We start from the raw sequence: 128,638 nt of genomic DNA on the forward strand, positions 1-128,638 counted from the left end.
ACTGAGGCACAAGAAAACATCCCCGAGGAGCAATCCCAGATGGAAAAAGAAGTTTTATTGGTTCTAATACCGGTAGCACCAGAGGCAACCTAACTTGGCTTTCTGTCGTGCGTATTTGTTCTATTTGCATGGTGATATCGGAAGTTATTAAAATATTTCAAACTCCAACTGTACCAGAGACAACCTGATTTATCATTAGTTGGGCATATTCGTACTATTTACATGGTGTTATTGGAAATTATTAAGATATGACTTTTGCTTACTGTTTTTGTTTTTCTTTTCTTTTCTTGATATGTTTTGTTTAAATTAGCTTAGTTTATTCATTTTACTTTTTTTCCGTTGACAAGGCTTCTCGACGTGAAGTCGAAATATTCAGATTTCTTTATTGTTTAAATTTTGTTACTTTTTTTTGTTTTGTCCAATATACCAGAAACAAACTAACTCGTCATTCGGCCGTGCAAAAAGGTGCTATTCGCATGTGATATTAGATGTTAATAAAACATTTCAAACTCCAACTGTACCAGAGACAACATAACTTATCAATATGTTGTGCATATTCGTGCTATTTGCACTGTGTTATTGGAAATTATTATGATGTGAGTTATGTTTTTTGTTTTTTGTTTTTCTTTTTTTTTCTTGATATGTTTTGTTTAAATTAGCTTAGTTCATTTATTTTACTTTTTTTCCATTGACAAGGCTTCTCGACGTGAAGTCGAAATATTCGGATTTCTTTATCGTTTAAAGTTTGTTACTTTTTTTGTTTTGTCCAATGTACCAGAAACAACCTAACTTGTCATTTGGCCGTTCGAATTCGTGCTATTTGCATGTGATATCAGAAGTGAATAAAATATTTCAAACTCCAACTGCACCAGAGACAACATAACTTATCAATCTGTTGTGCATATTCGTGCTATTTGCACTGTATTATTGGAAGTTATTAAGCTGTGAGTTTTGTTTATTGTTTTTGGTTTTTCTTTTCTTCCTTGATATGTTTTGTTTAAATTAGCTTAGTTCATTTATTTTACTTTTTTTCCATTGACAAGGGTTATGGAAGTGAAGTTGAAATATTTGGATTTCTTTATTGTTTAAAGTTTGTTACTTTTTTTGTTTTGTCCGATGTACCAGAAACAACCTATTTGAATTGAATTTATCAAGTATTTTGGGCATCGGAGCCTTGAGCCTAGAAGACCCTGTTGAGGGGAGAACATGTTCCGGCACCTAGGTTGATCTAAAATGTCAGAAAGTTTCTGACCTAACAGAATGTTTCTGACCTAACAGAAAGTTGTCTGTAATGTCAGAAAGTGTTTCTTAGCGTTAGCTAAGGTGTAGGGACATGATTGGAACACCTTTATAAGCACTAATATGCAATCCTATGATGTTCTGGGGTGTCTGAGAGGCCCCCTGCCTAGAGCCTTAGGCATGCTGATCAAGAATTCAAAAAAGAGGCAAACAAGGCACACCCGCCTATGGTCTTAAGAAGATTGACCAAGAATTTAAAATTGACATAGGACCATAAATTTGCTTGAAATAACAGGCAAAACAATCGTTTAAAGCCATTTTTATCTTTCAAATAGTACCTATTCGTTGCCTAAGCTTAGCCCAACATTCTGAAAAAAATTTGAATTTTTCACACATTTTTAAATTTTTGGGTCACTTGCCCGAGACTCTGACTCTATCTACTATCTAGACTCTATCTACATTCTCTTGATTTTTCAAAGTTCATTTTCATTTTTTTCATTGAAATGCAAGAGTTGGATTATTTCAGTAGTGTTTTGTTGTGGTTTATCGTGTCAGAGTTACATTCTCTTGATTTTTCAAAGTTAATTTTGATTTTTTTAATTGAAATGCAAGAGTTGGATATTTCAGTAGTGTTTTATTGTGGTTTACCTTGTCACAGCTACATTCTCTTGATTTTTCAAAGTTCATTTTGGGTTGCTTTCATTGTAATGCAAGAGTTGGCACATTTCAGAAGTGTTTTGTCGTGGTTTACCTTGTCACAGTTACATTTTCGTGATTTCTCAAAGTTCATTTTGAATTTCTTTCGTTGAAATGCAAGGGTTGGGATATTTCAGTAGTGTTTTGTTGTGGTTTATCGTGTCACAGTTACATTCTCTTGATTTTTCAAAGTTCATTTTCATTTTTTTCAGTGAAATGCAAGAGTTGGATTATTTCAGTAGTGTTTTGTTGTGGTTTATCGTGTCAGAGTTAACTTCTCTTGATTTTTCAAAGTTCATTTTGATTTTTTTCATTGAAATGCAAGAGTTGGATTATTTCAGTAGTGTTTTATCGTGGTTTACCTTGTCACAGCTACATTCTCTTGATTTTCCAAAGTTCATTTTGGAATTTTTCGTTGAAATGCAAGAGCTGGAATAATTCAGTAGTGTTTTGTCGTGGTTTACCCTGTCACACTTTCATTCTCTTGATTTTTCAAAGTTCATTGGAATTTCTTTCATTGAAATGCAAGAGTTGGATTATTTCAGTAGTGTATTGTCGTGGTTTACCAAGGTGTTTTATCGTGTTTTACCATGACACATTTACAATCTGTCGATTTTTCATAGTTCATTTAGGTTTCTTTCATTGAAAAGCAATAGTTAGATTATTTCAGTCGCGTTTTGTCATTATTTAACATTTCACAGTTACATTATCTGGATTTATCATAGTTCATTTTCGAATTCTTTCGTTGAAATGTAAGAGTTGGATTATTTCAGTAGTGTTTCATCGTGGTTTACCTTGGCATAGATACATTCTCTTAATTTTTCAAAGTTCATTTTGAATTTCTTTCGTTGAAATGCAAGAGTTGGAATATTTCAGTAGTGTTTTGCCGTGGTTTACTTTGTCAAAGTTACATTCTCTTAATTTTTCAAAGTTCATTTTGAATTTCTTTCGTTGAAATGCAAGAGATGGAATATTTCAGTTGTGTTTTGTCGTGGTTTACTTTGTCACAGTTACATTCTTTTGATTCTTCAAAGCTCATTGTGGATTTCTTTCGTTGAACTATATTTTGTTGTGCTTTACCTTGAACACATTTACATTTTGTTGATTTTTGTTAGGTTAGGTTAGGTTAGGTTAGATCAAGTTAGGTTAGGTTAAGTTAGGTTAGGTTAGGTTAGCCTACGTACGCGTGCGTACGTAGGATAACCTAACCTAACCTAACAGAATGGAATTGTGACAAGGTAAACCACGACAAAACACTACTGAAATATTCCAACTCTTGCATTTCAACGAAGGAAATTCAAAATGAACTTTGGAAAATCAAGAGAATGTATCTGTGACAAGGTAAACCACAACAAAACACTACTGAAATATTCAAACTCTTGCATTTTAACGAAAAGATATTCAAAATGAACTTTGAAAAATCAAGAGAATGTAACTGTGACAAGGTAAACCACGAGAAAACACTACTGAAATATTCCAACTCTTGCATTTCAACGAAGGAAATTCAAAATGAACTTTGGAAAATCAAGAGAATGTATCTGTGACAAGGTAAACCATGACAAAACACTACTGAAATATTCCAACTCTTGAATTTCACGAAAGAAATCCAAAATGAACTTTGAAAAATCAAGAGAATGTAAGTGTGACAAGGTAAACCACGACAAAACACTACTGAAATATTCCAACTCTAGCATTTCAATGAAAGAAATACAGAATGAACTGAAAAATCAAGAGCATGTAACTCTGACAATGTAAAACGCGACAAAACAATAGTTATATAATCCAACTCTTGCGTTTCAACGAATAAAATTCACAATTAACTTTGGAAAATCAAGAGAATGTAACTGTGACAAGGTAAACGATGACAAAACACTACTGAAATATTCCAACTCTTGCAATTCAACGAAAGAAATTCAAAATGAACTTTGAAAAATCAAGAGAATGTAACTGTGACAAGGTAAACCATGACAGAACACTACTGAAATATTCCAACTCTTGCATTTCAATGAAAGAAATCCAAAATAAACTTTGAAAAATTAAGAGAATGTAACTGTGACTAGGTAAACCACGACAAAACACTATTGAAATATTCTAACTCCTGCATTTCATCGAAAGAAATCCAAAATGAACTTTGAAAAATCAAGAGAATGTAAGTGTGACATGGTAAACCACAACAAAACACTACTGAAATATTCCAACTCTTGCATTTTACCGAAATAAAACAAAACTGAACTTTTAAAAATCAATAGAATGTAATTCTGAAAAGGTAAACCACATCAAAACACTACTGAAATATTCCAACTCTTGCATTTCACCGAAATAAAACCAAAATGAACTTTGAAAATTTACGAAAATGTAATTTTGACCAGCTAAGCCTCGACAAAGCACTATTAAAATATTCCAACTCTCTTGTTTAATCGAAAGAAATTCATAATGAACTTAGAGAAACTAAAAGAATTTAACTGTGACATGTTAAACCACGACAAAACACTACTGAAATATTCCAACTCTTGCATTTCAATGATAGAAATTCAAAATGAACTTTGAAAAACTAAGAGAATGTAACTGTGACATGGTAAACCATGACAATACACTAGTGAAATATTCCAACTCTTGCATTTCAATGAAGGAAATTCAAAAAGAACTTTGAAAAATCAAGAGAATGTAACTGTGACAAGGTAAACCATATCAAAACACTACTGAAATATTCCAACTCTTGCATTTCACGAAAGAAATTCAAAATGAACTTTGAAAAATCAAGAAAATTTAAATGTGACAAGGTAAACCACAACAAAACAATACTGAAATATTCCAACTCTTGCATTTCAACGATAGAAATTCAAAATGAACTTTGAAAAATTAAGAGAATGTAACTGTGTTAAGGTAAACCACAACAACATACTACTGAAATAATCCAACTCTTGCATTTCAATGAAAGAAATCCACAATGAACTTTGAAAATCAAGAGAATGTAACTGTGACAAGGTAAATCATGAGAAAACACTACTGAAATATTCCAAGTCTTGCATTTAAACGAAAGAAATCCAAAATGAACTTTGAAAAATCAAGAGAATGTAACTGTGAAATGGTAAGCCACGACAAAACACTACTGAAATATTCCAACTCATGCATTTCAACGATAGAAATTCAAAATGAACATTGAAAAATTAAGAGAATGCAACTGTGACATGGTAAACCACGACAAAACACTACTGAAATATTCCAACTCATGCATTTCAATGAAAGAAATCGAAAATGGAATTTGAAGAATAAAAAAAATGTAACTGTGAAATGGTAAACAACGACAAAATACTACTGAAATAAACCAACTCTTGCATATCAATGAAAGAAATTCAAAATGAACTTTGAAAAATCAAGAGAATGTAACTGCGACAAGGTAAACCATGACAAAAACACTACTGAATTATTCCAGCTCTTGCATTTCAATGAAAGAAATTCAAATGAACTTTTAAAAATCAAGAGAATGTAGCTGTGACAAGGTAAACCACGACAAAACACTACTGAAATAATCCAACTCTTGCATTTCAATTAAATAAATTCAAAATGAACTTTGAAAAATCAAGAGAATGTAACTGTGAAAAGGTAAACCACGACAAAACACTACTGAAATATTCAAACTCTTGCGTTTCAATGAATGAAATTCAATATGAACTTTGAAAAATCAAGAAAATGTAACTCTTACAATGTAAACCACGAAAAAACCCTACTGAAATATTCCAACTCTTGAATTTCAACGAAATAAAATCAATATGAAGTTTAAAAAATCAAGAGAATGTAACTGTGACACGGTTAACCTCAAACAAACACTACTTAAAAATTCCAACTCTTGCATTTAAACGAAAGAAATACAAAATGAACTTAGAAAAATTAAGAGAAAGTAACTGTGACAAGGTAAACCACAACAAAACACTACTGAAATATTCCAACTCTTGAATTTCAATGAAAGAAACTCAATATGAACTTTAAAAAATCAAGAGAATGTAACTGTGACAAGGTAACCCATGACAAAACACTACTGAAATATTCCAACTCTTGCATTTCAATTAAATAAATTCAAAATGAACTTTGAAAAATCAAGAGAATGTAACTGTGAAAAGGTAAACCACGACAAAACACTACTGAAATATTCAAACTCTTGCGTTTCAAGGAATGAAATTCAATATGAACTTTGAAAAATCAAGAGAATGTAAGTGTGACAAGGTAAACCACAACAAAACACTACTGAAATATTCCAACTCTTGCATTTCAATGAAAGAAATCCGAAATGAACTTTGAAAAATCAAGAGAATGAATCTGTGACAGGGTAAACCACGACAAAACACTACTGAATTATTCCAACTCTTGCATTTCAATGAAAAGAAATTCAAAATGAACTTTGAAAAATCAAGAGAATGTAACTGTGACAAGGTAAACCATGACAAAACACAACTGAAATATTCCAACTCTTGCATTTCAATGAAAGAAATCCAAAATGAACTTTGGAAAATCAAGAGAATGTATTTGTGACAAGGTAAACCATGACAAAACACTACTGAAATATTCCAACTCTTGCATTTCAACGAAAAGAAATTCAAAATGAACTTTGAAAAATTAAGAGAACGTAAATGTGACAAGGTAAACCACGACAGAACACAATGGAAATATTCCAACTGTTGCATTTCAATGAAAGAAATACAAAATGAACTTTGAAAAATTAAGAGAAAGTAACTGTGACAAGGTAAACCACAACAAAACACTACTGAAATATTCCAACTCTTGCATTTCAATGAAAGAAACTCAATATGAACTTTAAAAAATCAAGAGAATGTAACTGTGACAAGGTAAACCATGACAAAACACTACTGAAATATTCCAACTCTTGCATTTCACGAAAGAAATCCAAAATGAACTTTGAAAAATTAAGAGAATGTACCTGTGACTAGGTAAACCACGACAAAACACTATTGAAATATTCCAACTATTGCATTTCATCGAAAGAAATCCAAAATGAACTTTGAAAAATTAAGAGAATGTAAGTGTGACAAGGTAAACCACAACAAAACACTACTGAAAAATTCCAATTCTTGCATTTCAATGAAAGAAATACAAAATGAACTTTGTAAAATCAAGAGAATGTAATTGTGACAAGGTAAACCACGATAAAACACAACTGAAATATTCCAACTCTTGCATTTCAGCGAAAAGAAATTCAAAAATTAAGGTTGAAAAATTACAAGAACGTAATTGTGACAAGGTAAACCATAACAAAACACTACTGAAATATTCCAACTCTTGCATTTCAACGAAAGAAATCCAAAATGAACTTAGAAAAATTAAGAGAAAGTAACTGTGACAAGGTAAACCACAACAAAACACTACTGAAATATTCCAACTCTTGCATTTCAATGAAAGAAACTCAATATGAACTTTAAAAAATCAAGAGAATGTAACTGTGACAAGGTAAGCCATGACAAAACACTACTGAAATATTCCAACTCTTGCATTTCACGAAAGAAATTCAAAATGAACTTTGAAAAACTAAGAGAATGTAACAGTGACTAGGTAAACCACGACAAAACACTACTGAAATATTCCAACTCTTTCATTTCATTAAAAGAAATCCAAATAAACTTGTGGCAGTTAAGAAAATGTAACCGTGATATGTTAAACCACGACAAAACACTACTGATATATTCCAACTCTTGTATTTTACCGAAAGAAAACCAAAATGAACTTTGAAAAATCAATAGAATGTAATTGTGACAAGGTAAACCACATCAAAACACTACTGAAATATTCCAACTCTTGCATTTCACCGAAATAAAACCAAAATGAACTTTGAAAAATTTAGAGAATGTAACTGTGACAAGGTATACCATAAAACACTATTGAAACATTCCAACTCTTTCATTTCATCGAAAGAAATTCAAAATGAACTTTGAAAAATTAAGAGAATGTAACTGTGACAAGGTAAACCACGACAAAACACTACTGAAATATTCCAACTCTTGCATTTCAATGATAGAAATTCAAAATGAACTTTGAAAAATCAAGAGAATGTAACTGTGACATGGTAAATCATGACAAAATACTACTGATATATTTCAACTAACTTGTTGAAACGAAAGAAATCCAAAATGGACCTGGAAGAATCAAGAGAATGTAACTGTGAAATGGTAAACAACGAGAATATACTACTAAAATATACCAGCTCTATCATTTCAAAGACAGAAAATCAAATGAACTTTGAAAAATCAAGAGAATATAACTGTGACATGGTAAACCATGACAAAAACACTACTGAAATATTCCAGCTCTTGCATTTCAATGAAAGAAATTCAAATGAACTTTTAAAAATCAAGAGAATGTAGCTGTGACAAGGTAAACCACGATAAAACACTACTGAAATAATCCAACTCTTGCATTTCAATTAAATAAATTCAAAATTAACTTTGAAAAATCAAGAGAATGTAACTGTGAAAAGGTAAACCACGACAAAACACTACTGAAGTATTTAAACTCTTGCATTTCAATGAAAGAAATTCAAAATGAACTTTCAAAAATCAAGAGAATGTAACTGTGAAAAGGTGAACCACAACAAAACACTACTGAAATATTCCAACTCTTGCATTTCAAGGAATGAAATTCAATATGAACTTTGAAAAATCAAGAAAATGTAACTGTGACAAGGTAAACTACAACAAAACACTACTGAAATATTCCAACTCTTCCATTTCAATGAAAGAAATCCACAATGAACTTTGAAAACCAAGAAAATGTAACTGCGACAAGGTAAACTACAACAAAACACTACTGAAATATTCCAATTCTTGCATTTCAATGAAAGAAATCCACAATGAACGTTGAAAATCAAGAGAATGTAACTGTGACAAGGTAAACCAAAAGAAACCGCTAGTGAAATATTCCACCTCTTGAATTTCAATGAAATGAATTCAATATGAACTTTGAAAAATCAAGAGTATGTAACTGTTACAAGGTAAACCACCACAAAACACTACTGAAATATTCTAGCTCTTGCATTTCAACGATAGAAATTCAAAATGCACTTTGAAAAATTATGAGAATGTAACTGTGACAAGGTAAATCATGACAAAACACTACTGAAATATTCCAACTTGTACGTTTCAATGACAGAAATCGAAAATGAAATCGAGATGTTACATTCTCTTGATTTTTAAAAGTTCATTTTGGATTTCTTTCGTTGAAATGCAAGAGTTGGATTATTTCAGTAGTGTTTTGTCATGATTTACCTTGTCACAGTTACATTCTCTTGATTTTCAAAGTTCATTGTGGATTTCTTTCATTGATATGTAAGAGTTGGATTATTTCAGTAGTGTTTTGTCAGGTTTACCTTGTCGCAGTTACATTCTCTTGATTTTCAACGTTCAATGCGGAGTTCTTACATTGAAATGCAAGAGTTGGATTATTTCAGTAGTGTTTTGTTGTAGTTTACCTTGTCGCAGTTACATTTTCTTGATTTTTCAAAGTTCATTTTGAATTTCATTCGTTGAAATGCAAAATTTTGAATATTTCAGTAGTGTTTTGTTGTAGTTTACCTTGTCAAAGTTACATTCTCCTAATCTTTCAAAGTTCATATTGAATTTCTTTCATTGAAATGCAAGATTTGGAACATTTCAATGGTGTTTTGTTGTGGTTTAACATGTCACAGTTACATTCTCTTGATTTTTCAAAGTTAATTTTGAATCTCTTTCGTTGAAATGCAAGAGTTGTAATATTTCAGTAGTGTTCTGTTGTGGTTTACCTTGTCACAGTTACATTCTCTTGATTTTTCAATGTTCATTTTGATTTTTTTCATTGAAATGCAAGAGTTGGAATATTTCAGTAGTGTTTTATCGTGGTTTACCTTGTCACAGATACATTCTCTTGATTTTTCAAAGTGCATTTTGGAATTTTTCGTTGAAATGCAAGAGTTGGAATAATTCAGTAGTGTTTTGTCGTGGTTTACCCTGTCACACTTTCATTCTCTTGATTTTTCAAAGTTCATTTTGAATTTCTTTCATTGAAATGCAAGAGTTGGATTATTTCAGTAGTGTATTGTCGTGGTTTACCAAGTTGTTTTGTCGTGGTTTACCATGATACAGTTACATTCTCTTGATTTTTCAAAGTTCTTTTGAATTTCTTTCATTGAAATGCTAGAGTTCGCTTATTTCAATAGTTTTTTCTCATGATTTACCATTTCACAGTTACATTCTCTTGATTTTTCAAAGTTCATTTTCGATTTCTTTCATTGAAATGTAAGAGTTGGATTATTTCAGTAGTGTTTCATCGTGGTTTACCTTGTCATAGTTAAATTCTCTTAATTTTTCAAAGTTCATTTTGAATTTCTTTCATTGAAATGCAAGAGTTGAATTATTTCAGTAGTGTTTTGTCGTGGTTTACCATTTCACAGTTACATTCTCTTAATTTTTCAAAGTTCATTTTCGATTTCTTTCATTGAAATGTACAAGTTGGAATATTTCAGTAGTGTTTTGTCATGATTTACCTTGTCACAGTTACATTCTCATAATTTTTCTAAGTGCATTTTGAATTTCTATCATTGAAATGCAAGAGTTGGAATATTTCAGTAGTGTTTTGTTGTGGTTTACCTTGTCAGAGTTACATTTTCTTGATTTTTCAAAGTTTATTTTGAATTTTTTTCATTGAAATGCAAGAGTTGGATTATTTCAGTAGTGTTTTGTCGTGGTTTACCTTGTCACAGTTACATTCTCTTGATTTTCAACGTTCATTGTGGATTTCTTTCATTGAAATGCAAGAGTTGGAGTATTTCAGTAGTGTTTTGTTGTAGTTTACCTTATCGCAGTTACATTTTCTTGGTTTTCAATGTTCATTGAGGATTTCTTTCATTGAAATGCAAGAGTTGGAATATTTCAGTAGTGTTTTGTTGTAGTTAACCTTGTCACAGTTAAATTTTCTTGATTTTTCAAAGTTCATATTGAATTTCATTCCTAGAAATGCAAGAGTTGGAATATTTCAGTAGTGTTTTGTTGTGGTTCACCTTGTCACAGTTACATTATCTTGATTTTTCAAAGTTCATTTTGAATTTCTTTCATTGAAATGCAAGAGTTGGAATATTTCAGTAGTGTTTTGTCGTGGTTTTCCTTGTCACAGTTACATTATCTGTATTTTTCAAATTTCATTTTTAATTTATTTAATTGAAATTCAAGAGTTGGATTATTTCAGTAGTGTTTTATTGTGTTTTACCTTGTCACAGCTAGATTCTCTTGATTTTTCAAAGTTCATTTGAATTTCTTTCATTGAAATGCAAGATTTGGAATAATTCAGTAGTGTTTTTGTCGTGGTTTACCTTGTCACAGTTACATTCTCTTAATTTTTTAAAGATCATTTTGAATTTCTTTCATTGAAATGCAAGAGTTGGATTATTTCAGTAGTGTTTTGTCGTGGTTTACCATGTCACAGTTACATTCTCTTGATTTTTCAAAGTTCATTTTGGATTTCTTTCGTTGAAATGCATGAGTTGGAATATTTCAGTAGTTTTTTGTCGTGGTTTACCTTGTCACAGTTACATTCTCTTAATTTTTCAATGTTCATTTTGAATTTCTATCGTTGAAATGCATGAGTTGGAATATTTCAGTAGTGTTTTGTCGTGGTTTACCATTTCACAGTTACATTCTCTTGATTTTTCAAAGTTCATTTTGGATTTCTTTCGTTGATATGCAAGAGTTGGATTATATCAGTAGTGTTTTCTCATGATTTACCTTGTCACAGTTACATTCTCCTGATTTTCAAAGTTCATTGTGGATTTCTTTCATTGAAATGCAAGAGTTGGATTATTTCAGTAGTGTTTTGTTGTGGTTTACCTTAACACAGTTACATTCTCTTAATTTTTCAAAGTTCATTTTGAATTTCTATCGTTTGAATGCAAGAGTTGGAATATTTCAGTAGTGTTATGTTGTAGTTTACCTTGTCACAGTTACATTTTCTTGATATTTCAAAGTTCATTTTGAATTTCTTTCGTGAAATTCAAGAGTTGGAATATTTCAGTAGTGTTTTGATATGGTTTACCTTGTCACAGTTACATTCTCTTGATTTTTCAAAGTTCATTGAATTTCCTTCATTGAAATGCAAGAGTTGGAATATTTCACTAGTGTATTGTCATGATTTACCATGTCACAGTTACATTCTCCTGATTTTCAAAGTTCATTGTGAATTTCTTTCGTTGAAATGCAAGAATTGGAATATTTCAGTAGTGTTTTGTCGTGGTTTACCTTGTCACAGTTACATTCTCCTAATTTTTCAAAGTTCATTTTGAATTTCTTTCGATGAATTGAAAGAGTTGGAATATTTCAATAGTGTTTTTTCATGGTTTACCTTGTCACACTTACATTCTCTTAACAAAACACAACAAAACACTACTGAAATATTCCAACTCTTGCATTTCAACGATAGAAATTCAAAATGCACTTTGAAAAATTATGAGAATGTAACAGTGACAAGGTAAATCATGACAAAACACTACTGAAATATTCCAACTTGTACATTTCAATGAAAGAAATCGAAAATGAACTTTGAAAAATCAAGAGAATGTAACTGTGAAATGGTAAACCACGACAAAACACTGCTGAAATAATCCAACTCTTGCATTTCAATGAAAGATATTCAAAATGAACTTTGAAAAATTAAGAGAATGTAACTGTGACATGGTAAATCATGACAAAACACTACTGAAATATTTCAACTCTTGCATTTCAACGAAAGAAATTCAAAATGAACTTTGAAAAATTAAGAGAATGTATCTATGCCAAGGTAAACCACGATGAAACACTACTGAAATAATCCAACTCTTGCATTTCAATGAAAGAAATTAAAATTGAAATTTGAAAAATCAAGAAAATATAAGTTTGACATGGTAAATCATGACAAAACACTACTGAAATAATCCAATTCTTGCATTTCAATTAAAGATATTCAAAATGAACTTTGAAAAATCAAGAGAATGTAACTGTATCATGGTAAACCACGACAAAACAACATGGTAAACCACGACAATACACTACTGAAATAATCCAACTCTTGCATTTCAATTAAAGAAATTCAAATGAACTTTGAAAAATCAAGAGAATGAAAGTGTGACAGGGTAAACCATGACAAAACACTACTGAATTATTCCAACTCTTGCATTTCAACGAAAAATTCCAAAATAAACTTTGGAAAATCAAGAGAATGTAGCTGTGACAAGGTAAACCACGATAAAACACTACTGAAATAATCCAACTCTTGCATTTCAATGAACAAAATCAAAATGAACTTTGAAAAATCAAGAGAATGTAACTGTGACACGATAAACCACAACAAAACACTACTGAAATAATCCAACTCTTGCATTTCACTGAAAAAAATGAAAATGAACTTTGAAAAATCAAGAGAATGTAACTGTGACACGATAAACCACAACAAAACACTACTGAAATATTCCAACTCTTGCATTTCAACAAAAGAAATTCAAAATGAACTTTGAAAAATCACGAGAATGTAACTGTGACAAGGTAAACAACGACAAAACACTACTGAAATGTGCCAACTCATGCGTTGCAATGAAAAAAAATCCAAAATGAACTTTGAAAAATCAAGAGAATGTAGCTGTGACAAGGTAAACCACGATAAAACACTACTGAAATAATCCAACTCTTGCATTTCAATGAAAAAAATGAAAATGAACTTTGAAAAATCAAGAGAATGTAACTGCGACAAGGTAAACCACGACGAAACACTACTGAAATAATCCAACTCTAGCATTTCAATAAAAAAATGAAAATGAACTTTGAAAAATTAAAAGAATGTAACTGTGACACGATAAACCACAACAAAACACTACTGAAATATCCCAACTCTTGCATTTCAACGAAAGAAATTCAAAATGAACTTTGAAAAATCACAAGAATGTAACTGTGACAAGGTAAACCATGACAAAACACTACTGAAATGTTCCAACTCTTGACTTAAAATTAATGATATTCAAAATAAGCTTTGAAAAATTACGTAAATTTAATTCCGACAAGGTAAACTACAACAAAACACTTCCGAAATATTCCAATTTTGCATTTCAACGAGCAAAACTCAAAATGAACCCTTGCAAATAAATAGAATGTAACTGCGACAAAGTAAACTACAATAAAACACTGCTGAAATATTCCAACACTTGCATTTCAATGAAAGAAATCCGCAATGAACGTTGCAAATCAAGAGAATGTAACTGCGACAAGGTAAACCATGACAAAACACTACTGAAATAATCCAACTCTTGCATTTCAATGAAAGAAATCCACAATGAACTTTGAAAATCAAGAGAATGTAACTTTGACAAGGTAAACCATGACAAAACACTACTTAAATATTCCAACTCTTGCATTTCAACGAAAGAAATCCAAAATGAACTTTGAAAAATTAAGAGAATGTAACTGTGACATGGTAAACCATGACAAAACACTAATATTGTGAGGGGGAGTCAAAAGTTGGGGGGTGGGGCCCTTTTGTGTCCCAAAATGTGCAAATTAAAAATATTAAAAAATGGGGGCTCAGGGGCCTTTGGGGCGCCGGGGGCCCTTTGGGAGCCCGGGGGACCTTTGGGGACCGGGGGCTTCCTTCGGGGTTGGGGTAGGGGGATCGGAGCCCTTTGGGGTTGGGTTAGGGGACCTCACGACACTGTTCAAATGGAACTTGTGTATTATAACGACCATAGAGTTTCACCCTCAAATCCTCTTCTAAAACATCTTCTAAAATCATCTTTTAAAATGTATCTAACTGTTTCGCCGAAACAAATCCCTAAAATGTCTAAAACGGTTTCGCTCAAATAACCCCTAAACGTAATTTATGCGTGTTCCTTTTGTTTTTGGCATTCCTGCGCTGTCACATTTGAAATTATTAGGAAACCCTTTCCCGCGTTAATCTCTTCATCTCTAAGGTCAAAATATCTCTTCCCCACAGTTAATGCGCATTTGCAAACTTCACCCGGAAACAATTCTCCTGGAAGAACTCCAAAGACATTAATAAACTTCGTCCCGGAGACAATTCTCCTTGGAAATACATCAAAGACATTAATAAACTTCGCCCGGGAACGATTTCTCGGAAACGTGTTCTCCCTGGGGATTCCATGCCCATATATGGTGTGGGATCGGGTCCTCCACCGCTAATATGTAAGCGAGCCTCTGATTGGTCTAGAAGGAGATGTAACCGAGTCTCTGATCGGTTTAGAAGGAGACACGTGATCCTGTTTCCTTTTCCTGGATCATAACATTCCCCCCTAGCGTGCACCTGGACGAACAATAATAACAACAACAAATAAATTGACCTTGAAACATCCATCAAAGTGAGACAAATCCTGTTTTTCCATTCTCACTGACAAAAACCATAAAAAATCCATAAATTTCTGTACTCGTCGCTGTTTTTTCATTCTCACTGACATAAACCATAAAAAATACATAAATTGCTTTTGACATCCATCAAAAAAATAAAATAAATTAACCGACACTCAAAGCCATCCAAGCAACATACATATCAGTGATAAAAGTACTTATGTTTTATTATCACTGAAAAAATACATAAAAACAGAAATAAATTGATGTTGACATTTAAGAAAAACAACAAATAAATTGACTGACCCACATGACCATCTAGGAAGCAACCATCACTGTGAGAAAAATCCTTTTTTTTCAAATGAGAAAAATCCCGTTTTTTCATTCTCAGTGAAAAAACCATCTCCCTAGGGACTCTATGCCCATAGATGGTGTGCTGTTCGGACTGGCATCCCCTTCTCTACTCAGGGCAAATAGCACGAATATGCACAACAGATTGATAAGTTATGTTGTCTCTTGTACAGTTGGAGCTTGAAATAATTTAATAACTTCTGATATCACATACAAATAGCAAGAATACGTACGAATGAATGACAAGTTAGGTTGTTCCTGGTACATCTGACAAAACAAAAAAAAGTAGCAATCTTTAAATAATAAAAAAATCTGAATATTTTGACTTCACGTGCAGAAGCCTTATCAACGGAAAAAAGTAAAATAAATGAAATAGGCTAATTTAAACAAAATATATAAAGAAGGGAAAAAAACAAAACTCACATCTTAATAACTTCCAATAACACCATGTAAATAACACGAGTATGCACAACAGATCGATAAATAAGGTTGTCTGTGGTACATTTAAAGTTTGAAATGTTTTAATAACTCCTGATATCACATGCAAATGGCACGAATACACACGGCCGAATGACAAGTTAGGTTGTTTTTAGGTACATCGGACAAAACAAAAAAAAGTAACAAACTTTAAATAACAAAGAAATCCAATGATTTTGACTTTACGTCGAGAAGCCTTGTCAACGGAAAAAAAGGAATATAAATGAACTAAGCTAATTTAAATAAAACATATAAAGAAAAGAAAAGAAAAACACAAAACAATAAACAAAACTGACATCTTAATAACTTAATAACAAATAGCACAAATATGCGCAACAGATTGGTAAGTTATGTTATCTCTTGTACAGTTGGAGTTTGAAATATTTTATTAACTTCTGATATTATATCCAAATAGCACGAATACACACGGCCGAATGACAAGTTAGGTTGTTTCTGGTACATCGGACAAAACAAAAAAAGTAACAAACTTTAAACAATAAAGAAATCCAAATATTTCAACTTCACTTCCATAACCCTTGTCAATGGAAAAAAACTAAAATAAATGAAATAAGCTAATTTAAACAAAACATATCAAGGAAGAAAAGAAAAACCAAAAACAATAAACAAAACTCACAGCTTAATAACTTCCAATAATACAGTGCAAATATCACGAATATGCACAACAGATTGATAAGTTATGTTGTCTCTGGTACAGTTGGAGTTTGAAATATTTTATTCACTTCTGATATCACATGCAAATAGCACGAATTCGCACGGCCAAATGACAAGTTAGGTTGTTTCTGGTACATTGGACAAAACAAAAAGTAACAAACTTTAAACGATAAAGAAATCCGAATATTTCGACTTCACGTCGAGAAGCCTTGTCAATGGAAAAAAAGTAAAATAAATGAACTAAGCTAATTTAAACAAAACATATCAAGAAAAGAAAAGAAAAACAAAAAACATAACTCACATCATAATAATTTCCAATAACACAGTGCAAATAGCACGAATATGCACAACATATTGATAAGTTATGTTGTCTCTGGTACAGTTGGAGTTTGAAATGTTTTATTAACATCTAATATCACATGTGAAGAGCACCTTTTTGCACGGCCGAATGACGAGTTAGGTTGTTTCTGGTATATTGGACAAAACAAAAAAAAGTAACAAAATTTAAACAATAAAGAAATCTGAATATTTCGACTTCACGTCGAGAAGCCTTGTCAACGGAAAAAAAGTAAAATGAATAAACTAAGCTAATTTAAACAAAACATATCAAGAAAAGAAAAGAAAAACAAAAACAGTAAGCAAAAGTCATATCTTAATAACTTCCAATAACACCATGCAAATAGTACGAATATGCCCAACTAATCAGTAAATAAGGTTGTCTCTGGTACAGTTGGAGTTTGAAATATTTTAATAACTTCCGATATCACCATGCAAATAGAACAAATACGCACGACAGAATGCCAAGTTAGGTTGCCTCTGGAGTAGAGATGACCCTAAAGGTCCCACCGGGGCTCCTTATATGGGCATAGAATACTGACGGGGCACCAAATAAGGGCATAGAGTCATTAGGGAGAATGATTGCGTAATCGGTCAATGACCTCTTTCTCCAGGTGTGTTTTTGGCACGCTCTCAACGAATGTCAAGGTCAATGTTATTGTTGTTGTTTGAACAGAGTCATTAGAGAGAACACGTGGTTAATGGGATCAATGTTGTTGTCGTTTCCGAGCCAACTTTCTTTTCAGTCTAGAGTTGGCAGTCATTAATCAAATTGTTTCCAGGGAGTGTCTGACAGATGACGTCAAGTTAATTAATGTCTTTGGAGTTCGACCAGAATTGTCTCCGAGACACAGTTTTGATCACACATGACAGATGATGTCATGATTGATTGATTGACACGAAAGGGGAATTAATTTGTTGTTCTAAAGAGAATTGATTCACGAAAGGGAAATTAATTTGTTGTTTCTAACAAGAGAATCGTTTCCGAGCAGACGTTTTGATCTTAGCGCGCGAAAAGGTTTCCAAATAATTTGAAATGCATTGGCGCAGGGATGCCAAACAAAAGGAACATGCCGAAATTCCGTTTAGGGATAATTTTGGCGAAACCGTTTTAGCTATTTTATGGAATTATTTCGGCGAAACAGCTAGAGACATTATAAAATAAGATTTTTGAAGAGATTTTGGAAGAGGTTTTGAGTGTGGTCGTTATAATACACAAGTTTCATTTGAACAGTGTTGTGAGGTCCTCTACCCCAACCCCAAAGGCTTCTCATACCCCACCCCAACCCCGAAGGAAGCCCCCGGTACTCAAAGGCCCCCCACCTCTCAAAGGGCCCCCGGAGCCCCCACAGGCCCCCCCCGCCCCCCCCAGGCCCTCCCCGGGTCCCCCAAAGGCCCAACGAGCTCCCGAAGGACCAACGGGATCCCAAAGGCCCTCCACCGGTCCCCAACTGTCCCCCCGGCCCGCAACCGCCCTCCCTGTGCCCCGAAGGAAGCCCCGCGGTCCTCAAAGACCCCCCACGCTCTCACAGGGTCACCGGAGCCCCCCAAGGCCCCCCCCGACCCCCAAAGGCCATCCCCGGGCCCCCCAAAGGCCCATCGAGCTCCCGAAGGACCCACGGGATCCCAAAGTCCCTCCACCGGTCCCCAAATGTCCCCCAAGCCCTCAACTGCCCTCCCTGTGCCCCGAAGGAAGCCCCCCGGTCCTCAAAGGCCCCCAAATCTCTCAAAGGGTCACCGGAGCCCCAAAAAGGCCCTCCCTGTGCCCCAACGGTCCTCCTCCGGTCCCCAAAGGCCCATCGAGCTCCCGAAGGACCAACGGGCTCCCAAAGGCCCTCCACCGGTCCCCAAATGTCCCCCAGGCACCCAAAGGCCCTCCCGGTGCCCCAAAGGGCCGCCCCCGGTCCCCAACGGCCCATCGAGCTCCCAAAGGACCAACGGGGTCCCAAAGGCCCTCCAACGGTCCCCAAAGGCCCATCGAGCTCCCAAAAGACCACCGGGCTCCCAAGGGCCCTCCACCGGTCCTCAAAAGTCCCCCAGGTACCCAAAGGCCCTCCACCGGCCCCCAACTGCCCCCCAAGCTCCCAAAGGATCACCGGCGCCCCCAACTGCCCCCCAAGCTCCCAAAGGATCACCGGCGCCCCCCAACGCCCCCCCACACCCCCCAACGCCCTCCCCCGGCCCCACCAACGAAATATTTACTGACCGTCACTTGTTGTGATTTTAAAATTTATGCTTTTGTTTTCTAAAATCATCGCCTAAAATGCCTCAAACTGTTTCACCCAAAGAGACACATACACAGAGACACACACACAGAGACACAAACAGAGACAAACACACAGAGACACAAACACAGAGACACACACACAGAGACACACTCACAGAGACACACACACACAGACACACACACAGAGACACACACACACAGAGACACACACAGGGTATGCTTTACCTTGTCACAGTTACATTTTCTTGATTTTTCAAAGTTCATTTTGAATTTCTTTCGTTGAAATGCAAGAGTTGGAATATTTCAGCAGTGTTTGGTTGTGGTTTACCTTGTCACAGTTACATTTTCTTGATTTTTCAAAGTTCATTTTGAATTTCTTTCGTTGAAATGCAAGAGTTGGAACATTTCAGTAGTGTTTGGTTGTGGTTTAACTTGTCACAATTACATTTTCTTGATTTTTCAAAGTTCATTTTGAATTTATTATGTTGAAATGCAAGAGTTGGAATATTTCAGTAGAGTTCGGTTGTGGTTTAACTTGTCACAGTTACATTTTCTTGATTTTTCAAAGTTCATTTTGAATTTTTTTTGTTGAAATGCAAGAGTTGGAATATTTCAGTAGTGTTTGGTTGTGGTTTACCCTGTCAAAGTTACATTTTCTTGATTTTTCAAAGTTCATTTGAATTTCTGTTTTTGAAATTCAAGATTTGTAATATATCATTATTGTTTGGTTGTTGTTTACATTGTCAAATTTAAATTTTCTTTATTTTTAAAATTTAATTTTAATTTCTTAAGTTGAAATGCAATTGTTGTAATATTTAAGTAGTGTTTGGTCTTGTTTTAACTTGTCACATTTACATTTTCTTGATTTTTCAAAGTTCATTTTGAATTTCTTTCGTTGAAATGCAAGAGTTGGACTATTTCAGTTGTGTTTGGTTCTGGTTTACCTTGTCACAGTTACATTTTCATGATTTTTCAAAGATCATTTTGAATTTCTTTCGTTGAAGTGCAAGAGTTGGAATATTTCAATAGTGTTTGGTTGTGGTTTACCTTGTCACAGTTACATTTTCTTGATTTTTCAAAGTTCATTTTGAATTTCTTTCGTTGAAGTGCAAGAGTTGGAATATTTCAGTAGTGTTTGGTTGTGGTTTACCTTGTCACAGTTACATTTTCTTGATTTTTCAAAGTTCATTTCGAATTTCTTTCGTTGAAATGCAAGAGTTGGAATATTTCAGTGGTGTTTGGTTATGGTTTACCTTGTCACAGTTACATTTTCCTGATTTTTCAAAGTTCATTTTGAATTTTATTCGTTGAAATGTAAGAGTTGGAATATTTCAGTAGTGTTTGGTCGTGGTTTACCTTGTCAAAGTTACATTTTCATGATTTTTCAAAGTTCATTTGAACTTCTTTCGTCGAAATGCAAGAGTTAGAATATTTCAGTAGTGTTTGGTTGTGGTATACATTGTCACAGTTACAGTTTCTTGATTTTTCAAAGTTCATTTTGAATTTCTTTCGTTGAAATGCAAGAGTTGGAATATTTCAGTAGTGTTTGGTTGTGGATTACCTTGTCACAGTTACATTTTCTTGATTATTCAAAGTTCATTTTTATTTTATTCGTTGAAATGCAAGAGTTGGAATATTTCAGTAGCGTTCGGTTTTGGTTTAACTTGTCACAGTTACATTTTCTTGATTTTTAAAAGTTCATTTTGAATTCCTACCGTTGAAATGCAAGAGTTGGAAAATTTCAGTAGTGTTTGGTTGTGGTTTAACTTGTCACAGTTACATTTTCTTGATTTTTCACAGTTCATTTTGAATTTCTTTAGTTGAAATGCAAGATTTGGAATATATCAGTAGAGTTTGTTTATGGTTTAAATTTTCAAAGTTACATTTTCTTTATTTTTCAAAGTTCATTTTGAATTTCATTTGCTGAAATGCATGAGTTTGAATATTTCAGTAGAGTTCGGTTGTGGTTTAACTTGTCACAGTTAAATTTTCTTGATTTTTCAAAGTTAATTTTGAATTTTTTTGTTGAAATGCAAGAGTTTGAATATTTTAGTAGTGTTTGGTTGTCGTTTAACTTGTCACAGTTACATTTTCTTAATTTTTCGAAGTTCATTTTCAATTTCTTTCGTTGAAAAGCAAGAGTTGGAATATTTAAGTAGTGTTCGGATGTGGATTACCTAGTCACAGTTACATTTTCTTGATTTTTCAAAGTTCATTTGAAGTTCTTTCATTGAAATGCAATAGTTGGTCTATTTCAGAAGTGTTTGGTTGTGGTTTACCTTGTCACAGTTACATTTTCTTGATTTTTCAAAGTTCATTTTGAAGTTTTTTTGTTGAAATGCAAGAGTTGGAATATTTCAGTAGTGTTTGGTTATGGTTTACCTTGTCACAGTTACATTTTCCTGATTTTTCAAAGTTAATTTTGTATTTCTATCGTTGAAAAGCAAGAGTTGGACTATTTCGGTAGTGTTTGGTTGTGGTTTACCTTGTAACAGTTACATTTTCATGATTTTTAAAAGCTCATTTTGAATTTCTTTCGTTGAAATGCAAGAGTTGGAATATTTCAGTAGTGTTTGCTTATGGTTTACCTTGTCACAGTTACATTTTCTTGATTTTTCAAAGTTCATTTTGAATTTCTTCCCTTGAAAAGCAAGAGTTGGAATATTTCAGTAGTGTTTGGTTGTGGTTTACCTTGTCACAGTTACATTTTCTTGATTTGTCAAAGTTCATTTTGAATTTCTTTCGTTGAAATGCAAGAGTTGGAATATTTCAGTTGTGTTTGGTTGTGGTTTACCTTGTCACAGTTACATTTTACCAATTTTTCAAAGTTCATTTTGAATTTCTTTCGTTGAAGTTCAAGAGTTGGACAATTTCAGTAGTGTCTGGTCGTGGTTTATCTTGTCACAGTTACATTTCTTGATTTTTCAAAGTTCATTTTGAATTTCTTTAATTGAAATGCAAGAGTTGGGATATTTCAGTAGTGTTTGGTTGTGGTTTACCATGTCACAGTTACATTTTTTTGATTTTTCAAAGTTCATTTTGAATTGCTTTCGTTGAAATGCAAGAGTTGGAATATTTCAGTAGTGTTTGGTTCTGGTTTACCTTGTCACAGTTACATTTTCTTGATTTTTCAAAGTTCATTTTGAATTTCTTTCTTTGAAATGCAAGAGCTGGAATATTTCAGTAGTGTATGGTGGTGGTTTACCTTGTCACAGTTAAATTTTCTTGATTATTCAAAGTTCATTTTGAATTTCTTTCATTGAAATGCAAGAGTTGGAATATTTCAAGAGCGTTTGGTTGTGGTTTACCTTGTCACATTTACATTTTCTTGATTGTTCAAAGTTCATTTTGAATTTCTATCTTTGAAATGCAAGAGTTGGATTATTTCAGTAGTGTTTGGTTATGTTTTACCTTGTCAAAGTTACATTTTATTGATTTTTCAAAGTTCATTTTGAATTTATTTCGTTGAAATGCAAGAGTTGGAATATTTCACGAGTGTTTGGCCGTGGTTTACCTTGTCACAATTACATTTTCTCGACTTTTCAAAGTTCATTTTTTAATTTATTTCTTTGAAAATCAAGAGTTTTAATATTTCAGGAGTTTTTGGTTGTGGTTTACCTTGTCACAGTTAAATTTCTTTATTTTTCAAAGTTAATTTTAATTTCTTTCGTTGAAATGCTAGAGTTGGAATATTTAAGCAGTGTTTGGTTGTGGTTTACCTTGTCACAGTTACATTTTCTTTATTTTTCAAAGTTCATTTTGAATTTCTTTCGTTGAAATACATGAGTTGGAATATTTCAGTAGTGTTTCGTCGTGGTTTACCTTGTCACAGTTACATTTTCTTGATTTTTCAAAGTTCATTTTGAATTTCCTTTGTTGAAATGAAAGAGTTGGAATATTTCAGTAGCGTTTGGTTGTGGTTTAACTTGTCACAGTTACCTTTTTTTGATTTTTCAAAGTTCATTTTGAATTTCTTTCATTGAAATGCAAGAGTTGGAATATTTCAGTAGTGTTTGGTAGTGGTTTACCTTGTCACAGTTACATTTTCTTGATTTTTCAAAGTTCATTTTGAATTTCTTTAGTCGAAATGCAAGAGTTGGAATATTTCAGGAGTGTTTGGTGGTGGTTTACCTTGTCAAAGATACATTTTGTTGATTTTTTCTAAGTTCATTGAATTTATTTAATTTGAAATGCACGAGTTGGAATATTTTAGTAGTGTTTGGTTGTGGTTTACCTTGTCACAGTTACATTTTAATGATTTTTCAATGTTCATTTGGATTTCTTTATTTGAAATGCAATAGTTGGACTCTTTCTGTAGTGCTTGGTCGTGGTTTACATTGTCACAGTTACAGTTTCTTTATTTTTCAAAGTTCATTTTTAATTTATTTCGTTGACATGCAAGAGTTGGACTATTTCAGTAGTGTTTGGTTATGGTTTACCTTGTCACAGTTACATTTTCATGATTTTTCAAAGACCATTTTGAATTTCTTTCGTTGAAATGCAAGAGTTGGAATATTTCAGTTGTGTTTGCTTATGGTTTACATTGTCAAAGTTACATTTTCATGATTTTTCAAAGTTCATTTTTAATTTCTTTCGTTGAAATGCAAGAGTTGGAATATTTCAGTAGTGTTTGGGTTTGGTTTACATTGTCACAGTTACATTTTCTTGATTTTTCTAAGTTCATTTCGAATTTCTTTCGTTGAAATGCAAGAGTTGGACTATTTCAGTGGTGTTTGGTTATGGTTTACCTTATCACAGTTACATTTTCTTGATTTTTAAATGATAATTTTGAATTTCTATCGTTGAAAAGAAAGAGTTGGAATATTTCAGTAGTGTTTGCTTATGGTTTACCTTGTCACAGTTGCATTTTCTTGATTTTTAAAATTTCATTTGAATTTCTTTTGTTGAAATGCAAGAGTTGGAATATTTCAGTAGTGTTTGGTTATGGTTTACCTTCTCACAGTTACATTTTCTTGATATTTCAAAGTTCATTTCGAATTTCTTTAGTTGAAATTCAAGAGTTGGAATATTTCAGTAGTGTTTGGTTATGGTTTACCTTATCACAGTTACATTTTCTTGATTTTCAAATTCATTTTGAATTTCTCTCGTTGAAAAGCAAGATTTGGAATATTTCACTAGTGTTTGTTTCTGTTTTACATTGACACATTTTCACGAATTTATTAACATATGTTCACACACAAACACACAAACACTCAGACACATACACACACACACATACACACACACACACACACACACACACACACATACACACACATATAAAAACACACACTCATACACACACACATACGTACACACACATACACACACACACACACACATACACACACACACGTTAGGTTAAGTTAGGTTAGGTTAGCCAATGTACGCTTCACTTAGGTTAGCTTAGGTTAGGTGAGAGACAGGCAAAAAGTTAGGTGTCTGAGGAGGTTAGGTGCGGTTAGATGAAGTTAGGTTAGGTTAAGTTAGGTTAGGATAGGTTAGCCTACGTACGCGCACATATAGGTTAGGTTAGGTTGGATTAAGTTAGGTTAGGTTAAGTTAGGTTAGGTTAAGTTAGGTTAGGTTAAGTTAGAATAGGTTAGATTAAGTTAGGTTAGGCTAAGTTAGGTTAGGCTAGGTTAGCCTACGTACGCGCGCGTACGTAGGCTAACCTAGCCTAACCTAACTTAGCCTAACCTAACTTAATCCAACCTAACCTAACCTATATGTGCGCGTACGTAGGCTAACCTATCCTAACCTAACTTAACCTAACCTAACTTAATCTAACCTAACCTAACCTAATCATACACCTAACTTTTTGCCTGTCTCTCACCTAACCTAAGCTAACCTAAGTGAAGCGTACATTGGCTAACCTAACCTAACTTAACCTAACGTGTGTGTGTTTGTGTGTATGTGTGTGTGGGTGAATGTGTGTGTTTGTGTTTATGTGTGTATGTGTGTGTGTATTAATATGTGTGTGTGTGTGTGTGTGTGTGTGTGTGTGTATGTGGGTGTTTGTCTGTGTATGAGTGTATGTGTGTGTGTGTGTGTACATATTTACATAAATGTGTGCAAATGTGTCATTGTAAAACATAAAAAAACACTAGAGAAATATTCAAACTCTTGCATTTCAACGAAAGAAATTAAAAATGAATTTGAAAATCAATAAAATGTAATTGTGATAAGGTAAACCATAACCAAACACAACTGAAATATTCCAACTCTTGCATTTCAACGAAAGAAATTTGAAATGAACTTTTAAAAATAAGGAAAATGTAACTGTGAGAAGGTAAACCATAACCAAACACTACTGAAATATTCCAACTCTTGCATTTCAACGAAAGAAATTCAAATGAACTTTAAAAAATCAAGAAAATGCAACTGTGACAATGTAAACCATAAGCAATCACTACTGAAATATTTCAAATCTTGCTTTTCAACGAAAGAAATTCAAAATGAGCATTGAAAAATCAAGAAAATGTAACTGTGATAAGGTAAACCATAACCAAACACAACTGAAATAGGCCAACTCTTGCATTTCAACGAAAGAAATTCTAAATGAACTTAGAAAAATCAAGAAAATTTAACTGTGACAAGGTAAACCAAAAACAAACACTACTGAAATATTCCAACTCTTGCATTTCAACGAAAGAAATTCAAAATGAACTTTGAAAAATCATTAAAATGTAACTGTGACAAGGTAAACCATAAGCAAACACTACTGAAATATTCCAACTATTGCATTTCAACGAAAGAAATTCAAAATGGGCTTTGAAAAATCATGAAAATGTAACTGTGACAAGGTGAACCACAACCAAACACTACTGAAATAGTCCAACTCTTGCATTTCAATGAAAGAAATTCAAAATGAACTTTGAAAAATAAAGAAAATGTAACTGTGACAATGTAAACCACAACCAAACACTACTGAAATATTCCAACTATTGCATTTCAAAGAAAGAAATTCAAAATGAACTTTTAAAAATCAAGAAAATTTAACTGTGACAAGGTAAACCACAACCAAACAATTCTGAAATATTCCAACTCTTGCATTTCAAATGAAAGAAATTCAATGAACATATAAAAAATCAAGATAATTTATCTTTGACAAGGTAAACCACCAGCAAACACTAATGAAATATTCCAACTCTTTCTTTTCTACGAAAGAAATTCAAAATTAACTTTTAAAAATCTAGATAATTTAACTGTGACAAGTTAAACCACAACCAAACTCTACTGAAATATTACAACTATTGACTTTCAAATATATAAATTAATATTTATAAATGAAAAATCAATAAAATTTAACTGTGACAATGTTAACCACATCCTAACTATACTGAAATATTCCAACTCTTGCATTTCAAAAAAAGAAATTCAAAATGAACTTTGAAAAATCAAGAAAATGTAACTTTGACAAGTTAAACCACAACCAAACACTAATGAAATATTCCAACTCATGCATTTCAACGAAAGAAATTCAGAATGAACTTTGAAAAATCAAGAAAATGTAACTGTGACAAGTTAAACCACAACCAAACACTTCTTAAATATTCCAACTCTAGCATTTCAACTAAATAAATTCAAATGAAATTTTAAAAATCAATAAATGTAACTTTGACAAGTTAAACCATAAGCAAACACTACTTAAATATTCCAACTCGTGCTTTTCAACGAAATAAATTCAAGAATGAACTTTGAAAAATCGAGAAAATGTAATTTTGACAAGGTAAACCAAAACCAAACACTATTGAAATATTACAACTCTTGCATTTCAACGAAAAAAATTCAAAATGAACTTTGAAAAATCAAGAAAATGTAACTTTGACAAGTTAAACCACAACCAAACACTCCTTAAATATACCAACTCTTTAATTAAAACAAAATAAATTCAAAATGAACTATGAAAAATCAAGAAAATGTAACTGTGACAAGTTAAACCACAACCAAACACTACTGAAATATTCCAACTCTTGCATTTCAATGAAAGAAATTCAAAATGAACTTTGAAAAATCAAGAAAATTTAACTGTGACATGGTAAACCACGACCAAACACTACTTAAATATTCCAGATCTTGAAATTAAAAGAAAGAAATTCAAAATTAACTTTTAAAAATCAAGAAAATGTAACTGTGACAAGGTAAACCATAACCAAACACTACTGAAATATTCCAACTCTTGCATTTCAACGAAAGCAATTCAAAATGAAATTTGAAAAATCAAGAAAATGTAACTATGACATGGTAAACCACAACCAAACACTACTGAAATATTCCAACTCTTGCATTTCAAATAAATAAATTCAAAATGAACTTTGAAAAATCAAGAAAATGTACCTGTGACAAGATAAACCACGACCATACACTACTGAAATTGTCCAACTCTTGCACTTCAACGAAAGAAATTCAAAATGAACTTTGAAAAATTGGTAAAATGTAACTGTGACAAGGTTAACCACAACCAAACACCACTGAAATATTCCAACTCTTGCATTTCAACGAAAGAAATTCAAAATGAACTTTGAAAAATCAGGAAAATGGAACTGTGACAAGGTAAACCACAACCAAACACTACTGAAATATTCCAACTCTTGCTTTTCATGGAAAGAAATTCAAAATGAACTTTGAAAAATCAAGAAAATGTAACTGTGACAAGGTAAACAATAACCAAACACTACTGAAATAGTCCTATTCTTGCATTTCAACGAAATAAATTCAAAATGATCTTTGAAAAATCCTGAAAATTTAACTGTGACAAGGTAAACCAAAACCAAACACTACTGAAATATTCCAAATCTTGCATTTCAACTAAAGAAATTCAAAATGAACTTTGAAAAATAAAGAAAATGTAACTGTGACAAGTTAAACCACAACCTAACGCTACTGAAATATTCCAACTCATGCATTTCAACAAAGGAAATTCAAAATGAACTTTGAAAAATCAAGAAAATGTAACTGTGACAATGTAAACCACGACCAAACACTACTGAAATATTCCATCTCTTGCATTTCAACGAAAGAAATTCAAAATGAACTTTGAAAAATCAAGAAAATGTAACTGTGACAAGGTAAACCACAACCAAACACTACAGAAATATTCCAACTCTTGCATTTCAACGCAAGAAATTCAACATGAACTTTGAAACATCAATAAAATCTAACTGTGACTAGTTAAACAACAACATAAATATACTGAAATATTCCATCTCTTGCATTTCAACGAATGAAATTCAAAATGAACTTTGAATAATCTAGAAAATGTATCTGTGACTAGGTAATCCACAACCAAACACTACTGAAATATTCCAACTCTTGCATTTCAACGAAAGAAATTCAAAATGAACTTTGAAAAATCAAGAAAATGTAACTGTGACAAGGTAAACCACAACCAAACACTACTGAAATATTCCAACTCTTGCATTTCAACGAAAGAAATTCAAAATGAACTTTGAAAAATCAAGAAAATGTAACTGTGACAAGGTAAACCACAACCAAACACTACTGAAATATTCAAACTCTTACACTTCATCGAATGAAATTCAAAATGAACTTTGAAAAATCAGGAAAATGTAACTGTGACAAGGTAAACCATAACCAAACACTACTGAAATATTCCAACTCTTGCATTTCAACGAAAAAAATTCGAAATGAACTTTGAAAAATCAAGAAAATGTAACTGTGACAAGGTAAACCATAAGCAAACATTACTGAAATATTCCAACTCTTGCAATTCAACGAAAGAAATTGAAAATGAACTTTGAAAAATCAAGAAAATGTAACTGTGACCATGTAAACCACAACCAAACACTAATGAAATATTCCAACTCTTGCACTTAAACGAAATAAAGTAAAAAAGAACTTTGAAAAATCAAGAAAATGTAACTGTGACAAGGTAAACCATAACCAAACACCACTGAAATAGTCCAACTCTTGCATTTCAACGAAAGAAATTCAAAATGGACTTTGAAAAATCAAGAAAATGTACCTGTGAAGGTAAACCATGACCAAACACTACTGAAATATTCCAACTATTGAATTTCACCTTAAGAAATTCAAATGAACTTTGAAAAATAAAGAAAATTGAACTTTGACCAGGTAAACCACAACCAAACAATTCTTAAATATTCAAAATATTGCTTTTCAACGAATTAAATTCAAATGAACTTTGAAAAATCGAGAAAATGTAACAGTGAAAGGGTAAACCACAACCAAACACTACTGAAATATTCCAACTCTTGCATTTCAACAAAAAAAATTCAAAATGAACTTTGAAAAATCAAGAAAATGTAACTGTGACAAGTTAAACCACAACCTAACTCTCCTGAAATATTCCAACTCTTGCATTTCAACAAAAGAAATTCAAAATGAACTTTGAAAAATCAAGAAAATGTAATTGTGACAAGTTAAACCACAACCACACACTACTGAAATGTTCCAACTCTTGCATTTCAACTAAAGAAATTCAAAATGAACTTTGAAAAATCAAGAAAATGTAACTGTGACAAGGTAAACCACCACCAAACACTCCTGAAATATTCCAACTCTTGCATTTCAACGAAAGAAATTCAAAATGACCTTTGAAAAATCAAGAAAATGTAACTGTGACAAGGTAAACCATAACCGGTGTGTGTCTCTGTGTGTGTGTGTGTCTCTGTGTGTGTGTGTCGCTGTGTGTGTGTCTCTGTGAGTGTGTCTCTGTGTGTGTGTCTCTGTGTGTGTGTCTCTGTGTGTTTGTCTCTGTTTGCGTCTCTGTGTGTGTGTCTCTGTGTATGTGTCTCTTTGGGTGAAACAGTTTGAGGCATTTTAGGCTATGATTTTAGAAAAAAAAAGAATAACTTTTAAATTCACAATAACTGAAGGTCATTAAATAATTCCTGTGTGGGGCCTGGGGTTGGCCTGTGGGGGTCTGGGTGGGCCTTTGGGGGCGCTGGTGATCCTGTGGGAGCTTGGGGGGCAGTTGGGGGCGCCGGTGATCCTTTGGGAGCTGGGGGGGCCGTTGGGGGCCGGGGGCGGGCCTGTGGGTGCCTGGGGGACGTTTGAGGACCGGTGGAGGGCCTTTGGGAGCCCGGTGGTCTTTTGGGAGCTCGATGGGCCTTTGGGGCCCGTGGGAGGGCCTTTGGGTCCCCGTTGGTCCGTTGGGAGCGCGAGGGTCCTTTGGGGACCGGAGGAGGACCTTTGGGGCACAGGGAGGGCCTTTGGGAGCGTGGGGGCCATTTGGGGACCGGTGGAGGGCCTTTGGGATCCCGTTGGTCCTTCGGGAGCTCGATGGGCCTTTGGGGACCGGAGGAGGACCGTTGGGGCACAGGGAGGGCGTTTTGGGAGGTCCGGTGCCCCTGGGAGAGATTGGGGGGCCTTAGTGGACCGGGGGGCTTCCTTCGGGGCACAGGGAGGCCAGTTGAGGGCTTGGGGGACATTTGGGGACCGGTGGAGGGCCTTTGGGATCCCGTTGGTCCTTCGGGAGCTCGATGGGCCTTTGGGGGGCCGGGGGATGGCCTTTGGGGGTCTGGGGGGGACTTTGGGGGCTCCGGTGACCCTTTGAGAGCTTTGGGGGCCTTTGAGGGCCGCGGGGCTTCCTTCGGGGCACAGGGTGGGCGGTTGCGGGCCTGGGGGACATTTGGGGACCGGTGGAGGGCCTTTGGGAGCCCGTTGGTCCTTCGGGAGCTCGATGGGCCTTTGGGGGACCCGGGGAGGGCCGTGGGGGGTCTGGGTCGGCCTTGGGGGGCGCCGGTGGCCCTTTGCGCGGTGGGATGCTTTTGAGTCCCGGGGGGTTCGTTGGGGGTGGGGGGGGGGTATGAGACTCCTTTGGGGTTGGGGTAGAGGACCTCACAACACTGTTAAAATTAAACTTGTGTATTATAATGACCACACTCAAAACCTCTTCCAAAATCTTTTCTAAATTCTTCTTTTAAAATGTCTCTAGCTGTTTCGCCGAAATAGTTCCATAAAATAGCTACAAAGGTTTCGCCAAAATTACCACCCAAACGGAATTTCGGCATGTTCCTTTTGTTTGGCATCCCTGCGCTAATGCATTTCAAATTATTTGGAAACCTTTTCGCGCGCTAAGATCAAAACGTTTGCTCGGAAACGATTCTCTTGTTAGAAACAACAAATTAATTTCCCTTTCGTGAATCAATTCTCTTTAGAACAACAAATTAATTCCCCTTTCGTGTCAATCAATCAATCATGACATCATCTGTCATGTGTGATCAAAACTGTGTCTCGGAGACAATTCTGGTCGAACTCCAAAGACATTAATTAACTTGACGTCATCTGTCAGACACTCCCTGGAAACAATTTGATTAATGACTGCCAACTCTAGACTGAAAAGAAAGTTGGCTCGGAAACGACAACAACATTGATCCCATTAACCACGTGTTCTCTCTAATGACTCTGTTCAAACAACAACAATAACATTGACCTTGACATTCGTTGAGGGCGTGCCAAAAACACACCTGGAGAAAGAGGTCATTGACCGATTACGCAATCATTCTCCCTAATGACTCTATGCCCTTATTTGGTGCCCCGTCAGTATTCTATGCCCATATAAGGAGCCCCGGTGGGACCTTTAGGGTCATCTCTACTCTCTGGTGCTACCGGTATTAGAACCAATAGAACTTCTTTTTCCATTTGGGATTGCTCCTCGGGGATGTTTTCTTGTGCCTCAGTCGATGCTTCACATGTCCAAAGGGATTAGCTCCCCAAGTGGGATTCTGGCAGCTATTACTGGTTTTCATTTATCCTATCTTGTCAGAGTATGACATTTTTTAGTTTCTTTTCTATCGAATTAGAGCAATTAGCTAAAAGTTGCTTTCGACACTTTTCCGCTGTGGGGTATGAAAAGCCGTATATAAGCGTTTTCAAATACGACATATTTAACGCTAAGTATTATATTTTTGTCTGGCATCCTCTTGTGGATATTGTTTTTACCTCTTCTAAGAGTTCCACAAATATTGTCTTTTTTGTAAAAACACTTATTCAATCTATGTAAATAGCCGCTACTTTTCCAAATCAGAATCGCACTGCAAATATTTCTCACCGTACATATATTGTTAAATCTTATCTTTAAAATTTTCTCCCTAAGAATCTTATACAATTGTTCTGTTTCGGAAATAGCCACTTTCGCCGCTAAGGCACCGTTAGACTCCCCATTAAATCCTTTTATTGACAAAGGGACATCCACTTTTAAATAAGTATTTTCCCTAGTTGAATAAGCTCCTTTTGCAGTAAAAAAAAGAAAAGAAAAAAAGTGTGCAAGTATACATTTTAATTTGGAGAAACAAGGAACTCTAACTTCTTAAAGGGTTCAATATCTGAACAGTCATTTTGCAAGTCTCGGCATCGTTTAACCATCTCAAAGACAAAGAGTCTATTACCAAATTTTTCCAACGCCACAGGGAACTCCCAAAGCAGTTTAGGTAAAAATGTATAGGCAATCTTAACTGGGTCTACAGTTTGAACAGTTAACGAGAGGTTAGGCTTAAAAAGAAACGTTTAAGTTCATACTGTCTATTCAGTGTGCATGCAACATAAATCATATGCATCCTGTATCGGCAAGGTCTTTAAGCCAGGTAGGTAGCACAGCAGTAAACTCCCAAAGCTGTCAAACTCGTCAAATTACGCCTCCTTTGATTTTATTTATATCTTTCCAAGTAGGTATGCTAGGATATTTGTGGCTACTGCCCTTTACTGAACTTTAAACAGAAAATTTTGCTCAATTCAACTGAAAATATAAAACAAAAACACTTTCTAATTATCTGAGTTTCTTGCTATGGCAATTTTCTACAATTCATGGCAAGACCGTCCAGACAACCATTTTGGGCTAAATGAAAAGCAGGTCGTTCTCAGTTTGGGTGGGAGAATCTCGTAAGGAAATATTTAAGAGAAATGGGAACTTCCTGGGACGCTGTAAGGAGGAAGGCTTTGAATAGATCAGGATGGAAGGGAACCGTAGACAGCTGTGTTGGCCTTAGGCGGCTTGGTGCTGCGGTAAGTTGTTTGTAGCTGTAGTACTAGTCCTTAAAATTTTTCATTTTCAAACCATTCAGCCAAACGAGTCCTGACACTTGCCTCAATAAAGTTTGTTATCACAGGCGTTTATTGAACTCAAAATTTGTTTTTGAAAGAGCTCTTTTGCGAGCTTCAACGACCTCTTCAATGTACCTTAGAAAAAAAACGATGAACAGTCGCACTCCTGGTGAAATTGGATTTTGGCCAGTTTTTTGTCTGGTATCTGAAAATTCACACATTAGAGTTTTTAAATATTAAAAATTCAAAAGTAAAAATTCCTCTTAGTCTGACTCCCCTCAAACTTAAACTGCTTCCTTATTTTTACCATTTGGAAATTTTTATAGCTCAGAAGTAGAAATGCTCCAAATAAAAAGAAAATTTTTTCAATTTGCTTAAATGCTTACACCCCTACCTTGAAAAACTAGGAAATGTAAATTTCATAACATAGATGACTCGGACACTCCTTAGAGAATCACCCCTCTTTTGTAAAACATATATGAACAATATGCGCATATGCTTAGAACCCATTTCACAAGGCCTGCACAATAGACAGCTTCAGGGTATGTGCAACCCCAAGACATCGTTGCTCTGTCTCCAGAAGAGACTAGTATCGAGAGGACTTCGAATCTCAGATATCTTTTTAGATAGTATATGATCAACGTTCAACCGAATCTCTTTTAAAGAGTTTCAACGTCCAAATAAACTGCTTGAACAACCAACTTTCTAATAGGCTGAAGATGAATCATTTTGCTTAATAAATATGACATAGTGTGAAATTGTTGCTTGGATTTGTGTGTGATTACAATAAGACAGTTTGTAGAAAAAACGCTATAAGTAATGAGTGACGCTTGTCAATAGTGACTGGAGTCCCCAAAAAAAGAATTTGGATTACAATACATGGATACAAAGAATTTGATTTTTATCGTAATTCCAAAAATGCAAGATTTATCAGGTCTAAAGTTAATCTTAACAATCCATTATAATATCAATAAAAAAAAATAGATGCTTAATTTTAGATAAAGGAGGTGGAACCCCTCCCCCCAAAGAACTAGGTTAATTTAGATTTATTTTTTCAACAAATAAAATATCCTAGAACACTTTAAAAGAGGTTTGCGAAAATTTTAAGACTTGGGGGTTGTCAAAGCTGCTCATGGAAGCCTGTTCTTTGCCTGTTTTTACCATGTGGGTGGTTCTGTTGAAACCACGTTCGTAGAATATCAGAAAGGACTATTCAAAAGGGAATTCAACGCCTTAGTGCTGTTTCACACTAGTCAAAGGGATCGTGCCAAAGAAAATAGTCAATTTTTAGAGTACCGAAGATATCAAAATAAAAAAAAAATCTCTCTGTCTCCATCTCGGGTCTGTTTATAAATTACAAGACACAAGTAATAATTTGAAAAGTTAAATTTTTAATAATTTAAATAATAAATATGTTAATGCATAGATTAGGTTTTTATTACATTCAATGATATAATGGTATATCATATCTACACACCACTTCTTTTCAAATCCTAATTCGTATCAATATGCTAGTAATGTGCTATTAATTACCGCGGGACGAGATTGTATAAAGCGACCAAACATGCTATACTGTGGAAATATAATGCGACCACGCAACCAGACAGGTTTCTGTGTCAACACCCATTTTCTGGACCAATAAGCGACAATGGATACGGAGGGTACTCAATATACGGTAACTCGATTATCTGTAATAATAGACAGCGAAATCACATGCAAGATAAAAATTGTAACCGCAAATTACACAAGAATATGTGTACAGTTCAACTAATCAGATTTCCTGTCTTAATATATCGGAAGTGCATGTCATTTATAATTGATCCTAGACTCTAGTCAAGACAGGTTTGGTTAAGAATGCGTCAAAGGTAATTACTGAACGATGAAAGGAATGGTACAGTCAGAATTGTTTAAACTTGTATCATTACGACGAATATAGATATGAAGCCAAGATGGTGATAATGCGAATATTATTTTTTTTTGGATTCTATGAAAGTGATAAAAAAGGGTTCAATTTGCGAAAAAGGTATTCTATTTGCATGACTGTGCTCTGAACGTCCTTAATGAGAACATACGAATAATGGGGTTGAAACGAAGATGAGAATAATATGAGAATTGTTTTAGTTGGTTAGAATGAAAGTGGTAAAAAGAGTTTACCGGTTAAGGTAAGTCTGGGAGGATGGTAAGTCTCGTGCAACTTGACATAAATGTTAGAATGACATCATATGTATCAATCTATGGAAATGGTTACTGCTGACAAGGTGATCATGGGACTTGACTTAGTTTTACTTCATGGCTGTGTTCTGTATAATACACAAATAGAAATCGAGCAGTGTAACCAATATAGAATATGCTTTAGCATTGGAGAACGCTATAAAGTTGTAACTAATAGAGTCGTAGGCTTCAAGATGACCTTGTGACCTGACCTAGCTTTACTTCTCGACTGTGTTCTGTATAATACACAAGTACCATTTGAGCAGTGTTCTCAATATAAAATATGCTTTAGTATTCGAAACCAGTAGAAGTGGAGATCTTATTGGAAATGTATACGTACGTTGTCATGACAGCGTTGAGTTAAATTCCTTTGGAGTACCCAAGAATTTCATTTTTGTAAATGGTGGATATGCGAGAGTATCATTATCAGAGAAATTAGTGTTCAAAGTGAATGCAAACATAAAAATGATCGTCGATGATAGGGGTCAACTCCTTGCTACATTTGCTGGTAACACCTTACCTGTTGATGCATCCTATCGTCATCTCTCTGGTATTAGCATTATAAAGAAGACAAGAAGAAGAAGACAGGCATACTTCTGCACTAATGTCATAAATCATATCTTGTCTACGTGCCAAAACTGTTTTCTGTGTAAAAATAATGTGTAAAAAGATGAAATGAATATTTAACATGTCGATGACCCCCCAGTAAAAATTGTCTATGACTCAAGATGGAACAATGATTATTCTACTGATTACGAACTAAGAGAAGAGAGCAACTATCGTATAAAGAGAGAACATGATGAATTATTTTATGGAACAGATTAAAAATGTTCAAAGTTGTTCAATGTTATTTTTGGCAGTAACCTCTGCCCAAGTCCTTCTGAACAGAGTCCAGGCGTGGTGCCTTACGAATAACATGACCATTAATAGCAAAAAAAGTCAAATAGTGTTATTCAGAACCCCCTACAACAAAGACGTTATTCAACCTGCTCTTGGTCTCAGGTACTCCTCCGACATCATCCCACAAGTGGAGGTTGCCAAGTTTCTTGGTGTATTTATTGACTCATGCTTGTCATTCTCTAATCATATTTCTTACATAACAGCAATAATTTTGATACAAGTAGCTATGATTAACCGTGTGAATTATTTTCTTCCTCCTGACATCCTAGTTACCCTCTATTATTCCTTTATTTTTCCTTACCTTTCTTATTGCGGATCAGTTTGGGGAAATACAAAACGGTCCTTCATTAAAAAACTCAAATTTGCCCAAAACCGCGCCATTAAAGCAGTTTTTCGGCTTCCCCGTCTATATCCAACTCGTGATTTGTATTCAGATTTTGGCATAGCTCCACTTGATCAAATCATACAAAAACTAAATTTATCGCTTGCTTACTCTGCTTTCCACAATAATCTTCCACCTCAACTCCTAACCTATTATAATATTAATAATTCGGAAGCCCATTGTCTCCGTTCATCCAATAGAGCCTTTAAAATTCCTAAATGCGTTTCTAGTGCTGCCCAGCAATCTCCCATTTACAAATCTATTATTCAATGGAACTAAATTCCCTCCAGTGTTAAACTAGCCACAAGTTTCTGCAAGTTGTATAAAAATGTAACAAAACTTGATGGTATAATTTAATATTTCCATTTTTAACAAATTTGCTCTAATTAGCCATGTTTTATTCTTCTATTTTTTTTCTCTCTTTCAGTGTTACTTTAATTTTTTTTCTCTTGGTCCTTAACAAGTTATCTTCTAGGATCTTTATTGTTATTAATGTTTGTGTTATGTTTTTATTCGAATAAATTGAATTGAATTGAATTGAATTGTTATTAAGAATGTATAATAATGTATGAAACATATTTTTAAAATAATATTCTACATGTCATTATTTCATTAAAAATATATTATACATTACTTTGTCAGCGATCATTATTTTTAGGGTATGCTAGAACGTTAAACGTTTAAAATATATATTTAAAAGCTGGAGATGTAAGAAAAGGAATTTACAGAAATATAGATAATACTACTACTAGCAGACTCATTCTGTGTAAGGTTTCGTTAGTCTTTCGTAGGTGTGTGTTGTCTGAAACCTATGATTTGGAATGTGTGGTTTACTACTTTGGACTTTTCTGAGCCGGGATTCTTAGCCTTTCGTAAGTGTGTATTGTATGAAACTTATGATATGGAGTGTGTAGTTTGCTATTTCCGGCTTTTCTGGGCTAGGTTTCTTAGTCTTTCGTAGTTGTGTGTTGTCTGAAAGCTATGATTTCGGAATGATTAGTTTACTAATTTGGACTTTTCTGAGCAAGATTTCGTAGCCTTTCGTAGGTGTGTGTTGTATGAAACTTATGATTTTAGATTTTACAATGGATTTTTTTTTCATTGATGTGCACGACATGGAATATTTTTGTAGTATTATGTCGTGTTTTATCTTATTACTCTTGTATTCTGTTGATATTTCATAGTTCAGGTTGGAATTTTTTTATTGAAATGTGGGACTTGGAATATTTTTGTTGTAGTTTACCGTGTCACTCCTATATTCTATCGGTGTTTCAAAGTTCAATTCAGGATTTTTTTTTCGTTGGAATGTAACACTCGGAATTTTTTCGTAACGTTGTCTTGTCACCACAACACTTTGATGATCTTTTAAGGTTAACTTTGGAATTTTTTCATTGAAATGGAAGACATTTTCATTGAAATGTAACACTTGGAATATTTTCGTAGCGTTCTGGCTTGTTGCTGCTGCACTTTGCTGATCTTTTAAGGTTTACTTTGGAAATTTTTCATTGAAGTGTAAGACATGGAATATTTTTTGTAACAGTTCACCATATCACTGCTACACTCTGTTGATGTTTCAAAGTTCATTTTAGGATTTTATCGTTGAAATGAGAGACTTGAAATATTTTTATGTATTGTGTCCTGTCACCATTACATTCTGTAGATGTATCATAGTTCATTTGGAATTTTTTTTCGTCGAAATTTAAGACTTGGAATATTTTTACAATGTTGCGCCGTGACTTAAAATTTAAGTTCTACATTCTATCGCTGTTTCAAAGTTCATTTCAGAATATTGTCGTTGAAATGTAACACTTCTAATATGTTTAACGTGATGTGTCATGCCACCTTTATATTCTGTAAATGTTTCATAGTTCAGGTTGGAATTTTTTGTTGAAACGTGAGACTTGCAATATTTTTTGTAGTAGTTTACCCTGTCACTCCTATATTCTATCATTCTCTCAAAATTCTATTCAGGATTTTTGTTGTTACAATATAACACATGGAATATTTTCGTTGCGTAGTGCTGTCACTGCTACATTCTGTTAATTTTTCATAGTTCAAGGTGGAGTTTTTTTTATTGAAATGTGGGACTTGGAATATTTTTGTTGTAGTTTACCCTGTCACTCCTATATTCTGTCGGTGTTTCAAAGTTCAATTCAGGTTTTTTTTTTCTTTGAAATATAAGACTTGGAATATTTTGGTAGTGTTGTGTCTTGTCACTGCTACTCTTTGTTGATCTTTTACAGTTCACTTTGTAATTTTGTCATCGAAGTGTAAGACTTGTAAGAATAGTAAGAATATTTGTTCTAGTAGTTCACCATATCACTGCTACGCTCTGTTGATGTTTCTAACTTCATTCTGAATTTTTTCGTTGAAATGAGAGAATTGGAATATTTTTGACGTACTGTGTCTTGCCACCGTTACATTCTGTAGTTTCATAGTTTAGTTGGAATTTTTTCGTTGAAATGTAAGACTTGGAATATTTTTATAGTATCGTCTCGTTTTTACCCTGTCACTGCTGTATTCTGTCAGTGTTTCAAAGTTCAATTCGGGATTTTTTCGTTGAAATTTAACCCATGGAATATTTTCGTAGCGTTTTGACTTGTCACTGCTGCACTTTTTTGATCTTTTAAGGTTCACTTTGGAATTTTTCATTGAAGTGTAAAACATGGAATATATTTATAGTAGTTCACCACATCACTGCTACACTCTGGTGATGCTTCAAAGTTCATTTTGGGATTTTTTCGTTCAAATGAGAGACTTGAAATACTTTTAACGCATTGTGTCTTGTCACTACTACACTCTGTTGATGTTTAAAGGTTCAATTTTGTATTTTTTCATTGATTTTCCAGACTTGGAATATTTTTGCACTGATTTACCTTGTCAGTGTTACATTCAGTTGATGTTTCTTCATTCATTTAGATTTTTTCCTTGAAATGCCAAACTTGGAAGATTTTTATAGTGTTCTATCATGTTTTACCTTGTCATAGCTACACTCTATTCATGGTTCAAAGTTCATTTGGAATTTTATTTCGTTAAAATATAAACCTTGGAGTATTTTTATAGTGTCGTCTCATGGTTTACAATGTCACTGCTATATTCTGTCGGTGTTTCAAAGTTTAATTCAGGATTTTTTCTTTGAAATGTTACACTTAGAATATTTTCGTAACGAAGTTTCTTGTCACTACTACACTCTATTGATGTTTAAAGGTTCACTTTGGAATATATAATTTCTTAAGCCACATTGGCCTGACATAACATAAAGAAAGAAAAACGAGCAAAAACGGGGTTATTAAAGGCCAAATGGTAATACTGAAAAAACACAACAAAGCGAATATTTCGAGAGGACAATTGCCTCTCGTCTTCAGCGCAAAACGAAATAATGTACCATTTTATGCTCTGCATGTAAAAATTATCAAGAAAGGGATGTGACAAAATTTATCAGACATGCATCAGAAGGCGAAAATAAATATTTAAATGAATTTATAATGAGAAAGAACAGGTCTGTTTTTCTAGTTTTTTTTTATTCTTGGTTTCTAAAACTTTATTTAAACGCGATACATAACGACCCATTTTACGGGCCTCTTGGTTCAAGCAATGAACTATAAATTTATTGTTTTTAATTCCAAAACATACTTTATTTTTCAATGATTTATTGCAAAAACCCGTAATGTGGAAAATTCTGGTAAATTCTTGGCAAGAGCAACCTAGTGAGAGATGACCATGTCCAATGTTATCAGTACAGGATCCCTAATGTTATTAAACTTATATTAAAAGATGAGCACTAAAAGAGCTAGCCATTGCATAAATCGGACTTAGTTATCAGCCTGATTCTTCGGGGATCGTCTCTTACTATTCCAAAGAAGAAAAAGCCATGGGCTATCTCCTGTTTGTAACCATATAGTAAAGATTGATAAGACGCCTATGGTTGAACAAACGATTATATAAATGGATTGTTAGAATACATTGCCGAGACAGAAACATGGTTTCTTCTCAGCAAGCTAAATTATTAAAAACAAACTGTAGTCCGTAGTAACTGATTACAACAAAAAACAATCATTGGAATAATAAACCATTGCATACATTGTACTTAGTTAACTACTTGATCGTTTGAGGTTTGTCTCTTACTATTTCAAAGAAGAAAAAAATACATTAAAGAACGAACTGTAGCCCTTTGAAACTGAAGTATAAAAAGTAATCATTATATAGAGGATGATCTAGTTAGAAACGATCATGTCCAATTCACATATAGAACTGGATACTGACATATTTACTCGTGGAACTGAACACTACTGTTTGTTTTTGCTTAAGTTTTCCAGTTTTTTCAAACAGCTTTTGGTTTCTTCGCTGGTTCTTTTTGGCTTGATTAGAGAGCTCTTTGGCTTGATTAGAGAGATCTTACATCTTTCGGATTTTACATCTGTCGGCTTCCCTTTCATTTGTTTGTTCGTTGACACGCAACAATTCTGCTACAGCTTCAAGAACTTGAAATTTCATAGCTTGAAGTATCATTTAAGAGACTTGAATAACTTGAAGTATCACTTGTGAGACTTGAACAACTTGAAGTATAACTTGTGAGACTCAAACAACTTGAAGTATCACTTGTGAGACTTGAACAACTTGAAGTATAACATGTGAAACTTGAACAACTCGAAGTATCACTTGTGAGACTGCTTTGACTTATTTTCGTTTTACTTGTTCCTAGGGAATCCCCTTTTTCATCATTTGCTGGGACAGATTCTACCTTTTCGTTGTTCTTATTTTCAATTAGTTTAGAAAATATTCATCTTATATTGCCAATGCACTTTTCAGCAATTATTCCAAAATTATCCAAAAGTGGCATATTCTTCTTCCTTTTTAAGTAATATATTACTCCCATAACGCCAACAGTGCAAAATAATGGATTTTTCAATTTACTTATAACACTCATTCTGTTGCAATAATCAGTTTTAAATTATTTTATGAAATCATGCATCGAGTAGTAAGCAAAAACAAACAGTAGTGTTCAGTTCCACCAGTAAAACTTCTATATTTGAAATCAGCATAAAAACCCAATCCTTTTGATGTATCTACTGGTATCAAAATTCCCTTTTTTAAAGTTTCAGTTACTAGTGAGCCGGGTCACTCCTTACCTTGAGTTCGTTACCACGAACTGTTTGATCCTTCTATTTTCTGCATTTTATATGCAGTGTATTTGGAAATATTATATGTATATTTTTCAATAGCGATCCGAATAATTGAATGAATAATTTCTGTTGTAGTGTATGTAGTACAATGGTTCAACAAAATCCCATCTACTGTCTTCGCCTACAATGTCAATTTTGTTGATTAATATGGTATTTATGTCTTTTAGCCACATCACTCAAGAAGCGAAGTTAGGTTACTCTTAATGAAATATAACCTTCATATAACCTTTAGTTTATATAATAATATAATTTGGGCTATATATTGGCATATTAAGGGAGATGGGGGTAAAGTATTTGGACAGCGTCCAAAACCTAACCTAGCCTACCTCCCCCCTACTGATCAAATATATATCCCAAATTACACAAGTCAAATACATTTTGACTAAGCCAAATGCATCGTATCATCCGTCACTTGTTTTGTAGCTATGAAGCAGGTTATCTGAGATGTAACCTAAGCGTAATTCTTCGATAAAGAACTTTAGTGGGGTGGCTATAAGACATAAGTACCATTTTGTGAATTATTGTTGCTTTTTAGTAGTATTTAATAGTATTTGTCCTGACTCCAGTCTCTATGGTTTCCATAACTCCGACTCCAAAGGTTCTTATATTTTTTCCGTTACTCTGACTCCATTCAGCAAGAAAAAAAAAAACTAAAAACCAATAAAACTCCAACTCCACGACTCCGATTCCAAAGCCCTAGTGTGGACGGCATTCACCGCCATTGTTCTATACTTTTCCATAGCGATAAGAATATTTGAATAAATTATTTCGGTACTGGTACATTGTACAGACACTTCAGTAGAGGGCTAACTTATACTTCTATGGCCTTATGTTCCTTCCTGTGCTATTTGCTTGCCCTATGTTCCTTCCTGTGCTATTTGCTTGCCTTATGTTCCTTCCTATGCTATTCCAAGGGTTTATGTTCCTTCCTATACTATTCTAAGGGTTTATGTTCCTTCCTATGCTATTCTAAGGGTTTATGCTCCTTCCCATGCTATTCTAAGGGTTTATATTCCTTCCTATGCTATTCTAAGGATTTATGTTCCTTCCTATGCTATTCTAAGGGTTTATGTTCCTTCCTATGCTATTCTAAGGGTATATGTTCCTTCCTATGCTATTCCAAGGGTTTGTGTTCCTTCCTATGCTATTTTAAGCGTTTTTGTTCCTTCCTATTCTATTCCAGGAGTTTATGTTCCTTCCTATGCTATTCCAAGGGTTTATGTTCCTTCCTATGCTATTCTCAGTGTTTATGTTCCTTCCTATGCTATTCCAAGAGTTTATGTTCCTTCCTATGCTATTCTAAGGGTTTATGTTCCTTCCTATGCTATTCTAAGGGTTTATGCTCCTTCCTATGCTATTCTAAGGGTTTATGTTCCTTCCTATGCTATTCCAAGGGTTTATGTTCCTTCCCATGCTATTCTAGTACACTATGTTCCTTCCCATGCTATTCTAACACTCTATGTTCCTTCCCGTGCTATTCTAGCACACTATGTTCCATCCCATGCTCTTCTATAGGACTCTGTTCCTTCCCACGCTATTTGGGGACACTATGTTCCTTCCAATGCTATTCTAGTACACTATGTTCCTTCCTATGTTATTCTAGGAGTTTATGTTCCCTACCATGCTATTCTAGTACATTGTGTTCCTTTCTGTGCTATTTGCATAGATTATATTCCTTCCTGTGCTATTCCAGGAGCTTATGTTCCTTCTCATGCTATTTGGGGACACTACTTTCTTTCCCATGCTATTCTATAGGACCATGTTCTTTCTCATGTTATTCTATGGGACCTCTACACGTGATCAAACACGTTTTGAAACTACATGCTATTTGAGGACACTATGTTCCTTCCTATGTCTTTCTATGTGACTTCTACACGTGATTAAACACGTTTTGAAACTACATGCTATTTGCTTGCCTTATGTTCCCTTGGTACCTCTCCAAACAAATTGATAAAAAAAAACATGTCTAGCAACTTCTTTCATCGTGATAGTGTATAAGGTTTGAAACCCGCGCCTGAGGCAGTACTGTTTCACGTGCACACTGCAAAAAGCGAGAAAATCTATAAAGTGGTCAAACACGTTTTGAAACTATAGTCGAGATTGTATAACACAACCAGACTGGTTTTTGAGGCAACACCCATTTTTTAGGGCCCATCAGAGACAGCGGAGGTTACTCCATATACGATAACTTGATTGGTAATTGGATTCAAATAAAAGGAGTGATTTTCATTCGTCCTTGAGATTTTGTATAAAATACTCATGCGTTACGATTAAATCTTCATAATGTTCTAACATACCATGGATAGCACATTTGATATTAATGACTTTGAAGCTATGGATACATCGATTTATAATGTGAGTTCAGTTTAGTAAATTTTCTTAATTTATTTCCAAATGAAATCATTTTACCACCCAAATAGTAAATTCAAATTCAGGGCATATCCCCCCCAACAATACAAACTCTACAATATGATGATTATAGTCGATAGAAAACGTAAAATACGCTCCTTTTTCCACTCCGTAAACCCCATATTCCCTCCCCCCTCTGTCTACGAATTTAATTCATTAATTACAAATAATTCTTTCGCTAAAAAAAATTTCATTTTCCCGTTCATGCATTTAAAACGTCCTTTCGTTGCAATCTAGATTAAAACCATGTGTGTTTAACCTTTTTACAAAAGGGTGATTTTCATAAGACAAACTTTACACGCTTGTGTTACCGGCACAGATTATTGCCACATTTGATTGTGTGATTCAAGACATTTTGAAAAAGAGATTGTTTTTTGGTCAAATTAAACGAGATATTCCATTTTCAAATGTATTTTATGAAAGCAAATGGATTTCATAGATGATTAAGAGGCTTTTATAAAAATATAAGGCGGGGAAGGAGCAATGTATCAATTCTAACACCTTCGTTTTAAGGTGAAAAACAAACTATTTCTTCGCATGAAAATTAAGGGGGGAGGGGGGATTCTCTGTGCGGACACATATACCCTTTGACAAGAAAACTAATGTGGTCATTCCGACACGGAACACTGAAGTTTAGTGTTTGGTTAGCTTTTAATTATAACATATTTATGACTGAATATTTTTAGATCTATATTTTAAATCATTGTATTGGATTTCATGTAGCGGGGGTACTAATTTTTCTTCTGTAAAAAGGGGAATCGTTTTTCCATACTAAATTTTTTCTTCTTTTTAAGGATAATTTTGAAGAATGCCTGCCTCCCTCTCAAAAGAGAGCTAAGGCTAATGTCGCTACTCCAATGCAACAACTGGAGATAGCTGAGCCATAAAGGGCCATGCTTTACCAGCCCCCTGTGCCCTCCATGCAGGCAGGAATACAGTCTGTTCAAAAACCGAAAAGAGAATGGGCGGCTGCTCACAGGATGGTGAACCCAGATGGCTTATCTGTACAAGCCAGTGACTTTGCCGCCGCCAGCACATCTATGCAAGAAACGGACATCACCGTCCCATTTATCACCCATCATGCTTTGCCAGGACCATCTGGCACACAAGTGCAGTCTGAATTTGGGAATATATGCATTTTTACCTAATGTACTTTACTTTATTGCTATTACAAATAGTAGACTTGTAAACGGGTAGAAAAAAGGGCTTTTCCTACATTTGTAGGAAAAGGAATCTGCTTCTAGTTTGATCGCTATTTTTATGGATGGTGAGATTTGTAGGAAAAAAGAGTCAGTTTTTTTAATGAATTATTAAGAAAATTATTGAGTTGATTTTTTTTTTACCGTATTTTAATGCTATTATTCAAACGTTGCGATGTGTGTGCGCGTGTGTGCGCTTGGGTGTGTGTGAGCGTGTACGTGTGTGTTTGTGTGTGTGTGTATGCGCATGTGTGTGTGTGTGAGCATGTACGTGTATGTGTGTGCGTGTGTGCGTGAACGTGTGCGTGTGTGTTATTAACAAAATTTGTAATTTATTATGCACTTGTTTTATAAATAATGCTATAAGCAAAAATTTGTAATTTATTATGCATTCGTTTGATAAATACGAATCCAATTAAGAAAAAAACATTAAACGGGTAGATTTGTAGGAAAAGGAATCTGCTTCTAGTCTGATCGCTATTTTTTATGGATGGCTAGATTTGTAGGAAAAAAGAGTCAGTTTTTTTTAATGAGCTATTAAGACAATTATTGAGTTGATTTTTTTTACCGTATTTTATTGCTATTAGTCAAAAATTGCGATGTGTGTGCGAGCTTGTGCGCATGTGTGTGTTTGAGCGTTTTAGTGTGTGTGTGTGTGTGTGTGCGTGTGTGTGTGTGAACGTGTTTGCGTGTGTGCGTGTGCGTGTGTACGTGTGCGTATGTGTGTATGTGTGTGTATGTGCGCGTGCGTATGTGTGTTTGTGCGTGTGTGCGCATGTGAGTGTGTGTGTGCGTGTACGTGTGTGTGTGTTTGTGAACGTGTGTGTGTGTGTGAATGAGTGCGTGTGTGTGTGTGAACGTGTTTGCGTGTGTGTATGTGCGTGTGTGCGTATGTGTGTCTGCGCGTGTGTGGGCATGTGTGTGAGAGTGAGCGTGTACGTGTGTGTTTGTGTGTGAACGTGTGTGTGTGTGAATGTGTGCGTGTTTGCTATTAACACAATTTGTAATTTATTATGCACTTGTTTTATAAATAATGCTATAAGCAAAAATTTGTAATTTATTATGCATTTGTTTGATAAATACGAATCCAATTAAGAAAAAAAAAATTTTGTTTCATAAATAATATGAATACAAATCCAACTAAGAAAAACAAGTGTGCTATAATTGCGATAAAACTTTCCTCAAAGAAAAAAACTCAATCCATTCATTTTAGTTTCAGGGGGAAGCTACAAAAACAACTGTCTTCCCTGGCCCAGGACTGTCACCGGATGATGTTAGTGAAGGTACGTCATTTAGTATCCCCCTGGATTTTCAATTTACAACGGAAGAAATGTATAGCCTTATGGAAATTATTGGATCTAATGTTTCCAGGGTCATTTTTGACGATGACTTTACTATTAGTGAATTGGGTCCTGTGGAAATAGGTGCAGGACATGAAAATAGCGTCGCGTCCCCGGAACTACGTGAATTTAATTTGTTGGAATATGCTCTAGGTCACTTGCAAACACACAGGGTAGATTTTAATCCCCCAAGGAAAACCTGGTTGACGGGGGTGTCATTTTAACTGACCCTGTAAATTTTCTTCAAACCTACATCTACTAAATTCGAGCACTTATTGAGATTCAGATTCAAAATTGAGAGGGGTCAGGGGGGGATTAAGGCATCGGTAAATCAAAAAAGTTTATTTACAAAAGGGGACATCTGGGGACATTTTTTATTTTCATTTTTCAACTGGCAACCAAACTTTTTACCCTGGTCTAAACGAATTTGAGGGTAACGTTTTCAATTGGGTCAATAAATTAATATTAACTTTGGACACGTTCAACGAGAGGGGAAGTGGGTCCACAATTTTATACATTCAATACATGGATCTGAATCTAAAATTAGATTAGATTTAAAAATAACTTTAGTTTAAGGGGAGAGGGTAGTCGACGAATAAAATGCCACCCAGATTTGTCGGCTACCAAAGGGGTCTAAGGGTTTCAATTTTGACACGGGGCTGCAATGCTTTAAATATGCATTTTTAGCAGCAGCCTATAAAACATTGAAAGATGAGTCATGAATGAAAAATCTCGTCAGACTTGCACGTAACGGTGGAGACAATTTCCCCAAAGTAAATTTTGACTGTTTAGAGGGAAAATATCCGGTGTCTTTAAAAGAAATAACTATATTTGAAAAAACAAATGAAAATCTTGGGTTGGAGGTGTTTGTTCTCCAGTATGACACAGAATTTGTAAATGGGGGACAGAAACCAAATAAAAAAGGGGTTTTATATTCAGTTAGGACACCGTTGGTAGAAAATGTTAAAAATTGGGTTTGGGTTATCTATGAGCCCCCCAAAGATGTGAATTCCTATGGTAATTTTTCCCCGTTGCGGCAATAAGTCTACTCTTATCCCAAGGTGTGAAGAAAGGGGAACGTCACTATTGCCCCATGTCCCTTTCCCCATTTACAACTGAAAGAACATTCTCGGATCACATTGGATATTGCCAAATTCATGGCAAGCAAAGAATAGAAATGCCGGCAGAAGATACTTTACAATTTAAAAAATTCCAAAATTCCCTGCTAAAGATTGATAAAGTATGTTTGGATTGTGAATCAAGACTGGTGGAGGTATTTGACCCATCAAGGCCAAATATAGTCAAGGAACACAAACTAGTTGCGTGTTCCTATGCGCATACCCGTCTCGATTCCAATAATAAAATGCAACTGGAAGAGTTTTTTTTACTATGGCTGAGGAGGGTAGCATGGAGAAGTTATTGGTGTCTTTAATAAGAACAGCAAACGGTGCAACTTCACGATTGCGTCACACCAACTACCCAATGTCATTATCAGATAAGGAGCAACTGGCACTAGAAAAGGGGACAATTTATTGGGTTTGTAGGGGTTTTCTTGCCCCAAAAGACGCGGTCCAGGATCACAATCATCTTATTGACCCCAATTCAACGGGAAAAAGTAAGTTTCGGGGGTGGGCTCACAATTCATGTAATTTAAAAATTAAACAGCAACTCTTTCTTCCGGTTTTTATACATAATTCTAACTACGATCTGAAGTATGTGCTACCAGCAATGTCATATCTTCAAAGAAACGGAACAAAGGATGATGCGTGGGTGAGAGACAGCTTTTCCTACAAAATCATTCCTAAATCATCGGAAAAGTTGCTTTTTTTGGAATTTATATGGAGATTTGTTGAAGAGGACATTGAGTACACGAATAGAATTAGCTTTTTAGATTCCTACATTTATATCCCTAAATCATTGAGCAAATTAATTCAAGTGCAGAAAAACGATGACGGCTGCAACGCTTTTCCCCTTCTCAAGCAACAGTTTACAAATGATTTATATGATTTGTTGACGGTCAAGGGCTTATATCCTTATGATTATGACTGTTCCATGTCGAGATTCGCCGAGGAAACTATTCCCTCGATCCAATCGTTTTACGACAGTCTACACGATCGTAGGTGCACCCCTGATGAATACAGTTTTGCTAAAAAAGTGTTGACAGAGGGAGGGTGTAAAAATGGGTTTGACTACTGCAAGCTGTATTTGTCGAGTGATGTGTTAACTTTGTTAGACATTATGTGTAAAAATACGGACAAAATCTATGGGGAATTTAATCTTGATTTAGGATATTATTTTTCATCTCCTCATCTGGTAATGGACCTCATCCTAGAAATTAGCGGGGAAAAATTTGTCTGATCACCAACATCGATCAGCACCTGTTCATTGAGAGGTCAATGAGGGGTGGATACGTTTTCACGGGGATCGTATCTTGGAAACTGATCCAATTGGAGAGAAGACGGGGACAACATCAGATGCAGTTTTCCTTGACATAAATTCTCTTTACCCCTTGGCCATGTCCCATTATACGCTACCCTGCGATGACTATAAATGGCTCAATGACCCTCAAGCTCCCCATTTCCCATAACATTGACAGTGTTGAGGAGAATGGGCCGGTTGGATGGTTTTTTGAAATTGATTGGGAGATACCAGTTGAGCTTCAAGATTCAGTAAAGGATTCTGTTTTTCCATGCATCAATAGACCTGTGACTAGGGACTCTTTGAGCCCCCGCAACAGCCGTTTGGCCGAGGTGGATGGATTGCATTGGTCACCTTCAAAACAAAAACTTATTGCTGACCTTCTGCCGAAGAAAAATATTATTGTACATCATGTGGCTTTAAAATGGATGTGCAACAACGGTTTCAACGTCACAAAGGTTCATAGAGCCCTCCAGTTTAGCCAAAAACCCTATATGAAAAAGTTTGTTGACACTTTTGTCAAGAAACGTTCTAAAGCGCAGACAAAAGCTAAAAGAGAAATTTATAAGCTCATTTTAAATTCGGCTTTTGGTAAAATGTGCGAGAGTGTTCACAATAGGAATCATTGTGACGTCATGACCGATCCCGAACAATGTGCTCGAATTATTGCCGATCCAAATTACACTTCCTTTACCATCATTGGCCCGGACATGGTACTATTGAATAGAAGAAAAAGAAGCATTGTCCTGAATAAAAATATTGCTGAAGGCAGTGTGATCTTGCAGATCTCTAAAAAGCTCATGTTGGAATTCTACTACAATGTGGCTAGAATACAGTGGCCAGAGAAGGGGCAAGTAGAGGTCTGCTACGGGGACACAGATTCTCTACTGCTAAAAGTAAAAACCCCAAACCTACTTGATGATTTGGCGCACAGTGAAATCATCAGCTCGCGGATGGACTACAACAATGGGAATGGGGTTTACCCAGAGCTAGTGAAACGTCGGGCGCCAAATCAACTTTTATTTTTTAAATCAGAAACGGGAAGTGACATGATTTCCCGTGGTATGTTTTTAAGTCCGAAGGTGTACTTATATAGACACACGACGAGGAAATCAAAAAAAGTTGCAAAGGAGTACCCACGCGCTATGTGGATAAGAATTTCGACATGGACATCTATAGGAATTGTATTGTTGAAAATACAATTCCACGAGCAAAATTGCTGGCAATTCGTTCACTGAACTACAGGAACTTCACTGTAAATATAGAAAAATTGCCATGAGTACCATTTCCGACAAGGTCTATGTTTGTCAAGAAGGTGTGACTACCCTCCCCCTGGGGCACTGTTTAACTTCCGACCGAGACAAATGTGTAACCCATAGGAAAACTCCCGGTTTGAGTAAATTCCAATAAATTTCCCAAAACCTTGGGGGGAGGGGGCCTCGCGGCCTGGGGGGGGGGGGGCCTCGCAGCCCAGGGGTCACCCGGCCGGCTGCCAGTGGGGGGCGCCGCCACTACCAAATGTACATTTTTTTTACTTAGAGCAGATTTTTTTTTGTAAATATACATGTTGCATTCAAATTAAAAAAAAATGATGTAAAAAAGTGATATTATTCAAGTGTATTTTTTTCATTAAATGATGTATTTTCTTATAAATAAATTATATTTATTAATCTTCTTTTTCTAGTACATTTTTTTAAATAAATGCTTTTTTATTATAAATAAATTAAAAAAAAATCCTAAGTGTATTTTTCTTTTTTTTCTGTAAAGTTCTGTTTTTTTTATTACACAAGAAATAAGATTCTTTATTGATTTTGTTCTTCTCATTATTCTTGAACGGACTAGTAATAGGGAAATTATATAGTCATTAGACAACTATAGTCTACAGTTAGTTTTCTAGGTGAACTGTTGAAGGGAACATGTATCAATTTAAAACACCATTCAGATCGTCTCTGTGTAGTCTATCAATGTCAGGCAAAACAACACTCTTAACTAAAATAATTAAAAATTGTGATAAAATGTTTGTGGAAAAGCCGAAAAAAATCTACTATTGTTACAGTATTTGGCAGGAGTCATACGATAAAATAAAAGCGGTATTGGTGCAGCTACAATTCATACAAGGACTTGATGTTTTCAGCATTATTGAACCAAACTCTTGGCTGATTATTGACGATCTGGCTGAATCTATTGAACAATGGTCCCAGGAAATGCTGCAATAGTTCACTGTTCGCTCTTATCATGAACAGATTTCCATTACTCTGGTTCTACACAATCTCTTCAATCAGAGCAAATGCATGCAAACATTTGCATTGAACTGCACCTACTATATCATTTACAGAATTGTTTGTGATTGTAGATCGCTAATAACTCTCAATAAGCAGATATATCCTGGGGCACCTATATTTCTGCTCTCAGCGTACAATCAGGCAACTAATAAACCCTACGGCTATATCCTATTGGACCTTAATCAAAATAGACAGGAGGATTTGCGTGTAGTCACAGATATTTTTGACAATAAAATTACAGTATATCTCCCCGTGAACAGTAAAAACACCTATTATTGCTATCATGACACTGAAGAAACTACATGAAAATAGACATTTTTTTTCGTTCTAAGCACTTCAAAACCCCCACTTAGGAAAGCCATACTCAAACATGGTATTGACAACGAATTCATTAATCTAATATTTGAACTTTGTTTAAATTTGACCGAGGGCAATGTTGAACTGCCAGAAGTAGTTAAGCAACAGGCAAAGCAACATCGTTCCATTGTACGTACAGTGGCCTTTAAAAAGAAAGGATAGAATTTTAAAAGGAAACGTCTTCTTCAAGCGGGAGGTAGCTTTTTCACACTTTTACTGCCAATAATTACAGGAATTGTAAACAGTTTTCTCTAGAGAATGGCAAAACCCTTTAAATTGACTCCAATAGAAGTCGCTCTCTCACCCGTGGAACACTTTGAGGACGATCTGAGTAACTTCATTGACAACAAGAATATTGAGGATGATAAAAAACTACTTTTAGTTCAAGATGTACTTCGCCGAGTGGACAAACATAAGCCCTATCATGCGAAGGCCAGTGGTATTGATCCCAAAAAAAAATCATCTCCTCAGGATTCTTCCACTATTGCCGCTGTTGGCACACAATTAAAGAAGCTGTAGTTGGATTAATTTATGTCGAGCATTGTAAATTTAATGCCCCACTCAAATCGTGAACAAAGTAAACGACTCATAACATATCTCATGGAAAGTTTTCAAGATCATATTCCAGTTGATAGCAATGGGAAAGAGATTATAATTCAGGGCAAGAGCTATAATCTACTTTATTTAATATATGATATGGTTACAAATAGTAAAGGACTATTATCATTTGACGATCATCTATACAACTTTCTAAATACATTAAACTTCCCCAAAAGCCTTATTAGCAATAGGCAAATTCTAAAAAAATTAAATGAACTTGCACCAACAACACCATTAAAATAGGAAGAGGAAGAAGAAGAAGATTTTAAATCAATTTTGGAAAATACTAGCACGCCAAGTGGAAATTTGACGATAAGGAGCAGCAGAACACCATTGATAACTAGACAAAAGTGAAGACGTATCAAGTCGACGTCACCACCACCACCACCAGCCACCAGTATACAAAAGGGTAGCAGACGTTACACTGCACGGTTACATTCAAAATGGTTGAATTTCTGAAATGTGTTTATGAAAATATTGGTGAAGTGGGGAGTTTAAGTTCCCCTACCACTCTTTCCAAAGTCACTGGTGTTCACGATAAAAGTGTAAAAGACTATCTACAAAATGAATCAAGTTATACTCTACATAGAAATAATAGGCTTCGTGCTAATCATTATCGAAAAACTAAAGCCTTTTTCCCATTGCATATAATGCAATCAGATCTCCCAACTCTAGATGAGATTCAAAGTCGTTGCAATACACCGTACAAGTACATTCTACTTGAAATCAGTTTTTTTAGTCGCTATGCATATGCCATTCCATTGCGGTCAAAGAGAGGTGTTGAAGTTGCTCAGGCCGTTGAAAGTATTCTCGAACAGGAATCGTATAAAAAAGTTCAAGCGGAACACAGTAGTGAATTTGTTAATCCCCATGTTGCAAAAGTACTAGCGAAATATAATACACTGCTCTATCACAGTCATAGTCCTATAAAGGCTGCATTGGCCGAACGATTGATAAGAATTATTCGACTTTTAATTTCAAGATGTTGTACATTGAAAAATTCATCTGCTTTTATTCATGATTTAGATAAAATCATGTTGATGTATAATCAACGACCTAATCGATCATTGTCCAATTCAACCCCAACGGAAGTTCATCATTCTGATCATGATACAATTGACACCTTTCTTAAACAATATTCCAATGAAACGATTGTCAAGAAGACAAAATTCAATGTTGGTGATACTGTTCGAATTAATAGAACAACTTATGTTTTTGAAAAAGATAATTACTTGTGGTCCACTAAACTTTTTAAAGTGGCAAACACCCTTGATACTAAACCCTTAACTTATCGTTTACGTGCTACCAAAGATGAAGAAATTCTCGGTGGCTTTTATGACTATGAACTACAAAAAGTTAAAAATAATAGTGAAATCTGTCAAATTGAAAAGATATTAAAGACTCGTACTCACAGGGGTAGGAAACAGTTACTTGTTCGGTGGCTAGGACACAACTCTGATTTTGATTCTTTGATCAGTGTTGAAGATATTGACAATGCCCAATTATTTCTATGTAACATTTATGTCCAACGTTTCCGATCCTTTCTACGATTTGAATAAGACAAGTGATTTTTGGACGAAACTTTCCCCCGCTATCAAATTTGACGGTGCGTAAGAAGTGGCTCTTGTTGACTGTATTCTCAAAAATACCTATGACATCCTGAGAAAGGATCGTGTGTATGATATAAAAGTTATACCATTCGATTGGTCACTCTTTGTCGAGTATGAATGGGTCAAAGCACTTAAATCTAGTGAATATCCAGATTTTACATTGAGATATAAAGAGTATGGTACTATGATGGATTTGTGTCGTGCAATCAATAGAAAATATCATATCGTAGGAATGGCACATTCCATTTTAATTATTCAATGGAACATGATAGGATTTATATTACCTCGCCTGTTGACACTGAAATAATTCATCTCGATGACAATCTAAGAGACGTTCTTGGCTTTAAACAGAATATGATCGATGGGAAAAACGCTGGCACTGTTTACGGGATGGATCAAGTTATTTTTGTTGATTATCCACCTGGTTTCTCCTCGGACTCTTGCATATTTCTCTATGAATCCTTTGTGGAAACATTGAGCGTTGGTAATTCAAATGCCCCCTTCTACTCGTTCTTGAACGAAAAACAACCCATGAACTTGTTCATCACTACAATATAAAGCATCTTCAGTATGTTCCTGTAAACACTTCGCATTTGGAACTCTGTCAGTTAACACTAAGAAGTGAATTGGATGATCCTTTAGCAATAACAAAAGGTTTAGCAGTGATTAGATGTCATTTTCGACCTATTGTCAACGACACCACCTACTAAAAGGAACAATAGAAGAATTCCATTTGTCTGTCCCGATATCGATTGCTGTGTTGGTGCTCTGAGTCCATGTCAAATAGGCAATGGATTGGACTACCACAAGGGGCGTACTACAATGTCTGGCTATGGTCTTGGTAGTTTGTTTGCTAGGCTATTTCGTTCTGCACTACTCCTTGCCAGAAAATATCTTGTACCTTCTGCATCAAATTTTGCTGCCTCAACACTACAGGACTGGGGGTCGGGTAAGAATTTCAACGAGAGTGTTAAGGAAAATATTAGATCTTCAGCAAGAGCCGTTGGTGAGCAATTAAAATCTCGGCAAAATGGGGAGGGATTGAAAAGGATGCTTGCGCGTCATTCACTCATCAGTCTCTACCCAGGCGGGAAGTAAAGGACATCAACAAGGACTTTGAGAAATAATACAACGAAGACCAAGAAGAGGAAGAAAAAATAAGATTGCTGGATCAAGGAAGGATTTATTCTCTTAATATTATTAATCTGCCCCATATGAAATTGCATTTATCAATGAGTTCCTCACTAAATCTGTTCAATTCTGAAAATTTTGATGTCAGTGTCAAGTATGGCTACTATGAACAATTTCATCCCCAGCAACCCCTCTCGGAAAATATACACTTTCAAATATTTTCCAATGACTATTTCATTGATTTGTCATCAACATTTATTGATTTACTGTTGCGGTGAAGAAAAAGTCTGATAATACAACTCAAACTGCTGCCGATGGTCTCTCCTACGAAAACTGTTTTCTACACAACCTGTTCAAACAAATTAATGTATTTATTAATGGAACATTGGTGAGCACTAGCAATAACTTATCCAACTATGCAAGCTACATACAGTTTATGATGATGAAACCAAAGGCTTATAAGGAGTTGAGAGGACAATCATTGGGCTATGAATAGCGATCAGGTGTTGATACTGACGGTGAGTTGACTACCGCAGTGACCCAGGAGTATCATCTGGTTGGAAAATTAAATCATGAGATATTCAATATATCCCATGGTTACCCCCCAATGTCAAGATTGACATAAAGTTGTAACTAGCCCCATCGAATTTCATTTTGAGAAAAAAACTTCCTGCAGCACCCGATGCAAGTGTCATTATCACATCGGCAAATCTCCACGTCCGAAAACACCAGGTTATGAGCTCTGTTGCATTGGCAGTGGAAAAGCTAAGAGCCAATGGCAACAACATTAAACTTCTTGTCCTCCATACGGTCACCAATCAACGTCACGTTGCCACCGGCTCTCGTAGCTTTACCAATTCATCATTTATCAATGGAGAAATCCAATCAAAACTGGCTTTGGCCTTTATGAAGAGTGTCAGTGCCGTTGGATCCTGGACTGAATCCCCCCAAGATTTTAATTTTTTCGGTCCATCTAGCCTTGTGTCCAAAGTGAATGGTATTCCGCTGTACACTCTATCATTTGAAAAAAAATCCTATAGAACTCTGTACGAGTTGACCATGCAATCCCTAGATCATGACTCCCAACTATTTGAAAATGGAATAACCGTTTCAATGTTTTCAAAAAATCATTGCGTAACTGTTTTGGACTTGTCGGGGACTCAGGATATGAGCATAGTACGAACAGGGAATGTACGTTTAGAGTGTACATTTGCCGAAGCTTTGACTGAGAGTATCACGCTAATATCATTGAGTCAATTTGAAACCTATTTGGAAATCACACCCGACGGCAGTGTTCTACTAGACCTAGCATCATGAACACAAATCAAATAATCAACGTATTTAATTTGGATCCATACATGTCCCAGTACAAATACTATTGCATACCATCGGACTTCATTGAAAAATTCCAAGTGTTAACAATACCCTAATCATTGTTAATAGCAGTCCATCCACTTTGAAGACAGGCCATTGGCTATGCATCTTTCAAACAGCGAAGAATATTGAATTTTTTGATACTCTTGGCCTATTGTATAAATTCTACACTCCATACATCAGCAACTTTATTGAAAGCAGTGTGAAAACAATTATTCAAAATCAACGAAGAGTAAAGGATTTAACGACTAAGACATGTGGCTTTCATGCACTACTCTTTTTCATATTCAGATGTCGTGGCTATACTTACAAACAGTTTCTCAACATTTACGTTGACTTACCTCGATTGGACGACTTTCTAGTGAAAAATATACTTACAAGCGTTTTTAGTATTGATTTTAGTGCCCTACGAATAAAATGTTCTAAAAATGTACGTAAAATTGTTTATAAATCAAAACAATGTTTGTACATAATAAAAACGACTTTTTCTGCTCTTTAGATTTAATATTCTACTAGATATGGGTATTTGTCGATAACAACTAATGTAGGTAGATTTTCTGAATTCACAGTATACTGATCCTGACGTGCTGCAATGTCAGGCTCGCATTTTCTACAATAGAGGGTAACTTTACTCTTATCATATCTCTTTGTACAGTCAATTAAACTATTCTCATTAATTTTATATAATTCACATGTTTCAATTTACTTATTTGAAACAATGTCACAAACAGTGTCCTCAAGTGGCGAATGACATTCCGTCACAGGCAAATAAAAATCAGTGGGATTATAATCATAGTAGCCATTTTCTTCACAACGTTGACGTAGAAACCAAATTCTTTTGTTGTTCCAACAGTTGAATCGCTGACCCGGTTCCTCTTCCCAGAACAATCTAAAACCACGACGATACCAATCTCTTAGCAATAAACTAAAATCACGCTTAGGATTCTTTCCAATCATACCAGGATATGTATTCTCCCACTGATTACATTTATCATAATGGCAATTGGAGCATAGGTGCCCTCTAGGATGAGTGTCACACACCTCTTCAAGACAGGAATTACAACCTTTAATTTGTACAGCATATCCTCTATGCAATTTACACGGGTTGCATAATCTGCACTTTTCATCATACTCATCAATCATTGTACAATTCTCACATGATGACCAGCTGCCCAGTGTGTACATGCATAGCGGACATGTATGGAACATTTTTTCATGTGTTGAGACTCTCACTTCCGCAAAGAAACTGAGCTACCAACAACAACAAATTGAGTGGGACGGAGAGAGAGAGGAGTAAATCACGGGGAGGAACATAAACCCTTAGAATAGCATAGGAAGGAACATAAACCTTTAGAATAGCATAGGAAGGAACATAAACCAAGCAAATCCATAAGTACATGTTGGAATCCTTAAAGACCTAATTTCTGAAACTTTCAACTACGTTGAACAAAATAGCTGTCTAAAAAATTTGATTGGATGTGTTTGGGGAAAAGGTGGGCGTGAGAGGGAGATTAGTTGCCTTTCAATCACTTTCGACTATTAAAAAGGGCACTAGCCCTTTGAGTTTCCGATCTAATGAGCCTTTTTCAAGTGTCTTGGACAAAGTATTCAGTAAAAACCTTATATGCCCCCAGGGCATAACTTATAACCCTTGCCCTGAGGGTTCTGAGGGGGTTATCATCCCCAATGACCTTTTTTCCAGAGCTTTCGACTACGTTGAACAAAATGGTTATCTCAAAATGTTGATTGGATATGTTTGGATAAATGGTGGGCGTGAGAAGGGAGTTAGTTGCCCTCCAATCACTTTCGGCTAGTAAAAGGTCGCTAGCCACTTCAATTTCCAGTCGATTGAACCGTTTTTGAAGTTTCTACGACAACGCTTTCTATGTAAACCTTATATGCCCCCAGGGCATAACTTACAACCCTTACCCTGAGGCTGTTTGGGGTTGTCATATTCAAAGACCTACTTTCCAGAACTTTCATCTACGTTAAACAAAATGGCTACCTTTAAATTTTGATAGGATGTGTTCGGGGAAAAGGTGGTCGTGGAAGGGGTGTTAGTTGCATTCCAATTACTTTCGACTATTAAAAGGGCACTAGCCATTCCAATTTCCAATCGAATGAGCCCTTTTCGAAGTTTATACGACAACTCCTCCGATACGAAGTGCCCTGATCTAGAAAAAAAACAATACATTGTACCAACATCGTTCTTTATTTAGGCAGTGCTATTGCGCTGGCTATGATTTAATAGTTTCTGGCCCGACTGCAGCCTTTATGGTTTCCACAGCTCCGACTCCGAAGGTTCTTACGTTTTTTCCGTTACTCCAAGTCCATTCAGCAAAAAAAAATTACTAAAACACGGACTCCACGACTCCGATTCCAAAGCCCTGGTGTGGACAGCATTCACCACCTTTGTTCTAATGCAAGAACTTTAGCTAGTAACACCTCTATACACCAATGTTTTCACCCTATTATCTCTTCCCCCGTAGTATGAGTGGGTCTTGTTGTTTACGTCTGAAGTAAGAAAGCTTTATGTTCTCCTTTAATCTTATTTCTTTAGTAATTTGACACTATGAATATGCAATACAGTCGTGTGTCCAAATAGGAAGCCTTATCAAAAAACCTGATTAGTTAAACGAAATTCTTTTCTGCATACTTGATTCACTAGTTCTTTTGGTACTTGGTAGTACTGTATTAGCTTCAGTGGAACACCAAACACGCTTTGTGAGAAGTAAACTATATTAAGGCCTGATGTAAGTTTTCTTTTCTTTTTCAAAGAAAACATTGAAGGATTATCTGCATATAAGATCTGTAGTTCTACTATTGGTCAATATATACCAAATCATATTATTGAGTTAGGACTAAAGTGAATACACCATTCGATGCCTTTTTTTATGCTGATTACGAATATAATAAGCATTTCTATCGGAAATGAATTTCAGCCCCCCCTATATCTGCCCATTCAGGGTTAGGGTAGGGTAGGTTGGGTTAGGTATAGCCTATATAAGGGGGGGGGGGGCTGAAATTCATTTCCGATAGAAATGCTTATTATATTCCTAATCAGCATAAAAAAAGGCATCGATGGTGTATTCACTTTATTTGAAACTCAATAATATGATTTGGTATATATTGACCCTACTATTGGGCTTGAACCTTGTTTTTTTTTTTTGCATTTTACAAATAAAATGTTAATTCAGAACTATGTTTTACTAAGCTCTGTTAAAATAAATATTTCTGTTGCATTCTCATGAGTTGGTTAACTTTCTTGGTACTTTCCCATTATATGGGCACTTCGGCTATAGACAGAAGACAGTCAAATGAATGCAGTAATGGAGACTCATAAAGCGGGTAATTGTTATCTAAATTGATCGAAGAGCGTGGTTTCTCATTGAATTTACAATGTTTAAACTGTTGGTTTTTGGGGTTTAGGGGGAGAAAAGGTACCTAGGTTAGGTTATGCATTTAATATATTCAATGCTTTACCCCCCCCCCCTCCATAATGTGCAAATATATAGCCCAAATGTGTTTATAACCTATTATATATACATTTTATTTTATTTCGTTAGCATTAACCAAACTTGACTTTTGAGTGCCCAAATAATGGGAAGTACCACTTTCTTTTACGTCCATAAAATACGAAGTGAAAAGAGGGCTTCCCTATAAAAAATTGTTGTTCCTTTTCTTACGAAACACGGTCATTTACTTCTATTGAAGGTTTTCATGTATGGAGAAGTGTACGTTAAATCAAACAGTTCGTGGTAACGAACTGTAAGTAAGGAGCGACCCAGCTCAATTGTAACCGAAACTCTAAAAAACGGAATTTTGATACAAATAGATACACCAAAAGAATTAGATTCTAATTCTGATTTCAAATATATAAGTTTCATCAAGTTTAGTCTTACCCATCAAAAGTTACGCGCCTGAGAAAATTTTGCTTATTTTAGAAAAAAGGGGGAAAGACCACCTAATAGTTACAGAACCTTAATGAAAATCACACCATCATATTCAGCGTATCAGAGAACCCTACTGCAGAGGTTTCAGGCACCTATCTACAAAAATGTGGAATTTTGCCAGAAGAAAGATCACGGATGCGTGTTTATTTGTTGTTTTTTTTTTGAGGGGTGATCGTATTGACCCAGTGCTCCTAGAATATCGTGGGAAGGCTCACTGGAACAGAAATTAAAAGTTCTAGTGCCCTTTTTAAGTGACCGAAAAATGGAGGGTAACTAGACCCCCTACCACGCTTATTTTTTTCACAAAGTCACCCGATCAAAATTTTGAGATAGCCATTTTGTTCAGCATGGTCGAAAATATGATAAATATGTCTTTTAGGATGACTTAATCCCCCGAAATCCCCGGGGGGAGAGCTGAAAGTTATGAACTTTACCCAATGTTAACATATAGTATTGGTTATTGGGAAGTATACAAACTTTTTCAGGGGGGATTTTTTCTGGTAGGTGGGGGGTCGGGGGTTATATGGGAGGATATTTCCATGAAGGAAGTTTTCAAGGGGGAAGGGACATTGCTATGAAGGGGGCGCCGGATTTCCCAGCATTGTTAAAGACTAGGGGGCGAACCCTCTAATATATGTCTTAAAAATCCATGAATATAGAAGTTCATTACGTGTATTAAATCGTAAGTTACGTATATTTATGACTAGTAAAAACCTTCGTAAATATTATTAAACAAGTTTCGAGAAAGCCATTTAACCACAAAAAAAGTAAAATTAATATGCAAATTTTGTTTTGATTATTCATGTACGGTGAACCAAAATCAAAACCTCCATTAATTCAAAAACGTTCAAAAATTAAATATAAAAAACAAGTTTATTTAACTGAAAGTAAGGAAAGATGTTAAAACTTAAAACGAACAGAAATTATTCCGTATATGTAAGGGGCTGTGCCCTCCTCAACGCCTATAAGCTTAAGCATAGCATATATCAAATACGTAACCTAACCTCCCCCCCAAAAAACAAAAAACAACACTTTTAACATCTTATACATAATTAAAACCACGCTATACATTGTATTTCTCTACAGCGGTGTCTTGAATCATCCCGTAAAAACCGGGTTTTCGTCGTGTCTGCAGTTTGACATTCCATATACATTAGATAAAAGAGTCCGTTTAATAGAAGACTACCAATCGTTGTTAGAAATCGGACTTCGGTAATAATCAAATATCTTTGAATAAACTACAGTATGAAAAGACACTTAATTGCGTAAAGAGGAAAAAAACTGGTAATTGCAAAAATATTTTTATATATTTTAACAAGGTGTTAGAACAATACCGAAACCCTTAAAAAATAAAACCAAAAGTTTGAAGCTTCGTAGAAATCGTTGTTAGAAATCGGACTTGCTGTAATAATCAAATATCTTTGAATAGACTGCAGTATGAAAAGACATTAAATTGTGTAAAGAGCAAAAAAAACTGTTAATTGCAAAAATTTTTGTGTATGTTTTAACAAGGGATTACAACAATTTCAAAACTCTAGAAAATAAAACCAAAAGCTTGAAGCTTAGTAGTAATCGCTGTAAGAAATTGGACTTGCTTTAATAATCAAATATCATAGGCAGCGCAATCGCGCTGCCTAAGTAAAGAACGATGTTAGGGCAATGTATTATTTATTTATTTATTTTTTCTTTAGGTCAGGGCACTTTGTATTGAAGGAGTTGTCGAAGAAACATGTAAACGGGCTCATTCGATTGGAAATTGGAATGGCTAGTGCCCTTCTTAATAGTCGAGAGTGATTGGAAGGCAACTAACACCCCTTCCACGCCAACCATTTCCCCAAAAACTTCCAATTAAAATTTTGAGCTACCCATTTTGTTCAGCGTAGCTGATTTCCAGATAAAAATTATGTTTTTGAGGGAGACACTCTCCCAAAGCCCTCAGGGCAAGGGTTGTAAGTTATACCCCGGGGGAATATATGGTTTTTATAGAAAGCTTTCTCGTAGAAACTTCAAAAAGGGCCCATTCGATTGGAAATTCAAAGGGCTAGTGCCCTTTTTAATAGTTGAAAACGATTGGAGGGCAACTAACCTTCTCTCACGCTAACCTTTTCCCCAAACACATTCAATATAAATTTTGAGATAGCCATTTTGTTCAACGTAGTTGAAAGTTTTGGAAAATAAGTCTTTAAGTATGACACCCCCCACAGTACTCAGGGCAAGGGTTATAAATTATGCCCTGGGGGCATATAAGGTTTTTATAGAAAGCGTTGTCGTAGAAACTTCAAAAAGGGCTCATTTGATTGGAAATTGAAATCGCTAGTGCGCTTTTTAAAAGTTGAAATTGATTGGAAGGCAGCTAGCACCCCTTCCACGCCCACCATTTATCCAAACACATCCAGTCAAAAGTTTGAGATAGCCATTTTGTTCAAAGTAGTTGAAAGGTCGGGAAATTATATCTTTGAGGATGAAACTCCCCCCACAGCCCTCAGGTGAAGGGTTGTTAGTTATGCCCTGGGGATATATAAGGCTTTTATTGAAAGCTTTGTCAGTGAAACTTGAAAAAGGGCTCATTGGATTGGAAATTAAAAGGGCTAGTACTCTTTTAATGATCAAAAGTGATTGGAGGTCAACTAACGCCCTCTCACGCCAACCTTTTCCCCCAACACATCCAATCGAAATTTTTAGATCGCCATTTTGCTCAACGTAGTCTCACATTGCTCGTTACTTAGGCAGCGCTTTTACACTGCCTATAATCAAAACAAGAAACTATTTTGAAGCCAGGAACCAAAGATCGTTTCAGAGAAGAAGAAAAGGTAAATTTTCCTTCGTTTTGTTTAAACTGGTCCTATCTGCTTAATATAGGGTGTAAAATATGATGTTTGATATTTAATGAATTGACTTCAATCACCGGGTTCCTAAAGCTCTGGTCACAGAAATCAGTGAACAGGCTTGCACTTTTGTGCGACAAAAGCCCGGCTTGTCGCACGTTTTAGGCAGAAAAAACACTTTTTCGGCTCTCTTTGTCACACGTTGGCAACCCTGACTCGTAAACCAAGAAGTTGCCATTAATCGATAACAGCCTTCTATCTGTCACCTGAGATCTAGACCTTTCGCTTCTTTCAATTTTAAGGCTAATTAGCGTTTTTTAAGACTTATAAACCTCTTTCAAAGTGGCCAGTTAACATCAAACATAACGAAAACGAAAAAATTCAATTAATACATCCATAAGGAATGAACTGGCGTGGATGCACAACACTCATAAAAAATGTAATTAATGAAAAACTACTTGTAGGAGCTCAAGATTCATTTTCCAACGAGAATTCCATGTGACAGGTAAATTCAGAATTGGGTCAGTCTTTTTACTTCCTTTGATGGTTTTTCGCCAATCACAGTACTTCTTGCCTATGTAATAAGGCACGATTCAGGAGTCAAGCAACGTTGCTGATCGTCAGATACAATGAGTTGCCCTCCAATCACTTTTAACTGGTTAAAAAGAGCACTAGAACTTTTTTTTCCAATTGAATGAGAACTGTTGGAAGTTTCTAATGCATCACCTTCTATAAGAAGTAACTTGGTCAGAAAAAAAAATTAGAAAAGAATAAATAAAGAATACATTGCGACCACATCGCTGTTTACTTCAGCAGTGCTATCTTATTGCTTATGATTTCTGGTTATTTTGAGTTTTAATTATTATAGAAATTTATGTCTATTGAGTTTATTTCTGGGTTGTTATATGTTTTTTGAACTATTTTGAATAAATGGCGTTGCCTATAGCAAAGGCCATACGGCTCCAATGCTTTATTGTTTATTTATTATTTTTTTTTTCCCAGAGGCACTTCATATGGAAGGAGTCATCGTAAAAACTTCAAAGGGGGCTCATTCGATTGGAAATCGAGAGTTCTAGTGCCCTTTTTAAGGGTCAAAAGTGACTGGAAGGCAACGAAAACCCCTTCCACACTAAGCATGGGCACTGTTTCTGTTTTCTGTTTCTGTTCTGTTTTTAAAGTACCTGTTTCTGTTCTGTTTATGCAAAAAAACAGAAACAGAACAGAAATAGATGACCTGTTTTTTATATACCTGTTCTGTTCTGTTTCTGTTTTTATAATTGCTATTTCATCCTGTTTCTGTTTTTTTCCTACCTGTTTTTCTTCTGTTTCTGATTTTATTTAAGTGATACGAGATTGAGATATTTGAGAATTTTGAACTTACAAAATGATTTCTAAAACATATTTTGAAACTGTGGAGAAGCGTGGTTACACCTCATACAATTTTTAAAATTGAAACGTAAGTAAAATGATGGAACTCAGTCTGTCAAGCGCATCAAATAGTGTTGCTTGTTTCAGCTAGGCAGAATTAGGGACTAGGAGTCAGATAATAGTAAGTATTTGCTTAAGTGTTAGCAGTGGTGAATCCATGGAGGACCCAGCTCCCCCCTCCAAGATTTTTTCCTGCACCCTCATTCCTTACTTTTTTTCCTTTTTTTTTTCACTCCTTTGTTTAGAATAAATTTGTCAATTTCGTCAATTATTGGTACCTTTGTCACATTGGGTCCCCCCAAGATTTTGCTCATTGGTGGCTTTGTCACATTAGACCTCGCCAGAGATTTTTACTTTAGATCCGCTCCTGAATGTTAAGACGGTAAAGGTGCAGTTTAATTCCACTAAAACGACGTAGTGCTTACAGTATATTATTCCATCAATTGAGCAGGGAAGTTGCACAGTTACTGTCCAGAAGAAGCAGGAAATAAAAAATCAATTTTTACTGTGTAACCTGGTTCTAGTGGAAGGGGTAGGGCCTCTGTCTCCTACATTACATGGGAAATAATTTGCACCTTTAGTGGCGAGAACTTTAATCTAACTGTTTTTATGGAATTTATGCTGATAAATAACATTGACTTGCTACAATTACCGTGCTGACCTATACATGATAAATACTGATTATTAACTTGTAAAATTCTCTTAAATGCTTAGTCAGAGAGCACTGTAATTGTATTGAAGTCTTGTCCAGTAGAAATATAAGTTTTTGCTAGCAAATCTTTATTGCATCAACATAACAAGATAGCCAACTATACTTTTTCTCATGTTACTAAAATCATCTCTAAAATCAATAGAAATCCTTTCAAGGAAAAGTCTTGAGTTGAAACTAGCTTATTTTCTGGAAGGGACAAATTCTTATAAAATGCTGATATACTTTTCTCATTCAGTAGGATACCAATCTTCCGGTGAACACAGTATTTTTTTACCATACAGCAAAAGAAATTCAAAAAATTAACACTAAGCGGTGAATTATTTCATGTAACTGTCTCATAAATAGCAATTATAGACACGCTAATTCCCGTAAAAATTAATATTGTGCTTCACATGGTCTAAGTTGGTATGAAACCGTAGTTGGGGTATGTCATTTTGCTTTTATAAGCAGACAGATTATTTGGCTTATTGTGCGAACAAAACAGCTCAGGAGGCAATTGGTCTCTTTCCCCCTAGTTATGCCAGTGAGGTAAAAGAGGTCAGATATTTGGGTGGAGGTGCAATTTTTAAAATAGTAGGCTACTGGAAGGTGCTTCTAAATCTGTGAAAAATCCTAAAATCTACCTTCGTGCTAAGAAAAGCATGATGTCATCTTCTGATGACGACTTGGATGTTCCAACTAAAACTTCTAAGCCATCTCTCTGGGTATCCCATTTGAAAAAGGAATCACAGAAAGTATCAGGTGCAATTTCTGCAAAGTGTCTCTAAAGGCTAAGAGAGTCTCTACCACGACATTTATATACCATCTTAAAAGAAAGGATATAATTGATGTGCACAAACATAAAGTATATGCGGCTGGTGCAGTAAATAACAAACCCAAACCAACTCAAAAAAATATATATCAAGTCAGGCGGCTGCCCTAAAGAAAGCTCCCAATAGCAAAGCAAGTGACACAGAGGATAGTGAATTAGTTAAATATAGAATAAGAAGAGTAGACATACGACCATTCCTTATTTTTAATCATAGGCAGGGCGATAGCGCTGCCTAAGCAAAGAATGATGTGGGCCCACTGTCTTTTTTTTTGTTTTTTTTCCTCTATACCCGGGCACTTCGTATCACAACCCTCGGGGCGAGGGTTTTAAGTTATGCCCTGAGGGCATATAAGAACGATGTTGGCACAATGTATAATTTATTATTTTTTTCCTTTAGAGCAGGGCACTTCATATGGAAAGGGTCGTCTTAGAAACTTCAAAAGGGGATCATTCGATTGGAAATTGAGAGTTCTAGTGCCCTTTTTAATAGTCGAAAGAGATTGGAGGACAACTAGCCCCTTCCCACGCCCAACATTCCCCCAGACATCCAATCAAAATTTCGAGATAGCCATTTTGTTCAGCATAGTTGATTTTCATATAGAAAATATAGTTTTGAGAAGGAAACTCCTCCACAACCCCTTGAACAGGGTTTTTAAGTAATGACCTGGGGGCATAAAAGGTTTTTTATAAAAGGCGTTGTCGTAGAAACTTCAAAACAGGCTCATTCGATTGTAAATTTAAAGGGCTAGTGCCCTTTTTAATAGTCGAAAGTGATTGGAGGGCAACTAGCCCCCCATGCCCATCATTCCCCAAACACATCCAATAAAAATTTTGAGACAGCAATTTTGTTCAGCGTAGCTGATTTCTTGATAGAAAATATGTTTTTGAGGAGGACACTCTCCCATAACCCTCAAGGCAAGGGTTTTAAGTTATGCCCTGGGGGCATATAAGGTTTTTATAGAAGGCGTTGTCATAGAAACTAAAAAAAGGCTCATTCGATTGGAAATTCAAAGGGCTAGTGCCCTTTTTAATAGTCGAAAGTGATTGAAGGGCAACTAGCCCCTCCTCCAAGCCCATCTTTCCCCCAAAACACATCCAATCAAAATTTTAAGTTAGCCATTTTGTTCAGCGTAGTTGATTTCCCGATAGAAAATATGTTTTTGAGGAGGACAGTCCCCCACAGCCCTTAGGGCAAGGGTTTTAAGTTATGCCCTGGGGGCATATAAGGTTTTTGTTGAAGGCGTTGTCGTAGAAACTTCAAAAATGGTTCATTCGATTGCAAATTCAATGGACTAGTGTCCTTTTTAGTAGTTGAACGTGATTAGAAGGCAACTAACCCGCCTCTCACGCCCACTTTTCCCCCAAACATGTCTAATCAAAACTTTGAGATAGCCATTTTATTAAATGTAGTTTTAAGTTCTGGAAATTAGGTCTTTGAGGATGACAACCCCCCCCTCCAGAGCCCTCAGGGCAAGGGTTGTAAATTATGCCCAGGGGACATATAAGGTTTTTATATAACGCTTTGTCATAGAAATTTCAAAAACGGCTCATTCTATTGAAAATTCAAAGGGTAGTGCCTTTTTTAATAGTCGAAAGTGACTGGAAAGCAACTACACCCCTTCCACGCCCACCATTCCCCAAACACATCCAATAAAGATTTTGAGATAGCCATTTTGTTCCACGCAGTTCAAAGTTCAGGAAGTTATACCTTTGAGCAGAACACTCCCCCCACAGTCTTCAGGGCAAGGGTTATAAGTTATGCCATGGGGGCATATAAGGTTTTATTCAAAGACTCGTTGTAGAAATTTGAAAAGGGCTTATTCAATTGTAAATTCAAAGGCCTAGGGGCATTTTTAATAGTTGAAAGTGATTTGAGGGCAACTAACCCACCTCTCACGCCCATCTTTTCTCCAAATGCATCCAATCAATATTTTAGATAGCCATTTTATTCAATGTAGTTGAAAGTTTCGGAAATTAGGTCTTTAAGGATGACAACCCCCCCCCCCCCCAATAGCCCTCAGGGCAAGGCTTGTAAGTTATGCCCTGGGGGTGTATAAGGTTTTTATTGAAAGCGTGGAAACTTCAAAAGGTTTTGTTCAACGTAGTTGAAAGTTCTTGAAATTAGGTCTTTTAGGATAATGACCCCCTCAGAGCCCTCAGTGCAAGGGTTGTAAGTTATGCCCCGGGGGTATATAAAGTTTATATAGAAAGTTGTTATGGAAATTTCAAAAAGGGCTCATTTGATTGGAAATTAAAATTGCCCTTTTTAATAGTCGAAAGTGAGTGGAGAGTAATTAACCCCCCTCTTACGCCCATTATTTTCCCAAAAACATTCAATCAAAGTTTAGGTATATCCATTTTATTCAAGATAGTTGAAAACTCTTGAAATTTTGTTTTTAAGGTTTACAAACCCCCCAGAGCCCCAAGGGAAAGGGTGTTACGTTCTGCACTGGGGGCATTTAAGGTTTTTATTGAAAGAGTTGTCGTAAAACTTCAAATTGGGCTCATTCAATTGGAAATTGAGAGGACTAGTGCCCTTTGTAATAGTCGAAAGTCATTGGAGGGTAACTAACCCTTCTCTCACGCCCACCATTCCTCCAAACACATCCAATAAACCTTTTCAGATAGCCATTTTGTTCAACGTAGTAGAAAGTTCTGGAAATTAGGTCTTTGAGAATGACACAACCACCCCCCCCCCCAGAATTCAGGGCAAGGGTTATATGCTTTTCCCTGGGGGCCTATAAGGTTTTTATTGAAAGCGCTGTCGTAGAAACTTCAAAAGGGCTCATTTGATTGGAAATTGAAAGGTCTAGTGCCATTTTCAATAGTTGAAAGTGATTGGAGAGGGACTACCGCCTCTCTCTCGCCCAACATTTCCCCAAACACATCCAATCAAAATTTGAGATAGCCATTTTGTTTAACATAGTTGAAAGTTCTGGAAATTCAGTGTTAGAGGATGACAACCACCCTAACAGACCTTAGGGTAAGGGTTGTAATTTATGCCCTGGGGGCATATAAGGTGTTTATAGTAAGCTTTGTCGTTTCCAAAAGGGCTCATTCGATTGGAAATCGAAAGGCCTAGTGCCCTTTTTAATAGTTGAAAGTGATTGGAAGGCTTGACATTTTTATAGTAAAGATAGATGTGGGTATAATGTTTTATTTTTTGTGGTTGGTGCTGTTTAGACCAGGGCATTTCGTATCAAACGAGTAGTAATAGGAACTTCGAAAAGGGCTCAGTTAATCAGAAATATAAAGAGCTGATGTCCTTACTGATAGTTAAAAGGAACTAGAGAATAGCTAGTTCCTCGCCTATTGTCACCCTCTCTTTTTCCCATAATGTTTAAAAACTAAATGCCGTCTCAAGGTTAAATCGAAATACGATGTATTAACGCTAATTTCCAATAAGGCATCTCAGCAGTATCCCCCGAACGACTGAGGGTATTTATGTTCAAACTTTTGAGACTACTTCTGCTCTTAGAATTTAACCAAATCAAAATAGCGTAAGTCTATCCAAACTATCAAAGAAAGGAAACAGATTTTTTTGCGAATTGTATCAAGTTTTCCATTTCAGGTCAACTAGAGGAGGTATGAAACTAAATTAAAAAGTACTATTTGTGTCCAGATTTTTAAAAGGGTGTAGGTTGCTAAAAATTGCTGAAAATTTTTCTCCAGCATATAAATAGTAGGCCAAACTATAAAGTCTTAAAGAACGAAAAGATTTATATTGTTATTTTCTTTTTCCCTGAAAAGACTGTCAATAAAAAACGAACAGAAATTAATTAAAAAAATTTTCCACAAAATAAGTTTTTCAAAGAAAAGTAATAAACACCATTAAACCAAAAATAAACAACATTAAAATCAGATTATCTACCAAGCGTGGGACAACCGCAAATCAGCATCGATAAATAAATGAAACCCAAAACGAACAGAAATTACAATAAATTACTGAGTCAAACTCAAAACGAGCAGAAATTAACATAAGTTGGGCGCAAAACCCCTATAACTTCCCAAGGCCAGAACAAAATTTGCATCTTACTGAAAAAAATATAAATGAATGTGCATTGTCAGTTTAATATACATATACTGATATTTAGTAATCAAAATGTTAATATTGTTTGATTTATTAAAGTTATAAAAGTAAAAAGATTTATATTTCTTCAGTAAAGTGCAAATTTTGTTCTGGCCTTGGGAAGGCATAGGGGTTTATTTGAGGGGTATTATTTGAAAAATTTTCAAACAAATTGGCTTGGAAATAATTAATTTTAAAATGCTGCTTTAAGCTACAAGGTAGCAAATTATTTTTTAATTGACAGTAAGAAGTGTCATTTTCCCGTGCATTTTTCTTCTTTTTACTTTTGTTTAAGATGACTTCCACACATCAGGATAGAGTTTTAGAGAGAGAGAGAGAGAAAAAGGTTTTTTTAAAAAAATACACACATTAACAACAAAACCCGAAGTTTATTAAACTTGTATGGGTACACATCACCTTTTACAAAACCCTACATACACAATTACTCCCAGTCAGCCTTAGGCCCCCCCCCCAAAAAAAGGACAGAAAATAATAATAATAAGAAGTAAATAAATAAAATAAACGAAATAAATTAATTTCTAATAATTTCACGACCTAATTGGATACCGAAGACACAAAACTAAAAATCATTCATTCTATTCTACCTCCTCGTCGCCCTCCCAAAAAAAAAGTGTCTCAATCACTTGAGAGAAAATTCGCCCAGCAAGGATTAAAACTCATATGTAGACAAACACTGTCCTTTTAATTTACTACGAAATTCATTTAGCTCATCAATTGTTGAAATTGCCTGCGTTAATGGTTCCCATACCCGAGTACCAACATGTCTTATGGAAAAAACAGATCGCTTTGTAATAACCTGAGGTCGCCGAAATAGTGTTGATGTTCTAGTCGAGTAATTATGAAAATTAACACCACTTGTAAACATTTCCCTAAAACACTCAGGTAATAACGCTTGTGTATATTTAAACATAAAAAGAGCATTATAAAAACGGAATAATCCAGCCATCAGGAATATATTTACTTGATTATATCTATGTCTAACAGACATATTATGATTATCTCCAGTTAAAACACATAGGGCATTATTTTGTAAACTTCTAAGGGGACGAAGGTGAGTTAAAAACGTACTTGACCACACATGACAACCATATAGAAGGTATGGGTGAACAAAAGAAAAATAAAGCAATCTCATAATGACTTTCGGAAAAAAGTGCTTCAGTTTCCTCATCATCCCAACATTTCTGGCGACTTTGCCACTAACACATGAAATATGCTCTTTGAATTTAATGCAATCATCAACAATCACACCTAGATACTTTGTCGAAACTTCCCGAGTCAGAATATTTTCACCTAACTGTATTTTGTCAATCCAAGGGTAGTAATTGCTACTTCTCCCATACATTACAAAATGGGATTTTGCATGGTTTAGCTGAAGTCTGTTAACCGTCATCCATTTCTCAATGTTTAACATGCCAGTCTGAAGATTCTGTATATAATAAGCATTTCCCCGGTTTTTGCAGCAACAGTTAGATGCGTGTCATCAGCAAAATAAGGCACAATAGATTTTGATGCTCCAGTATCACGACATTTTAAATCAAAAGACGGTCCATTGATAGCATTTCGCAGGTCATCAATATATATAAGAAACAGTAGTGGCCCCAAAACAGACCCTTGAGGGACACCGAATTCAACACTTTTAACTTGCGATTTAATTTCACTAGCACTGACAAACTGCTTTCTATCCTGGAGAAAAGATTCCAATAGACGATAAAACATATCTCAAAAACCACAATTCCTCAGCTTCAACAGAAAAATTCCGTTGTCCACTGCATCAAAGGCTTTTACAATGCCCAAAAAAACCGAAGCAACTTTCCACCCTTTGGTCCAGAGCATCGTTCACAAAAATCGTGAGAAAAAGAAGAGCTTGATCTGTCGACATTGCTTTACGGAACCCAAACTGAGTTTTATTAAAACCCTTTTTATTCTCAAGAAAATCAACCATTCTGCCACTAATCAATATTTTCAAAAACTCGATAAAAATAGCAGCAATGAAATAGGCCTATAATCATTCGGCAAATTTTTTCCCCGCCCTTAAAAAGCGGAACCACTCTAGCAATTTTCATAAAATCGGGAAGAACACCAACTTTTAGGCACATATTAAATAGAACACAAACCTGGTTGCATAATTCCGAGAAAACATACTTAAGTAGACGCAATGAAAGGAATTCAGCACTTGAAGCATTATTTCTCATGTTCCACAATGTGGTACGTAATTCACTAGCAGTTACTGGTTTCAGATATGCAGATACATCACTTTCCTCGGGTAAAAACTAGTGGTATGTTCCATCCTCAGAAAATTTTCTCGTGGAGTTCGCTATCCGTTTACCAACAATAGAAAAATGGTCACACATATTATCTACAATCGAAGCATCAGTGTTGAAATTTTCAGGTAAAATTGAACTTTTGGAAGGGCTGAGAACAGAGTGAATTACTCTCCACGTTCGCCTGGGATTACCTGCACTTTTTTTAAACTCATATCGATAATAATTAATTCTCGCTTCTCGTAATAGGTTATTGAGTTCACAATTATATTTCTTGTATCTCACTTTCGCCTCAGGAGACACTACAGAATATTTATATAGCAGTCTTCGATTTGATATGGCCTTCATCAGTCCTCTAGTAACCCAGGGTTTTCTAGCGGAGACATGAAAAGCCGGCTTTTTAATAACTGTACAACTTTCTTTTAGTAATTTAGTTATTTGTGAATACCACAATGAAAACTTTTCATTCACTTGCAGATCACTACTTTCTAAAAAGTTAAATTGAGTGTATTTTCTTCTGAATATGTTAAGAGCCTCAGCATCCATTCTCAATGCAGAAATTTGTGGTGGTATCTTCATAGCTGCAGAGACACCAAACTCTCTAATAACAACAAGAACACCAAAATGATCAGAAACATCATTCAAAATAACATCAGCAAAATCATACTTCACATTAACAAATATATTATCTAAAAGTGATTCTGAGCGCAAAGTCACTCGACTACATATATTAACTGTCGGTCTTAAACCGTAATCCAACATAACATTTAAAAAATCACGAACTCTCGGGTTTACATTTACTGAAAATAGATCAAGATAAAGTCTCCACAAACAAAGAATGGGCGATTTAAACCTGACAACTTATCCATTTGCCGCTCCAGCAAATCATTAAATTCCTGCACATTTCCAGATGGAGGTCGATAAACAACCACCACAAAGAAAAATTTTCCTGACTTACAAAGTTCAACCACCATTGATTCAAAAACCATCTCTTTATTCACACGTAGATCATTCCGTATTTTCATTGAAATATTCTTCCTGCAATATAAAGCCAATCCACCATGTAATCGTGATTCCCTATTTTGCTTCACACAGTCATAACTATCAATTTCAAGTAGACTGATTGTATGATTACGAAGCCACGTTTCATTCAATGCAAGCACATCCAACTCAGAAAACTTACATAGTTCGGTTAAAAAATTAAATGAACTAGAAAGACCTTGACAATTCAAATGGAAAATGCTTAAACTTTGCTGACCCATAGTAGATTTATTTCCAATATCAACTGGAAATTTATATTTAACCACTGGAAAATCCTCCATCGTTCCTTCATCATAATCCGGATTTAAGACCCCAGTCCCCAGAACATCCCAACTCAACGAAGTTTTTTCAATCTATTATTGTCATAATCCAACTCTTTTTTTCAAGACACAAGCTTAGGAGGCAAACGAGGAAACTCATAGAAAAATTAACTCTACTTACAACAACCACAAGTGATCTCCAGTATCCAGGAGGGCCGCTACCAATAAAAAAAGAAAAAAAACTGAAAAAAAGAGAAAATAAATTAAAATAAAATTTATCATAAATAAAATACAAAATAAAAAGATACAACATAACATAAATAGCGACGAAAACCACCCTGCCATTTCATCATAAACAATAAGTACAACAACATGGAACCCTCCATACAAGACAGTAGAACACGTTCCACCGTCTCGTACAAAAGAAACTCCCCGCCGCTGCACCCACTGCCCATACAATATAACAAAAAAAAACTCATGGAAAATAAAAAGGGAAAAATCTCACTCAAATTAAAAAATATAGGATAATGCAATCGAGGAAAAATATAATTGGTTTTCTTCATCAGGCACACACTTGTGCTAGTGCCGCTAACCACGAATACAAAATCCATCTTATAATAGCAAAAAATTACTCTAAACATCAAAACAAAATGAAATGCTAGAATCAACAATCGAGTAGCTCTGGTATTGGCTCATTATACATATATTTCACTTTTCCAACACCTTCTCTCTAAATCTGAATGAAGGGAGGAACAGTATTAGATACCCAAGCTGGAATACTCTTTCTACTCAATTTAGATTTAGTCTTGTAAAGTCTCTTCCGCGCTTCACGAACACACAATGGAGCATCATCGCTGACGTAAACATTATTCATAGCTGTATTTGAACCGAAAGTCTTATTCTTAAGTTTTTTCCCATTACGTAAAATCATTAACTTCGCCTCGCGTGATTTAACATTCACTTTGAAAAACTTTTGCTCTTTTTTGTTCGTCACAATTGTAATTTCTGGAACCTTTGTTAATTCTAAACCATTGGTACATATTTCTTGAAATAAACTTTTAGCAGTGGCTACATCATCACAAACCGTATTCCACACAATAATGTTATTTTCTGTAGATAAATATTCCACTGACATTAATCTTGCCGACAACGAAGACGTCATTTCACGGTAATATTTTGCTTCAGTAGATACAATATTCATTTGCGTTTTTAGTGAAATTACTTCTTCATTTACCGCATCGCAATTTTTACCAACTTGAGCAACATTGGATTGTAAGATAGCTTGAGCATTTTCCACAGAAAGTACTCGATTTTCTAGATTAGCCAATCTCGTGTCAATTGATTTTAATGTACTTTGAGACTCCGTTACGATTTCAAGAATTTTCGAGAAATTGTCCGCTAATGACTGGATCGAAGCACGATTTATTGACTTATGCGTTGAAGATGAATGCCCAGATTCGTCATGCGAAACCGATCCAAATTGGTCCTCTGTTCTACGTTTATACTTATTCCTCGTCATCACAAACCAGTAAATAAAAAATTATTCTTACCGGAAAAAGTACTTCTTATTTATCCACGTAAGTACGGTGGGAGGGGGGTGTACCGTGTTGGGTACGAGTGGGGGGAGGCATGGTCTGGAGGGGAAAATTCCCCTCCCCCCCCCCCAAATCAACTATATGCTCTGCTTAAATACTAATGACTTTGAGCTGACTGCGTAATTTCATGCTGAAAATTTTTTTTTCCAAATTTCTCGAATAACTAGTATGTATTATAAACTTAAAAGTCTATTTTTGGAATGGCAAAATGGAAGAAAAATAACCATAAAGAAAAAAATGATAGCGATATTTATGTGCGCAGACAATTTTTCGCCCCTATATTAGAAAAACTGTTCTTTTTTGTGGAAAAAATGCTCCAGAAGTACTAGGTTTTCTCAAAAGTGTTACCGCCACAGAAAAGTACTACCCATGGCAAGTCTAGTTTTTGATAAAAAGAAACAGCTGTTTAAATAGATGTTTTTTGAGCGAAAACAACTGTTTTCTGTTTTTACTAAAAAACAGAAACAGAAACAGGTCTTTTGTTGACCTGTTCTGTTTCTGTTCTGTTTCATTCAAGCCCTGTTTATTTTTTTTCTGTTTCTTCAGAAAAACAGAACAGTGCCAATGCTTATTCCACACTCACCAGTTCCCCAAAGATAGCCATTTTGTTCTACGTAGTTGATTTCTAGATAGAAATTGTTTTTTTAAGGAGGACACTCCCCCACAGCCCTCAGGGCAAGGGTGGAAAGTTATGCCCATGGGGTACATAAGCTTTTTATAGAAAGCTTTGTCATAGAAACTTCAAAAAGAGCTAATTTGATTGGAAATTCAGAGAGCTAATGCCCTTTTTAATAGTCAAAAGTGATTGGAGGGCAACTAACCCTCCTCTCATGCCCACCTTTTCCCGAAACACATCCAATCAAAATTTTCAGATAGCTATTTTGTTCAACGTGGTTGAAAATTCTGGAAATTATGTCTTTGAGGATAATAACCCCCCCCCACCCCCACCACAGCCCTCAGGGCAAGGGTAGTAAGCTATGCGCTGGGGGCATATAAGGTTTTTATAGAAAGTGTTGTCGTAGAAACTTCAAAAAGAGCTAATTCGATTGAAAATTTAAACGGCTAGTGCCCTTTTTAATAGTCGAAAGTGACTGGAGGGCACTAATACCCCTTCAATGCCCACCGGTTCCCCAAATACATCCGATCAAGATTTTGAGATAGCCATTTTGTTCAACGTAGTTGAAATTTCTGGAATTTATATCTTTGAGCCTGACCCCCCCCCCACGTCTTCAGGGCAAGGGTTATAAGTTATGCCCTGGGGGCATATACGGTTCTTATGGAAGGAATGCTCGTATAAACTTCAGAGAGGGTTCATTTGATTGGAAATTGAAAGTTCTAGTTCACTTTTAAGCGTCAAAAGATATTGGAGGGTAGCCAGCCCCCCACCCAACGCCCTTTTTTCCCAAATGTATCCGATAAAAATTTTGAGATAGCCATTAAGTTAAAAATTGTTCAAACTCAGGTGTCGACACAACCCCCCACGGCCCGGGGGCAGGCGTTGTAAGTTACGCCCTGGGGCATATATGGTTCTTATGAAAGGGATACTTGTATAAACTTCAGAGAGGCCTCATTTGATTGGAAATTGAAAATTTGAGTTCATATTTTTATAGTCAAAAGAGATCCCAGGGCAACTAGCCCCCCCCCCCCGGCTTCTTTTTCCGAACCCATCTGGTAAAAATTTTGAGATAGTCATTTAAAAAAAAAATAGTTCAAAGGTCACATACGAAAAACTTCGGTGTCAATACACCCCCCAAGTCCCGGGATAAGGTGTTCTAAGTAATGCCATAAGGGTCTGTATGGTTCTTATGACCGAGATGCTCGTATAAACTTCATAGAGGGCTCATTTGATTGGAAATTGAAAGTTCTAGTTTTCTTTTTAAGAGTCAAGAGATTTGACGGCAACTAGCCATTTTCATGCCATTAAAATGGCTAAAAATGGCTATTCTTTTAAAAATTGTTCAAAAATATACATACAAAAACTCCGGTGTCAACATAACCCCCCAGGGCCCAGGGGGAAGGTGTTGCAAGTGTTGCCCTGGGTGCGTGTATGGTTCTTATGAAAGGGATGCTTGTATAAACTTCAGAGACGGCTTATTTGATTGGGAAATAAAAGTTCTAGTTCACTTTTTGAGATTCAAAAGATATCCGAGGGCAACTAGCCCCCTTCCCCCCCCCCCACACACAAATCCTTTTTCCCCAAGTCTATCCGATAAAATATTAAAAATAACCATTTCATTAAAAATAATTCATAGGTCAGACAAGAAAAACTCCTGTGTCGACGCAACTCCCATGGCCCGGAGGCAGGCGTTGTAAGTAATGATCTGGGGGTATATATTGTTTTTGTGGAAGGGATGCTTGTATAAACTTCGGAGAGGGTTCATTTGATTGGAAATTAAAAGTTCTCGTTCACTTTTTAAGAGTCCATTATGCCCTGGGGGCATATATGGTTCTTTACTATTATTCTCCATGACCTATCCCTATTTGGAATTCTTATTGATTTCGTTATATGGTTCTTATGGAAGGGATGCTCATATAAACTGCAAAGAGGGCTCATTTGATTGGAAATTGAAAGTTCTTGTTCACTTTTTGAGAGTCAAAAGAGATTGGAGGGTACCTAACCCCCCCCCCCGCCACGCCCTTTTTTTCTTAAACCCATCTGATAACACTTTGAGATAGCCATTTTTTTAAAAATAGTACAAAGACCATGTAACGAGTATTCCGGGGCCGACACAGCCTCCAAGCACCTGAAGGTAGGCATTGTAAGTTTTGCCCTGGGGGAATATATTGTTCTTATGGAAGGGATGCTCGTAAAAACTTCAGAGAGGGTGAACTTGATTGGGAATTGAAAGTTCTAGTTCAGTTTTTTAGAGTCAAAAGAGAATTTAGGGCGACTAGCTCCCCCCCCCCGCCCATTTTTTTCGAATATATTCGATAAAGTTTTTGAGATAGCCATTAAGTTAAAAATTATTCAAAATTCAGATAACAAAAACTCAGGTGTCGACAAAACCTCCCAGGGCCCGGGGGCTGGCATTTTAAGTTATGCCTTGGGGCATGTATGGTTCTTATGAAAGGGGTACTCGTATAAAATTCAGAGGGGGCTCATTTGATTGGAAATTGAAAGTTCGAGTTTAATTTTTTATAGTCAAAAGAGATCCGAGGGCAACTACCCCCCCCCCCCCCACGCCTTCTTCTTCCAAATCCATCTGATGAAAACATTGAGAGGGACATTTTGTCAAAAAAAAAATAGTTCAAAGGTCGGATAAGAACAACTCCAGTGTCAATACATCCCCCCAGGGCCCGGGAGAAGGCGTTCTAAATGTTTGGTTCTTATGAAAGGGATGCTCGTAAAAACTTCGTAGAGGGCTCATTTGATTGGAAATTGAAATTTCTAGGTCACTTTATATGCGTCAAGAGATTTAAGGGCAACTAGCCCCCCCCCATGCCCTTTTTCCCCAAACTCATCCGCTGTAAATTTCGAGATCGCCAGGTTTTTTTAAATTGTTCAAAAATTAGATAACAAAAACTCCGGGGTCAACACAATCCGACAGGGCCCAGGGGGCTGGCGTTGTAAATGTTGCTCTGGGGGCGTGTATGGTTTTTATGAAAGGGATGCTCGTATAAACTTCAGAGAGGGCTCATTTGATCGAAAATTGAAAGTTCTAGTTCCCTGTTTAAGAGTCAAAAGATATCCGAGTGCATCTAGCCCCGCCCCCCCCCCCCCCACACACCATTTTTCCCCAAGCCTATCCGATAATATTTTTAAAATAGCCATTTCATTAAAAATCATTCAAAGATCAGATAAGAAAAACTCCTGTGTCGACGCAACCCCCTATGGCCCGGAGGCAGGCGTTGTAAGTAATGCTCTGGGGGCATATATCGCTTTTATGGAAGGGATGCTTGTACAAACTTCGTAGAGGGTTCATTTGATTGGAAAATAGATGTTCTCGTTCACTTTTTAAGAGTAAATAGAGATTGGAGGGCAACTAACCCCCCACCCACGCCCTAAATGCATCAGAAAAAAATTTTGAGATAGACGTTTTATTAAAAATAGTTCAAAGTTCAGATAACAAAATCTCCGGTGTCGACACAGCCCCCCAGGGCCCGGGGGCAGGCGTTGTAAGTTATGCCCTGGGGGCATATATGGTTCTTATTGAAGGGATGCTCGTATAAACTGTAAAGAGGGCTAATTTGATTGGAAATTGAAAGTTCTTGTTCACTTTTTGAGAGTCAAAAGAAATTGGAGGGCACCTAACCCCCCTTCCACGCCCTTTTTTTTCAAACCCATCTGATAAGACTTTGAGATAGCTATTTTAAAAAAAAAATAGTTCAAAGACCATGTAACGAAAACTCCGGGGCTGACACATCCCCCAAGGGCCCGAAGGCATGCATTGTAAGTTTTGCCCTGGGGGAATATATTGTTCTTATGGAAGGGATGCTAGTAAAAACTTCAGAGAGGGTTAATTTGATTGGAAATTGAAAGTTCTAGTTCAGTTCTTGAGAGTCAAAAGAGATTGGACGGCAACTAGCCCCCCCCACGCCCATTTTTTTTCAAATATATTCGATAGAGTTTTTGAGATAGCCATTAAGTTAAAAATTGTTCAAAAGTCAGATAACAAAAACTCCGGTGTCAACACCAGGGCCTGGGGTCTGGCGTTGTAAATTATGCCCTGTGGCATATATGGTTCTTATGAAAGGGATACTTGTATAAACAACAGAGAGGGCTCATTTGATTCGAAATTGAAAGTTAGAGTTCACTTTTTAATAGTCAAAAGATATCCGAGGGAAACTACCCCCCCCCCCCACGACTTCTTCCAAACCCATCTGATGAAAATATTGAGAGGGAAATTTTGTCAAAAAAAAAATAGTTCAGAGGTCAGATAAGAACAATTCCATTGTCAATACAACCCCCCAGGGCCCGGGAGAAGGCGTTCTAAATGTTTGGCTCTTATGAAAGGGATGCTCGTAAAAACTTCGTAGAGGGCTCATTTGGTTGGAAATTGAAATTTCTAGGTCACTTTTTATGAGTCAAGAGATTTAAGGGCAATTAGCCCCCCCCCCCCCTGCCCTTTTTCCCCAAACCCATCCGCTATAAATTTTGAGATAGCCAGGTTTTTTTAAAAATTGTTCAAAAATTGGATAACAAAAACTCCGGTGTCAAGACAACCCGCCAGGGCCCAGGGGGCTGGCGTTGTAAATGTTGCTCTGGGGGGCGTGTATGTTTTTTCAGACGCACTTCATTTAGAAGGGGTCGTCGTATAAACTTCAAAGGGGGTAAACTTTTTTCATTTTGATATTGTTACTTTGATACCAGTGTTTATACTTTGATGAAGATTTTATTTTTTTTTAAGTTTGATTTTGAAATAAGGAATCTTTAAAAACTTGAAACTTTTTGCAATCAAAAACTAACAATAACTAATAAAAAAAAAAATTTCTGAAAAATAAGTTTTTCAAAGAAAAGTAAAGGCCATTTCAAACTTAAGCTCAGCAGATACAAATACCTGTTAAAATTCAAATTCAAAACGACCAGAAATTACTATTAAAGAATAAATGAAACCCAAAAAGAACATAAATTAAATAAACAATCATAGGAAAAACATACAAGTAATAATATAAATGAATAAATAGATTCTAAAGCGAGTAATGCTTACATTGAAAATGAAAATCAAGCTTAAAACGAAAAAAATATTTTGCTATTGAAGTATAAATGGAACTTAAAATAAACAGAAATTAAATAAACAATCAATTCAAACAAACATATATTAGGTAATAATGAAAAGGTATAAATGAGTCATAAAACGAGTGGAACTTAAATTGAATATGCAAATCAAGCTTGAAACGATCAAAAATCACTACAAACAAGAGTTTGGGTATTCTCTCACTGTAAAAGTCTAAAACCTACTGCGTTATTTGCACTTTACTAAAAACTATATGCGTCTTGAACAGTCTTGGAAAGTATAAAGAGCATCAAATTGAATATTTGATATATAATGATATCTGTTGTTGAAAGAGCCATTACTTCAAGAATTTATTTCACTCTAATGTTATTTTTATTTTCAATGCTCTAAGAACTGGAAAAGAAAATATTTGTAATATAATTCGTTTTCAGTGAAGCGCCAATGACGAAGTAGGCTTTTGGTTTTGGTTTACAATTAAGGAAGGGGGCAGTATCCAAACTCTTGTTTGTAATGAAACTATATTCGTCATGAGCAACTTTAGAAAGAGCTAATAAATTAAACTGAAAATTTAATGTAAATGATATTAATTGCTAAAACCTCATCAGTTCAAAATTTAACTATAATTTTAATGTTTATTTTCAATATCAAGTACAAAAGAAAATATTTGTAATAAAATTGGTTTTCAGTAAAGCGCCAGTGACGCAATAGGTTATAGACTTTTACAGTGAGAGACGGAGGCGAGACCCAAACTTTTGTTTGTAGTGATTTTTGTTCGTTTCAAGCTTGATTTGCATATTCAATTTAAGTTTCACTCGTTTTAAGATTTATTTATTAATTTATATTATTATCTATTGTATGTTTGTTTGCATTGATTGTTTATTTAATTTCTGTTCGTTTTAAGTTTCATTTATACTTAAATAGCAAAATATTTTTTTCGTTTTAAGCTTGATTTTCATATTTAATCTAAGCATTACTCGCTTTAAGATCTATTTATTCATTTATATTGTTACTTGCTGTATGTTTTTTTCCTATGATTGTTTATTTAATTTCTGTTCGTTTTGGGTTTCATTTTTTTTAATAGTAATTTCTGGTCGTTTTGAGTTTGAATTTTAACAGGTATTTGTATCTGCTGAGCTTATGTTTAAAATGGCCTTTACTTTTCTTTGAAAAACTTATTTTCGGTAAGTTTTTTTTTAATTAATTAATAGGAATAACACTGTTCGAAACAAATATTTGTTAACAATGCAACTCAAATGAACCCCATATCGTTTAGAACGGTTGAGAGGAGGAGGAGTAGAATTAGTACTCCCCTTGTTTGTGAACCTTGGTTATCCCTGTGATATTATTGATTTGCTGTGCTTTTGTCGCTGTTATGACTTACAAAAATCAGTGTTCAGAAATACGAGCCTTTTGAGCCGTTATGGTAATTTCTGTTCGTTTTAAGTTCGACTTGATCATTAATTTTAATTCCTGTTCATTTGGGATTTCATTTAATCATGGATAGTAGTTTATGTTTGTCTTAAGACTGAATTTTTGTAAAACTTTATTACTTCTCGTCTTAGGATATAAGATGGGTCTTTACTTTTCTTAGAATTTTTTTTTTTTTTGGGGGGGGGGTTGTTAATGCTTTTTTAGATTAATATCTGCTCCTTAGTAGAGATGACCCTAAAGGTCGTGACAGGACCACGTGGTTTATGGTTTTCTCACTGAGAATGGAAAAACAGTATTTTTCTCATTTGAAAAACATTAATTTTGTCACATTCATGGATGTTTTTATGTTTTTTGTCAGTGAGACTGAAAAAACAGGAACTTTCTCACATTTATGTCTGGCTTATGGTTTTTGTCAGTGAGAATGGAAAAAAAAGAACTTTCTCACTTTCATGGATTATTGAGTCATTAATCAAATTGTTTCCGGGCAAGGTTAATTAATGTCTGACAGATGACGTCAAGTTAATTAATGTTTTTGATGTATTTCCAAAGAGAATGTTTCCGAGGCAAAGTTTAGATCACACATGACAGATGATGTCATGATTGATTGATTGACATGAAAGGGGAATTAATTTGTTGTTTCTAAAGAGAATTGATTTGACACGAAAGGGAATTAATTTGTTGTTTTTAAAGAGAACTGTCTCCGAGCGAATGTTTAGATCTTAGCGATGAAGAGATTGATTCACGAAAGGGTTTCCAAATAATTTCAAATGTATCAGCACAGAGATGCCAAACAAAAGGAACACGCTGAAATTACGTTTAGGGATTATTTGGGCGAAACCGTTTTAGTCATTTTATGGAATTATTTCGGCGAAACAGTTAGAGACATTTTAAAAGATGATTTAAAAGAGGATTTTAGAAGAGGATTTTAGAAGAGGATTTGAGGGTGAAACTCTGTGGTCGTTATAATACACAAGTTCCATTTGAACAGTGTTGTGAGGTCCTATACCCCAACCCCAAAGGGTTCCAATCCTCCTACCCCAACCCCGAAGGAAGCCCCCGGTGCGCAAAGGTCCCCCAAGCGCCCAAAGGGCCCCCGGCCCCTCAAAGGCCCTCCTCCCGTCCCCAAAGGGCCCCCCGGCGCCCAAAGGGCCCCCCGCCCCCCAAAGGGCCCCCCGGACCCCGAAAGGCCCATCGGGCTCTCAAAAGACCACCGGGCTCCCAAAGGACCCCCCGGCCCCCCAAAGGCCCTCACCCCGTCCCCAAAGGGCCACCGGGCATCCAAATGACCAATCGGCCCTCAAGTGCCCCCCAGACCCCCAAAGGCCCTCTCCGGGCCCCCAAAGGCCCACCGGGCTCCCAAAAGACCACCGGGCTCCCAAAGGGCCCCCGGACCCCCAAAGGCCCTCACCCGGTCCCCAAAGGACCACCCGGCCCTAAAGCCCCCCCCCCAGACCCCCAAAGGACCCCAGCACCCCAAAGGCCCCTGAGCTCCCATTTTTTAATACTTTTTATGGCTTTATTATATCTTTTCAGAACAAGTTATTTTCTTAATGTCCATGCTAAACCCATTTTACAAGTTGAAGTACCCATCCCTTTCACCCACAACTTCCCTATACTGATTTTTGAATGCTCCAACACCAAGCAATACTTTTCAAAGCCATTTCAGAACAACTTCTTTTCTTAATGTCCTTCCTAAACCCATTTTACAAATTGAAGTACCCATCCTTTACACCCACAACTTTACTATACTGATTTTTGAATGTTCCAACATCAAGCAATACTTTTCAAATGCATTTCAGAACAAGTTATTTTCTTAATATCCCTCCTAAACCCATTTTACAAGTTGACGTTCCCATCCTTTTCATCCACAACATTACTTTACAGCTTTTGAAGGCCACAACACCAAGCAATGCTTTTCAAAAGGCATTTAAGAACAAGTTATTTTCTTAATGTCCCTTCTAAACCTATTATCCAACTTGAAGTACCCATCCTTCTCACCCACAACTTTACTTTACTGCTTTTGAATGACCCAACCCCAAGAAATACTTTTCAAAAGGCATTTCAGAACCAGTTCTTTTCTTAATCTCCCTCCTAAACCCATTTTACAAGTTGAAGTACCCATACTTTTCACCCACAACATTACTTTACAGCTCTTGAAGGCCACAACACCAAGCAATACTTTTCAAAAGGCATTTCAGAACAAGTTATTTTCTTAATGTTCCATCTAAACCTATTTTCCAACTTGAAGTACCCATTCTTCTCACCCACAATTTTACTTTACAGCTTTTGAATGCTCCAACACCAAGCAATACTTTTCAAATGACATTTCAGAACCAGTTCTTTTCTTAATGTCCCTCCTAAACCCATTTTACAAGTTGAAGCACCCATCCTTTTCACCCACAACTTTACTTTACAGCTTTTAAATGCTACAACACCAAGCAATACTTTTCAAATGTCATTTCAGAACCAGTTCCTTTCTTAATATCCCTCCTAAACCCATTTTACAAGTTGAAGTACCCATCCTTTTCACACACAATATTACTTTACAGCTATTGAATGCCACAACACCAATCAATACTTTTCAATGCATTTCACAACAAGTTCTTTTCTTAAAGTCCCTCCTAAACCCTTTTTACAAGTTGAAGTACCCGTACTTTTCACCCACAACTTTACTTTACAGCTTTTTGAATGCCCCAACACCAAGCAATACTTTTCAAAGGGCATTTCAGAACAAGTTATTTTCTCAATGTCCCTTCTAAACCCATTTTCCAACTTGAAGTACTTATCTTTTTCGCACACAACTTTACTTTACAGTCTTTTGCATACCAAAACACCAAGAAATACTTTTCAAAAGACATTTCAGAACATGTTTTTTTCTTAATGTCATTCATAGACCAATTTTACAAGTTGAAGTATCCATCCTTTTCACCCACAACTTTACTTTACAGCTTTTTGGATATCTCAACACCAAGAAATACTTTTCAAAAGACATTCCAGAGCAAGTTCCTTTCTTAATGTCCCTTCTAAGACCAATTTACAAGTTCATGCAGCCATCCTTTTCACCCACAACTTTACTTTACAGCTTTGTTGATACCTCAAAACCGAGAAATAACTTTCAAAAGACATTTCAGAGTAATATTTTTTCTTAATGTTCCTTCTAAAACCATTTTACAAGTTGAAGCATCCATCTTTTTCACCCATATCTTTACTCTACAGCTTTTTGGATACCTCAACACCAAATATACCTTTCAAAAGGCATTTCAGAGCAAGTTCCTTTCTTAAAGTCCCTTCTAAACCCATTTTCCAACTTGAAGTACCCTTCCTTTTCACCCACAACTTTACTTTACAGCTTTTTGGATATCTCAACACCAAGCAATACTTTTCAAAGGGCATTTCAGAGCAAGTTGCTTTCTTAATGTCCCTCCTAAACCAATTTTATAAGTTGAAGCATCCATCCTTTTCACTCACAACTTTACTTTACAGCTTTTTGGATGCCTCAACACCAAGAAATACCATTCAAAAGGCATTTCAGAGCAACTTATTTTCTTAATGTACCTTCTAAACCCATTTTCCAACTTGAAGTACCAATCCTTTTCACCCACAACTTTACTTTACTACTTTTTGGATACCTCAACACCAAGCAATACTTTTCAAAAGGCATTTAAGAGCAAGTTCCCTTCTTAAAGTTCCTCCTAGACCAATTTTACAAGTTGAGGCATCCATCCTTTTCACCCACAACTTTACTTTACAGGTTTTTGGTTCTTTTGAATTTGCCAATATCATGCAATACTATTCAAAGACATTTCAGAACAAGTTCTTTTCATAATTTCCATTGTAAACCCATTTTACAAGTTGAAGTAACCATCCTTTTCACCCACAACTTTGCTTTACAGCTTTTTGAATGCTCCAACACCAAGCAATACCTTTCAAAAGGCATTTCAGAACAAGTTCTTTTCTTAGTGACCGTCCTAAATCCATTTTACAAATTGAGGTACCCATCCTTTTCCTCACAACTTTACTATAAGACTTTTCGAATACCCAAACATCAAGCAATACTTTTCAAAAGACATTTCAGAACAAGGTCTTTTCTTAATGTCATTCCTAAACCCATTTTACAAGTTGAAGTACTCATCCTTTTCACCCAAAACTTTACTTTACAGCTCTTGAAGGCCACAACACCAAGCAATGCTTTTCAAAAGGCATTTCAGAACAAGTTATTTTCTTAATGTCCCTTCTAAACCTATTTTCCAACTTTAAGTACCCATCCTTCTCACCCACAATTTTACTTTACAACTTTTGAATGCTCCAACACCAAGCAATACTTTTCAAATGACATTTCAGAACCAGTTCTTTTCTTAATGTCCCTCCTTAACCCATTTTACAAGTTGAAGCACCCATCTTTTTCACCCACAACTTTACATGGGGGCCCGGGGAGGGCCTTTGGGGGTCTGGGGGACACTTGAGGGCCGATTGGTCCTTTGGGAGCCCGGTGGACCTTTGAGGACCGGGTGAGGGCCTTTGGGGGTCCGGGGGGCCCTTTGGGAGCCCGGTGGTCTTTTAGGAGTCCGATGGGCCTTTGGGGGTCCGGGGGCCCTTTGGGGGTCCGGGGGCCCTTTGGGAGCCTGGAGGACCTTTGGGGACCGGGGGAGGGCCTTTGGGGGTCCGGAGGCCCTTTGGGAGCTTGGGGGACCTTTGAGCACCGGGGGCTTCCTTCGGGGTTGGGGTAGGGGGATTGGAACCCTTTGGGGTTGGGGTATAGGACCTCACAACGCTGTTCAAATGGAACTTGTGTATTATAACAACCACAGAGTTCCACCCTCAAATCCTCTTCTAAAATCATCTTTTAAATCATCTTTTAAAATGTCTCTAACTGTTTCGCCGAAATAATTCCATAAAATGACTGAAACGGTTTCGCCCAAATAATCCCTAAACGTAATTTTAGCGTGTTCCTTTTGTTTGGCATCTCTGCGCTGATACATTTCAAATTATTTGGAAACCCTTTCGTGAATCAATCTCTTCATCGCTAAGATCTAAACATTCGCTTGGAGACAGTTCTCTTTAGAAACAACAAATTAATTCCCTTTCGTGTCAAATCAATTCTCTTTAGAAACAACAAATTAATTCCCCTTTCGTGTCAAATCAATTCTCTTTAGAAACAACAAATTAATTCCCCTTTCATGTCAATCAATCAATCATGACATCATCTGTCATGTGTGATCTAAACTTTGCCTCGGAAACATTCTCTTTGGAAATACATCATAGACATTAATTAACTTGACGTCATCTGTCAGACATTAATTAACCTTGCCCGGAAACAATTTGATTAATGACTCAATAATCCATGAAAGTGAGAAAGTTCCTGTTTTTCCATTCTCACTGACGAAAACCATAAACCAGACATAAATGTGAGAAAGTTCCTGTTTTTTCATTCTCACTGACAAAAACCATAAAAACATCCATGAATGTGACAAAATTCATGTTTTTCAAGTGAGAAAAATACTGTTTTTCCATTCTCAGTGAGAAAACCATAAACCACGTGGTCCTGGCACGACCTTTAGGGTCATCTCTACTCTCCTTTTTGATTGCGGGAGTTTTATTGTTTGTTGATACTTACTACGAAGAGGGATTGACTGAAAAAAAATTTAGTAAAATATAAGAAAAGTATTGTTTGGCCACCCATATCTATAATGATGGGAATATTGATCTGTCCTTTTTTTAAGATAGAAACTAAAAAAAACGGGACTACTCAGTTTCTTCGCTTTTGGTTGGACAGATACTTACAGATTCAAGTCAAAACTGCAAGCAAGCCGGGGCACAATCCCCTTCTCGCTACCAAATATTCACCAATACTACTAGTGATCGAAGAATCCTTTGCTAAGGCTACTCTTTTAAACTGCCCGTAATAAAAATAGCATAAACATTTTAATTTCAGCAGTAATTTCTTGGGAACGATCGAAATCTCTGCCGAAAATATTGAAAGAAAGGCCATGTATGAATTTAGTACTAAAAAAATAATAAGAAATTAAACACAAATAATCACAAATAGGGTGGGCTAACAACTAGAGGGGGTTAACAAGTGACCTTACATGTGCTGTCAAGGATTCTCACGTTCCTGAACATGGTCACGTTCAGACCAAGCTTTATTTATACCATATCCGTTTCTTGCACCTTCAAGAATCGCTGATTTAATTTTCGTAACGATATTCGGTAACAAATATACCCGATTTCGACGATTTCTGTCATCGAAAAAAATATAAAAAGTAATATTACTTTAATGATCAAGATCACTGAAAAGGGCTAAGGAAAATAAGCTACTGGTGCATAATACGGATACTTTTACATATTGTACAAGGAAACCAGTCACGAAAGCAAGATATTCTCAAGAAACCACTATACATAAATGACTGCAAAGCCGTAGTTTCTCAATGAAGTACAATATTTAAACGTTTGTTTTTTTGGGGTCTAAGGGGGGAAAAGGTACATAGGTTAGGTTACGTTTTTAATATATGGTATTCTTTACCTCCCATCCCCCCTAATGTGCAAATATTTAGCCCAAATTTGTTTATAAACTCTTATATACTCATCCTATTCTATTTTATTTCATTAGAATTAAACAAACTTGACTTTTTAGAAGTGTCCGTGTTATGCACCAGTACCAAAAATAATTTGTATGAATGTCTAGCATGTAATGCTATTAATTTTGGAAATCTCAGGTATTCAAGAATCAAGTGTTTGTTTAACAGGTTTGTGCTTTATTTTTCATTTTTCTTTAAAAATGAAAAACCTGTTAAACCTGTTTTTCAAAATGGTTTTTCAAAAATGAAAAACCTGTTAAACCCGTTGTTTAACAGGTCTGTGGTTTATTTTTCATAATTATATTTTCAGAAATAAACAGTTTAAAATGGGTTTGGTTTTCAGTAAGGTGCACATGATGTAATGATCTTTTGAAAGTTAATAGATGGAGAGGGGCTGCAGTAGGCAAACTTCTTTTTGTCACAATTTCTGTTCATTTTAAGTTTCCCTTGAGAATTCATATTAATTTCTAATCTTCTTAAGATTTATTTATTCATTTGTAACAGTAAAGGTTATCTTTCTATTCGGTATGATTATTTAATTTAACTTCTGTTAATTTTGGGTTTTCTTTCATTCTTTGATACTGATTCTTAGTCGTTTCAAGAATGAGCTACAATAGTATTTTAGCTCTACTCGTCTCAAGTTTTAATATGGCTCTTTACTTTTTTTTCAAAAGTTCTTTTTTGTCTAATAAGTTTCTGTTCCATTTTGATTGTGGAAGTTTTATTACTGACTAGGACTACTCACTTCCAAGTCCCTTTTTTGGCCATCTATTAATATTCAGGAGAAATTTTTCCATTATATTTTAATAATAGTTGTACTATAAAACTTTGGATTGATACTGGTTATATTATTCAAATACCTGGATTGAAAATCTGCATAGATATTTTTTTATTTGGCTTAAGCCATTTTGACCCAAATCATGTCACTAACTTGACCATAGACAAATATTAATCGACCATCCCCTCCATCCTTTCCAGATAGTTTTCACTTGATTCCTTAGCCATTAGGAGGCTCTTGAACCTCCTATACCCATCACAAGGCTCTATGGCGTAGATTGCGGAGAGAAAAAAATACACTAAAAGTGAAAAAAAATTACACGCTAGCGGAGTTCAATTGAGTTTAGTTGTGCTGATGCAGTTGAAGCTGCATGGGCCTTCTTTTGCAGCTATTGCCCAACAATCATTTCTCCTAAACGTGAAAGAGGGAGTGGGGTAAATTCTTAATATTAATGTCTTTGATGTCTAAGAGTCTGCAATATCTGGAAATCAACACTTTAGAGGGGGCTGTAATTAGTGTTTAAGCCAAAATTTGTGTTAATGTAGCATTTTAAAAGTGTTTGGTATGAAATATGCTTCTCTTTGTTAAGGAGACTAGTAGACACCAGTAGCACCTACAAATTCACCTAAACATGTAAATAGGAATAGCAAATATAAATTCTACTTATAAATATGTTTAAAATTGCATATACTGGATAGAATCAAAACATTTCCAACATCTATTCGCTCTGGAACTTGATTAATCTTAGAAAAAAAGGGTTGACAATTGTCCTTAAACACATACTCCTTTACGCCAAATTGACAACACACAAGTTCTACCTTTTTTAAATACTATCTTTTGCACTTTCAAGGGAAAATGGGGCCTACCATTTCAGTTAACCTTTCTACATGAGCCTTAGATAATAAGGACGATAGGGTTGGTGTTTGATAAAGTGCGATTTTTTACTATTTACTAGACGTAAATGCCGCAATCCTAATTGCTTTACTTGATAGATATGTATATATATGGTATGCTAAATTTTTTCACTGCTAATTTGTATTTTGATGAATTTTTCTATAAGAAAATGGTGATTTTTTTAAGAGAAAATAGGATTTTTGTCTTAATTCGATCGCAACCGTAGTTGAAACTAATTTTTATAAAAAATACATTATAGTTAAGAGTACAGAAGGAAATGAAAGATAATTTAAAGTTCGTAGTAGACAAGTAGATTAAAAAAAATTCTAGGGTAATCCAAAATTTTTCATATACCCTCAAACAGTAGATTCTGCTTTATATTAGCCCTTTCAGTAATCTCAGAAGAGAATTAGGCTCTATAAATTCCCGGGTGGAAGTCATCACAGAACATGACGGCGGTACGCCAAAGCCTTTGCGGCGTCCTATCGCTTAATTATCCTTGGTGGTTTGAAGCTGGTTTTTGGCATGGTTTCTGTTACTGTCCTGAAGTACACCCAAGTTGTGATAGAAAACTTGTTGTGGAAAAATCAAACGGAACTCTCAAGTCATATTTACAAAAGCAAGATTAAATACGAAAAAACGAAAATATAAAGATTTATGGAAGAAGGACATAAACCAAAGACATCCTCCCCAAGTTCTGAATATAGAGATTAATTTAGGCTTTCTCAATATAACATTCATTGCATTATATGATGTAACAAAGACAGAGAATATATATGATCTAACGATAGTTTCAAAATAGCATATCTTCTTTTTTCGTTTGTCAAATTTTCAAGCAAAGTAGCTATGAGCGTTTTTACTCTTTTTCAAAAATTAGTTTTGTAAAAAAATATTACAAAATAAACTTTATAATGCCTGTCTTTACTCAAATTTATTTTAAAAAATTAATCAACTTGTTGAAATAATTTATAAATATATTTAGAATCAAGTAATCTTTCATACAACAATCGTTATTTACGTAGTAAATATTAATCGACCATCCCCTCCATCCTTTCCAGATAGTTTTCACTTGATTCCTTAGCCATTAGGAGGCTCTTGAACCTCCTATACCCATCACAAGGCTCTATGGCGTAGATTGCAGAGAGAAAAAAAATACACTAAAAGTGAAAAAAAAATTACACGCTAGCGGAGTTCAATTGAGTTTAGTTGTGCTGATGCAGTTGAAGCTGCATGGGCCTTCTTTTGCAGCTATTGCCCAACAATCATTTCTCCTAAACGTGAAAGAGGGGGTGGGGTAAACTCTTAATATTAATGTCTTTGATGTCTAAGAGTCTGCAATATCTGGAAATCAACATTTTAGAGGGGGCTGTAATTAGTGTTTAAGCCAAAATTTGTGTTAATGTAGCATTTTAAAAGCTTTGGTATGAAATATGCTTCTCTTTGTTAAGGAGACTAGTAGACACCAGTAGCACCTACAAATTCACCTAAACATGTAAATAGGAATAGCAAATATAAATTCTACTTATAAATATGTTTAAAATTGCATATACTGGATAGAATCAAAACATTTCCAACATCTATTCGCTCTGGAACTTGATTAATCTTAGAAAAAAAGGGTTGACAATTGTCCTTAAACACATACTCCTTTACGCCAAATTGACAACACACAAGTTCTACCTTTTTTAAATACTATCTTTTGCACTTTCAAGGGAAAATGGGGCCTACCATTTCAGTTAACCTTTCTACATGAGCCTTAGATAATAAGGACGATAGGGTTGGTGTTTGATAAAGTGCGATTTTTTACTATTTACTAGACGTAAATGCCGCAATCCTAATTGCTTTACTTGATAGATATGGATATATATGGTATGCTAAATTTTTTCACTGCTAATTTGTATTTTGATGAATTTTTCTATAAGAAAATGGTGATTTTTTAAGAGAAAATAGGATTTTTTGTCTTAATTCGATCGCAACCGTAGTTGAAACTAATTTTTATAAAAAATACATTATAGTTAAGAGTACAGAAGGAAATGAAAGATAATTTAAAGTTCGTAGTAGACAAGTAGATTTAAAAAAAATTCTAGGGTAATCCAAAATTTTTCATATACCCTCAAACAGTAGATTCTGCTTTATATTAGCCCTTTCAGTAATCTCAGAAGAGAATTAGGCTCTATAAATTCCCGGGTGGAAGTCATCACCGAACATGACGGCGGTACGCCGAAGCCTTTGCGGCGTCCTATCGCTTAATTATCCTTGGTGGTTTGAAGCTGGTTTTTGGCATGGTTTCTGTTACTGTCCTGAAGTACACCCAAGTTGTGATAGAAAACTTGTTGTGTAAAAATCAAACGGAACTCTCAAGTCATATTTACAAAAGCAAGATTAAATACGAAAAAACGAAAATATAAAGATTTATGGAAGAAGGACATAAACCAAAGACATCCTCCCCAAGTTCTGAATATAGAGATTAATTTAGGCTTTCTCAATATAACATTCATTGCATTATATGATGTAACAAAGACAGAGAATATATATGATCTAACGATAGTTTCAAAATAGCATATCTTCTTTTTTCGTTTGTCAAATTTTCAAGCAAAGTAGCTATGAGCGTTTTTACTCTTTTTCAAAAATTAGTTTTGTAAAAAAATATTACAAAATAAACTTTATAATGCCTGTCTTTACTCAAATTTATTTTAAAAAATTAATCAACTTGTTGAAATAATTTATAAATAGATTTAGAATCAAGTAATCTTTCATACAACAATCGTTATTTACCTAAGCTGTAACTAAAATATTTCGAAGAATTGATCAGCAAGAGAACCAAGAGACTCAAAGGAAGTTAACAATTTTTAGAAAGCTGATTAGCAGGGTTGCCCCCCTGACCTGGAAGAATTTACTAAATTGGAGAGAAAAAATTTACTAGATCGCATCTGTTTTTACTAAATGCTCAAAAATTTTTTTTGCGCGCACCATTAAGCATGGATTTTTACTATAGGAGGATAATCAATTTCTTTTTTTTCTCCTTTCCTCTTTTCTTTTTCCTTTTTTCTTCTTTTTTTCTCCTTTCCTCTTTTCTTTTGTTTTCATAGTATAATTGAAAATTATATGTATATAGTATGATTGAAATATATATATATATATATATATATATATATATATATATACATATATATATAATGTTACATTTCTACTTACTTTTAATTTCTCTCAACATGCTTCTTTTTTCTCAATAAAAATTTCCAAACTGAGGAGATTCACCTAATCACCTTGGGTGGTTGGCTTTTGTTTTGATTCCAATAGATTCCCAAGTGTCATTATAGCTTCATTTTTAGTTGGTGAGATTTGATATACAGAAAACTGATTTTGTCGACCTTTAGACGCCTGAAGTGAAGTGTCTGTTTATGAAAATACGTGACTGCTTGTCTGTCTCTTTTAGAGACAGAAAAGCGAAATTGCAAATTGTAAAGCAGACAAGCAAAAATTGTAAATTGTCATATGTTTACAATAATTTTTTTCCCTGAATTCATGGAAAATAAAAAAAGTTTTGTTTACTATAAACTTTTCAGTAGTTTTTAAATTATTTTTGGCAACCTACTAGATCCTCTAAATTTACTAGATTTTTTTTTTTACTAGATCTAGTAAAATCCTACTGACGGTGGCAACCCTGCTGATTAGCCTTGAAAAGAGCGAAAGCTTTCTTTAGGTCTCAGCTGATATTTTGACGAATACTATAGTCTCGTTACTCAGTTGGTTAAGTGCTGGTCTGTATTTTAATTAACAGGGGTGTCGATAATTCTACTTGCGATATTTTGAATCAGGTTTTTGCTCAGATTAAGTCGTTGATTTTACCAAAGCTTAATAACATAAATTGTTATTAAAGAGTCTTTTGCATAATTGTTTTTTCAAGCCACGGATAATATGAAATGAAACAATAATAATACAAAACTTGGGTTACATAAATGAATATCACGAAAACCCAAATTTGATATTACGCGGGCTCAGGAAAAATAAAAATAAACTACTGGCTATTAAAAAAAGTAACAAGTCAAAAAATGTCTAAAATAAGCCTGCAGAGGTATATATTTTCCTCAATTATGGATCAAGGTATGCGGTAATCAACACGGGTGTCACCTGACCACAGCTTACAAACCTAGAGAGAATTTTATTAGAGGCAACGCTGTAGCGTTGCCTATAGTAAAGGCCATACGGCTCCAATGTTTTATTATTATTATTTATTATTATTTTTTTCCAGAGGCACTCTATATGGAAGGGGTCGTCGTAGAAGCTTCAAAGGGGGCTCATTCTATTGGAAATCGAGAGTTCTAGTGCCCTTTTTAATAGTCGAAAATGATTGGAGGGCAACTAGCCCCCCCCCCCCCACGCACATCATTTCCCCAAACAAATGCAATAAAAATTTTGAGATAGCCATTTTGTTCAGCGTAGTTGCTTTCCAGATAGAACATATATTTTTGAGACTCCCCACAACCCTCTGGGCTAGGGTTTTAAGTTATGCTCTGGGGGCATATAAGGTTTTTATAGAAGGCGTTGTCGTAGAAACTTTAAAACAGGCTCATTCAATTGGAAATTAAAGAGCTAGTGCCCTATTTAATATTCTAAATTGATTAGAGTTTTACTAGCCCCCTCCCCCCCCCCCCCACGCCCATCATTCCCCCAAACACATCCAATCAAAATTTTCGGATAGCCGTTTTGTTCAACATAGTTGATTTCCAGATAGAAAATATATTTTTGAGGAGGATACCCCCCCACCCCCCAAAAAAAAAACCTCAGGGCAAGGGTTTTAAGTTATGCCCTGGGGGCATATAAGGTTTTTATAGAAGGCGTTGTCGTAGAAACTTCAAAACAGACTTCTTCAATTGGAAATTAAAGAGCTAGTGCCCTTTTAAATAGTCGAAAGTGATTGGAGTGTAACTGAACCCCCCCACTCCCATCATTTCCCCAAACACATCCAATCAAAATTTTCAGATAGCCATTTTGTTCAGCGTAGTTTATTTCCAGATAGAAAATATACTTTTGAGGTGGACACTCCCCCGCAACCCTCAGGGCAAGGGTTTTAAGTTGTGCCCTGGGGGCATATAAGGTTTTTACACAAGGCATTGTCGTAGAAACATCAAAACAGGCTAATTCGATTGGAAATTAAAGGGCTATTGCCCATTTTAAAAGTCCAAAATTATTGGAGGGCAACTAGCCCCCCCACGCCCATCATTCCCTCAAACAAATCCAATCAAAATTTTGAGATAGCCATTTTGTTCAGCGTAGTTTATTCCCAGATAGAAAATAAATTTTTGAGTAGGATAACCCCCCCACAACTCTCAGGGCAAGGGTTTTATGTTATGCCCTGGGGGCATATAAGGTTTTTTATAGAAGGCGTTGTCGTATAAACTTCAAAACAGGCTCATTCTATTGGAAATTAAAGAGCTAGTGCCCTTTTTAATAGTCGAAAGTAATTGGAGGGTAACTAGCCCCCCCCCACCCATCATTTCCCCAAACACATCCAATAAAAATTTTTAGATAGCCATTTTGTTCAACGTACTTTATTTACAGATAGAAAATATATTTTTTAGGAGGATACCCCCCCCCCCCCACAGCCCTCAGGGCAAGGGTTTTAAGTTATGCCCTGGGGGCATATAAGGTTTTTATAGAAGGCGTTGTCGTAGAAACTTCAAAACAGGATCATTCAATTGTAAATTAAAGAACTAGTGCCCTTCTTAATAGTCTAAAGTGATTGGAGTGTAAATCGCCCCCCTCTCCCCACGCCCATCATTTCCCCAAACACATCCAATCAAAATTTTCAGATATCCATTTTGTTCAGCGTAGTTGATTTCCAGATAGAAAATATATTTTTGAGGTGGACACAACCCTCAAGGCAAGGGTTTTAAGTTATGCCCTGGGGGCATATAAGGTTTTTATAGAAGGCGTTGTCATAGAAACTTCAAAACAGGCTCATTCGATTGGAAATTAAAGGGCGTATTGCCCTTTTTAATAGTCCAAAATGATTGGAGGGTAACTAGTCCCCCCCACGCCCATCATTCCCCCAAACACATCCAATCAAAATTTTGAGATAGCCATTTTGTTCAGCGTAGTTGATTCCCAGATAGAAAATATATTTTTGAGGAGGATACCCCCCCCCACAACCCTCCGGGCAAGGGTTTTAAGTTATGCCCTGGGGGAATATAAGGTTTTTATAGAAGGCGTTGTCGTAGAAACTTCAAAACAGGCTCATTGGATTGGAAATTAAAGGGATATTGCCCTTTTTAATAGTCCAAAATGATTGGCAAGCCACTAGCCCCCCCCCCCCACGTCCATCATTCCCCCAAACACATCCAATAAAAATTTTGAGATAGCCATTTTGTTCAGCGTAGTTGATTCCCAGATAGAAAATATATTTTTGAGGAGGACGCTCCCCCACAATCCTCAGGGCAAGGATTTGAAGTTATGCCCTGGGGGCATATAAGGTTTTTATAGAAGGCGTTGTCGTAGAAACTTCAAAACAGGCTCATTCAATTGGAAATTAAACGGCTAGTGCCCTTTTTAATGGTCGAAAGTGATTGGAGTGCAACTAACCCCCCCCCCCCCCCCCGCCCCACGCCCATCATTTCCCCAAACACATAAAATCAAAATTCTGAGATATCCATTTTGTTCAGCGTAGTTGATTTCCCGATAGAAAATATGTTTTTGAGGAGGAAACGCCCCCAGAACCTTCAGGGCAAGGGTTTTAAGATAAGCTCTGGGTTTAAATAAGGTTTTTTAGAGGGTGTTGTCGTAGAAACTTCAAAAATGGTTCATTCGATTGGAAATTCACAGGGCTATTGCTCTTTTTAAATGACAAAAGTTTTTGGTGGGCAACTAGCCCCCCACCCCCCTCCCTACGGCTTTTATTCCCCTAGACACATCCAAGCAAAATTTTGAGATAGCCATTTTTGTTCAGCGTAGTTGATTTCCAGATTGAAAATATATTTTTGAGGAGGACACTCCCCCACAACCCTCAGGGCAAGGTCTTAAGATATGCCCTGGGGGCATTCAAGGTCTTTGTAAAAGGCGTTGTCGCACATATTTCAAAACAGGCTCTTTCAATTGGAAATTAATGGAATAGCGCACTTTGAAATTGTCTAATGTGATTGGAGGCCAGCTAGCCCCCCCCCTGCACTAATCATTTCCCCAAAGACAACCAATCAAACTATTGAGATAGCCATGTTGTTCCGTATTGCTGATTTCCACATAGACAATATGTTTTTGAGGAGGACACTTCCCCGGAACCTTCAGGGCAAGGGTTTTAAGATATGCCCTCGGGGCATAAAAGGTTTTTATATAAGGCTTCGTCGTAGAAACTTCAAAAAAGATTCATTCGTTTAGAAATTCAAAGGGATAGTGCCCTTTTTAATAGTCAAAAGTTATTGGAGGGCAACTACCCCCCCCCCCCTACGCCCCTCATTTCCCCAAACACAGCCAATCAAACTTTTGAGATAGCCATTCTGTTCAGGGTAGCTGATTTCCAGATAGAAAATATGTTTTTGAGGAGGACAATCCCCGACAATCCTCGGCAAGAGTTTTAAGTTATGCCCTGGGGGCATAGAAGGTTTTTATAGAAGGCGGTGTCGTAGAAACTTCAAAACAGGCACATTCAATTGGAAATTCAAAGGGCTAGTGCCGTTTTTAATAGTCGAAAGGGATTTGAGGGCAACTAGCCCCCCCCCCCACGCCCATCACGCACCCAAACACATCCAATCAAAAATTTTGAGATAACCATTTTGTTCAGCGTAGTTGATTTCCAAATAGAAAACATGTTTTTGAGGAGGACTATCCCCCACAACCCTCAGGGCAAGGGTTTTAAGTTATGCCCTGGGGGTATATAAGGTTTTTATAGAAGGCGGTGTCGTAGAAACTTCAAAAAAGGCTCATTCGATTGTAAATTCCGAGGGCTAGTGCTCTTTGTAATAGTCGAAAGTAATATGAGGGCAACTAACCCCCCTCTCACGTCCACCTTTTCTCCAAACACATCCAATCACAATTTTAAGACAGCCATTTTATTAAACGTAGTTTTAAGTTCTGGAAATTAGGTCTTTTAGGATTGCAACTCTCCCAGAGCCCTCCGGGTGAGGGTTGTAATTTAAAGGATTCTCCGAACCCTTCATATTATTTCTTATGGAAGGATGCTCGTATAAACTGTAGAGAGGGTTCGTTTGATTGGAAATTGAAAGTTTTTGTTCGCTTTTTAAGACTCAAAAGTGATTGAAGGGCAACTAGCCCCTCTCCCTCCTCCACGCCCTCAATGCATCAGATAAAAATTTTGAGATAGAAATTTTGTTAAAATAGTTCAAATTTCTGATAACAAAAACTCCGGTGTCGACATAGCCCACCAGGGCCCAGGGGTAGGCGTTGTAAGTTATGCCCTGGGGCATAACTTGTTAAGGGGGTTTATAACTTATGGGAAGGGGTTTTGTATGGGAAGAACACATAGGTAATCTATTATAATTATCCAATTATAAGGTTACAATACATACTCTGTGATAGATGCAAAATTGCTTTGGCCCACAAAATCCTATTAAGGTCAATTCCAAACAGTCGTGATCCCTTTGTGTCAGCAAGTAAAATGGTCTCAATTTTCTTATTGGAGCTATTTTTTCATTCCATTTATTGTTTTCAATCACTGTCCACAAGTTATGCAAGCTGTCTATTGTTCACATATAAGGTTTTTATCAAAGAGCTAATCGTATAGACTTTGATAAAAGCCTCATTGGATTTAAATTGAAATTTCTAGATCGGTTTTTTAAAGTCAAGAATAAACGGAAAGTAAGCACCCCCCCCCCATGCCAAAAAAACTTGAAACTTTTTGTAATCAAAAACGAACAAAAATTAATTAAAAAAAACTTTCCGAAAAATAAGTTTTTCAAAGAAAAGTAAAGGCCATTTTAAATTTAAGCTCAGCAGATACAAATACCTGTTAAAATTCAAACTCAAAACGACCAGAAATTACTATTAAAGAATAAATGAAACCCAAAACGAACAGAAATTAAATAAGCAATCATAGCAAAAAACATACAACAAGTAATAATATAAATGAATAAATTGATCTTAAAGCGAGTAATGCTTCGACTGAATATGAAAATCTAGCTTAAAACGAAAACAAATATTCTGCTATTAAAGTATAAATTAAACTTAAAACGAAGTGAAATTAAATAAAAATCAATGCGAACAAAACATGCAATATATATTAATGTATATGAATAAATAAATCTTAAAACGAGTGAAACTTAAATTGAATATGCAAATAAAGTTTGAATCGAATAAAAATAACTACAAACAAGAGTTTGGGTATCATCTCACTGCAGAAGACTAAAACCTACTGCGTCATTGGCGCTTTACTGAAAACAAATTATATTACAAATGTTTTCTTTTGCACTTAATATTTAAAATAAATATTAAAATTACAGTAAAATTTTGAGCTTTTAGCAATTAATATCATTATGCATCAAACATTCAGTTTAATTTATTAGTTCTTTTCAAGATTGGTCAAGGCAAATATAGTTTCACTACAAGCAAAATTTGGATGCTGCTCCCTTCTTTAACTGTAAAAACCTAAAGTCTTCTGCGTCATTGGTGCTTCACTGAAAACGAATTACTCGTATATTACAAATTTATTATTTTCCAGTTCTTACAGCATTGAAAATGAAAAAAAAAATTACAGTGAAAAAAAAAATTTAACTGATTGATCTTTCAACAATTAATATCATTATATATCTAATTTTCAATATGATTTTTTTTATACCTTCCAAGACTGTTCAAGATTCATAAAGTTATGCCATTTTTTTTTTTAACTGTTCCATCTTTTTAAATAATCTTGTAAGTTTTTTATTAAAAAATTCTATAGCTTCTAGGCATTTCTATTTCAGCGGAAAACTGCACCTCAAACTTTGTGGAACGTGTATTTTCTTGCATGAAACACCAAAATATAATAAAATGTCAAGTTTCGGAGTGTTTCACCACTCGCAAGCAAGTGCCATTGATATTTTTGAATCCGCATGGTCAATTTAGGGGGTGGAGAGTAGGCTAATTCTCGTAGCAGCCCCATTCCGTAGTGGTATGGTTCACATTTTCAACACCTGGCGTCCGGACTATCAAATAATCTACCAAGCATACAACTACCCCAAATCAGTATCAATAAATAAATGAAACCCAAAACGAACAAAAATTAAAATAAATATTAGAGTCAAACTCAAAACGAGCATAAATTAATGTGAGTAGGGTTTAAAACCCCTATGCTTTCCAAAAGCGAGAATATAATTTGTACTTTACTGAAAAAAAATTCAAATGAGTTTACTAAAAAAAAATATGCATTGTAAATTTAATATACATATGCTGATATTTATTCCCTAAAATCTTAATTAATTTTTGATTTCTTAAAGTTAAAAAAGTGAAAATATTTCAAAGAACTGTTTTCAGCAAAGCGCCAATGACGCAGTAGGTTTTAGGCTTCTGCAGTGAGACGATACCCAAACTCTTGTTTGTAGTTATTTTTATTCGATTCCAACTTGATTTGCATATTCAATTTAAGTTTCACTCGTTTTAAGATTTATTTATTCATTTACATTCATATATATTTTACGTTTTGTTCGCTTTGATTTTTTATTTAATTTCTGTTCGTTTTAAGTTTAATTTATACTTTAATAGAAAAATATTTGTTTTTGTTTTAAGCTAGATTTTCATATTCAATCTAAGCATTACTCGCTTTAAGATCTATTTATTCATTTATATTATTACTTGTTGTATGTTTTTTACTATGATTGTTTATTCAATTTCCGTTCGTTTTGGGTTTCATTTATTCTTTAATAGTAATTTATGGTCGTTTTAAGTTTGAATTTTTAACAGGTATTTGTATCTCCTGAGCTTAAGTTTAAAATGGCCTTTACTTTTCTTTGTAAAACTTATTTTTCGGAAAGTTTTTTTTAATTAATATAACATAAGGACATTTAGTCATCAATAAGTCATCAATAATTTTTTTAAGTAATCCAGCAAAGCCTTTCAAAGTTCCTCAACAACATTTAAGAGCACACTTTGACTAAAAAGTGTTTGACTAAAAAAGCACACAGCTGGAGTTTGAGAACAGGCTATGCCAACTAATGGATGCATATCTGCATGCTATGTATTATTATGTATGGGTTAATGATTTAAATACGTTATTCTTCTCCTTCTTGGTGATTCCCGAAATAAGTTTCTCACTATTACTACTACTAATAACTCACTGCTTCACCAGGCCTTCTGATACCAACACTCGTAGGTACACTCTTCCTCTATCCAAATACATTCAAAACCTCCCGCTTTACACCGTCCAAAAAATTCAAATTTGTTCCTGTCTATTCTACGGCATTCTCCATCCTATTCAAACAGACCTACTTCTTGACATTGTTTTAATGATGATCGAGACAAGGAAGATCTTGGCAATCTCTTATCCTTCATCCAAAGGAAGTATCCTTGCCCTTTCGACCTTTATTATATTTTTTACCCAAGAAGGCAGGATTGAACCACATTTTCGTGCTGCTAACTGTTTGAGATACGGTCAGACGGTCGGGTACACAAAAAAATCGGTACGCAATTTCTCTGAAAAACATCTACAAATCCACCTCCATTTTCGGGAGCACCCACGCTTTAGAACCCTACTTGACCGCTGTAATCACTTTAGCTTCCAATTTTTTAATCTTGGTTCACAGACTTATCTTCCTATTCTACCAAACTCTCCCCCTCCACACGAGCCCCTCCCCCAGAAATATCTCTGGATGGTTGCATCCCTTTTTCCCCAAACGTATCGGATAAAATTTTTTTAGATAGCAATTTTCTTCAATATAGTCCAAAGGTCAAATAATTATGGCAGATGCCTCCAGGGTGCATTTTATTGCCAAAACATCCTAACCCTCATTAAGCCTTCAGTTAAATACAGAATTATTTCTAAGGAAGGGGTGGGAGGTTGGAACTAGAAATAAATATCAAGTTCCTCTTGATTTCTGGGAATATATCTGGTTTTCACTGTTATTATGAAAGTATATAGTAAATTTAACCCCCCTCCGCAAAATCAGCAGGAATTTATCCCGTTTCCTGTATAATTCGCTGTCCCATCCTCATCCCCAACCTCCCTTTGTGGTCGTACAACTTCGGAGGATGCTCATTCCATCGAAAGTTGAGAGTTCTAGTTCTTTTTTGTAATTCGCATTGATAGGAGACCAACCAGCTCCTGCCCTCAAAATGCTTTTGATATCTGATCCCTTTTTACCCCTTAAAACATCTGATCAATATTTTGAGGTACCTATTGTGTACTTTCTCCTTGGCTTCCCAATTTTGGTTGTGGAAGAATTTTTCTTGGGGGGGGGGGGTTCGTGGGAGTGGTTTCCGCAGAGAAATTTTTGGGGGGATGCCGGCTGCCGAAAAAAAACAAAACAACACCATGGACCTTTGCTATTCTACTTTTAAGATTTTCAGTGAACCCTCCGTCTTACTAATAATAAGAGCCAGGTAGGTGAAGCTGCCCACTTGATCAATCTTTTCATTACCCAATGTCACCTTTTCACCTTCACTTACTCCTAGTCTTAGTGACTTAGTCTTCTTGACATTGATTTTCAAACCTGCTCTTGCACCCAGGACTTGCAAAACTTCCTTTTTAAAGCTCATTCATTTTGCTAACATTTCATATAAAATGCTTAAATTTTCAGCATAATCTAAGTTGAGGTGAGTTTTACTTACTAATTTGAGTCCATGTTATCCCATTGCATATCCAAAAATAAATGGGAATTTTGCTATAAATAGAGACACAGGAGATATTTCCGAAGGCCCAATTTATAATAACTTAATATTAAAAGACTCAATCAATATTTTCGGCCGGTCTAATCTAAGACAACCTGTCCGCATATCTAATAAAAATTGATGTTCCAGACCGGCAAGATCTATTGGAAAGCAAAGAATACTTATTAAATCTAATTAGTGAATTGTCTTTCATTTATTCCGGCTGTTTTTTTGATTCAGTATCTTTTCTCTTCTTGTAGAGCTCACTTCAAAAGCTTAGATTTTTTTTTTTTAATGAGCACTGAGGAGGACTTGGCGGAGGTCCTTGTCAAAATATTTTTTTGTTTTTTGTCTTCATATTTTGCTACTCGCTGACAAAATCCTCGTTTTTTCTCACCTATTTGATTTATTTTTCATTTATTATATATTTTCTTTGTTTCATACTTCTCCCATTGTCTTTGCTGTGCTCTTTAGGACAACGTCTATCAAAATGACGTGACACAGGTTTATGTTTTTACGAGTGTTTTATCTCGAAAATTTGTTGTTTTTCTTTTTATTTATTTGTATGCATTATGGTTTTTGTGTGTGTTTTTTTCTTTTTCCACTATAGTAACTTGCCAAACCTATCAACCGCATTTTTATCCCCTTGAACATTGCAACTACTCTTGCAAAAGAATCCTCTATACCATACCTTTTTCAAAATTCATTTAAAAAGAACTACTGAAAAGAAGTTTTTAAAGAAAAGTAGAAACTTATATCAAGTCGTCTGCGATGGAGGACTATAAGTAAGGAATGACATGACTAAAATGTAATTAAGCCTCTAAAAAACGGAATTTCTAAAGCAGTAGACGTATGAAATGAGTTGGATTTTTATCCCTATTTTAAATATCAGCGAGGAGGGGCTGCCCCCTCCTCAAAGCCTCGCTCTTTACGCTAAAGTGTTTTATTGTTTTAAAAAACAAAGTTGTGAGACAGAGTCAAACTTTAGCTTAAAGAGCGAGGCGTTGAGGAGGGGACAGCCCCTTCCATATACGGAATAATTTCTTAAGTTCGTTTTAATCTTTAATGTCGCTCCTTACTTTCAGTTAGAAAATCTTGTTTTTTTTAGTTAATTAAAACTGAAGACGAGCAGAAATGAAGTTCTATAATGATCAAACAGTTCGTGGTAACGAACTGTAAGTATGGAGCGACCCGGGTCAATGGTAACCAACACTCTAGAAAACAGGTTTTCGATATCAATTGATATATCAAAAGAATCAGATTTCAATGCTGATTTCAAATATATAGTTTTAATCAAGTTTAGTCTTATCTATCAAAAGTTACGTGCCTGAGAAAATTTGGCTGATTTTCAAAAAAAGGGGGAAAGACCCCTAAAAGCTATAGAACCTTAATGAAAATCACACCGTCATAGTCAGCGTATCAGAGAACCCTATTGTAGGGGTTTCAAGCTCCTATCTACAAAAATGTGGAATTTTGCCTTTTTTGCAAGAAAAAAGATCACGGATGCGTGTTTATTTGTTTGTTTGTTTTTTTTTCCCAGGGGTGATCGTATCGACCCAGTAGTCCTAGAATATTGTGGGAGGGCTCATTCGAACCGAAATTAAGAGTTCTAGTTCCCTTTTTAAGTGAACAAAAAAAAATGGAGGGCAACTATGCCCCCTCCCACACTTATTTTTTCCCAAAATCACCCGATTAAAATTTTGAGATCGCCGTTTTGTTCAGCATGGTCTAAATTATAATAAATATGTCTTTTAGGATGACTTAATCCCCTGAAGTCCCCAGGGGGAGGGCTAAAAGTTATGAACTTTACCCAATGTTAACATATAGTATTGGTTATTGGGAAGTATACAGAAGTTTTCAGGAGGGTTTTTTTTCTGGTAGTAGGAGAGAAGGGTATTTTTTTTTTATTTAATTCAAACTAAAACGGTGCCTGATCAACAATTCATAGTTCGATATTTTTTATTGTCAAACCAGGTAAAAAAGCGCGTAAGTTATTATTACCGAAATTATAATTTTTTTATACTACGTATATAAGCTACTCCATAACAGATCTTAAGGCTCATTATTTTTAAATTGGTGTTTCTACAGACGTGGAAATTTTATTTATGGTTTAATTCTATTTTGTCATTCTCAAAACACCGAAGCCTTAATTTAAGCAGCCCAGAATTAGAATAATATCTTCCAGCCTGTGCACCAGCCAGGTGTGGCAATTGGAGGAGGAGACAACCCCTGGTGTCTGGAAAACAACTTCCCCTTTGTACACCATTACCCCCTCTATATAGGTCCTATACGCCGTTCACCGTTATTATGTCTAACATCCATTTCACCGTGCGAAACTCGGTCCCCTGAGACTGTGACAATCTCATGAGTTTATGAAAAAACAATAGAAACAATAAGTTTTTTGTAAGGGGGGTGGGGGTAGAAGCAGTCCCTGTGCACCTCTTGTTTGCACCTCTAGACCATAAAGAGAAATTGACTTTCAGTATCTTGTTTATTGAGGAGAGAGCTGGTGCTGGTCAGCATGTCAAAATAGTAGTAACTTTGTTTCCCAAATTCTTGGGAATAAAGGTATATATGGTATTTTTTTTGTATTTGGAGTTAATATCGTGTCATGACGATCACTTTGCAGTGTTTGATGTAGTTGAAATGCAAACCGTGTTTTTTTTTCAAATTTAGTTTTTTATACTAAATTAATGAATATAAGTAAATATCACCTACACTTTCGCATTTGTTTTCGTCTGAAACACCAAAACTCTTTGATTAACTTTTTTAAAGTCATTTATAAAAAAATACTTTAAAAATACAAGTTTTTTCTTACTTTAGCATGAAGAGGTCTATTTGTAAAATGGTTGGTCCTCCTTAAATTTAAAAAAAAGCAAGGACATGTATATTTTACGAAAAAAGCTGCGAGAAACACCGTGCTAAACCAGTTGATAATAAAAGCTCCTTATTTCATCTTGAATTCAGCATAAGAAGTCCTATTAGAATAAAAAAGGTTTGCTCGACAACAAACGCAAGTTTAACTTTGTTCCTTGGCGTTGTCTGATATGCAGAATCAATTTTTTTTTCAAATATGCTAAATTTCGAGCATACCCAGTTGTCGAAGCTGGTAATTTGAAAGGAAAGTATATGAGCCTTCCCATAGTAAATAAAATTCTTCTATCGAAGATGTCTCATTTTGGCATAAGGGGAAAAGTATTTTTTTTGGTTTTAGTTGTATTTGAAGGATAGGTTAATTTCTGTTGAACCATTTTTCCGGTCACCCTCGCAAGTGAATTTTGGTGTCCCCCAGGGATCAGTTTTAGGACCTGTGCTATTTTTGGTTTATGTAAATGATCTTAGTTATGTCCATAGTGGCAGCTATAGTTCGCCTTCTTCTGATGTCCTTGTTTGTTTTGCTGATGACAGCACACTTGGTACTTTGGGAGACTACAAATCCGAGCTTCGATTAAATTTCGAAAATTTGTTTGAGAGGGTGATTTTGTGGCTTGATGCTAATTATCCTACCCTAAATTTTTCTAAGGCCAGATTTTTTATTTTTTTCGCGTGTTTTTCAGGTTTACCCCCAGTTATCAGAAATTCACCAGCCAAATGGAATAATTCATAGATCTAAAGATCGATATGTTTGTTTTTTGGGCATCCTTGTTGATGAAAACCTATCTTTCAAACGTCACATTAATTTATTAAAATGAAGATTTGTAGGAGTCTTGGTATTTTAAGAAAACTTAGACATACTTTTCCTGGATCAATTTTGAAAAATTCTTTTTCACTGCTGGATCCAATCTTACGTTTCTTACCTTCCAATTGTGTGGATGTCAACTTTTCCTTTACTGTTAAAACCACTTTCTAAGGTTTACAATAAAGCTAGAAACCTCATTCAGGAAACTAATCATTCATTAGTTATCCCATTACTTGATCTTGAGTCACTGTACATTCTTTCATGTGCATGTTTTACTTTTTCTCAGCTTCATGGTGACCTCCCCCGGCCCCTAAGTGTTCCGCTATCTTTTACCTCTGATCAAAATAATTATAATCTTCGCAATATGACAAATCATGTTAAAGTTCCATTTACTCCTTGCATAAGTTCAGATTTTAATCCTCTAATGGCGTGTCATATTGTTTGGAATAAGTTGCCTGAATCAGCTCGAGGGTGCCACTCCTTCGGTTTGTTTAAAAAAAATTGTAAAAAAAACTTTGTCTTCGTAGAAGTTGTTTTTATTTATGTTTTTTTTTTTTTTTTTTAAATTTACATCTCATACTAATTTGACACCAGAAATTTCGCACGACATGAAAATTTTGTCTAATCTTCGCAAAGACCCTTCAATTATAATAACTAAAGCAAACAAGGGAAATTCACTTGTAGTCATGGATACCTTAGATTACGACAATAAAATTTATTCACACTTAAATGACACAAATACATATACTTCCATGACTCACGACCATACTGATAAGTTTGCGAATAAAATTATAACCAAATTAAAGAATTTAAAACAAAATGGCAAAATCACTCCACAATTGTATAATAAATTCCCCCCCCCAAGGTAGCTTTTGCCCAAAGTTTTACGGTTTACCGAAATTGCACAAGCAAGGTATTCCCTTAAGGCCAATTGTAGCATGTATGAAAGCCCCTGCTTCCAATACTGGGAAGAGGTTATGTACAGCCTTCAAACCGTTACTTTATTCCCAAAAATCGTACATATGTAATTCGGTAGATTTAGTAGAAAAACTTAAAATGCAAGCATTTCAGTAAATACAATAATAAGTAGTTTTGACATTGTTTATATGTACACAAATATTGATATAGCAATATCTGAGCAGTTTTTTAAAAATGAAATAGAAGAAAACTATAATTTAATTGAAGATTTAAGATCATGAATAGATTGCGATGTTTTAATGTCCCTAGTCAAAATTTGTAATAAGTATTCAATGTATTTTCAGTTCCGTAATTCTTTTTATCAGCAAAAACATGGTCTCCCTATGGGTGCGCCGCTATCCGGGTTATTAGCGAACATTTATGTAGAACACCTTGAAAATTGGGCCTTAAATTCATATTTTTTTAAACATGTATATTGGGGGCGTTATATGGATGATGTAATATCGCTCTGGAATTATGGGGAAAATGAACATAGGGGCTTTCTAGATCACCTTAATACATATGACCGAAATTTAAAATTTACCTTAGAAATTGAAAATGCAAATAAATTACAGTTTCTGGATGTTTTAATTATTCGCGACATTGATAAACTGGATTTTACAATTTACAGAAAACCCACACAAAATAACAGATATCTACATTTTAAATCCAATCACGCCCCACAAGTTAAAAGAGGTGTTGTTATATCTCTTGTTGATCGTGCCCTAAACATTTGCTCTGAATCTTACATCACAGATGAACTAAATTTTATTAGAGACATACTTTTTGGAAACGGTTATCCTATTGTCTTTATTAACAATACAATTAGCCGAAGATTGGCAAGCCACTCCCGTAAAATTAAGGGTCTTTTGCAATGTGAAGGTCCCGTCAAGCCCTCAAATATAATTTACCTTCAATATATTCCAAAAGTCACTACAAGTTTAAAAAAAGTTTGCACACAAAATAATTTTTATGTCGTATTTACAAATAATTTTAAAATCATCAATTTCTTAAATTCTGGTAAAAAAAAATTCTACGGTTTGCCGAAATTACACAAGCAATGTATTCCCTTAAGGTCAATTGTAGCATGTACGAAAGCCCCTGCTTCCAATATTGGAAAGTGGTTATGTACAGCCTTCAAACCGTTACTTTATTCCCAAAAATCGTACATGTGTAATTCGGTAGATTTAGTAGAAAAACTTAAAGGTGCAAGCATTTCAGAAAATACAAAATAATTTTTGCACACAAGTTTGCACACAAAATAATTTTTATGTCGTATTTACAAATAATTTTAAAATCATGAATTTCTTAAATTCTGGTAAAGATATAACCCCAGTTACTCGCCAGAGAGGGATTTATCAAATACCATGTGACTGTGGCCATTTTTATGTTGGTAGAACCCATCAAGAACCCATCGAACCCACGCAACAACACAAAGATGACATAACTAAAGCTTTAAATTCTAATAGTACAAACATTACCTTTGATTTTGCTTGGATAGTCCACACCTTTGATGACTCTAGCCATAAAATATTGTTTGTAGAAACTTGTACTATTGGAAATAGTTTTGGCATAAAACAGGTCGTTTGTAAGGCTGTTGAAATTAAAACCAAAACCAATAGTAACACTTCTTTGAATAGGTACTTGGGGGACTATTCACTTAATGCCTTATACACAAATTTATTTAGAAATGATTTAACTAATTATATTAAAAAACCAGTAAATAACTCCACTCAACCTATTACAAATAGACCTTCTAGGCTGGCTGCCAAGAAGGCGAGATTAGCTTTAAAAGCTTGTCTGTAAGTATTTTAATTCCATCTGAATGAATTGTTCTCTGTCCATTTCGTTTGGAGTACCAGTCCTGGTTGAACTTCCTTGAAGTAATGATATTAGGGCTGTTTTAAAACATTTTTTTGAACAGTTTTAATGATTGAATTTTAATGTAAGTTTCTTTTATATTGTTTTATTCTCTTCGTTTGTTTTGCTGAGGACGGCCCTTGGATATAGGGTCGAAATATTCATTTTAAGTTGCATTCCCCTGTCTTACATAAAAGTTTTCCTGGTGTTCTACTTATTTGTTTATGATGGAAAGGCAGTGTGGTCTTCGTTGCTATTTGACTCTTAAAGAGCGAACTAGAACGCTTAATTTCCAATCAAATGGACCCTCTCTGAAGTCTATACGAGCATCTTCCATAAGAACCATATATGCCCCGAGGGCATAACTTACAACGTCTGTCCCTGGGCCCTGGGGGGCTGTGTCAACCCTGAAATTTTTGTTATCTGATCTTTGAGCTATTTTTTTAACACAATGGCTATCTCAAAATTTTTATCGGATGCATTTGGGGAAAAGGGTAATTGGGGGGGGGGGAGGGGTGAGTTGCCTTCCCATCACTTTTGACTCTCAAAAACGGAACTAGAGCTTGTGATTTCCAATGGAATGAGTGCCTTCCAAAGCCTATACGACCATCCCTCCCATATGAAGTGTCTGAAAAAAAAAAACATGGTAGTCTTATGGCCTCTACTATAGGCAACACTATAGCGTTGCCTCTGATATGCATGAACAAAAAGGATTTGTAATTTGGTCGAGAAATGGCCGAAAACATTGACTGCAGTTTGACCAAAAACGCGACAAAGTCTATTAGCCAATGTAAAAAAAAGTTAGCTAATAATTTCCGCGGATACGAGTAATTAATATCACATGCATGAACTAAGACGGTTCGTAATTTAGCTGACAGTCGAGCTGTAATTCTAATAATTAATAGTAACACTCTTATCTACATGGACTATCATGAGTGTTAGGAGACTTGTCAGTTTATCTGGCCTCCCCCAGGCCTTTCAGCGTGTCCCCAGGTGGTGATAGTCCACAGGAGGCACGGACCAAGGGGGGACCTTGTCCCTGGGGGTCCATAATAGAATCCGGGACACCCTCGCCCGTGGTCATAAATACAGGCGGAGGAGGAAGAAGGCCCCTCAAATGTACACTCAAAAGGACCCACTGGTTTGTACACAAGTCCCATGAGTTGCAAACCTTCTCCCAGTAATGGGTTAAATTGCATGGTGATGCAGACCACCATCGCGGGAGGATCCTGTATAGGAGGACAACTCTGGCAGGGCGTAAGATCCAGATCTATGGACAACGGAACTATTTTTTCGGAAAGTTATGATGTTGGTAGACTCCAGGATGAGAATTTGAGAGAAACTTTCTAGGAACAGTTGAATACTAAACTTCTGAGTTTAAAATTTGACAATGTGGAAGATGGTTGAAATAATTTTAGAAAAATAATTTGTGAAGTTGCTGAAGGTGTCTTAGGGAAGAAAGCTAGAACTGCAGCTAAGAATATTAGCGGAAAAGCTTTATGTTTTAATAGAAAGGAGAAAGGACTTGTACAAGAATTATCTGAGTGATAGATCGTATGAAAACAAAAGAAATGTAAAGAAAGTGGATAAAGCATTAAAATATGAACTAAGGAAGTGTGAAGTGGAGGCCATGGATAAAATTGCTGAGGATCTGGAAGATACAGCTAGACGGCATAATAGTAAAATATTGTACTGGCATGGTAATAAATTGAGAGGGGGTAGTCAATCCGGGCTTGTCCCAGTTAAAGATAGGAATGGGATCGCAATTAGCGATAAGGGAAAAACTAAAGAGAGATGGGCCGAACATTTTGAGAACTTGCTTAACCGAGATAGAGTTGCAGGAAAAAATATAGAGGAAAATGAAAAAGTTTGTGATACCTTGGATGTGAAGGAAGATTTGTTTTGTGAGGAGGAATTAGCAACAGTACTAAAAGGATCAAAGAATAATAAGGCTCCAGGTGCTGATAGGGTGGTAAATGATTTTCTTAAATATGGTGGCTCTGGGGTTAAAAATAAGTTATTGAAGATTATGAATAGGATTTTTCAAAAAGATGGGGTACATAACGATTGTTGGAAAATATTAATTAAGTCATTCCATAAGAAAGGTGATAAACGTGAGTGGGGTAATTATCGAGGCATTAGTTTGTTCTCTTTAGTTAGTAAATTACTTTAGAGTATGACACTTTTTAGACGGAGAAATGCCGTAGACAAAATTTTAAGAGAAGAGCAGTGCGGTTTTAGAAAAGGTAGACGATGTGTCGACCAAATGTTCACTAATTATTGAGAAGTGCCTGACTTTTCAAACACCTTTGGTCCTCAGTTTTATAGATTACGAGCAAGTGGTCGATTCTGTTGATAGAAGAGCTTTAGTAAAGGTTTTATCCTTGTATGGTATACCAGACAAATACATTAAAGTGATTAGTGCTATGTACGAGAATAACACTGCGTCGGTTAAGGTAGCAAATGAGATTAGCAGTTGGTTTCGTATTAAATCAGGAGTTAAGCAGGGTTGTGCTCTATCCCTTTTTATATGGATTATTTTATGGACTTTGTGTGAAGGAGCACAGGAAAGGCAATGAGAGACCCCGTAATCAAATGGGGAGGAAAAAGTCTTCTGGACTTGGATTTTGCTGCTGATTTAAGTATCCTAGATGAAAGTGTGAGCAAAATGAATGAAGTTTTAGAGGTTTTGCGGGTTCAAGGTGTTAGAATTGGTTTGAAAATTGATGTTAGGAAGACTAAGTCACTAAGGCTAGGAATAAGTGAAGATGAAAAGGTGACGTTGGGTAATGAAAAGATTGATCAGGTGGGCAGCTTCACTTACCTTGGTAGTATTATTAGCAAAGATGGTGGGAGCAGTGAAAATGTTAAAAATAGTATAGCCAAGGCTCAGGGTGTTTTTTCACAGTTAAAAAAAGTCTGGAAGAATAGGAAGATAAGTCTGCAAACCAAGATTAGAATATTAGAAGCTACAGTGATGACAGTGGTCAAATATGGCTCTAAAGGATGGACGCTCCGAAAAGCGGATGGAGATTTGCTAGATGTTTTCCAGAGAAATTGCTTAAGGATTGTTCTGGGTACCCGGCTGACTGACCGTATTTCAAACAATAGGCTGTACGAAAATTTTGGTTCAATGCTGCTTTCTATGGCTATAATGAAAGGAAGGTTGAGGTGGCTAGGGCACGTTGTGCGGATGAAGGATGACAGATTGCCGAAGATTGTTCTTTTCGGCCAACCATTTAGGGCTAAACGGAAAGCAGGTCGTCCCCATCTGGGGTGGGAGGACGTCATAAAGAAAGATTTAAAGTAAGTGAGAACTTCATGGGCGGGCGAAAAAAGGTAGTCTTTGAATCTATTTGGTTAGAGGACGAGCGTACTCTGCTGTGTTGGCATCAGGCAGCTTGGTGCTGCGGTGAGTTGTTAGCAGTAGTAGTAGTAGTATAAATGAAACTTAAAACGAACAGAAATTAAATAACAATCAATGCGAACAAACTTACAATATATATTAATGTAAATGAATGAATAAATCTTAAAACAAGCGAAACTTAAATTGAATATGCAAATCAAGTTTGAATCGAATAAAAATAACTACAAACAAGAGTTTGGGTATCGTCTCACTGCAGAAGCCTAAAACCTACTGCGTCATTGGCGCTTTACTGGAAACGAATTATATTACAAATGTTTTATTTTGTACTTAATATTTAAAATAAAAATTAAAATTACAGTAAAATTTTGAACTGATGAGCTGTTAGCAATCAATATCATTATGCATCAAATATTCATTTTAATTTATTAGTTTTTTTCAAGAATGGTCAAGAAAAATATAGTTTCGCTACAAACAAAATTTGGATACTGCCCCCTTCTTTAACTGCAAAAACAAAAAGCCTTCTGCGTCATTGGTGCTTTCATTTATATCATTATATATCTAATATTCAATCTGATTTTGTTTATACTTTCCAAGACTGTTCAAGACTCATATAGTTTTGCCATTTTTTTAACTCTGCCATTTTTTCTAACTAATCGTGTTGGTTTGTTATGAAAACATTCTATGGCTTCTAGGCATTTGTATTTGAGCGGAAAACTGCACCTGAAACTTTGTGGAACATGCATTTTCTTGCATGAAACACCAAAATATAATAAAATGTCAAGTTTCGGAGTGTTCCACCACTCGCAAGCAAGTGCCATTGGTATTTTTGAATCCGCATGGTCAATTTAGAGGGTGGAGGGTAGGCTAATTCTCGTAGCAGTCCCATTCCGAAGTGGTATGATTCACACTTTCAACACCTGGCGTCCGGACTATCATATAATCTACCAAGCATACAATTACCCCAAATTAGTATAAATAAATAAATGAAACCCAAAATGAATAAATATTAAAATAAATATTAGAGTCAAACTCAAAACGAGCATAAATTAATATGAGTAGGGTTCAAAACCCCTATGCTTTCTAAAAGCCAGAACATAATTTGTACTTCACTGAAAAAAAAAATTCAAATGAGTTTACGGAAAAAAATGTGCATTGTCAATTTAATATACATATGCTGATATTTATTCCCTAAAATCTTAATGAAAGAATTCTTTTCAGTAAAGCGCCAATGACGCAGTAGGTTTTAGGCTTCTGCAGTGAGGCTATACCCAAACTCTTGTTTGTAGTTATTTTTATTCGATTTAAACTTGATTTGCATATTCAATTTACGTTTCACTCGTTTTAAGATTTATTTATTCATTTACATTAATATATATTGTATGTTTGTTCGCATTGGTTGTTATTTAATTTCTGTTCGTTTTAAGTTTCATTTATACTTCAATAGCAAAATATTTTTTTCGTTTTAAGCTTGATTTTCATATTCAATCTAAGCATTACTCGCTTTAAGATCTATTTATTCATTTATATTATTACATGTTGTACTTTTTTTGCTATGATTGTTTATTTAATTTCTGGTCGTTTTGGGTTTCATTTATTGTTTAATAGTAATTTATGGTAGTTTTGAGTTTTAAATTTAACAGGTATTTGTATCTCCTGAGCTTAAGTTTAAAATGGCCTTTACTTTTCTTTGTAAAACTTATTTTTCGGAAAGTTTTTTTTAATTAATATAAAATAAGGACATTTAGTCATCAATAAGCAGTGGTTTAATTCGCCAACATGGTAATATCGACTTCCCATGAGTATACAGGGAAGGAGATGTTCTTTATGGACCTAAATATCTTAATGTTTTTCTCCTAAAAATTCCTTACCAAGGTATCTCCCCCTTGTCATTCCTCGAAAACCAGGAAGTAGGCTGCATACGCCTGGTAGCTTTTTTGGTCAAGCTATCGCTGAATTGAACTTCCATCAGTCAGTATTGAGTCAAGCCTGATTTTTGATTGTATATTTTTAAGTTACCTGTAGCTACGCAGATAGGTAATTATATGACTTTCTTCAGTACGGGAATCAGTAAGGGTCTAAAAATTGAATGATGAATTACATCATTTAAATTGTGCATTAATAACTGTCTCTCTTTTGTATAAAGATGGATCTGGATCACGAATATTCTCCAAGCAGATGGTCTCCACGTGGATCTGCTGAAGAAATTGTAGCCCATCACATGAAAATTGTTAGAGAAGGTATGTTTTAATTAGCTACTGAATAGCACGTTTTTTTTTGCCAACTATATTTTTTTTTCAGCTTTAGTTGATTTTTGATGATACTCCTGACGACCGACTGATTATCAAGAATAGTAGGCATGCTTGATTTTTGATTCTATGGGAGACCAGCTATCCGTGTAGCAATTAGTCTTCCATCTTCCAAATTCATTTGATATAACCAATCCATTGTGCTGCTTTTGAGTTTGAACGTTAGCCCGTTTCATGAACCAAGACGAGTTTGGTTAATTTAAAACACATAACATAAGAACATGCGCATATTATTGTTCTCAACTGACATCCATCCTGCAGGACAATAGTTACTCAAGCACAAAAGAAAAGTTTTCAGAATTGTTGCTGTCAAAACCCCTTTGACTTAATTCTCCTTTCAACTTGGCGCCAGCATCGAGAGAGAAGACACCATCCTGCTCCGGGACACCCGGTCTTGAGCAGCCGCACTTGTATCTTCAAACCTTATTCTTACTTACGAACTCTTGCTTATGAACTACTGAAGACTATCAGACCATCTGATTCTTAGACACCACCGTGGCTGCTTTCACCCAGCGACCACAGCGTTGAAATTGTAGGCGATGCGACATGGGGTTTCTTTTGGCAGTCGGAGGATATAATCGTAGTATCTTGGCATACGCTGCGCCATTTGCACGGAAAATGGAATGTGTTTTGTACGTGTCAGGAGGGTGGCGTTACATCCAATCTAAACAAATTTGCATTTAAATTTAACTTTTTAAAACCAAACGTAGAGTTTGGCTCTCTAAAAATCTATGAACATACTAAAATCTATACTAAATATACATACTAAACTAAAATATCTATAATATACTAAAAATCTACATAACATACTAAAAATCTATGCATTAAATAGCGCTGAATGTGCTTGATTTTGAAAGGCCGAGTTGTTTCATATCGCTAAAAAATCTTATTTTTGTCTAAACCTATGGTAATTTTTAATAAGAAACTGAAAATTGTATATATAGTAAAATTTTTAGTATTATGATTTTTTAGGAATATGAACTTTATTTAAAAAATTCATCCTCCCCTTCATCCGAAAAATCTACGCATACTTTCCAATAACAAATACTAGATGTAAACAATCAGCAAATTTTATAATTAAAACATTTCCCCTTGAGCTGTGGGGGTCATGTTATCTCCAACGGCGTAATTAAAAAGGGCACACCAACTTTTGATTTCCGCTCAAATGAGTCCTCTCCTGATCTTCTGGGATCATTAGTTTGGTACAATTACCAACACAAAAAACCCAAAACCCAAAAAAAAAAAAAAAAATAAAAAAAAAAAAAAATACACGCATCCGTGATCGACTTCTAGCAAAAAAATACAAAATTTAACATTTATGCAGATGGGTGCTTGAAATTTCTACAATAGGGTTATCTAATACACTGAATCTGATGGTGTGATTTTCATTAATGTTTATTAACTTTTACGGGGGGTTCCCTCTTTTTATTGAAAATCATTCAATTTCTTTCCGGCTCATAGCCTTTGTTGAGTAAAACAAAACTGAATGAATCGTTTATATTTGGGATCAGCATCAATAAATCTATCAATCAATCAATTTATACATCCAATGAATTTACAACAAAAACATTTTAGCATAGAATCCCCCCGTAAGGCTCTATGGCCAGGAAAAAAGAGAAGACAAGTATTTTGAATATAATCCATTTCAACCTTTCAAAGACTCAACACACACACAGACACACACACAAAACAAAACAAAGAAAAAAAAATGATATTTAAGAGACCCAAACAAAAATGGATTTTAAGAGACCCCCCACCACCAGAAAAAAAGAAGATTTAGGACTATCTAATGAATTAAACCAAATTCCAAATATATATTTGAAACCAAGATACAAAAAATACTAGACAAACTCAACACCCCTCACAAAAAACATTTTAACCCAGGCTAAGGCCACCCTCCTCCCCCCTAAAAAAAGAATTAATAATAATAAAATATAATATATATATATATATATATATATATATATATATATATATATATATATATATATATATATATATATATATATATATATATATATATATATATATATATATATATATATATATATATATATATATATATATATATATATATATAAACATAAAAAACCAAGACATTAAAAAATTTCTTAAAATTTTCTGAAACTACCAAACGAGTGACATTCTTGAGCTGACTCAGGTAGGCTATCCCAAACGATATGACAAACAGTTAATAGATTAAAGTCAGACCTAACCGATATAGTAAATAAAATATTAATACTCCTTGAATTGCGAAGATGATGCGTAGACCTATCAGTGACGAAAGAAGGAGTAGTTTGAAGGACTGTGGGAACATCACCATGAAGTTGAAGAAAAGTAAGAGACGCACACGAAAGAATGTAGAGAGACTGCAAATCAAGTAATGGGCTAGTTGGGTTAGTTGAAGAACAATTTGTTTCTTATATAAACCTTCTTGCCTTATCATATAACTTAGAAAGTGGTTTCAAAAAAGAAGAGAAAGTTGACATCCATATTGTAGGGCAATAAGAGACGTAGGACTAAACTAAGCAATGGAACAGAATTTTTAAAACTGATCCAAGAAAAATGTGTTTTAGCTTCGTCAAAATTCCAAGATTGCTTGAGATCTTCATATTAATTAGTCCAATATGATGCTTGAATGAAAGGTTTTCATCGAGAAGAATACCAAGAAATCGGACATAGGTCTACTTAGAGAGCCCATTGAAAGCTGGATACTAGGTAACTCAGGACACGCCAGAGAAATACGGGAAAAAATTAAAAAACTTGACTTAGTAACATTTAGGGCAAGGCAATTTGCATCAAACCAAAGAACGACTCTCTCAAAAAGGTCAAATAATTTGGGAATCATCTGAGACTCAGTTCCTACTAGTGTACCAATGGTACTGTCATCGGCAAAAGCAACGAGAGTGTCCACATCCTGCGAAAACGATGAATTTTTTTTAGCATTGAAAGATTCAGGATGACATAGGTGACTGCAAACTGTAGGTTTTTGTTTCTTAACCACAACTATAAGGTTATTAACATAAATCAAAAACAGAAACAGTCCATGGAACACCAAACTCAACTTCAGACAAAAAGCGGGAAAGGGAATCTACGGAGATAGTTCTACCTGACAAATGAAATCAAACTAAACAAGAGCCTTTCCTCTTACACCATTGTGTGATAGCTTATACAGCAGAATATCATGAGTTAAAGAATCAAAAGCCTTACGGACATCTAGGAATATAGCAGCGGGAATTAAACCAGAGTCAAGCGCTGTGTGGAGAAAATTTCAAAGAGTTACACATGCATGCTCCGTAGAATGCTCAGCTCGGAAGCCAAACTGAAAATCATGAAAAAAAATCTTGTAGCCTCTAAAAAAGCAAGTAGACGGGAAAGCGTGGTCTTTTAAAAATTTTTGTAAAAACAGACAGCAAAGATATAAGACGATAATTGGCTGGATCATTTCTTGGTCCACCTTTATGTAAAACAATTACTCTAGTTCGCTTAAGAGAACTAGGGACAATCTCTTTTTCAAAAGAGAGATTTATAAGCTTCGTCAATGGATAAATAATTGAAGGAAGAATGAACTTAAATACCATAGCTGGAATACAGTAAGGGCCAGACGACGAAGAACCTTTCAAGCTATTTACAGTCCTGGCTACTGGAACATCGGAAGCAGGATATAAAACCATCGATTTGTGACAAGGCGGACCAAGATAGGATTTGTAATCTGGTTGTGACTGTGAAGACCTGACTGAAGAAGCAGTGGTTTTCCCAATATTGGCAAAATATGATGTAAATGCTTCTTGAATATATGGAACAACCTCAACAACCACATCACTGACTGCAAGACTTGGAGGGATAGAAGGAGCCAGAGAAGAAAGCTTGAGGACGGAATTGATCACTTGCCAAGTTTTTCAAATGTTTCCCACAATCCGAGAATTTTTTGAATAATAAAGGGATTTGGCCTTCCGGCATAAAGAATTAAAACCATTCCTGTAGAGTTTGAATCGAAGAAGACGTTCAGCTTTCAAAGATGGCTTTGGTGACTTAAAAGCTTTCCAAAGACTATTTTTTCTTTTCCAACTCTTTAGAAGACCAGGGGTCATCCATGGGTTAAGAGGAATAGATCTTTTTCACCTTGAAGTAGAGGGGAACAGAGCACATACGTCAAAAATAGATTCTTTCACTAACTCATAGAAGGAATCAAACTTTGAACAAAATACTTTTCCTCACCAAAAATATTCCATGTCTTCTCAGCTAAATGGGATCTAAGGCGGATCAATTCATTCAGACCAAACCTAAAAGAGGCTGAAGTAGATGCTGGAGTGTCCCTACTCCATGTTTTTTCAAGGTTAAAACTGGAAAGTACAGGAAAAATGGTCTGAAATATTACTCACTACAACAGAATTCCGAACCAAATAAAGAGACGAAAAAAAATTATCAATTAAAGACACTGACGTATCAGTTACACCTGTCGGAATACGGGTTGTTGGTGGAACGCCAGCAGCGAGCATATCTGAGAGAAAATTCACCGTAGTAGATGAAGCCATGTCAATTAGATTTAAGTTAGTCTCCCATTATTAAAAGTTCACATGGAAGTCTGCCTATTAAATCCAAAACCTCAGCAAGGACGTGAAGAAAAGAAGGGACGGATTCACTGGGAGATCTATAAACATTACTAATTATCGAAACGTTATTTTGTAATTTTATTTCAATAAACTGGGATTCAAAAACCCCTTCAACATTCCTTGACAAATCCCTTCGAACAGTATAGGGAAGAACATCAAAATATACATTACTAGACCACCCTATTTCCCTCAGCTGATCAATCGATGAATATAGACCCTGAGTATTGAGTTGAAGGACCGAAAAATGATCATCTCATCTAGTAGCCCTCTTTAAATCGGAAACATACTCAGTAGTACCTGATTGGGAAATATTTACGGAATTTCTTTTAATTTGACCAATAGAGTTATTAACAATACTCAAAGCATCTAATGGGTTACTTTACAATTGAAGCAAACGCCCATCAAGGGAGTAAATATCCCCAGAGCCTGAGTTAGAAAAATTCATAAAACTTAAGGAGATTGTGTATCAAACCTGCGCCGAAATACACAGACTATAAAATAAATAAATAAAAAGAAATATAAGAATATAAACAACAACAACAATACAAATAAATAAATAAATAAAATCCCATCACAATCTAATTATTTCCATACATCTATTGATATCTAACTTCCGTTTATTAGAGTTTTTGTTACTATTGAGTCGCGTCCCTCTTTACTTGCAGTTTGTTACCACGAACTGTTTGAAAGAAAAATCAGAATTATATGATTTTGACATCAACGAGGAACTCTGATTGTTCCAACGTAAAGACAACTTGACATTGATGTGTAGCTTATTATACTTGAGAACAAGGGTTTATGTGTCTATTTTTTTAGCAAGTGATGCAGTGAAAAGGTCAAATTTATGCAGCTTGGATGTTCCTTATGGAAAGAGTGAGGGACAAAGGATGGACATATATGGACTTGATCTTCCGAAAGGTAGAAGAATAATAATACACGTCTATTTTTAGATAGTAATCGAGTGACATATGTAATTATTTTTCTATGAGCAATTAGGCTACATCTACTACCATTAAAATGAACTCGCCTTTTGTTGATATAAATCAAAAAAGCAACTTATTTTAAAGTAGTTTTCCATCGTTTTAGGTGTGATGAAGGGATCTACAGGAGTGGATCCTGGGTGGGAGGGAATAGACTCCGGTCCCTCAAGATTTATCCGGCGCCCTCATTCTGTTTTTCTTTTTAACTCTTTTTTTTAAGTGAACTGGTCAATTTGGTAAATTATTGGTGTCCTTGTCACATTGCCCCCCCCTCCTCCAACCTTTTGCTGTAAATCCGCCTTTGGGACTCTAAAAGTTTTGTTTAAAATTGTTTTATGCTCCAAAAGTCTAAATTTATGTGAACATTTTTGGATTTCATTAAAGAGGTAAAGAGCATCTTCGATTCTAATTTGGTTAAATAAAAAAACAAGTATACTCATACTAATTTAATTATACAAGTATACTCATACCCTACTCATATTAATTTCGGCTGTTTTTGAGTTTTACTCTGTTATTTATTTTTATTTCTGTTTGTTTTGGGTTTCATTTATTTATTGATACTGATTTGTGGTAGTTGTATGTTTGGTAGATTATTTGATTCTATTTTTGTTCATTTTTGGTTTAATGGAGTTCTTAACTTTTCTTTTGAAAAACTTATTTTGTGGAATTTTTTTTTAATTAGTCATTGACAAAGAGTATTAAATTTGGTATTGTATTATACTTCGGTGTATTATGCTAATTTTTATGCTCTGCATAATCATAACATATCACAAATATCTAGGAACAGTCATGGGCATTCGTAGCTTCTTCTCTAGGGTGGGGGAGGGCAGCCAATTCTGCCCCCCACCCTAGATTGGCAGTATAACAGATATAACAGGCCCTAGACTGTTATGTTGGCAGTTCACAAAAGCTTACATTGCCAGCAAGCTCTATCATACCTATGAAATCTTTATTAATAAGTAATCACCAAAAATCATCAATAAGCTTTAGCATTAATCAATCTTCTTGGATTAGAGCTAAATCTTTCCAAGAAATTATGGATGATTGCTTCTTGTTTGACTTTTATTCTGTTATTCCAGTTGTTTATTTCAGCTTTTTCAACCATCTACCTTTTATCAACTACTTTTTTAGCCATCTACCTTTTTTTAACTGATTTTTCAACCCTCTGCTTTTTCAACCATCTGCTTTTTCAGCCATATCTAGTGCAAATTTGAAGTTTTAAGGGGGGTGGCTGCCACCCTCTGCCCCCCCTTCCGTACGGCCATGGGAACAGCTAAGGGTGTTAAGTTGAAATTTTCAGTATATGTTGAGGAGAATGGTTAGGACACTGATAGAAGAATGGTTAGGATACTAGCACATAGAACGTCGAAATAAAAAACCATTGCAAAAATATGATAATAAATACAGACAGTTCGATGGCGTACCACCGCGGTGATGGCACAGGTGGTACGCCATCGGGTTGTTTGTAATTAGCATTATGTTATTACAGTCTTATTTCTTATTTCAGTGTGCTCTGTTAATTTGTAGGCTCTGCACACTCCTAACATATCAAAAATATCTAGAAACAGCTAAGGGTATTAATTTGAAACTTCAGTATATTTTGAGGAGGAGTATTAGGACTTTGCTAGGAAAATGGTTAGGATGCTAATACATAGCACACATAATACATAGAAAAATAAATTTTTGCAAATGCCGAGCGTTACTTCGAGTTTTTTAGCCCTAAAAAGGGATGTTGGGCAATTTAGTATAAGAAAATATACAGGCAAAAAAATACCACCTTGATTTACTTATAATTTTACGACCCTTCTTGTTTTTTAAGAACTATAAGGGTCGTTTAATTAGAACAATAAGACGCTTTTTTAAAACTGCTAAGAAATTTTGCCTGAAGAGGGAGGTGTTGAGGAGGGGGCAACACTAATCATATACGTAATAAATTCTGTTTGTTTTGAGTTTTAATATGGTTCCTTACTTTCAGTTGAAAAAAACATGCTTTTTCTGTTTAATTTCTGATTGTTTTTTAAATAATGCTGGGAAATCGGGCATCCCCTTCTTAGAAAATTTCCTTCTCCCATGAAAAATTCCTTCATGGAAACATCCTCCCACGTAACCCCCTACCCCGGATTCCCCCACACCAGAAAATTGATCCCTTGAAAACGTCTATATACTATACTTACGAAAAACCAATACTATATGTAAACAATGGCCAAAGTTCATATTTGCAGCCCTTTCCGCCTGGGGCTGTGGGGGATTCAGTCATCCTCCAAGACATAGCTATTAGATTATTTGACTATGATGAAAAAATTGCTATCTCAAAATTTTGATCAGGTGACTTTGGGGATGAAATGAGCGTGGGAGGGGGCCTAGTTGCCCTCCAATTTTTTTGGTCACTTGAAAATGGCACTAGAACTTTTAATTTTCGTTCGAATGAGTCCTCTCACGATATTTAAGACCGCTGGGTCGATACGATCACCCCTGAAAAAAAAAAAATAAAAAAAAAATAAACACGCTTCCGTGATCTTTCTTCTGGCAAAAAAATACAAAATTCCCCATTTTATTAGATAAGAGCATGAAGTAAAGTGCCGGGTCAAGGGCGCCGGCAGAAAATTTTCCGGGGGGCCGGCCCAAACGCCGAAATATCAGTGGTGGTCGGGTGACAGGAAATATATTTAAGGAATTTTTTTTCGTAGGAATAAGATAATTTCTTGAACCACATTGGCCTGACAACACATAAAGAAAGAAAAAGAAGCAAAAATGGGGTTTTTATAGGCCAAATGAAAATACTGAAAAAACAAAGCGAATTTTTCGAGAGGACAAACGTCTCTCTTTTTCAACGCGAAACGAAACGATGTATCCATGGAAAGTGCCGAAGAGAAAAAAACAACAACAAAAAACAAACGCGGAAAGTCAATGTGAAAAGAACAAAAAAAACAAAGAAAAAACCAATAACTTAAAAGATGAATAAATACAATAAAAGTCAAAAATTAAAAGAATTAAAACCAAATACCTAACAACCATAAAAGTGAGTTATTCGCCAATATCCGAGATTTGCACAAAATCCAAAAAAATATGAACTGCCATCGACGGATACTAGCGAACAACTGACAAAGAAAAGGAAACAATTCATTCACTCAAAAAACAAAACGAACCAACAATTAAATAAGTTGGAGAACTATGTCATTTGATTTCGGATTTTAATTAATGCATTTCTTGCAGACACCCTTTGAGACCTAGAAGGTTGTTCACGTATTTGATTAGATGACTGGGAAAGTGGTTCAAGGTTTATTTCAGGGATTACTAAAGTATCGGCTTCTCTTTTGAGAAAACCGAAATATGGCTCATTTATTCTTAAATCACCGGAATCTCTGTTTAAAGCTAGACCTAAATGTTGGTATTTATAAATTTCAACAGCTTCTCTGTAGTGCTGGACAATACCTTTGTGATGCGAAATAAGACTAGCTTGATTAAACAAAATAGTATGGTCTGGTTTTTCAAAAATGTGCTCTGCAAGGGCAGAGAAACCAAACAACCCCCCTCTCGCCTTTGAAGAGCCTATTGAGAATCTCAATTGAGAATATTGAGGGTTAATTGGGTTCAAACCAAATAACCTTCATCCCGCCTTTGAAGAACCTATTTTAAGAGCCTATTGAGGATCCCAATCACATAAAGAAAGAAAAACAAGCAAAAATGGGGTTTTTATTGCCCAAATGAAAATACTGAAAAAACAAAGCGAATATTTCGAGAGGACAAACGCCTCTCTTCTTCAGCGCGAAACGAAACGATGTATCCAAGGACAGTTCCGAAGAGAAAAAAACAACAACAAAAAACAAACGCGGAAAGTCAATGTGAAAAGAACCAAAAAACCAAAGAAAAAACCAAAACTTAAAAGATGAATAAAATTGCCTTAAATTAGAGAATTCTCCTACCAGGACAACAAGGACGGTGACTTGTTTCTCATGGGAAGCAGTGATGTCTATTTTTTTCGCCGTTGCTAGTGGGACACTGAAACATCACAGAGAGATGTTTAAAAGCTCATTTGAAAGCAAATTGCTATATTCAGCGCGTTTTTTCAGTAGCAAACAATAATATTAAAAAAAAAAAACTACACTTATATATTCAAGATACAATTATTTTCTGGAAATCTATTTTTCTGGGGTGTGATGTCAGAGTTGATTGACTACGTTGCCTGATTCCCTAGGCTCACTCTTTACTATGGTGCCGCGTTAAAATTAAACGCTAAAGCCTTTTTCCTGTGTGTTTGATTGTTTTTTATCAACAATTTTTTTTTTCTTAGGGACATAAAGTAATGTTACGGAACTATTGTAAAAATTGGGAAAATATTTAAGGTTCCAAAGTTAAACTTTGTACAAATATCTATTCACTTTCAACTATTCAAAATCCTTTGAGTATTTTAATGTTCCGGCAGACACTGACAAAGACCAAAGGAGAAAGGTAAACAGTGAATAATATCACTTCCATTTATCTCACAGAGTAGACTACCAGAAAGGTTCCATGCTAATCATAGGCAGCGCAATAGCGCTGCCTAAGTAAAGAATGATATTGGCACAATATATTTTTTTTTTTCTCGTGGTCTTAGACCAGGGCACTTTGTACCGAAGGAGTTTGTCGTATAAACTTCAAAAAGGGCACATTCGATTGGAAATTGGAGTGGCTTGTGCCCTATTTAACAGTCGAAAGTGATTGGAAGGCAACTAACACCCCTTCGACGCCCACCATTTCCCGAAACATATCCAATCAAAATTTTTAGATAGCCATTTTGTTCAGCGTAGTTGATTTCCAAATAGAAAATATGTTTTTTAGCAGTCACTCCCCAACAACCCTCAGAGCAAAGGGTTTTAATTTATATAAGAACGATATTGGCACAATGCATTATTTTTTTTCCTTTAGACCAGAGAACTTTGTATCGAAGAACTTGTCGTAGAAACTTCGAAAATAGCTCATTCAATTGGAAATCGGAGTGGCTTGTGCCCTTTTTAATAGTCGAAAGTGAATTGAAGGCAGCTAACACCCCTTCTACGCCCATCATTTCCCTAAACACATCCAATCAAAATTTCGAGATAGCCGTTTTGTTCAGCGTAGTTGATTTCAATCAATCAATCAATCAATCAATTTATTAATACTAAAAAAACAAAAACAAAAAAAAACAATACAATTACAAACTTAAAATTTAAACACGCCTAAGAAGCTAAGCTTGTACAGGGCCAACAAAACAAATAAGACACTATTATAAAGCACTAGAAAAAAAAAAAAAAAAAAAAAAAAAAAAAATTAGATAAGAGACAGATTTCCATATTAAAATTATGTTTTTGAGGAGGTTACTCCCCCACAGCCCTCAGGGTAAGGGTTGTAGGTTATGCCCTGATGGCATTTAAGGTTTTTAAAGAAAGTGTATTGTCTTATAAACTTCAAAATAGGCTCATTCGATTGGAAATTCAAAGAGCTAGTTCCCTTTTTAGTATTCGAAAGTGATTCGAAAGCAACTAACACCCCTTCCACGCCCACCATTTCCCCAAACTCATCCAATCAAAATTTTGATATAGCCTTTTTGTTCCACGCAGTTTAAAGTTCAGGAAATTATACCTTTGAGCAGGAGACTCCCCCCACAGTCTTCAGGGCAAGGGTTATAAGATATGCCCTGGGGGTATATAAGTTTTTATTGAGCTAATTGGGCTAATTCGATTAGAAATTCAAAGGTCTAGTGCACTTTTTAATAGTCGAAAGTGATTTGAGGGCAACTAACCCCACTCTCAAGCCCATCTTTTCTCCAAACACATCCAATCAAAATTTTTAGATAGCTATTTTGTTCAGCGAGGTTGATTTCCAAATAGAAACTTTTTTTTAGGAGGACACTCCCCCACAGCCCTCAGGGTAAGGGTTGTGCGTTATGCCCTGGGGGCATATAAGGTTTTTTTTATAGAAAGCGTTGTCGTAGAAAATTCAAAAAAGGCTCATTCGATTGGAAATTCAAAGGGCTAGTGCCCTTTTTAATAGTCGAAAGTGATTGGAGGGCAACTAACCCTCCTCTCACGCCCATCTTTTCCAATTGGGCCCATCTTTTCCAATTGGGGATTATTTGGGCGAAACTGTTTTAGACAGGTTATGGGATTATTTCGGCGAAACAGTTAGAAGAGAATTTGAGGGTCAAACTCTGTGCTCGTTATAATACACAAGTTCCATTTGAACAGTGTTGTGAGGTCCTCTACCACAACCCCAAAGGCTTCCGATCCCCCTACCCCAACCCCAAAGGGTTCCAATCCCTCTATCCCAACCCCGAAGGAAGCCACCGGTCCTCAAAGGTCCACTGGGCTCCCAAAGGGCCCCCCCGGCCCTCAAGGTTCCCCCAGACCCCCCCGGGGGCCCAAGGGACCCCTCCCCCCTTTGGCCCCCCAAAGGGGCCCCTCTCCCTCCATCTCCTCCCTCCTCCTCCCCTCCCCCCTACTCCCCTCCTCCTCCTCCACTCCTCCTCATCCCTCCTCCTCCTCCTCCCACCTCCTCCTCCCCTCCCCTCCTCCCCTCCCCTTCCCTCCCCTATTTTTTATACTTTTTTGTGCATTGAGACACAGAACGACCCCCTCCCCCCGGCCCCTCCCCCCTCCAAAGGTCTGATTTTTCAAAGTTCATTTGAATTTCTTTCGTTGAAATGCAAGAGTTGTATTATTTCAGTAGTGTTATGTTGTGGTTTACCGTGTCATACTTACATTCTCTCGATTTTTCAAAGTTCATTTTGAATTTCTTTCATTGAAATGCAAGAGTTGGAATATTTCAGTAGGGTTTTGTCGTGGTTTACCTTGTCACAGTTACATTCTCTTGATTTCTCAAAGTTCATTTAGAATTTCCTTCGTTGAAATGCAAGAGTTGGAATATTTCAGTAGTGTTTTGTCGTGGTTTACTTTGTTACATTTACATTCTCTTGATTTTTCAAAGTTCATTTGAATTTCTTTCATTGAAATGCAAGGGGTTTGAATATTTCAG

At 35.6% G+C, this 128,638-nt stretch overlaps 1 protein-coding gene across 1 annotated transcript; it reads left to right on the forward strand.

Moving 5' to 3' along the window:
• The first annotated feature begins 59,453 nt into the window (after window positions 1-59,453).
• On the forward strand, window positions 59,454-121,618 carry LOC148948929 (kynurenine formamidase-like). Its single transcript, XM_089095059.1, has 3 exons — window positions 59,454-59,527; window positions 115,893-115,986; window positions 121,485-121,618. The coding sequence occupies exons 2-3, from the start codon at window positions 115,893-115,895 to the stop codon at window positions 121,616-121,618; spliced, it is 228 nt and encodes a 75-aa protein (XP_088951185.1). The 5' UTR covers window positions 59,454-59,527.
• The last annotated feature ends 7,020 nt before the right edge of the window (window positions 121,619-128,638 follow it).

Source organism: Artemia sp. Qi Xiang Cuo, chromosome 9 (genome assembly GCF_049724085.1).
Source record: "Artemia sp. Qi Xiang Cuo chromosome 9, ASM4972408v1, whole genome shotgun sequence".
Taxonomy (NCBI): Eukaryota; Metazoa; Arthropoda; class Branchiopoda; order Anostraca; family Artemiidae; genus Artemia; species Artemia sp. Qi Xiang Cuo.

Excerpts from the sequence above, each read along its gene's own strand:
- LOC148948929 (XM_089095059.1), top strand. The coding sequence starts at position 115,893 with ATGGATCTGGATCACGAATATTCTCCAAGCAGATGGTCTCCACGTGGA. Across the intron at positions 115,987-121,484 it reads CATGAAAATTGTTAGAGAAG|CAAGTGATGCAGTGAAAAGG; the intron begins GTATGTTTTAAT and ends CTATTTTTTTAG.